Source organism: Pipra filicauda, unplaced genomic scaffold, assembly GCF_003945595.2.
Source record: "Pipra filicauda isolate LSUMZ 115617 unplaced genomic scaffold, ASM394559v2 scaffold212_size3012638_pilon, whole genome shotgun sequence".
NCBI classification, from domain to species: domain Eukaryota; kingdom Metazoa; phylum Chordata; class Aves; order Passeriformes; family Pipridae; genus Pipra; species Pipra filicauda.
This window is the reverse complement of record NW_024104324.1, coordinates 610828-754401: the sequence shown is the minus strand read 5'-3', so window position 1 is coordinate 754401 and position 143574 is coordinate 610828. Positions and strand designations below refer to the sequence as shown.

The 143574-nt window shown below is 43.5% G+C and overlaps 2 protein-coding genes across 13 annotated transcripts; both read left to right on the top strand.

The window, feature by feature from the left end:
- The first annotated feature begins 33918 nt into the window (after positions 1–33918).
- Positions 33919–113046, top strand: TRAF3 (TNF receptor associated factor 3). Of its 12 annotated transcripts, none has more exons than XM_039381090.1 (14): positions 42752–42916; positions 43152–43296; positions 43925–43980; positions 63821–63964; positions 78257–78513; positions 81332–81383; positions 83642–83746; positions 84644–84811; positions 89635–89715; positions 92423–92497; positions 94280–94372; positions 98816–98956; positions 103777–103951; positions 105225–113046. In XM_039381090.1, the coding sequence occupies exons 5-14, from the start codon at positions 78272–78274 to the stop codon at positions 105794–105796; spliced, it is 1704 nt and encodes a 567-aa protein (XP_039237024.1). In that variant the 5' UTR covers positions 42752–42916; positions 43152–43296; positions 43925–43980; positions 63821–63964; positions 78257–78271; the 3' UTR covers positions 105797–113046. The 12 variants fall into 12 exon arrangements, with proteins under 12 accessions (XP_039237029.1, XP_039237027.1, XP_039237024.1 ...); XM_039381091.1 differs by lacking the exon at positions 63821–63964 and adding an exon at positions 57546–57688; XM_039381094.1 differs by lacking the exon at positions 43152–43296.
- Positions 113047–119052: 6006 nt separating this feature from the next.
- AMN (amnion associated transmembrane protein) lies at positions 119053–140428 on the top strand. Its single transcript, XM_027735569.2, has 12 exons — positions 119053–119108; positions 121277–121395; positions 121505–121549; positions 130830–130917; positions 132368–132603; positions 134127–134264; positions 134345–134453; positions 135493–135575; positions 136484–136670; positions 137374–137548; positions 139824–139926; positions 140196–140428. The coding sequence occupies exons 1-12, from the start codon at positions 119066–119068 to the stop codon at positions 140289–140291; spliced, it is 1422 nt and encodes a 473-aa protein (XP_027591370.1). The 5' UTR covers positions 119053–119065; the 3' UTR covers positions 140292–140428.
- Positions 140429–143574: the final 3146 nt, after the last annotated feature.

Here is a 143574-nt window from a genome sequence, read left to right as displayed (position 1 = left end):
CCCGGCCAGCCTCCCTCAGCAACTTGGAGAACCAGAGCTGCCATCTCTCTTTTCCCTGGGTGAACCTGATGAAGGGTTTCCTGTTTCTCTTATAGGTCTTGTCCCCTCTAGTAATCCCTTTGGAGGCACCAGGAGGGTGAAATTACCTCCCAGCAAATAGAATAACACCTCATTATACATTTGTATGCCGGGCTGGGACAGTAGGCATTGCTTCCCATGAGGTAGATAAGCTGGAGAACCCAGACTGAGCCAAATCGCTTTGGGCTCAGTGGATTTTATTCACAATAATTTTTTCCCCCCTGGACCACTTTAACTTGTAATAGACAAACTGTGGTTTGTTATCTGTTGTTTCCATAGTTGTTATGCTGTGACTGGCAGATAGACTTTTAGAGACATTGTTACTGGTTTGTAATCTTTAATCATGCTATTTTGGGATTCTAAGAACAATGATCCAAAATCAATATATATATTTTCCCAGCATCAGCAGGCCTGTGCCAACCTTGGCCTGTGAATCTGGCTTCCTTCATTATGTTCAGAAACACTAGCTTGGAGTCTTTTTCATTTTATTTTAGAGATATCTCTCTCTGCATTGCCTTCACCTACTACTGGGAATTGGGCTTTTATTTTGTTTTTGTTCCCTTCTTTAATTCTGCTTCTCTTTTTTTTTTTCCTTGCAAGCTCCTGTACTACAAATTTTCCTTCAGTTAGGTAAGATGAATCCCACCCTGGTTTCAGATGATGGTGACCAACCAGCTCATGTGTAGATACCTGTGTTGTAAAGCCCCTCTTTTTATCTGATGGAGAAAAATACTCCTTTCTTGGATGCGGCTCATCTCCTTCTAAGCTAGTTCTCTAAACTAGCTGAGCTGAACTGCATCTCAGAGGTGTCTGTTCTCCCCTTAACGCATGAGGGGACCCTGGAAACTCAGGTTTCCATCCAAGCTGAGGAACATGAGTCCAAGTGCTGAAGCTTAAGATGTTTTCAGCTCTGGGATAGAAACTTGTTACTTGAAAGAAACAGTTCAATATTTTGTTTTCCTCAGACATGTAGCTTGCCTCTATCCACGACAGAAATTATTTTCCCACTGTGCTAGCTGAGGTCAGCAGTGAACTCGATTACAGTTTCTTTCCAAACCTTTTATTGAGCCTCTCTCTACCCACTCATAGAAATGTTCAGTTTATAAGAGACCCTCATGCTGATGCTCATGTTTCACCTGCTGAGTGCCTTGACTTCTTGAGAGATCCCCGTGAGAGGTTCCCCTCCTCATCTCTGTACCAAGGCCCCATGGGGATGGACCTTTGGGGTTTCTTTCGAGGTTTGTTTCTGTGGGTCCTCACTGTGTTCTTGTCGAAGCAGCAGAGCTGCAGAAGCCCATGCATACTTCCACAGTGGATGGGAAAGCCTTTCTGCAAAGACACTGGACTTTGCAAATCTTTTCTTGGGTCTTGCAGTCCTGGTTCTGCATCACCACTTCCTGGGGCTGCGATGTTCTCACTCAGCCCACCATGGTTTTCTGGCCAGGATTTGCAGCTGTGATCTGCAGTAGTAGTGAATCCTCACTGGGCTTTTTTAGCAGCATCTTTTTGAGCTTTGTAGCTCTGACAGCCCTTACAACCTAGCCTTAAACAAGGCATTTCACCAAACTGAGTCTGATGTAAATCTCCCATCTTATACCTCAGGAGTGTCTGTCTTTGTATAAAAGCGTTAGCCCTCCAATATTTTTTGTAAGATTGCAGTGTTGTTCTCTTTCTTGTCTCGTGTCACCTAATTACTACCTCTTCCCACTTAGCTGTAGACTATTGAGCAAGACTAATCTTTTTGACTGTGAAAAATTATATTTGTTTTAGAGCCATGCTTTGCTTGTCTTCCTTTTGAGCATGTCTTCATAAAAATAAAACCTTCCATGAACCTTTATTAATGGTATTTCTGGTGCTAGGCACATTCCCGTCTCTTATTTTCCAGATTTTCACAGGCAAGAGACAAGTGTTATAATCCATTATTTAATTTCATATCTCGTTTCTCCTTTACTCCTGCCACTTTTATCCAGTCGGTGCCCTGTGCTCTCAAATCTCCATGAGTCCGTGGGTAACGTCCCTGTGGTAAAGGCAAGAAATGACTTTTTTTTGAGGAAAAGCAGTGATTTTAGTAAGTCCTATTGCCTTGGTCTTGCCTAGAGCATTGGGCTTTGCAGCCATAATACACCAGAGATGCAAATCCTACCTGCACATCTGGTGCGGCTTTCCCATGTCTGGTCCCACCCTGCAGCACAGGACTAACAAATTCAGCACCACGTCTGGGAAAGGAGGGGAGACTGTGGCATCCTGAGATATTTGGGTTCTTGAGAAGACCAGAAGATTGCTCTTGACTCAAGAGCCTCAGACCCAATTCTTCATTTCCAGAAATACAGGGCACGCTGTTGTTTTGAAACACCCATTCTTACCTGGCCTGCTGAAAACAATAAACCTCTTGGTGCTGGTATATGGCTTTCCTCCTGCATGATTTCTGTGAGCTGCCTGGATGGGAATACAGTGATTCAAGCTTGCAGCTGGATCTTCTGGTATACAAAATCCTGAAATGAAAAATGAAGCTTTCAGAAACAGGTACAGTGTAATTCCAGAGCTGCTACGGAGCATTTTGTGTACACGCTGTTCTCCTGCCTGATTGCCCATTGCGGGTTATGATGCTTTTTCTTCCCCTCCCCTATTACGTGCAGTGAAAAAATGGATTATTCTGAGCATTTGAACAGATAGTTGCAGTCCTCCTAATCCATGGGAAAGAGAGGCTGTACTATTTATTAGTCTGTCAATAAGGATGCCTGGAGAGGAAAAAAAGGAGGTTTGAAATACAAACATGGAAAACAAACAAACATTTATATAGCTGATATATATTCCTCACAAACGAGCAAAGAGGAAGCAAACCGGTGTGCCCATGGTGTAGAAATGGGCTGGTTCAGTGAAAGCAAGAGGAACCTTATCACTTAAACGCTCACAAAACCAGCAAATCAACATTTTCTCAGCTGAGCCACTATAAAAGGGGCACCTCTGCATTCCATTTCTAAATTAATTTATATAAAAGCAAAAAACCCCAACCAATCCCAACCCACACATGCCAAAATCCTGACAAATATCCAGCCAGCTCCTGTTCCTGTTGCAGTGGAGATCATTGCTAATTTCTCTGTAGGATGACTTGGTGCCAGACTGCCTGATGCTTTTTACTTGGGCTAGAAGTGTCCTGCAGCTCCTTTCTTCCCTTCTCCAGGAGCAAAAAAGAGCATTTCCCCCCAACTTCCACCCCCCTCTCCCAGCCCCCATGACTGATTGTTTCGCATCCTGGAAAATGGAAGAGAAGTCAGGTAAGGGGAAAACAGCAATTCCTTGTGATGCCAGAGACAAGGTCATGGATGCATCAGCAGCCAAGCATTTCTTCATGTTTATTAGCAACAAATTTGAGTGTTGGTGGCTGCGTGTTGGAATAATGCCAAGTCCTGTGCAGCATTAGCAGCATGGATAAGGTGAGGGGTTTCTAGTGAGCATTTAATGAAAGAAATTCTCGCACTAAACTAAATCTGAGGAGTATTTGCTCCCTGTGGCATGGTGAAACTCTGGCAATAAAGGATATATGTACCCCTAGCCCAATCACTGTGAATGCCAGTCGAGTTTGAGTGAGCTTTGACTTTGAGCAAGTGCTGGAAGCAGAGAATGGAGTGACGATGTGAGCAGAGATGCCGGTTTGGGAGGGGAGAGCTGCAGGTCCAAACACAGCTGGACAGAGGGACACCCCATGCCTTCATGCACCCACAAAGGACTTGTGGGTTTGGCAACAAAGCTCAGGCATCCACAGTGCTGTGCTCTCCTGATCCAGCCAAATGCTGTCCTCTGCCACCATGGACATCTGCTTATAGTTTCCAAACTTAACCTCACCCAGAGAGCTTGGGGACTCTGGGGACTGGTGAGAAAAAAAGCTGTTTGGGGAGACAGAGGTGCAGAGATTAGGGAGCAGTCTTGATGGTGGAACTGATGATTCTTACCTGAGAGAAAGCACAGCTTAGTTTGGTGTTGGAGCTGCAAATGTCAGATGCTGAAACCCACTGAGCTCTGGTGGGAACCAAGGGTGGGTTTGTTATCAAGGAGAGAGGAGGAAGAAGACAGCAGGAAAAGGTAAAGAAGGAATGCAAGTGATAAAAGGAGAAAACACAGAGAGCAAAGCAGAAGGAAGATCCTCTCTGCTGCCCCTCACACAGTCTCTGTGGTGCAGCTCTTCCCCCTGGCTGTGTGGCCACACTCTCCAACTTGGCTTGCCAGAGTGGATGTGGCTGCTGAGCTGCCTTTGCTTGGTGGTGACAGCTGGGTGCAGTTGGCAACATGAGAAAACACAGTTTCTCAGTGGTAAAACAGAAAAAGAGAATATTGCACGGGGTGTTGGTTTTTTGGAATAGAGTTGCGGCCCCAGCCTGGAGACCTTGGGGCTGGCAGGTGGCTGGCTCCTCATGACAGTGTTGTGCTCAAAACAGCATCTCAGGCTCCTGTAAGCACAGACCTCTGGGTCTACCTCAGTAAATTAACCCATTACTTGGAATTTGAACATCCCAAGTTGAGATCCCCTTAGGCAGAAAACTCCCTACTGCTACCTGGAACACCATCCAGGAGCCAGGCAGCTGACCAGTGGCATTAGCCTCCACCCTGCCTGGTAGGCCTCTGCAAAGGCAGCCATGGAGATTGTAGAAAACAACCCCAGCCAAGAGGCTTTTGGCTGTAACTTGTGTTGGTCACTGTTGCCAAAGAGAGTGACTTCACGACCTTGGCTAAGACGTGCCTGCTTCATGAGGGAAAGTGGTGCACAGTGGCCCACAGGTCCTGAGCACATGAGGTTAGTCAGAAGCACTGAGGTCTCTCGTCTCGAGCTCCTGGACAGCTTGGCAGTCTGCAGGTAAGTCTCATGTCACACAGTGATCTACAGGTTGTTGCAATGCACACAGTACAGAGTGCTATTGCCTGGATCTGGCCTTCACAGGCAATGAAAACTGGGTATTTTAAAGGAGCTTCTCCACAAATTTCATCCAGCACACTTTTGGGTACAGATAGTGAGTGTAACCTATTCTGTCAATAGAATAGATAGAGTTCTATAGGTATAGCTATAGCAGGTGTACCTATTCTAGTGAAGGGGTGTGGAGCAGAGTCTCTGGCTTGTTTTACAAGGGCATGATGTCAGTTTTAGACAATAAAGGTGCAAATAGCAAGTGCCACCACTGCATCTGCACTGGCACATTGTCAGATACTCTTTGCTTATTTGGGTTCTTCAAACACTCCCTGTGATGGAAGAGGATGCAGAGAGCAGGTAGGAAAAGGAAATGAGATTCTTATTATCTGTAAGCCTGAAATGCATAATAAGGATAGTGGGTTCCCCTCCCTCCTCATATCTATACACAATTTTAGCTAAGCCACTGTTTATTTTTGTGCGTCTGTAGAGTATCTGTGACTTCTGGAGTGCTCTTTCCCTCTGCATGTGGAACAGAAGTTGTAAGTGATTTTAAGTGAGGCGGCCCATGAGCGAAATGCTAAAGCCTTGCTCGAGCTGACTACATTTCATTTGGGTGCCTTTCGCTTCTCAGTTCTGGACCAGCAGCCAACTGTGACTTGGGTTCCAGATAAGCAGCTACAGACAACAAGCCATGGCAGGCAGCTCCTCCTGCCTGCCCGCTGCAGCTCTCGGAGCAGATGGTCCCAACAAACACATTTAATAACTTTACATGTTTAGGGTGCAGCGATCCAAGGCACTCTCTCTTTGGGGCCAGGCAGGAATCCCTTGTCTTCCATTACTGTCTGCAAGCCTGGAGGTGATTGCACGCATTTTTAACCTGGATAGCTGCATTGCTGCACTGTGTGTGATGCCATGTAACTCACAAGCAGGAATCAACCTGAGCAACCTAATTCATTAGCTGAGGTCATTAAAGTTTCCTCAGTTTTTAGGCTACTATGCTGAGAGCTTTTAGAGGGAAGTTTCAATTCCGCTCTAGCTAATCAGGCAAGGCTTCATTTTGTTCATCCTGAGGTTGGGGGATGATTTTGTTTGCTCTCACATGAGATTTATCTCCTCATTTTTAGGCACAGTAACAGAAAATTAAAAAAAAAATGAGCATAGCAAAAGGTGGCAGACCTATTTTCTGCTGAGATTTAGGTAGTTCTGGGAAGTAATGAGGGATGGAGATGCCAAGAAATGCAGTGACAGGGGTTTGGGTGAGGAGGATGTGGAGTGGTGGGACGGAGCTGGGAAGTGGTTGGGCAGGAGGAGGTGGCAAAAGAGGGATGTGACATGTCCTAAGGGTCACCATGCAATATTTAGAAAGTAAAGGATGTATTGAAACGGCTCCCAGGACAAAAAGTAGGCAGGTAAAGCTGCATAAGGACAGAAAAACAGCTGGTAAAGCTGCCTGAGGACAAAAAACCCAGCCATCCCACTCCCCTGTTTTTGAGAAAGGGGAACAATACATGTACTGAAGCCCTGCAGGCTGAAAAGGCAACATGTTATGTTTAAGACCAGAGGTAACTTCATTAGAGCTGTTATATTTAGTCTGTCCTATAAAGACTCTTATTTCTATGGAATATTACATAGAAACTGTTACTATGTACAACACAGTAGAAAAATGTGGTTTCTGTCCCACAGAGCTCACAATCTGCCTCTGCAAATTAACTTTGCCAACAAAGGTTAAATGGCAAAAGGTAGAATATTTGACTCTGTGAATTATCAAATGGATGGTGAGCTTAGAGGGGGGAGCTGATCTAGCGGAGAGACTGTCTTCTGTCCTAATGTGATGGTACCTCTGAGGTGGTGCAGGCTCCCAAGAAGCAGAGCTGGACTGGGGCCAGGCAGAGAGTGACAGTTTTACACACATAGGGAGGAGACTTAGGATAAGGATGAAGATGACCAGCTCTGCTCAGCTGCGATGACATTTTCAGATGTTGACTGAGATTAAATCCCAGCCTGCCTGGATGTCATAGATGGTCAAACACGAGTATAGGGCACCCAGAGAGGATGTAGCATCTCCACCCACAGAGATACACAAAGCCTAGTCGAGCAATCTGCTCTGCCTGACTCTGCCCTGGCCCAGGGCATGCAGGGAGGTCAGAGGGTTAATTGTGAGAAGCATGTGCCTTTGAAACTGGCACTGAAACTTGTCTCTCAGCTCTCTGCTCCCTAGGGAAGGTGTGCAGCTGCTGCTTCCCCTCACACCCCTGCCCTGCACCCCAGGGATGCCCCAGAGCCCCCTCCCACCTGCCTGACCTCCACCCAAACATCAGGTCATCTCTCCCCAAAGGTGGTCTAAACGCATTGGAAGGATGAGCTCCAGGCTCAAGCTGGGGTAGAGCCAGCCCTCAGTGAGCTGCCCTGCAGGAGCTGGGCATCCTTGAGGATGTGGAGGCACTGAACCAACCAACCATCCATCCATCCATCCATCCATCCATCCATCCATCCATCCATCCATCCATCCATCCATCCATCCATCCATCCATCCTTCTAAACAAGTGAGAAACAGAGGGAAGAGCCTGATGGAGGTAACTGCCCTCTGCACTCTCCCCACCCAGAGAAAGGACTTTGGAGGTTGTCAGCAGGAGCAGTGCTCTGGAGTGGGCTCGTGCAGGGCTCAGGGAGCCACTTTCCACCTGCTGGTGCTTTGGGACCATGAGGTGCCTCTGGGTTTCATGCAGAAAGCCAGTGCTGGGGAAACCACCTGTGGTGGGACTTGGCTGTGGGTAGCTTGCTTTTAAAATGCAAGCAAGCATCACTTGGAGAAGTGCCAGGCAGCTGTGAGCTGAAGCAGCACTCTGGTCTGCTCAATGGAGGAAGGCTGGGTGTGTTAGCAGTCTTACTCACATCCCATGGTTGCTGCACCAGGGTCCCACCAGATCCAGTGCAGGGGGTGCTGTGGTGTTTCTTAAAGGGGGACTTTTGGGAAGTCCTCAGCATCAGGGAGAGAGATGTATGACTCTGAGACTGATTGCTGGGAACAAGGGGCCATGCCTTAGGTAGGCAAAAGTTGCTCCCATCACTGCTGCTTTGGCAGCACGTTGCTGCTCGGTCCAGGCAGTGGGTGAGCAAGAGCCATTCAAGGTGTCAGATGATGGCAAGGAGCTAAGAAAAACTGCAGGGAAATTATTAGCCTTGGCTATAAATACTCTGTTAAATTGCCATAAACTGCATGCAGTGGTAGCTTAAGATGATGCAAACAAATGGCCACTCATTCAACCACTGAGTAGGGCTTCTAAACCACAATTAACATAAAAATGCTATACTTCACGAAGCCAGAGTTTTATCCTATTGTTTTCTATTCAGAGCAATATTACAATGCTGGAATGTGTCTCAGCAGCTTTTTAGCCTTTACCTATAAAAAAGAACAATTGTTTTCAGACTGTGTTAGACAGAGTGACTGCCTGGTTATGTGTCCCCAGCAGAATCTGAATGCTGGGGAGGGAAACTCCTCCACTAGCAGCATACCTACCCATGAGGGGGTTTCAGACTGTGTTTGCTTGAAAGGAGGAGGTTTGGAGAATTGGTCGTACTTTGTTTTCCATCTGGGTCATCGCGGTACTGCAAACTTAATGAGAGGTGAGCCAGAGGAGGAAAGCCAGCTAGGAGAGGCTCAGGGCTTTATTCCTTGTGGGAGTGGAGCTGCACACCTAGCTTCAGAGCAGCAGCAGATTAAGCTGCCAGTAGTGATATGTGTATCCAGCAGCAGGTGATGCCAGGGACTCCTTAGCTGGTAGCCTCACATCTGGATGGCTGGTTTTGTTACCCCCTCTCAAAAATCCGTTGTTTTTTTTTTTTTTTTTTTTTTTTTTTTTTTTTTTTTTTTTTTTTTTTTTTTTTTTTTTTTTTTTTTTTTTTTTTTTTTTTTGTTTTGTTTTGTTTTGTTTTGTTTTGTTTTGTTTTCAAGTCTCCCATAAAATCATTGGTACCTGTAAAATGCTACAGACCAGCACAATTCTCTACTTGCTTTAGCTTAATACTTTGAGTTTTCTATTTCCCTGCTATAGACTATGGTCACCTACATAGTAATTAGAAGGTGGATCTTCAAAGCATGGGTGTCAAACAGAAGCCTCTGCAGATTCAGATTCCTACTGTATTTATCCAGTCTACAACTAGGTTTGCACAATGAGTGGGGCACCTGCTTGGCATATTTTGTACCAAGAAGCACTTTTACTGAGAGGAGCCTTCTTCCATTGATTTCCAGCAAGTATCTGAGGGCACCCAGATTTGAGGAGGCTTTGATTTATGTGTGTCAACGCTTGGTTAGCTGGCAGCTCCAGGCTCTGTGTGGAGAAGCACCTCATCCTGAAAATGATTGTTTTAATTTCATTCTAAAGGTAGAGGATATTAGAACCCGAAGTCTTAATGGCTCACGATAAAATATGGAATAGCAACTACCCATTACATTTGTTATTGTCTCTTTCTTCTGTAAATCAATATAATTGAATTTTTCCTAACTTCCCCAGTATTGCATGCAGCCGTGTGTGATCACAGGGGACATTGCACAGAGATGAATAAGCACAACGCTGTTCTAAACGAGCAAAGCACCCAGTAGCCTCTCCAAGAGATTTGTTTTGCAGCACACTCACATTCTCCTGAGCCGGTCTGGCACTATCCTGGGGGGAAGACTCCTTTCTCTGCAGCAGCTGGGACTTTCTGCAATATTTAGAGGCAATATATGGACTGCCAGGAATGTCCTAGTCTGAAGAGTGGATGAGGCCCTCTGCTGAAGAGGCTTTTCAGTGTCAATGGATTGATTCTCAGTTGAAGCTTGTCTCTGCCTCAGTTTTCCCATTTGTTTGGCTTTGCCAGCCACCCATTTTCTCACCTGAATTTCTTAATTTCATTTCCTTTAGCCAGGATTCCTGGTTTTTTAAACTGAATGTCGTGGAAAAAGCAGGTGCTAAGGTCCTTTCTGCTGTTCCTGCTACGCAGCTGACACATCTACCTGCCCCCAGCCCCCTGCCTCTCCCCAGGGCAGCAGCCAGGCCATGGCACTAGCAGTGCTTCCCCTCCCTACCTGTCAGAGACCTCACCAGAAGGGTGGCTGCTAGCCCATTTTACAGAGAGGGAAACCGAGGCATGGAGCCAGGCAGGCATCTTGTACAGGACCATCAGGAGGAAAAGGTGGCACTGGAAGTAGACTGTGTTTTCTGAACTGTAGGTCTGTGCTCTTGCCTCTGCTGCTTCTTGCTCGGGTGCCTTTTACCCACGTTAGTGCTGGGCTGGAGGCAGGGGAGGTGCAGAAACTCAGAATGAGCACGGCTGCTGGAAAATCTTGCTGCAGAGCCAGACTTCCTCCTCTATCCCAGGGAGAAGCCAGGTTTTGTGCTTCACCACATGCATTTGTAATTGCCCTAAAGCTCCTGAGGGACCCCAGGAGAAAGGAAATAGCGTCTTGAATGCTGGGAATTCCCCAAAGGGGTCCAAAGCTTTGAGCTAAAATGCTGGGGTTTCGCTTTCTGTACTGTCTTCACTGCAAGGCTGATGGTCCTCGCCTGTCCCTCCTGATCCTGCTCACAGTGGCTGCCAGCAGCCAGCTCAATTCTTCCTATCTGGACAACACACGTCTCCTTAAACAGCAGCAGTTGGAGACTGAACCAGCTTTCCATCCTGAGCTAGTCTGTGCTGAGGTGCAGGGCAAATCCACTCGGATTTGGAGCATCTGCCTGTACTCGAGCACCATAAACCCTTCAGACCAGCTCTGACATGTAGCCTATAACTGAGCCTCATTTTTAATCGCAGCAGTAACAGAGGAGGGACCTCTGCACTTGGTAAATGTGGCTGAGGCCTGCAGGAACCCACCCCAGGCACCTTCCCCAGGCAGGGGCAGAGCGCTCCTGTGAGGTCCGGCTGCCCTCCGGCAGCCGGGTCAGCCCCGCGGGGAGCGAGGGATGCTGCGCTGCAGCAGAGGCGGCATTTCCAGCCGGACAAGGCAGTTAAAGCTCAGCTTGACAGAGCATTGATGGAGAATCCAGCCCCACATTTCGCTGGGCTGCAGTCACGGCAGCTTTTTGAGGGTGTTAACTACGCTCCCACAGGGTGTGCCTGAGCCAACCTCCTGCGTGCATGGCCGGTGATCCAGCTGTGTATTGAAACGGGCACATCCTCCAGCTTGGATGGATTATAGCCAGTTCCTGTGAAGAGGGCTTCCCAGGGACCCGCTCCCCACCCAACACAGAAGGTCTTTACTCACTCAGCAGCCCAGGGTGAGGGCACAGACTATTCTGGCTCGCTGCAAAGCAGGCTAGTACACTTATCAGCCATTAAGCTCCTCCCCCACCACCAAGAAACCCCCTAAAAATCCCAAACCACCATAAAAATGTATTGCAGAATAGGAACGAGTCATGCAGTGCTATTTGGAAAACATGATCTTGTTTTCAAAATAGATTAATGATGGATTTGGTGCCGGGGAGTCTGCCCTCCCCAACCCCCCCTTAGAAAAGCATTGCAGACAGGTCTGCAGTCCAGCAGTAGAACTTCTTAAAAAATAAATACAAGACTAGCTAATAATAACAGTGCCACTACTAGTACTACTTATAGTGTGCTTCTGGCTGGCAAGGTCTGTGCCTTTACGGACTGCTCTGAATGAGAGGAGCCAGGGATGGGGAGGTGACAATTAACTGGGATCTACCCAGTGAATTGACAGGGGCAGTGGTGTCACCTGATGGAAACTTCACGATGATGTTAAATGGCTGCCCCACAGATCCTAACACTGTCCGTGCTGCTCTGAGCAGGACCTAATCTGTCAATTTTTGAAGCTTTTCCCTTTTGTCTTACTGGAGGCCAGGCTCTGGTGACCCTCCCAGAGCCGCACCAGCTGGAAGTGTGATGACATCCAGAGGGTGCTTGAGAGAATAGTGATGGAAAAAGCCCCCTGGATATGCCCTGAGCAGTCTTTTCCCTACTAGGGCTGTTTTGGGGTAAGGGAGGCAGAGGAGAGGTTGGGTACATTTATCTGGCAGAAATTCACTTTTGCAGACGGCCAATGACTGCACTCAGACCACTTTGCCTGGGGATAGTCTGGTCTAGTTGTTCTGATGAAGCCCCACCTGTGCAGCTCTAGCCCATACCCAAGCCATAGAATCATGGAATGGCTTGGGTTGGAAGTGATCTTAAAGATCATCTAGTTCAACAACCCTCCCATGGGCCAAGACACCTTCCAATAGAGCAGGTTGCTCAAAGCCCCATCCAACTTGGCCTTGAACACCTCCAGAGATGAGGCAGCCACAGCTTCTCTGGGCAACCTGTGTGCAATTCATTGTGCCAGTGTCTTACCAACCTCTGAGTAATGAATTTCCTCCTAACATCCAGTCTAAATCTCTGCTCTTTTAGTTTAAAACATTTTATTCTGGCACAATACGTTGTGGCACAACCTGCCTGGTCAAAGCACAAGCACTGCACAGAAGGATTGATGCTGTCTCTTGCCGTGGAGGATTTCAGTGGCGGCTCTTGGGGACGCAGGGCCGAGCGGGGCTGGCGGCAGCCCGGGGCCGGGGGATTGCAGTCACATGCTGCTACTGCAGGGCTGGAGGAGAATTAGTAAAATTTGCTGCAGGATTCCCACACCCTTGCAGCAGAGACTGGCGCTGCATCCCGAGGGCTTCTGATTCAGCTCTTTCTCCCCTTGGTCTGGATTGATAGCACCGTGATTTTTATCAGATGCTATGGACTATAAAGTGATTTTCCTAAAAGCCACTTTTCAGAGCAATTTCCCCCCACCCAGTGCTATTATTTAATGAAATCAATACATAGTCTTGTTACATGTTATGTTGTTTGTGGGCTATAAGCTTTCAAGCTAGGAATTGGAACAACATTATTCAAAACCTTTTCAATTTGCTGTGCCTGCCAACTTATATGTTGATTGTGGTATTTTGCCCAAATAGCATCAACTTGCTAAACCGTAGCAAGAAATTTAGGGACGTTAACAAGAAGGATTAGAGTCTGTCATCAGGATTTACATGCATGCCAGCAGAAATGCAGCTTCATATACTTTGTTTTTCCTACCTGTTCCTCAGCTTGCTTGCATGCATGTGTAGCTATGGCACAGGCTCCTTCCAGGCACCATCAGACTGCACTGATTGTTAAAATGAGAGCCAAGGTGCGAGCCTGCAGAGGCTCTGGAAGTTGCATCCAAGGCTGTGCCAAGTCTCCCTGAGCTCTTTGCTCTGCCAAAACACCGTGATCGAAGCTGTAACGCTGTCAGTGTGTCCTCGCCCAGGGGAACCCACCTGGGTCACTGCAGCAAGGCTGGACTACGGCTGCTGCTGAAACAGCCCCTCAGCTTCCCCTTTCTGAGCTTTTTTTAAACTGTAATTTTACAGTTGCACTAGAGCAGAGCTCGGAATTGAACTTCGCTCCTTTTTCACAGGAGAGAGGTAGGAGGGCAAACGTTATTGACGGAACAGCCCCAACTCCCCCGTGAAGTTCACTGCTCATTAAAGCCACGGGGCTGCAGCCACGTCGCTGGGTGTTTGCTTCTTTCAGCAGTGCCCCACAGACCAAGCGACAGCGCTGCAGCTCTCGTTGCCAACACGATGTATCTTTTCCTGCACAAAGATCATTCAAAGCTTTTCCCTTTGAAACCAAGGCTTTGTAGTGAGCTGATATCTGAGGAGACCCTGTCGGGTTAGGGACTCAACGAGGTGATGAGTGACTGAGGGAATGAATTGATTTGCAGCGTATGGCCCGCTTCTCCCAGGTCGTTTGGACCTGTTTACATGAGACATTTTGGCTTTATCCACATGAGAAGATAGCAGTACATCCCTCTCCTTCCTGGGCATACCCAGAACAGCGTGTGTAAGTTACAGTGGGAGAAAGTGGGGCCAGTGAAGGGGGACAGAGGAGACAGATGCTATCAGGGATGCAGTGGCCCTGTGCTTCTGTTTTGCCAGCATCGTTGTGTTGTTTGGAACAGTGGCTTTTCACCCTTCTCTTGCCAAAAAATAGCTGTGCTGGCAAATGTCCTAGTGCTGATGCAGTCGTATCAGTTGAAAAGGACTTTGCTGGCACTGTTTGCTATCTCTTAAGAGCCAGTGTGAGATACTCCAGCTGAAGGAGGTTGCAATAAGCTGCGTTTCCTTAAGGGTGTTTGCTGGGGGATGTGACCTGTATCTGGAGAAGGTGGAGATAGTCAGGAAGTAAAAGATATCCTTATGAAAACATGAATCAACCAACCACTTGCAAATTCATATGCATGTCTGTTACCAAATCAAAATGAAGAAACAAACCCCAGGTTTTTGGGGTGCTTCCTTGCATGCTTTTTGAACCTCTGCAGTTACTGCAAGAACCAGAAAGCAGTAAAGGGGGAGTAGTTTTATGTAATTAATGAGAACGACTAAGCCACAGAGACCAAGGGCTTTGTCAGAAGAGCTCCAGGAGATCCTGTGGTGGTAGTTTGAAGCCTGAATGTCTCTATCTGACCACCCCAGCCTTTCCTGGATGTTACTACTTTTGTAGCAGTGAATGGGAGTCCCTGTCATGGTTGTGAATGGTCCCCCTGGTGTTATTGGGTCAGCCAGAAAAAAATAGAGATGGATACATGCCCACGTAGAGATGTCCCATTTGAGGTCTCTGAGACACACATTTTGCTGTGCTGTGCTCTTGTACAGCACATGGGAAACGTTCCGTTCTTCCAGGAAGAAGGTCTGGGTGGCACATGTCCTGCTGTCCTGCCCTCAGTTCCCACAGAGGACCAAGGAGATGCAGGAAAGGGGTTTGTGAGCTGGGCTAAATTACAACTATGCAAGTGATACTATGTGCTCATATTATCACTCTGTCCTCTTTAGATTTTTAACTTATTTGACCAAATAAGACAAAACTTCAGGGACTTCAGAAGCATTAAACTCCTTCAGTTCCACGAATATATAGACCTGTTACCACTCCTAAGATAGGAAAGTAGCAACAAGTCATCTTTTCCTGGGTATCTGGGAATAATCCAGCCTCAGCTTTGTAGAAAGCAAAACTATATTTATTTTGCCATACACAGTGTTACTTGTTTCTTTGATTGCTTGCACTTCTCTGTTTTACTGTATGAAGATCCCAAGCAGGGCTCCATGACACTGAGACTTGGGGATTATTTAAAGCCCAAGGGCAGGACAGCCTTTCCATCTATGCTGGACCTTGTCATGGCACGGAGTTTGGGAGGCAAGAGATGAACAGGGGAGCAACTGCTCTTCAGATGTCCCCTATGGACAAGTCTTTCAGAGGAGCCTTTGGTGTAGCCTGGAGATGCTGAGCAGCACTCATGGCCTGCAACATGAACAATCAGGTGATACAGACTGAGACAGCTCTGGCATTCACCAGGGCCAATTTGGCTGCCTGTGCCAAAACCCAGTGCAGTGACTTTCAGAGAGACCCAGGCCTGAACCTGATGTGGACCTGCCAGTTTGTTTGGTGGGTAAATCTCCTCAGCAGAAAGGTAACAACAACTTGGATATACCTGGGGTAGGACCCTCACAAAGTCAAATTTGGATGATGATGGGTTGGTAGAAATGGGCGCAGTGACAGACTGTAATTTCCTTCTCGAATTTCAGAAGGATGGTGGGTGAGGGAGCTTGAGACACAACTCATGGCAGGGTACCAGAATACCTCAGGATTGTGCTCAAAGCCTGAGTTTGTGCTGCTGGTGTAAACCAGTGTGGGGACTGACACGGTTTTGCCGGTGCTGATGGTGCTTAGCAGGTATTTCAGGGCTGTGATGTGAGAGCGAGGCAGGGCAGTGTGGACTGAGTCTCTCACAGACACATGCACTTCTGGCACAGAGTGGACGTGCCTCTGGGGCTTACAGGGCTGGCACGGATGTTGCGAGATCAGCTGGTTACTGAATCACAGGGACCAGGGCTCCGAATGGATTTTTGAAATCTGTCTGCCTGAATACAGTGACACCAACAGCGTTACAATACAGCACTAGGATAGTCCTTTCTTCATGACCAGATGTTCACAGGATGTTCCAAGTCCCTCTGTCACTGGTATCATGACAAAAACCTCTCTGGATTCTGAGGTCTCTACAGACTTTAGGTCTTATTTCTGATCCGGCTCGGCCAGGATCAGGATATGTGTATCAGGATATCAGGATATGTGGCACCTGGGAAGTGCTTCCATTTGGAGCAAAGTCTGATCTCCATGAGCTGGAATGGTCCAGAGCATGTGTGCACCACATGGGTGGAGTGTAACTGCGTGTACCTCAGTGCACTGATGCAGACTGTGAAGATAGAACTCGCTGCAGTTCTATGATACAGAGAAAGGAGAGAGTGGCCAAGCCCATAATGTTGAGTCATATCATGGAATCATAGAATGGTTTGGGTTGGAAGGGACCTTGAAGTCCTCTGGATCCTGTAGGAATTGCTTGGTAGATGAGCAATGGACGAGGCACTCAAATGGGGGCAAATCTCTGAACTCCTGGCAACAGGAAGAGGGGGAGGGAGAAGTGGGGAGCTCTTCCCCCAGGGAACCAAAGAGAAGGGCTCACCCTGAGGATGAGCAGTCCCTTAGGCATAGGGGCATTACTCCACCACAGGACTTCACCAAAGCAAAAGGGATTAATTCCTTTTCAGGTACTGAAATTAAGAAAAAATAAACAAATTAAAAAATGAAGGTATCTTCTACATAGGGACTTTAAGGTAAGAAAAAAACCCCTCAATTCAAAAAACAAATCCAGACACAATCCCCAAAGTGGTTTGTTTTTTTTTCCTTTAGCAACATTCATGGCAGAAGTCCCTTTAATGCAGTGTAATGTCACAGCACACAGTACTTTGGGACAAATGACATATTTCAGACAGAAATAAAACTTGTAGTCGGAATAATTTTTAAAGTCATTCATTGCTTTTGTGACAGGAATTTTCTAATTTTTTGTTTCCTCTCCTGCTTTCCTTAAAAGAGGTAGAAAAAAACTATCAGCTTGATGACAGGGCTGTATATACCTGCAATAAATGAGAAAACCCCATTACACAGAGATAACACTGACCGCCAGCACAGACTGGCAGCCTTTGCTAATGCTGAAAGGATGCTACTGATTTCAGCATCACACGACTTTTACTCAAAATAATTAAAATGTCTCTATTTTTCATGTGTGTTCAGTGGATAAACTTGAAGATATCCTCTGTATAATTGGTTTTCCTGCTATTTTCACGTAAAATAAGCTGTTTTGTTTCCCTTGTAGCTATGGGTTCTTTTCTAGAATAATAAGGAAGCTCAAAAGGAAACTGCAATTATATGTCCAGAAAAGCATTCAGTGGAGAGAAAAGGGTCAGGTGTAGCACATGAAATTGTCTGCACTTTCCCAACACCAGGCAGAAAATATCCCATGAAATTCACAAGCATCTTAAAATATAAAAGAAAAAAAAAAAAACCCACAACATGAAGATGAAGATTTTCTTGCCTTTGTTCAGATTCCTGTCAGGTCAGAGAACTGCATATTCATGCTATTCATGCTAATTATTTTCCCTGAAACAAAACCCACAAAAAACAATGTTGAGAATTATTTTTTTCTTTGGTATGACTTTTGTGGTGAGAGTCGTGTTTGCCTTTACAGCACATTTTTCCATTTGTTTTCATGTACTTTCATAACTCCTACAAAAAAAAACAACTTTCAAGGATAACTTAGCACAAAACCCTACTTACTTCAACAGTATTTTTCACAGTACAAGTAATATGCACAGCTCATCCAATGGTGCAGTCCTGTGGCTCAAAAGGTGTTTGCTGCATTATCTCACTTAGATAATTATGTAGGCACCAGTGAACATCACTTTGGAACAGTCAATAAAGTAAGGTGAAAACCTGAATTATCTTTGTTTTCACACATTTTGGAATGCTGATAGAAAACTCAAGTAGCAGCACCAAGAGAAGTATTGTACGTGCATATTTAGCTTTAAAGAGTTGCCTCAGTTCAGCTCCACGGAGCCGCAGGAGTGGTTACAAGACCAGGTGTTTTTCTCATTCATTAAAAAGCACTGGCCAGGAGCAATTCTGTACAGAAAAATGCTGGGATTGATGTAGAAACAAGACCCCTTTGTGATGTGAGCTCTTATACCTGGTCCTGCTGCGTGCATGTGCTGCAGGGCTGCAGAGGCAGACTCGGGGTGGGGTGTGAGCTGGGAAGAAACCCCAAAGCCAAGAGGCACAACTGTCAGCCCCCAGGAGAAGGGATGAATTCCTGGCCCCACTGAAGTTGGTAGGAGTTTTCTCATCAACTCCGGTGTGTTTTACTCTGCCTATCTGGCTCCAAAACACACATTTTTATCTCTTGAGCAAAAAGAGAGTTCCTGCAGCTGTTGGTAGTAATAAGTCTCTTCAAGTCAGTCACCGGGGAACAACTTCACTCATTTGTACACACAAAGTAATGCAGGGATGTCAAAAAGCAACCATGGCCAGCACCTGCAGAGAGACCAAAAAAGTCAGTTCAGGTTGACTTTGGAGCAGCAGTTCTGTACTGACTTTCAAAGAGTTTTCCCTGCATGCAAATGGTGGGGTTTAGCCTGGAAAATGCTGGAGCCAGCTAAAGCGAAGTGAAATTATAGCTGCTGATTGTAGGTCAGGAGTGTCTTTCAGGATCCCCCTTCCTTCCCCCTCCACCCCAGAGGAGTTGCTTAGACTGGAAAGCAACCAGCATGTGGAGTAGGACATGGGTTTAAACTTTGAGTCTTTTAAAGGTGGCTAGTTGTAACACTTCAGAGACATACCACAAAATCTGTTCTTTTATTCTTTTTTCTTCAAAGGTGAACTTTGTTTTTCTTGGAACAATTGAGAATAGTGGCTTTTTAGGGAAATTAAGCCCAGATTTTTTTTTTCTGCATTTTTGAATGGTAATTAAACTAATATTGCTGGCAGTGAGAGGGCTGCTACTGAGTCGAAGGATAGTAAAGGTTCCTGTGCTTGCCAGAAAACCTCCCTCTGGGCTGAGTCTGGCCTGACAAAGAGAGTCCCTTATGGTCCTAAATATCTATATGTATGCATGTGTATATCAATAGATACATATATTCTCATGTGTGTGTGTGTATACCTATATGTAGACAGGAGTTTTTAAAAATAAAAAGCTAAACTCAAGGAAATGAACCACTTATCAGATCCCAATGGGCTCTGCTCTTTCAAAAATATTTTAATTTTGAAATATTATGTTGTTTTTAAAAAATATTTCCCATGAGGTCAAGATTCAGAAGGATTGTCTCAATAGACTGTATTTTTAGGAGTGTGAAGGGGATGGAAAGTGAGGTTAAGTTATAAAATACATCAACAACACTCCATGTGAGCATCGCAGCAAGTATTTCAAGAGTGGATTGAATTTTATGCTGAGTTCATGGCTTGGTGAAAGGTTTTCACTAATGCTGCAATGAAAACCTGCCCCTCTGCCCATATTTTGAATGTGAGACAGAAAGAGCTCTATGAGCTTTTCTTGTCAATAAGGATGAATTCTGGTCTGGGAAGAGGGAATTTTTCCTAACACGTGATGTACGAAGGAAGAGGTGATTAGTTCACTAGCTTTGTGCACTTTGGCCCTTTTACACACGCTAATTAGTGTCGTTTGATGGTAGTTTGAGGATAGTATTAGGATCATCTGTTAGTCAGACTTCAAGTTAATTAACCAGCCAACCCGCTCACACTGGAAGGGGCTTGTGTATGAGTCACCCACTTGGGTAACTGATATTTGTTTATTTTTAGGCAGACTATGAGGCACCCAGACACTATGGCAATGGGTTCCAGATCAGTAGTTTAAATATATGAAATATACTGGTGATTTGGACCTTGCAGATGAGAGGAGTGTCTGCTTGCTCACAACCTCTCCCTTTGTAGAAGATGAGGTCAGGCTCATCACATGAAGACAAATTCCGTATCCTAAGTATAGTTAAGGCTCATTCCTGAAATATACAGAAAGCATTATTTTGGGATGGATCTGTATGTACTCTTGCAGCCCTTGATAGACCCTATATTTCTAAGTGAAAGAGTTGGTTTTATCTGTGTAAGAAAATAAATATGTATGGCACTACATTAATAGCATCCAAATTTGTTTTGTGCCTTGGTCCTTTATTCTTGAAACCTGGTGCTGAAAGCATGGGTCCATGAAAAGTGTGAGAGGTTGGCAAAAGTGAGGTGCAGAAAGCACAGTGGGATTTGGGAACAGAGGTGGGGGTCTTTGAGACTGTTGGAACAAGTTGCCTGTCTTTGCAGATGATCACACTACATAATCCCTTTAATGAATGCATCAAGCTCCTTTTCATGCTTAATTAAGCTCCTGTCCTTTACCACTCCAGAGCCACCCGTCTTGCTGCCACCTTAAACACATTCATGGCCAGCTCAGACCCATTTGTACTCGCTGACTTTCCTCCTGCAGCTTTTGTTATAGAGTATGTCCCAACTTGTTTTGTCAAGACCAGGAGGAAATTTTTTCTTGTCCAAATTTCTGTACAATGAATTTGGAAACAGAGGGAAGACTTTGTCTAACTAGGAGTTTTCCAGGGGCCAGTGCCTTGTCCTCAAGAGGAGTAAGTACTTTTCTTCTTTTCCCTTTCCTTTCCTCAGTTTTTGCCTCCTCCATCCTTTTCTCTACCACATTTCTCCCACTGGCCTCCTGTGGCACCCGGTGTTTGCATTCCTTGTCTTTTCTCTCCCCATTTTGCTCCTTTTCCTCTCTCTTTTTGCTTTGCCACCCAGGTTTCCTAGAGACTGACCTCTTTGCTTGCAGTGGTTTGGGTTCTCTTTCCACTCAGGTCAGGCTCCCTCACCTTCCAGCCAGGCACTGCTACATCAAGGGCCAGGCACAACTTTACAGTGGTGGCTGAGGACTTCAAGTGCTGATGGCTCAGGCCAGTGTTCAGTCCTCAACAGGGGCGAGGTGTCACCCGCCATGGCTGTTCAACTCCATTTCAGTGATCCCATGGTGCACAGAATCCTCAGCTCACCTCTTGTTTCTCTCTTCAGGGTCTCTCCTGACGCTGTCGTGGTGCATCTCCCATGGGTGCCCTCAAGCCCTGCAGAGGTACCAGTGTCCACATGGTTCTCCAGCTCAGCTGTGGACCTTTGCTGTGGGTGGGAGAGTGGGCTCAGACACAAACCCTGCTGCCCCACAGGGTAAAGCAGCTGTCCATCTTCTGTGGGTGGAAGGGCAGCAGCAGAGAGAAAGGTGACACAGTTTTCATTGCATGTTATTTGCTTTTATTTTGGGGGAAAGCATGGGGTGGGGGGACATAAGCGTCACCAATTCCCCTGCAGAAGTGACTTTGGACCATGGAGAATGACAGGAAGAAAGATGGCCACAGTGAAAGGAGACCTGGCAGCTTGTTCATATTGCTGGATGTCTTGAGTCCCACACATTTATCTGTGGATGTGAGATATGGAGCATTATTTAAACTGTGTAAACAATAATTTATTCATTCTCACTCTATAGCCTGGTAGAGAGGAACAAAAAATGAGTGGAATAAGGTATCTTTCTGGAAAAGTGTCATTTTTATAAGAATTGCATTAAGCAAAGAGTTGATTTAATTTAGAATTTCCCTCTTGTGTATTTACGTCTTAATATTATATTTTTAACTTTGCTTTTGTTTAATGTATTTTGTGTAAGTACTCAATTTGCAATAACTTTATTTAACTGTAACAAAGACAATTTTCATATTTTCTAGTATTTGTTTTAGCATTGTAACTACATAAGCACAGTCTTCCTTTCAGTTTCCAGATGGAAACCCCTGCGTTTTCATTTTCCTGAAATGGGATCTTTTAAGATTTTTCCTTGAAATTGTGTTGTTATATACATTTCATGTTTGGTCACTTCTACAATGAAATTTAATGAGCTTTTCTTATAATAGTTTCCAATACAACAGCACTGCAGCATGAGTCCTGTGATTCTGGTAGATGCAGTGAGGAGAGAAGATTTTTACACGAACTCCTTCTATATTGTGGTTGCAACAGGATTTGGAAGACAATTTTTGACAATTTTGGTAAAATAAAGAGAGATCCTTTGTGCATTAGTTCAGACCCTGAGAAAACTTCTTACAGTGGTTTCATCCCAGTTGGTGGTGGTCATGGAATCACATTAAGGAGATTTAGTACAGGGTGATTGGAAAGGGATTTTCTGCAAGCCTGGCAATGTCAGCGTGATGGGGGAAGTTCTTCTGTATGCCTTCTGGCTCTTGGCTTAAACCAAAGGCACAGATCTCATGCTACTACAAACACTCAATTAAATCAGCACTGTATTTAATAAACAACTTAAAAATATCAGCTGCAGAAAAGCAAACATGGAGATGACAGACTCAGTTTTGTTTTTAGAGGTGGCGGAGAACAGAACGTCCTTTTCTTGGAAACACTACACGTCCAGGAGGAAAGCAGCTCCTTCACAGTGCGTGTCTCAGCTTCTCCAGACACTGCTTGCAAAGTCTCAGGCAATGCTGGCCCTTGGAAACGTGTGTGCCAATGCCTGTAGAAGCATGGGCTCCCCAGCTGTCTCAGAGATGTTCATTCTGTCTGTCACCTAAATAAAATCCCTCTTTCTTGCATATGAGGACTAAAACGATTTATTAAGAACACAGGAAATAAGTCATTTGGATAGAGAAAAGTAAGTGCCTTTAGTGACCTAAAAACAGGTGTCCATTTTGAAAGGCAGTGGCAAAAATCATGCCTGGGCCTTGTCTCTTAATCTGTTATTTTAAGCTGATGACCAAGAAGAAGGTGGATGCTGTGCTTTCCACCTAGACAACTGCAGCTATGGGCTAGGTTTGGCTGCTGATGTGTGAGGACCACTTCAGGTCTCAGATTGTGTTGATGCTTGAGTAGTTTGAACACATACAAATGACGTCTTATTTAATAAAGGAGTGGACTGACCCTCACTGCAAAATCCTGATCATTTCAAATATATCACAATCATTTCTCCAAAGTAACCTTCCAAAGTTAAGCTACAGATGAGTGCTCCCTTGTCTCAGTGTTCTGCTATAACTGAAGTTCTCAAAGAGTTGCCTGATTTTGGTTCTCTTTGGACTGACATTTCTGAGCAGGCTTGGAGGCTTTCGTGAAGGTTGCCCTGTTGTACACGTTTCATGCTCATCTACCAGATCTTGAGGAGCCACCGCGCCGCTGTCTGTCCCCCTTTGTTGCTGTGCTGGTAGAAATGCTGGTGCAAGGTGAGAAGCTTGCAACTGAGATCCCGAGGGTTCATTTAGCATGCAGCATGGATGCAGCCACTCTGAAAAGCTGCTTTAATTTGCATGGGTGCTGTATCCCCAGTGGGTGTTGCAAAGGCTATGCAAATTCGCTATGTTATGTTTTGCTCCTTATTCTTTCTATATCTTGCTTTAGCAATTTGGGGTACAGTTCTTCTCTGCTCCAGTCATCCTCCAGGGAAGCTTTACAATCCTCTCACCCCGGATTAGCAACTAAATGTCTTGCAGTCTGGGAGAGTCCTGAGGTGTGTACATCTGTAAGGTAGAACTGATCCTCCTGAATGGACTAGATAACCAGATAGATTAGGTGACCTCTTAAGGGACCTTCAATCCCTTTCTTCTGTTATCACACTCCTCAAAGAATTCCTCCAAGTGCTGGGAATGGGATGACTGCTTGCCTGAGGAGTAAGAAGCAAAGAGACTGAAAGTGGGTATTTTCATGTCTTTCTGTGAGTGTTTGCCATTGAACTCCCAGTATCACACGTGTCATCTCTGGGGGCTTGGGGAGAATCTAGAGAGACTAGTACATTTTAGCATCTTGATAGCTCTCATTCAGTTCTTGAACTCTATACTTTGAAAAAAGAAAAAAAGCATTACAAAATTATTAAGATTAGATTCTCTTCCAGTAGTGGTTTATTTCTTCAAGGACTACTGGTTTCATTCTTGGGCCTACCTGTGCTCCTCAGCTTTAGCAGTCCTTCAGCTCTGAGCTCTCTCTTGAAGCAATGACCAGGTTGTTCAGAAAAATGACAGTCCCAAAGCAAAAGCAAAGACACAACCAACTTGTCTTACGAAAGTTTACAGGGAGTGGGGGCAAATATCTGTTTCAGTTTGTTAGCATAAAGTTAAGATGTATCAAATGCCCTGGAGGATGTCAGTCCTTCAGGTGACTTCACACAGGTGGGTCGCTGAGTGATGCAGAAAGCCTGTCTGGCTTTCTTTGCTCCTGTCCCTTCTCTCCCACCAGACTCAGCAGCATACTCAGTTGTCAGATCCCTCACCTGGACACTGGGCCCAGGGCTGAACAGGACTACCCTACCCACTCGGGGAGTGTGTGTGTTTTAATCCTCCTTCCTTCACAGAGAAGAGGCAAGAACAGAATAAAAATCAGATCTCTTCACTGGGGCCTGGGCAAATAATTGACTCTCCGTTGTCTGCAAGTTATTTTTGTTTAATAAAATGCAGCATAGGAGGCTTTCTCAGGAGACTCTCTTTGCTTAACTCTGTACTGCAAGACCAACATCTTAACAACTTATTTTTCCTCACATTTGTACTCTTACAGTAAGTATTTGTGCTGGCATGGCCGAGGTGGGACTGACCCCATTAAAACGAAGGGAGAGAGGAGTCAGCAGCTGTAACCTTCAGCCTGCACTGCAACACTATGAACAAAATGCCCCAAACACAGCCTCCAGCCATGGGCTGTGGGGGCTTTCTCAGGTGCTGCTACACCCACTGTGCAGAGAGAGCACATGGGCAGTGAAGGGCAGATCTGTACCCAGGTAAGGAGAAGACCACAATCCTGGAAATTCCTCTGTAACTAAAACCTAATTTAAAGAAGCACCTTGGGTTTTGAAATGAAAGTTTCATGGGCACCTGAAGTGTGTGTGTGTGTGTGCATGTGTGTGTGTAGGCACTCCAGCCCTAAAGCCAAAGCGGTGATGCTGAGCCCATGCCCACACATCTCCCCTGAGAGACAGCAAACTGCAGGACCCAACCCACCTCCAGTGTATCCATAGCTGTGCTCCCTTGCAAATCATAGTGAGGGGAACTTCTCATTCTGCCACATTTCTCCTGCCTCGCTTGTGCTGGGCCAAGGCTCTGCTCTGGCACTGCCACAACAGCCTTGCAAGCAGCCCCATGGCAGCAGGAGGCTTCCAGGGGCTGGGAAAGACAGGGCTGGTTTCTCTCCTGTGTTAGTGCCTGGACCACTGTGCTACAGGACACGCTGTGGCTCCCTGCCTGGGCCCCTCCAAGAGCATGGAAACAGGACACATGTAGTGTTTGATCCCCTCCCAGCACCATCCATGTGTGCTCAGCTACAGCCCAGCCTGGCACAAGGAGAGCTTGTCCTACAAGAGGTGACCACCCTGGGAGCTTGCATGCTTTGCAGCAGATTAGAGTGTGACGGCTGAATCAGCCTCCCAGCAGCAATGTACCCACCCTCCCCAGTATCCCTACATCAGGGATGGGAGTTGAGGATGAGCAGGAGCTCCTGAACGGTGGCAGTTGTGACAATCCACTACGTTTAATTACACTAGGACTAACTGTGGTTTAATAGAGCGGGGTGAAAATATGAAAATCAACATATTTAAGGTATTTGGGTTACCCAGGGTTGAACTCAGTCCCTCACACAAGATTTTTTTAAAAATAAAAGTGATGAAAGTATTTAAAAACCACATAACTGATTGCAGCAAAAGTCCTATTGTCATGGACTCAGGGTTCTATTAGATTTGCATGGCAAACTTAAAGGTCACTAATAAAGGCTTAAATGATGAGTGAGTGGAGTTTCTGCCCATTTTGGGTCTGCAGTGGGCACTGGGTGAAGCAAACAGATTTCTGAGGAAATCAGGTCTACCCTTCCCAGTCATTTCTCAAATCCCAGAATCCACTAACTCATACTAAGATGGGTGTATTCTACCTGATTTCAGAAAAGTTATGCAGTCAGGGAAATTAAAGGAAAGGGTCTAGCCCATATCTTCATTTCCACATGGTTTGGCTTCAGTTTCTTATTTTCTTTCTTCACTTTCCCTCTTTTCTCTTCTCTCCACTGTCTGCTTGTGCCCCTATTTCAAAGTCTGTATTGGGCAGCAGAGACTGCATTTTTGTTAGAGTGCTCTGAAGTTGCTCAGGAAGGCTGAGCAGTGCCCTGACCAACCCAGTGCTGGTACAAATCATCTCAGAGGAAATGATAAGAGCTTATGCTGTGCTCTTTCTTTCACAATGAGATGGAGAGGAAGAGTCAGCACCACAACAGCCGCTGTCTTTTCTGTCTCTGCGGCTCTTCCCTCTTGCTCTCCATTTGTGTGCATTTGACTTTTTTATTTTCAAAAAAATAGGAACAAAAGAAAACAACATCTGCTCTGGCCCATTTAAAATAACCTTTTCCTTTTTTGCCAGAATGGACAGTTGTTGTCACCTTCAGCACGTTACAAGAGCCAGACAGAGAGTGGCTTTCCCTGAGAGTAGGTCATTCTGTAAGGAGGAAAAATAATGAAGCCTGTTTCTCTGCAGATCTATGTTCCTATCACGTAAAGGGCAATATTGACTTTTAAGTTAATTATACTCAAATCTACTGTTATCTCTGCATAAAGCATAAAGCGCATCGTGCCCTGTGACTTCCATGTTCTTCAGACACCCTGCCTCCCTCACCTCCTCATGGCTGCTCTGCTGCCTTCAGCCTTTCCTCCTCCTTTCCATCTTCTCTGCAGATTACAGCTTCCGTGTTTTTCTGCTGCTCCAGGTTTCTCTTGAGATTGTCGTGTCATTTCCTCCTCCTTTTTAACCCATCCCTTCCCCTGACATGATCCTTCTTCTCTTTGCAAGGCTGTGTGAGCTGCCACTTTCAGCATAAATAGCAGGAGGGCTGTGGTTGAGCAGTAACAACTCCCAGTAGAGGGGAAGCTCCAGGGGAAATGGGGGGATACCTCACACACCCTCCCCCAGCTGGTGATCTCTCAAGGTCTTTCTCATCCCCATTAACAACAACAGACTCCAGAACTAGCTGTGCTCCTGAGACAGAACTCATCAACCCTCTCCTCCACTGTTGACCACTGAACACAATCCAGCTAGGGAATCTCCTTTTCCTGCTGCCTGCCATTGCACAGCTCTTTCACACAGCTCTAGGTAGCACAGGGCTCACCCCAGCTCTTGGCATGGGGGTGGGACAGTAGCTTAACACTAATACCAGGGCCTAAACGACACAGCAATTTAAAGGTGAAAGAACTGAGCCACAGCTACTCTCTGGTATTCGATCAGCCCCTTGCACTGAGCAGTGCACTTCCTCAGTGGCTGCTATCTCTTATTATACATTTTTAATTGATTAATTTTTCATCCTTATCCTAAGGTCGCACGTTCATGGCAGTCATTGTCATCACCCCATGTTCATTTCATGTAAAGCTATATTTAGAAATTTCCTGGATGACATATCTCTAATGTACAATATCCTTTTACAGCTCATATTAAGTCAGATGTCAGACCTTTAGACTAGGACTTGGTTAGTCCTTGCCTGGACCATAAGCTATGCTGTTCGGGAGAAGCTTGTCAGTCCCACTGGTGCGACTGCAGTTACAAAGCTACAAGAGGTTTCCTGTTTTTTTCCCACTTTTTTGGCAATGCATTAGCTTGCCCTCTTCCCTTCATTGCCTGGGCCATTGCCCATTGCTCGAGGGTGGCTGTGAGGGCTCCTGTCTTTTGGCCTTTATCATGATGGCACCGCAGTGGCTGTTTCAGACAACCATTCAGCATTAGATAATGCACCACATGTACTCACCATGGCACTTCACTTCCCCTTTCTTTTCCCTTACAACATTCCACACATAATCCACCCCCGCCACCCATCAAGTATTTTAAAGTCAAGTGATATTCTAGAAATTGGGTGACAGGACCAAAACCATCAGAGGTCAATTTGTGAAAGTCCAAGCCACGCTCTTTGCTTCCTGGATACTGTTTTTTATAAATCCCATAAGAATTTAATTAAGTCTGAAGGACTTTACTTTCTATTAAGTGCTGTTGAGATTGGCTAATGGGGGAAAGAAGATTGAGGGGGGAGAGATGTGCATTGCCCAGCTGATGTCATAAGCTTTATTTCTATAGGAAATTGGTATAAAATGGGAAAGAGAATAAGTTGTTTTAAAATAACAGCCTCACTTGAGCCTTCACATATCTGATGCTTTTAATATTTCCTCCCTCTTTCAATACATTAGGGGGGATACACGGGGCTGAGATGCTCTGTCTGAAGCCTCGGACTTCATTTGCCAAGCTGAAGTTGAGTTAGCACTTCTGAGCCTCTGGGGCTGTGTCTTGCATCAGAAACAACACAGCTCGTTATCATCCCCGAACCCTGCTCCTATCAGTTGCTGCGCTACGTGATGGTAGGTGACACGTGGAGGAAAACAGGATCTCTTCCAGAATATGTGAAAAGGTAGGTTTGACATAAGATTAAATCAATAAGAGGAAGATGGATGAGCATTCATTACCTGTATTATCGAGGAGATTGTTTTAAGAGAAGGGAAAGTTTACCTTAGGACATTTGTTCCCCTCCCCTTTGTTGTACAGCTGCTTGTCAGTCAGCTCGTTGGCTGCCACAGTTGGGAGCATGTGTTTCAAGGTGAACTGTTGCTTATTTCAGTTTGCCTTAAAATGTTGCTTGGCAAACCGAGGTAGTTCAGGAGATGATTGATGAGCAATGAGACAAGCACGCAGCAGGGACAGGCTGGACAGCTGGGATGACTTCAGCCACAGTCCAGAGCTGATTCTATCATTTAAAGGGCAGGATTGGGTCAAAAGGAAAAGGGATGCTAAAGGAGGAAGAATAAATAAAAGAGAGAGACAGTTTCAAAGACTAGGAGACAGGCTGTGATACAGTAGTCACCATAGTGATGATGAGGGAGGGAGGGAGGGAGGCAGAGGACAGGGCAGAAACAAAGTCAGTCAATAGTAAAAACATTCAAGATTTAAAAGGCAGCCTGCTGGCTTTGTGCATGTCTGGGGATCCTAAAGACTGAGCAGGCGTCATCAGGCATCTCCAAGCGTTTCTCCTGCTATTGGGGTTTTGTATTGTTAAAGGTTCATTTCAAGTTATTATTTGTACCATCATGTAACAGTTACAATTAGTTTTAGCTAAAAATATTTTCTTTTGATATGTGACTCTTGGCTGAGTTTGACTAACTTTGTTGCAAGATCGATATGGGGAAAAATTGCTTGTGGCCTCCTTCCGGTCTTTTACTAATGCCTTTGAGTTGTTAGCACTTTTTTTTGTTGTGAAGGGTGGATTTCCGTGCTGGTGGGGTAATCAGAACACAGCTACACACCAGCCACAAGAGGATCTGAAAATCTGTGGTAGACCCCTTGGGCCCCCTGTGCACGGACATGGCAAGGTAACATCAGAAGAGGATCCCAAAAACCACTGTACTGAAATGCCAGTTATCGAAAATAGTCCAAAGGAGGCACTGAAAAGAGGACACATCCTTGGTTATACATTACCACTTTAGAAGAAGCTGCAGCAATTTAGGACAATTTTAAGCAATTTAAGCTGAAGTCTCTTCAGCTGCTTGAGCTGGCCATGCCTCTGCCCAAGGTTACCATTGTCACACCACAATGGTTCACCTGAGCGCTCCTCACCTGCTCCAGGAAACATCTGACCAGTTCAGAGGAGAGGAGTTATGTCAGAAGCAACTCTGCCAGCCCTGCTAAGAGAAAGCAACGGTTTTCAGCACAGGAGTTATAGGTGAGGGACAAGGACGCTCCTTACACTGCCACAGCTGTATTTGCAGGAGGCCAACTGACGGAAGCTTTAAATTCATCCCTTCCCATGGCACAGACATCTGACTGCATGCCACCAGGCAGTGCCTGTCTCCTTTCAGAATTCAAACTGGGGCTTGATGCCTGAAACTTTGCCTTATTGTGTTAGTTGTTGTTGTTTTTGTTGTTTCTGTGTCAGCTGCTGGAGATGACACAAGAGGCAGGGGTTAGAGCACTTGACAAAGAGATCCATTCACCTCCTGTCAATCAGCAGAGCATTGAGTCAGAGCTGGAACTATGCTAGAAGAGAAGACCCTGCAGACCTTTTGAAGCTTTTCTCTGTTTCATGAAATAATTTGAGACTCTTGAGGGAGGAGAAAAGGGAAGAATAACTGTTCCAGATATTACAGCACCTATCTCTGAGTCTCAGCATCCCAGGTCATCCCTACTAATTTAGCTAGTCATGCCTAGTCTTGTTCTGTCTTTGTTTCCTCAAAACTTCATTCCAGACAGCAGGGTTTCTCTGAACTGTGGGAAAAGAGACATACAAGCTTAGAGACAAAAATCAGTCTTATTCCAGTTATTACCGGAATATTTCAAGGTCATAAAAATTTGACATTTGTTGTTGAGTGTGTTATTGCTATCCCTTTGAAGGGATATACTGCATTTACTTTGACCCTTTTACTTGTACTTGTGTCTCTTCTAAATGCTTCATGGTAAAATCATCTGGTGTTTTTTTTTCTTTCTTTCTTCAGAAACTAGGTGAATTTTAGATTTTCAAACCTGTTTTCCTTGATCTGCTTCAATGAGAAAAGGCCTTTGACTATGCCATGAGAAGTTTAGGGATTCTGTGATTTTTGCCTAATTTTTAAGGGTGTAGAATGGGCTGAGTCTGGGTTTAATTCCCACTCAACAAACATCCAGAATTTTCCCCTTCCATTTGGGTTGTAAAACCTATTCTAGCCCTGCAGAAAAAAAGTGTGTCAAGCCCAGTTAGCCCCTTTCCTTTGGTCTCTTAAGCAGACCAGAGCAAGTTAAAGGTCTTGGTTCTTGAACCCTGCAGTTCTAGACACATTTCAGGTTTCCTGGGCCCTCCCATAACTATTTTAAAATTTGTAGGTTCTGTGAAGTGTACTGCATGATGGACAATGAAACTGTGAACGTGAATTACAGACAAACATACTGCCCCTTACTCCTGCATGTATTTTTATGGAAGTATTTCAATATTTCATAGTGTTCACACACCAACAAGAGTTCAGATTGCAGCATGGCTGCCTTCAATAACCTGCCTCTGGGTGTTTATTTTGGCAAAGGCATTACAATGGTAGCCTGGTGTGGGGCACAAGGCTAGAGGTGAGAAGGAGAGAAAGGGAAATTGTACAAGCAAAAGGGAGAAGAAACAGGAATGAACTCGATTGAAAGATGGCTGGTCTTTGGTGTGAAGGCATTGACAGTGTAGAAAGAGAACAGCACTTGGGTGGAAAATCCAGAGCTGCCTGGATTGGAGTTGGGGAGTTGGAGGTTATAGTGATACCATCAGAGAGACTGCAGTGAGAGTGGGATCCCTGAGAAATGGAGAGTGAAGTTAAAACAATGGGGAAAATGAACAGCATGAGAGGAAGCAGAGATGTGAAAAAGACTGAAAGGCAGAAAGGTCCTTTCTAGGGGAATGCCCACCAAGGTGTGCGGCATCCCCCATCAGGGCATGGAAAGGCATTCAGGCTGCTGAGCCTCACTGTTCTGCTGTGGTTAAACAGCAATGATGCTGTGATGGCAGGAGAGGAGCTCTTCCTTCAGAGCACATGGCGTTGCAGTACCGTGAGAAGCTACTCTGTTAGGTCAAGCAGTAGAAGTCTGTGGAGTGGATGAAAGAGTCTCCTCTGTCTGAGCATGAGAATATCAATGATTCCAGATGACACATTTAAAGAGAAATAAGTCGTCAGTCTCCTTACCCTCAACCCAAAATAGAAATCTACAAGTACAAGTGACAATGAGGTTGAAGTTCAGGTGATTCAGAAATTCAGATGACTCAGAAACATGACAGAATAAAGACTGGGATACTATTCTTTCCAAAGGACTTGAATTTCTTTGGTACACAGGAGGGACAGAGGATCCCTTAGTCATTTTGTTTTATCTGCAGTATTTAATGTGTGGTGCCCTATATATTTATTGTGTTATCCAGGCTTGTTTTAAAAGCCATCTGTTTCCTCCTAAGTAAGGATGCCATATATTTGTTTTTCTCTGGTACATACTTCTTTTCTGCCCTTTGAATCCCATCTGGATGATCCTCTTAGGTAGTAAACAGGATTTTAAAAGAGAGTTTGAGGAATAAGTGCTCTTAGTTTTGGAGGATTTGACAGTTACCATTTAAGACCTCTACTCCTCTTACTTTTTGTCAGTGATATGCTAGCTCAAGTCCTAAAATTTTCTTTCTACCACTCATTATTGCTCCTCTTGAGGGCTTCACAAACACTCAACTGATCTTCATATCAACTTGGCAGGGGTTTAATTTTCCTCTGTTATTTTTGGGAAAATTTTGGTGGGGTTTTAGAAATAAATTTCATTATCCATCTTTCAACTTTGATTATAGGGTGCATTTGTCCAAGTATACTGGACAACAGCCAACAGCATGCTGGTGGCATAATGGATAACACCTGATTATGAATGAGAGGACTGCAAGGATGACTCCCGGATCGTGTTTCTTCTGCAGGCCTTTTTCCTTCTCATTCAAGGTGTTTGAAGCACAGCATGTTAAACTCTTTGCAATCTTGGATTCCTTACCAGCTGATTGTACAAATACTCCCTTTTCAACTACTTTCTGTAGGGCTTGGTTTGCATAGCTCCAAGTTCCTCCTTAAGGTTAAAGTGAAATAGAGACCTGGAAGGAGGAATCCCTCTTGCTGCATGCTTCACATCTAAACCCAAACAGAATGATCTGGTACTCAGAGAGGTAGCAGGTCCTGTGGAAAAAATGTGATCACATCATTAAAGTCTTCAGAACACACTTTCAGAAGCAGGGCAGAAGGGATATCAGACAAACTGAGGTTGCACACACTGGCTCAATATTAGTACTTCCTCAATCCCCAAGTCACATTGCTCTTACTAGATTTTGATATAAGTGCTGGAAATAGAAATGGAATGACAAATACACTTAGCAGAACTGACATCAATTCACTGCAAAATGTATTAGTAGTGACCAATAAAGTCAGATTATTTCACTTGGATTTACCCTAGTGTAACCCAGAACAGAGTGTGGTCCAGTGGGTATGAGAAAAGTTACAATTTAAAGAAATAAATCTCACCTATTTCAAGTTTTATTAGCTTCTGTTTCTGTTGTGCCTCTCAATTTTTGTATTTGTCACATACTGCAGCTTGGCTGGATGAAAGCTTTAGCCTTCATTGTGTTACAGAGCTTTTGTAAAGAGTAGATGATGTTTTTAAAAAGCCAAGAATAGACAATACATGTAATTGTTTATAGTGAACTTACTCTTGGCTCAATTTAGCCTTTAGCGTGACAAAGAATTTTATCCAAGAGCCTAGTGAATCTATATGGTATTGCCAAACTGAATCATTTAAAAATAATGAGTCAGATCTTTAAAAAAAAAGTATTATGACAGGGACTTCTAATTATAATGTTTAGGAGTGAATATATGTTCAATTCATTTTGCTTTGCCTTTTGATTCCTGAGCCTTTGCAGTGTGCTCAGCCTATATTTTTAAGCTATCTACAACCATGAGAGCAGGAAAATTACTACTTTTGTTTAAATGAAAGAAAAATGAGAGTTTTTTACATAATCACATCATTCCAGGAGCTGGTACTTTGAGGAAAAATTCTCAAATATCACAAAACTTATGATAGAGATTGTAAGAATTGGCAATTTGTAGCTCCTCAAACGTGTCTGAGGTTTAGAAATGCCATTCTTACAAATAAAGAACTTCCTGAGGTCTATAAAAGATGTAAAGCTATACGTTAGCAGCAGTACCATTAGAAATAACTTCTCCTCTGCAGGGAAAGATGCAGACTGTCACCTTCTTGCCACAGCTGCTGAAATGGGAGGCCCAGCTAATGAAAAAAAAGTTGATCTCAGTTGAGTCGACAGTCTGTTACCGCAGTATGGATTGGGAGTAACTCCAAGAAAGTGAATGCAAATACCACAGCTTTCCACTTTGGATCTAAGATCAGAATGTTTCCTGGTACCTCAAGGAAACTGGAGGGGGAAGGGATACTGGTTTTTTGGTTTTATGACTGTGTATTATCTCAAACAGCCCAGGAGAGTTTTGGAGCCTCTTCCTGCTCTGGATTATGTTGGTCTCATTCTGCAGCAATTACATGAAGACAAATCAGCATTCCTCAGGTAAGACTGAAGCCAAAGAAGAATTTAGCTTTTTGTGACTTTCATTTCAGTGCAAAGATGACATAAGATTCTGTGCATTTTAACTCGCATCTGTCTGCAACAGAAGAGCATTTAATTCAGGATGTGAAAGCACTTTTCTTAGCAAACACTGAGGACTGAATTCAGGAAAGTGGTACAGGATCAGAAAAAGGCTCTTATCTCTCTGGGATATAAACTAGGAAGGATGAAAAAGTGAAGGACCTGGGAACTGCTGCAGCATGACCTAGTGAAGGGTGAAGTCCCATTGTCTCAGCTCCCTAGGAATTCTGAGAGTTCAGCTATTCCATTTGAGGCTGAACACAGCAGCCCCTTGTCCTCAATTTTGACGACATTTGTCTGCTACTATTAAAGTGAGAGGGTTGTCCTCAGAATACTCTGGTGCTCCTTTGGCTACATCTGCTAAAATTACAAGAGTGCCTGGGCCTGTCTGCAGTTTGACAACAGGTTCTGTTTTATTATCATCTGCTCTTATGAACAAATAATTGCAAATTTCTTTTTGCTTTGCAAAGAATCCTTGTTTTCTACACTGGCAGCAGATTACTAAGTGCGTCCTGTAAGCTGACCTCTCCTTACATCTTCTGCTGCTCCAAGGGTTCTTTACATATTTGCAGCCTGAGCATCTCTTCTGAGTTTCAAGGGAGCTCTTTCCCCCCCGCCCCGAGGGCAGCTACAGCGAAGTGTTACCACCCTCTGTCCATTTTTCTGCAGGGAGATGGCTGTGACTGACACACCATCCCATGGCTACAAGCAGATGACCACTGCTGACAGAAGTAGCTCATGCATTTACTGTGGAAAATCTTCAAGCCAGTTTTGTCAAGGAACACTCCTTTCCTATTACTCGAAGGCTCCAAAGGAATTTTTCTAATACTTCTAGCTCAGATCTTTGCAGTACCTTAGCTAATATTTCACCACTTCCACAACAGGTCTTTCAGCATCCAGAAGAGCAGGAGGGGCTTCTTCTCTGGTAGACAAGGCTCTTGTCTCAGAGTTCTCAGAGTTCTCTTGATGCCAAGAGAACTTGTCTGTTATCCCCCAAATATCAAAACAGCAGTCTCTAGAGTGGAATCATTGATATAATCCAATAATTGAAGACACAATGTCCAACCGGTCTGTCTGGCTTCCTTTTGCTGCCTGGGCTTTGGTGGGGGTCTGCAACAGAGACCTGAATAGTCCTTCCTGATTAAGAAACTTTAAGTAGTTACTGTAGCAGGGTAGCTCTCTTCCAAATGCCATACATGAAAGACCCACAGCTGTCTGGCAGCTGACTGGCACTGGCCTTCCTCAGACCAGGAAGCCTATTCCTTCCTCGTCCCTGCACTAGCAGCTCTGCCATCTTACATCTCCCAGGTTCACTGGAAGCTTTACACTGGATAGCCAGCTTATCTTTTTGCTTCTCAGCTTTCCTCCCCAGTTTGTGTGCTCTTGAGTCATTGCTGCCTTATGCTAATCATTGGAACTGCGTTCTTTCAAGCTCTCGTTAATTACTGTCTAGCTTATGTATAACCCCCTCCTACTGCAATCACAGAGATAGTAAAGATTATGCAAATGCTGATTAGGGTGTAATGTGGCTTGCAGAGCATTCATCATAACTGTGAGAAGGGAAGCTTGATTCTTAGGGGCTAGACTGAAATTGTCTGAGAGCATTTAGAGTTTACATTTTTCACTTGAAAACCGAACATATTTGATACAGAGAACACTGAAACTCAGCAAGGAAAATATCTGAATATAATCATGCTTCCCTGAAGATACGTTTAAAATAGATACCTGCTCTTGGGTTTTAACTATGCAATATGTGGGGGTTGCTAAGACAGCCAGTTGTTTGCATCCCAAGACAGCCACTCTCTTCCCGATACCACCTGGAGCCCTTTCAGTCGTTTTCTTCATATGTACAGGGCAGAAACCTCCACAACACCCATGATAAAAAATTATCGGTGAAAATGAAACTATTCTAAATATCAGCCTGTGAACATGCTGGTGGCTCCTAACTTGAAGTCCCAGGTGGATAAGTAGAATCCAGCTAAGAGGTGTCTTCAGACAAACATCTGGGTAACCATTTTTTCTCTAGTCACCTCATTTTATGCATACTATCATGAGACAGAATGAATGGTACGTGGGAAACTGTAAATCTGAATTACCATTTTGCTATACAAGGTGAGGAAATTGTTAAGAATAGCAGGAAAAACTGTTGAGTCACAAGAGACAGACCAACAAGGGACTACAAGCTTTGTGGTAAAAGATAAAGACTTTATGCTGTCATACAGGTGCAGGTATGTGCACCTTTGTGGATCCAACATTTGTGAATCCTCTAGACAGCTGGATACATGTTAAGACAAAGGCTGCCAGGGAGTTGCTAATGCCATGAAGGAAGTCCCAAAACTGCATCTATAAGAACTAGATCCAGAATAGAACATCCTTTAACAGCACGACAGTGTCTCTGACACATTTGCAGGGTAAGGTCCATGTGACTTAACAGAGGGAATCCAGGTCAGCTCTATCAATTATAGCTCCCAAACAAACAGTGTTGACAAGAGAAGTGTTTTTCTTTAGGCTTCTAGAACAACTATTCTTCAGATGAAGATGATGATTGCTCCTGACTGGATTCTCTCCAGGAATCTGCTGGAGCAGCAAACACAGAGGTTTCATCCCGTGGTAATCCCTTCAGTACTGAAGCCTGGTCAGTCTGCCTGGGTCAGGCTGCATGTGAAGTCAGGACAGATTATTTCAGGGTTTGGAAATGCATTTTTTATGGACAGTTTACTTATAACAAAAGAACATCCAGAGGCTCAAACAACCTTCAAGAATACTCTGAAATCTCCCTCTAGAACTAGCCAGAGCAGTGTCAATAAAAGGGCTAGGGGTGTGAAAAAGCCTCTCAGATCTGTTCTGATGCTCTGATGGCACTGGGGATAAGGCACAGGGCTAAACTGGAAGCCAGGGAAGTGATGAGACTTAGTGACCACTTCCCAGTCACCTCAAACGCTCAAATTGTTCCTAAGCCTGATTCTCACAGGTCGGTTTGTGTTCCCATGACTACATGCAGAAAAGGTGAAAGTAAAAGTAGTTACATCACTCTGAAGAAACAGCTATTATTGATTACTGAGAAGAGCCTGTAACAATTTCTACAATAATGAACAACTCTCAGCATTGAAAGTATACCCATCTGGCATTTCTGACAATAATAGGTAAGATTTTTTCTCTTATATGATTAGATTCTGAAATTCTTGATGGAGAAAAGATCCTAAGAATATCAGGATATCCTAAGGATGTGTCATCCAAAAAATGAGGGCATCTGGATAAATCAATACAGCTGTTATATTCACGTCAGCCTTTTACTTTGCCAGGTCTTCAACAGAATCCTAGCAGTTGCTAGTTACAAACTAGTATAATAACTGATGATTTATGTATGGGGAAATCTTTTAGACCAAATCCTTGTTCCTGATAAAGCTGCTTTGTGCTGCTCTAAAGGCACAAAACAGCCTTTAAGATGCTTTTACTGGTTATATTCAGATTCAGCTGTCACAGGGAAATCTCCATATGGTGGAGAGCTGATCTTGCTGAGTCTGCATTCTTCCCATCCCAGCTCTGATTTTGCAGCCGTACCGAGAGGCAGACATATAGCTGAAGCATTGCTGTGCTCTAGTAATTCCCTGCTGTGGAGCTGTATCTTGTCTCTTTTTCCAGGCACAGCTTAGAATTCACATGAACCACTTTACAGGCCTCTATGGGAATCCACTGACATGCACTCAAAAATTTCATTTGACTCCAAAGTCAATTTGGCATGGGCACAATGGCAGTCTTGATGATAGGGGAGCCTGGGGACCTCAATATATTTTTAATAGTCTCAACAAGAGAGTAAGAAGGCCCTAAGATTACTGAGACGCAGTTGTACTATGCCATACTAATATTTCTTGTTAATTGTGAAGTAGATATATAAGTTGACTTGGGAATTAAAATTGTCTTGAAAGAAAGGAAAAATGTTATATAGCACATGCACAAAGGCATATATAACTTACTTCTGGAAGAGTTGGGGAATGTTTCACCTCAAATGCTTGTCATTTGGAAAGCCATCACTTTTTAGAAAATTAAAGTAGAAAATCATAGCTTGGGCAGGGGAATTGTTTTTTCCTTAAACAAGTGGGCTATCACATTAGACATTATTGCCTAGTAGCAGTTGAAATAAACCCTGAGGAATCTTTATCTCACGTATAGGATGCAATAAATGAATGTGTATTCCCATGATACAGGTCCTCTTGGGCAGTGCTTCAGCAATAAAAAGGAATATAAATTTAATGATTTTATTATTCTGTTAATAAGCATCTTCAATCTGAAGCATAGGATGAGGAAGCTGCGAGTCAAGAAATTGCTTCAGTGCCAGAAATGTAGAAACTGGCTCCTGCTAAGCCTTGCTCAGATCCACAATAGGTATTGATTAGGAACAAAACATAACCACTTCCTGCAGAAGCTGTGGAGAGGCCATGTGAACCACACAAACCACAACACTTAGAGTTAGCATTCCATACAGAAGCAGTGCCAAACTGCACCTGAAACAGTAGGGCTAATAAGGATGTACTGTACCATTCCCAATTACAAATGTTCAGCTGAAAGACTGCTAATTGCAATAAGCAAATTCACACAGGAAAAAAATGGTTTGCTGCCCTCTCTCTCTCTCCCTCTCTCAGATTTACTTCCAGTATTAAAAATAACCTGTTGATGCCACTTTTGGGAAGACAGGACTGGAAATGATCCCCCTCTACAACCACACAACTGTCATTTTGTTCAGGAGGCCTCAGAGCAATAACTTTTCTGCAGCCCCCACTTACCAAGGGTCACCAAACACTTTTTGGTAACAGGTAATAAACTTAAGAGCTGCAGTAAAAGGCCAAACCTCTCAAGCACAGTATCAGAGAAGACTATAAGCAGTACCTATGCAACAAGGTATTTACCAAATAAATCTCCCAGAAGATTCTGAGAAGGTGGCAGAGGGAATGCAAAACAGTCCTTTGCCAGGCTCACCTGAGGGAAAAGGTTCTGTGGTGACACAAATCTGGCAATCAATTCAACTGTATGCCTGTGAGCAAGATGTACCACAAACCACCTGATGATTTAATGTCACCAGCCCTATCTACATCCTGTCTCTGACTAATTTCCAGTGCCTCAGAGGCAGTTGACAAAAACCTCATAAGCCAAATGTAGATGGGGCAGAGGACCAGAACCAGGCCTGGAGCTTGGGCATGATTAAAGCCAATGTCAAAGCTCAGCAGCTCAATGTCCTTTAAATACCCTTTGGACACACCAAAGTATCATGCCCCAATTTAAAATCAGGTAGGTGCTTGTGCCTGGAGTACTGTTTGTTTGCTCCTGGAATAGTTAGAAAGCTTTTCAATCTAAGTATACTCATGACCAATTTATGACCATACATCACTGTGCTAGCATAATTCTTTAACTTAAATAGTCTTCTTCCTTGATATTTACTGTTTGAATGTATTTACGGTGAATCACACTGTTTTGACTTCATTTGGCTAGTTAAGGAAGCCAAGCTTGCTTGCTTGCAGCTCCCGTTCAAGAATACGGATACTCTGCTCCCTTGCCACCCCAGTGTTCCTCTTCTGCACCTGTGGCAACCTGAGTCAATCTTTTCTGACTGTAAGTCACCAGAACTGGACACAATTTCCCAAACAAGGGTCCTTAGCTGTACTGTGTAAAGCCATATTAATACTTCCCTCTGTCTACTAAAAATACCCTGTTTTGTGCATCATGGACTCACGTAAGCCTTTTCCATAGCTATTCCACTGGCAGCTCACAGTCATTTTCTCATGGAGGAGCGCACCCACATAGTAAGGTCAGAGAGCACTAGGCCGAAGGCCACCAACATCACCACCTTCCTCCTTTCACTACAGAGTGTTTTCGGTGCAGGGTACTGCTTCCAACCTTGAACAAATATTTGCTTTGGCAATTGTTATTTGCTGTTTCTTCCAATATGTCTGAGTAAAAACCATCTTTGGGTTCATCCATCATGTCAGCCTCAGGAATTTTCTCCATTTCTCTAGGTTTGCTGTTCTGCAATCCCAAATCTTAGACAAATATCTGCATTTGTTCCTCTTGCAGTTTAACATAAACTGGATTAGTTTGTGATCACTCGGTTCAGGATTAGTTTCAATAGTATGGCCTTCTACGAGGTCCTTGCTGCTTATTAATACCAGGTCTAAAATAGCATTCTCTCTCATGGACTGTTTGCTTGAGAAATCGAGTTTCTACGACACTCGAGAACATTTAAGCCCTACCATTTCCCAGTGGTACCTCCCAGTCTGTAGCTGAGAAATGTTTCCCATAATCACATGCTCTTCTATATCTTCCCCATAGTTTTTGGAGATAACTGTCCCTGTCCAAATTTGCAAGAGATTACCACCCTTCTCTCAGGGGACTTTTTAATTTTTAATTCTTTGCTCTCATATTGTTTTCCAATGTAATGTCCTATTATTTTACATTTTCAAACCATTTTACTAAAATACAGAGTTACTACATGGTCTTTACTATTATTTCTGTTCTTCTAAGTAGGTACCCCTCCAATGACTATATTCTAAACACTACTGCCAAGCAAAGGTGTGCAGCATGTTGCAGCAGCCTTGAGACACAGCATTGCTTATAACAAGAAATTACAAGCCAATTAAACATTGGTGACATATCTTGCTGTAATAATTGTATTAGAAATATTTAAAATTTTGTAGTCATGATATGGAAGAAGAAAAAACACAACAAAGCAATTTAAATGGTAGATATTTCATTAGATCAACACTTAATCCCTTTGGCTACAGACATTTTTTAATGTGGAAAGGCTTCTGACATCTTTAAATTGTATAAGAATTTGTTTTCTCTTTTTGGGGTAGACTACATTAGTATAGCTGCTGGAGCTACAGGCACTAGAATCCTATTATGTTTCCTATTTTTTTTAGGGCAAAACAAGAGGACATACATACAACAGCAAAAAGAGTGGCAAAGGAGGAAATTGCAGGTTTGTCTCTGATAGAAACTTATTTGCAGCCCTGCCGCTGGAGAAATCCAGGCTTGGCGCACAGTCCTTTCTGCTAGTCCTTAGAGGTAAGCAATCTTTAACAAGTGATGGGAACATTCAAGGCATACGTCTGAGATTGTCTTCCTGATCGCAGGTTCGTGGCATCGTTTCAAAAGCCGCAGTTGTCTTGACAGCTAAGCCAGCCTTTGACTGGGGACAGCAGCAAAGGCGGGAGAGAGGGGGGAAGAGAGAAAGCAGAGAAGTGGGATGAAGAGAAAAACAGCACACAGGAGAGAATTAGCAGTGCGGCCGAGAGTCGTGATTAAGGGGCTGGTGAGGGAGGACACAGCCGAGCTAGAGATGTTTGGGTTTGCAGGGCAGGTTGGTGTGGGCGTTATAAAGAGCCGGGGGATGAAGACCGAGGAGGGTCAGGATGGATTTCGGCACGCGTGGAGATGCTGTAAGCGGCAACTATGACGCAAAGCTTGTTCGTTCAGGATCACGCATCCAACTGTTCCTCCCTAGTGATCCCTCGATAAACAACGTCCGAAAAGGACGGTGACCTCATCCCACTGAAATTAGCCAAACACCACACATTTCTCCGTGTTCAGCTCCGCACATTCCTTACAGCTCCGGCTCTCCCGGATGCCAACCACATCGCTGCACCCGGGACTCCGAAGGCCCCCGTGCGGAAATTCCTCCAGCCCACCCTGGACCCCGGCTCCGGCTGAGCCCCCATCCCCGGCTCCGGTTGGGCACCTCCGGCTTCAGCTGAGCCCCCATTCCCGGCTCCAGCTGAGCCCCCGCGCCGCTTTTGCGCCAGAGCCGCCTCTACCCCTCCCTCCTTCCCTCCCCACATCCCGGTGAGGCGGCGGGGACACGACAAGCCACCCAGCGATGCCCCCGCGTAAAAGCGAGACCGCCGATACCGTCCGGGCATCTGCCCCGGTCGGGACACGCCGCGATACGAGCGGAGCCCGACACGGGCGTTTCTTTCACCTGCCCGCCCGGAGCCACACGTTCCTTGGGCCGTCGGGGGGTCTCCTGCGGAAGGTCGCGGATGCCTCTGGCACCCTCGGGAAGCCGGGCAGGGCAGACACCCCCTGCCCGCCCGCCGGGACTCGGGGTTGGCACCTACGGCCGGCGGCTCCCGGGACCGGCCTCTCGGGGGGTCGAACAGCTCTGCCTCGCTGCTCTTTCCCGATCTCTTCCAGACTCTTCTCCCTGCTCCCCACCGCTGTTTTCCCTCCCTCCCGTGTTTCCCAGTGGCATTTTCTTTGTTTAATAAAGGCTGTTGTGTTCGAGGCGCCCCTTCGAGCGGGGGCTGCTGCACTTCCCCCGGGACGAGCAGGGGCAGCGGGCGGCTCTGCGCCGCGCCGATCCCGCTCTCCCGGCGCCCCGCGTCCCGGCGCCATCCCCCGCGCCCTTCGTTCCCCCAGTGCCCCAACACAGCGCCCGCCCTCCGGCCGAGCCCCCGCGGCTCCATCGGCACCTCCCCGCGCCGGGAGCGTGACACTCCGTGCCCCCCCGCCCACCCCGCTCCCCCTTCGCCGGGCGCGGGCGGCGGGGCCCCTTTCCCCGAGTCGTGCCCGCGGCAGGGGGGGGGGGTGACGGCAGCATCAGGTGCAGCCGGGGCCAGCGGCCAGGGCAAGCCCGGCCCCCGGCTGCCGCCTGCGCGCTGAGCGGCTGTGCCGGGCCCGCCCCTCGGTGTGTGGGGAGGAGCCGGGAGAGCAGCGGGCTTCGCCGGGGATTTCCAGCCCGAGCGGGCGGGAGAGGAAGTGCGGGGCGGGGGGAGACGGCGCACAGCGGTCGGGACTTTCCGCCGGGCTGGCGGTCGCCCTCGCCCGGCTCCGGCTGCCGCCCGCCGCCCCGCTCCCCGCACACGCTCGCAGGTAGGGCGGCCGCGGGGCTCGGTTCGGCTGGGCTCGGCTCTGCTGGGCGGCGGAGGAGGGGAGGGCGGGAGCTGCTCTGCCGCCGTGGCGGAGGCTCCCGCGCGGGGCTCCGGCACCGGCCGCGCTCGCCTGCCCGCGCTCGGGCGCTCCGGGCGGGGGGCCGGGGCCGGGCGGGCGGCGGGGACCGGGGGCGCTCCGGCGGGGGCGCGGCGCTGACCGAGGCATCTGCTGCCAGGCAGGAGCCGAGCGCGCTGCACCCGCAGCCCGTGCCGGGACCTCGGCGGCGCCTGGTGCCCGGGGATAGATCAGATCAGCCTGCGGCGGGGCGGCGCGGACTCCTCTCCTGCCCGGACGCACTCGCACTCCAGGGCTTTCTGCAGGTGCCCCTTTTCACTTACTTATTCCCGCCTCCCCCTTTCCCTTCCCCGCGCCTCTCGCTCTTTGCCGCGCACCCCGCGGTGCGTGTGCCTGTGCGGGGAGGGGAGGGCAGGGAGGCGAGGCCGGAGCGGGGAGCCGGGAGCCGCGGCGGCGCTTGCGGCGTTTGATGTGTCGTTTGAATGCAGAAGGCTCGCTCGCTCCTGGCTCCCTCCATATGCAGTGCTGGGGGCGGGCCGACGGCCTTTAAAGGGGCACTGCCGGCAGCGCCGCGCCTGGCGCGGAGCGCGGTGCCGGCTGCGCCCCCCCGGCTGCCGCTGCGGCGGAGCCCCCGCCGCTGCCCGGCCATGGGGCCGCGCCCGCCCCGCCGCCGGAGCTGCCCCTGGTCGCCGCGGGAGGAGTTGTATTTTTCACCGAGCCCGCCTGCCCGCACCGGCGCTGCGCTATGCCCTCCCGCCTGCCTGCCTTGTCTGCCGTGAGCGGAAAGGAAAAAAAAGTGTTTTGTTTTCACGCCATTCATTTCGTGCGCTGATTCGCGACGCCGCGTTTTAGCGCGTTGAATGAATCGCCGTGTTGTAGGTCAGGGAAAAATAACGAATGTTTAAAAGTTTATACTGAGTCATTCCTCTGCAGATGAACCTATGACTGACTCATAATCTGAGAACTGCAGTGGCTTGTAAAATAGGAAGGTAAGGCATTTACGTCTTGATTTATTTGTATCTTTGAGTGCCTGAGATCTGATTTATCTGCAGAAAACAAGAGAAACTCTGTTAATATTGAGAGGCATAATCTCATGTTCTACCGATCAGAGCTTGTGTGTGACGGACTGTATGTGCTCCTCTACATGGATCTTTGCCACGCATTAGGGCATCTTTCATCTTTTTCTGTTTCTGTGGTAGTAAAATGTGGGAAGTTCCAATGATACAATTTGAAATATGCCGTCTCCTTGGGTCCGAGACTTCTCTGGCTTGTTGAGATCTAACTGAGCCTTGTATATTGTAATTTGTGCGGTTTTTATTTCTTCAGTAGAAGTGTGTGGTTTTCCTTTCAGGTTTGTCCCATAGGGTGCACATACCATCACTGAGCACTAATCTGAACTTGCACTCATAGACCAAAAAGGAGCTTTATTGAACGATGTGAAGGTGTACTTCAGTGTTTAGCTGAGAGAAATGAAATAGTATAATTTGAAATTGTAAAAATCTGTATTTGAAATAGCTGTTAACTTGCCTAGAAGCCTAGATTTAAAGGCTACAGTGATGGTTGGTTAGAACTAAAGAATTTATAGCATATATCGCATCTGGTCCTTTAAAATGAACCATTGGCTCATACCGCGGATGGATTAATGTAGATCTAACTGTTATTTATGGTGATTAGGGAGAGGGCTCTTCATTTGAGATGAGAAATACTTGAACCTTTGGACAGAATCAGAATTTTTTATGTCTGAACTGGGAAACCCCTTGTAAAGCTTGGTAACGGAAACACTGATGTATCATGAGCTTGGGCATTGCAAGCAGGCGGCACTACGGGGTTATAAAAGTTGTGTTGTTCCAACACGAGAATGGTAGGTGTTTTACAGAAATATGACTTGATGAGAAGCTTCTAATAATAGCTGGACCTAGAAAATAGAATCGTAAAGTTCATTCAGTAGCAATGCAAATTAATTCTAATCAAAAGAGGGTGCTAAATGACTCAGTCTTTAGGCTTTCCCGAAGTCCTTCTGCGTTAAAGTTTGATGATACCAATTCTGAGAAGCCATTCTTGTAGGGATTCAGAGAATTTGATCATTGTGTAACAATATTTACTGTTGATACCTTTGAAAACTCTAAGATGGCAATAGTTAACATCAGTGACAAAAGATTCTTTAGAAAGTCTTGCCAGTCCATGCTAATACGGTTTGTCTTTTAAATGATTTTAAGATCTTGTTGTATTGTAGAACTTTACACTGTTCTTGTCCATAATGAAGACTTAGAAGAGGAATGTGGGTTCTTTTTTTAGTACCAAAGTCCAGCTGTTCTATTAGTAGATATGGCAATGCTGAAAATACAAAAAGCCAAAAATCTTAATTTTTAACTTGTGTTGTTAAACCACTGGAATATAAATACATTGATAAGTAGCTGATCATAGTTCTTTTGCAGATGAAAAGGCAATTTAAAAATAAAGTAGACTTAAATCTACTCCAATATCCTAAACTGGCTTTGTATGAATAGATATTGTAAAAATAAAACATTTTGATGTCTCGTATCTTAGATGATGTAGTAACTGGATTTCTTTAGGTTCTTTTATTGTGATAATGTTTCTTAGTTGAAGGTGCTGCATTTTATGATGTCTGAAGACTGCTCATTACACATTGGTTTCAGGTATCTGTGCACTTATGCACAGTTCCTTTAAAGAATTGCCAAGGCTTAAGTTTGGTTTGGTTTGGTTTTGTTTGTTTGTTTTTTTAAGCTTTGGGTACTTCATGAATCTGATGCTTGTATTTGAAACCTCCTGGCATTTTTAGTGTATGGTTCAGGAATATCAGAAGTGGTGGGAGAAATTGGAGATTTCAAGATGTGATACGGGGAAAAGAAACCAAGTGAGGAAGAGTTGTGTGTTTTTGTGCAGCAGAATAAAGGTGTGATTGTAGCACAAGAGAGAGTGTTGTAGTTAAACTAGGTTCTATCTTACACTTTTTACCCTATGGTGATGTAGAAACTTCAGGAGTGAGGGGCTGGCAGAGAGAATATAACTGGTCTCCCAGATGTGCCTGCTGGAAGCCCAAAGTCAGTATATTTAATTTTGACAAATCACAAACATTTCATTTTCTTCTATGCCTTTTTTCTTTCTATGGTAGAAGGAGAAAGGACTAGAGAATTGGGACGAACAGGGAGTCAACTTACAATGCAGGATCATTAGGTGCCTCCAATGTAGGAAGAGGTGCTCTCTTGTAATGGGAAAGAAGAGAAAAGGAAATAAAAAGAAAAAAAGCCCTTAGAAAATCTGTAAAGAAAGTATACAGTGGAAACATCTTGGAACCTAGAGAGAAAATAAGGCAAAAGGTTATTTGGTATTGGAGAAGTGTGTGTGAGAGAGAGAGGGAGAGAGATTTGTATAGTCTTTGAGGGAGTGTTTGTTTTCTTCCTGGAGATCTCTTCTTCTGGATCACTGACAGCAAAATATCATTGCCACTGTGACTTCAATTGCTACTGACTGTTGGCTTTGTAACTAGGTTAACAGGGCGAGTGTCTCTAAAATTACATACAACAACTGTAGGTCACTAATCCTCTCCACCCGCCAAAAAATGTTAAGCCTTTGATTTCCATGCTGTTTGTCTTCCCTGCTGCTTTACTGTGCATGTATAAAATGTGTTTTTAGTAGAATTTCAAGTTCTGCTGTTCATCTAGTCAAGGTATCATGGGAAGCGAAGTTTCAACACATTAGGGTGTGCAGAAGTTCAGTTTTGGACATGTGTGATGGCTTCTATCCCTGCCTCACTCCTTGTGCTGAAAACTGGGGTATTGTGTACTTTGACATCAAGATTGAATTTTTGCAAATTGCAGGCGTTAGAACTTCAGTAGGCATAGCTGTTGGAATGCTTTAAGTTGGAATGTTTTGTTGTTCCAGTATTATTATATATAGTTGATTTATAAATGTTGATTTATGAGATAATGTTTCCTCTATACATCAGAGAAATCTATGTAGGTTATTTACAATGATAAAAGTTGCTAATAGTTCTGTAGTATAATTTAAATGCTCTGAAATGAATATATCCTTTCACCTGTAATATATATAACAAATGCTTCAGTCAAAAATATTAGTGAAAGAAGTCATGAATCTTCCATTTTACGTGCTTTACTGATGACTGTATGGAAGCTCATAATTAGAAAAGTTTAACATTTGGAGTAATACTGAAATTTGTGGTTTTTGCATTAATATGAAAAACGTCTTTCTGTAAATAAAATATGTGCACTTAAGCTCAAAATGCCATGAGTCTTTACAGCTTTCTTGGGTGTCTAGCAAAAAGAGTTATTTGGATTTGGTCTGTCTTGAAAAGCATGTTGCTGATGCTACTGTAAGATAAGAAGTGCCTTCCTGGTTGCCACTTTGTTCCTGCAAGCTTGGACATTTATAAAGAGGAGATGGTCCACTGCAGATACCAGTGTAAAATCTAGGAGACCTGGAGTTTGGGTTTTGGTTTTTTCCCATTCCTGTAGATGTGTGTACTACAAGTCATTCAGTTAGGGCAAAACCAATAAGGGTCTTCGATGTTGCGGCGCTGAGAGATGTGACAGCGTGTCTGAGTCCCAGGAGCAGAAGGGGGATTCCAGTCCAAGTCTCCTACTTCCCTGAGCAGTATTCTCATCATCAAGCCACAGGCCAGTTGAGATTAGTGTCACTTCCTTCTCTTGAAACTTTTTGCCATGCCAGGAAAAATCAAAACTCGGTGTGCCCAAGAAATGGAGCAAGAGGAAACGTGATGTCTCAGTCAAGTGATTAGGACTTTTTTTAGGATTACCAGGATGAGTAAAGACTAGGAATCTGCTGATGCTTCATCCACTGTTTTGTTTATTGTTTTCTGGTGCTTTCGAACTCGATGTTGAGGTGCTTCCTGAGGTGATCAGCCTTGTGAAGGTGTTTTCTTAAGCATGGAAGATGTTCTGGGAAAAAAAAAAGGTACTTTGGTGTCACTCAGGTTAGTGACCGGGAGTTCTGAAAATAACTTTGCAGCTAGTGGCTTATTTGTGTCTGGCTTCTTGCTCCATATACAGACAATTTTCCTGGTCTGTAATAACGTGGGAATAGTGGTACTTTCCTATGATCTGAGGACATAAAAATGATGAGGTGCTGAGACCCAGCAGGGCAGTACAAGTCTAATCTGTTGATAAATGGAGTGAATTACAAGTGGCTGTGTAGAGGCATCCAATCCTGCCTCCTCTGCAATGCTGTGCCATCCCAGCATCGTGGGACAGGAAGCAGCGCTTGTTTCACTCTTCCACTGATACCCACAACAAACATGCAGTGCTATAGGAAGCTGAGTGTACATGACAGAATTTGTCAGTGGTTGCTGTTCTGGTGCTTGTAGTTCTTGGCTTTCTCCTTTGGATGTTTTAGAGAAGTAATACTTTTTTTCTTGTTCTGTGGAACCAGCTTACATGATAATTGTGCCTAAGATAACTTTGTAACAGCAAAGCCCAGCTCGTAAACCAGATTTTGGCATCTGAATGGATTTAGTTTTGTAAGCTCATCCATGTACATGAGAGAGGGAGATAATTAGAACAATTATTAGACGTTTTTATAATGAAGATCTTGCGTAATGTACCAGTTTGACTGTGCCCTCTCTGTCTTTCCACAGAGAGGAACCTTCTGAGATTAGGTTGGTTTGGGTGATGTGCCTTGTAAATTAATGACTCGCAGATGTAAGTCTTGATTTTTTTCCTAGGAAGTATAACTTTATAATTTTCATTTAACTTGTTCTTGATTTAATCTCCTTTAAACCATCCCAAGTGACTCCTCTTTCTGCATTTTATGCTCTTCAGTTACTAATGGAATGCTTTTGTCCATGCTGTGCTTCTCTTCCAAGTTGTTTGGCCGAACAGTATAAATGCTCTTAATTTCTCAAGCTGGTTCTTCTGATTCTTAGAAGTGGCTTATTTTGACCTGCTTTCAGTCAGATCTCTTGGAATTTTAGGGCTGTTAAGGGATGACTTTCATTCTAAGGTGGTTTCATCCTTGCACTTGGGCAAAGTAACTGCATTTGCCCTTTTACTTCCATTTATATCACTTTTTTCCCCTCTTGAAATACCCGTTTCCATGATTGTACTTACTTTCGCACTTCTGGGTAATAGTTTTTATCTGCAAATCTACTTTTCTTTGACCTCTCTGTAGCTACCTGCTTCTTTGATTCCTTCCCTACCCATCTCCCACTCCACATGAATTACCAGGGTCTTCTCTTCCAGGTCACCAAGGATGCATTACAGTGTACCCTGCTATTATCTGAACTACATATGTCTTTATATCTACGCTTGCTCTCATTCCATCCTTTGTACTGTGCTCCTTTCTCTTCAGTGCAACATCCTTAAGAGAGTAGCATTGTGCTTTTGCCTGGGAATGTTTCTGTTGTTATGACTGTTGTGGTTGAACTTGATTAGGATACCAGTTTTACATTCAATACGCACCAAAGATAAAGTGCCTATGGTTGTAAAATGACAATGTTCTCAAAATGCTACCATTTGGCTGTCAGTTTGAGTAGAAGGAAGTTGGATACCTAAATAAATGAAGACCTCTGAGTTGCATGTGTGCATCTCTAGCAGTTTTGGAACCCTTTGATGCAGTAGTATTTTCATTGCCTTCTAAAATGCAGCGTTTTGGGGGAGGGGGAATAAAGGGTTTGTGCTAACTGTGTTTGAAGCTAATAACATGCAGTATCACTTGAAGTCAGCAGTATCCTCTCTGTTTTCTGTCAGGAGTTGAATCATGTTTCTATCTACAGAACCTGAGCATGCTATATTTCATATTAGCAAATATGTCTCACTACTCACCAGTGGTGTCAATATGTGATGGGAATGCCAATGGATCCTGTACCGTAGTTCAGTTAGTAGATACTGCTGTTGTTTTGCTCATAGTGCTTGGTGGGTGGTTTTTGTAGCTGTGTTATAGCAAGATATTTTGATACTCTTTCTTGGGCATGGACAGAAGAATGCTCTTGCAATCTCTAGGAAGATAAAATAAGTTTATTGTTATTTATGTATTGAATCTCATCAGCTATTTTTTGCTAACTGGGACCATAAATTTCCCCTGTTCTTCTTTCCTTTTTGCAAATTCCTGAGAACTTCACTTTCGTTTTGAAAAGATTATTTAGGCATGCAACTTTCAGTATTTTGTCCAGTAAGATTTTTGAGGGAATTTTGGGGGATTTACTCTGTTGGTAGTTTGTGTGGTTTTGTTATTGTTTTTTTTTGAGGGGGGGTGTGTGTTGTTTGTTTTGGTTTAGCTTTGTGTGGGCTTTTATTTGTTTTTAAAGAAAGATTTAGGACAAGCAAATAAATATCTACCCTTTGCATTCTGTGTATTTTTTCTGAGGAGACAAAATTAATGAGGAAGAGGCTTGGAATTGCCCTGTTTGTGCAAAAACTCTCCATGTTTTAGTTGACCATTCTGAGATGAGCTGGGGCAGATAGACTTTGAAAGTCGTCTGAGATATCCATGAAACGGCAGTTATTCTAGAACAAGTGTCCATATGCTGAATTAATTGGAAAAGTTCAAAGTAGTTGAACCCTTGCTTACAATGTTGTGATTTATGTAACAAACAAGGAGAACAAAAGGCAGTGAGGGGAAAAAACCCAACTTCTTATGGATCCAGTTTATACATAAGTTCTATCATGTCTCCTTACAGGAGATAAATGGTGGAAGTGGACGAGTTATCACACTTTATTAATGCCTACAATAAATTTCTCCCTGTGCCTCATATTATATTTTGTAGCAGAATTGCAACCTGTAGATATCTGGGGATGCTTAACTTCATCTTAAGCAGATGTAGGTAATGACTTCTGTTGCTACAGTTAATGTGGAGGTTTGTCAATGTTCTGTTCACTTTAGAGGTACTGACATCTCTGTTTTGCTTTTTTAGGGCAAGTTGAGACATGTCTAAAGTAGCTGTATTTTTAAGCTGGCACTGCTGCTTAAGTGTTGGGGGTTTTTTTAAATAAAGTCTTCTTAAAATCTTATCTCCTGGTTAAACAAATGTCTTGTTGTACTTAATAAATTCGTATAGGAAGGTAATGTGTGTGTGGGGGGGAAAGGACTGTAACTGTTTGTGGAGAAATGGTTTGGCTTCTCTTGTAACTAATCAGATTTTATAGAGTATTAAATAGGCCATGTGCTAAAGTATCAGTTGTTAACACCTCCAAACTAAAATGTTTGTCATGTTAAAGAAGGGGAAATATTGGTGAGCTCTCCATTAGGTGGTGCTGCTGGGATTGAAATATTTATGTGCCTAATGGAAGCAGGCTTCTGCCTAGAACTATTTCCATGTCTGTGGTTGTTTTTTTTTAAGGACTTGTCTTTATTAAAATACTTTCCAAAGTAAAATACTTTGCAAAGTATTTGCAAAGCAAGATACTTGCTAAAATGTTGGTGTCTTTTCAGTTTGAAATGAATAGGTAAGATACTAAAAAGACAGGCTGTTTTCATGTGAAGGAGGTATGGAAGAAATCAATCTTGTGCTTTTTGTGTGGGTGATTAGATTTTAGGAGCTGCCTCTGTTGTAGCTCTCATCTGTTTAAGTGTTGACTCTGATAGGTTCATGCCCTGCTGCCATGTAGTTGGGGATACTGTAGCATTGAAGAAATTCAGTGACAAGAAATACTTGATTTAAAAATCCAGAAATCAATTAGACTGACCATTACAGCAGAAACACCCTTATGAATCTTTTATTTGAGTTCCTATATGCTTTTTGACCCCAGCCACTAGCGTTTCTTTTTAAAGAGCCATGTTTTCACTTAAACAAATAATGGTGGTATTTCTCTGCCTGAGCCCTGGCTAATTAATGATTTTAGAAAAACTTAAGGGAAGAAAGATGGTGCCTGCACACAGAGGCACTGAGTACCATCTTAAATAGTGACGGTCATCCCTGCTGGTCTGAAGTTGATGCTTGAAAAGTGTGTGATCTTCCATATGGCCAAACTCTTTGTCTGCCAGTTCTACACATGACTGGGATATTTTAGGGCATCTGAAGTTGTACTAAACCCCTGCAATTAGACACCTGACTCTCCCTGCAATAGTTAGAGTTGAGATACATATTAAATTAAAAAGAAGTGCATTAGCAAGTGAATTTAAGTACTCTTTGTTGTTAGGATTCCTTCAAAGATAGAAGGATGAGGTTGCTGAGGTCTTTGAATTCTCCCACACCACCGTGTATCAAAAAAAGTATCAAAAAAAATCCCAAACCCTAATTTTTTAGAAATAGTGTTGGCCAAGAACAATAGTCAGTCACACTGGGTTCTCTACACTGTGTAGAAATATTTTTATGTGATTTACAGAATCAAAGTACTTGTGACCAGCTAGCAAAAAAAGTTTAGTAGCATTAAATAGCACTGAGCAAGAAATGCAAGAGTTGCATTTTTTTTCTGAAGAGACTGAGACTAATTTTTTTTTCTTTTGAAGATGATGTAGCTTAGCAAGAATCCATTTCTTGGAGTTAGAAAGCTTAAATAATTTCAGATCCAGCAGTGGGAAGCCTAGCTTAACAGACTTGACCTGAGTTTAACAGCTTTTGAAGTGGTGTGGGACAGTCAGTGGATGTCACATGTAACTTTCTATTTTCAAAGAAAGAAATTGAGAGGTTTGCAAAAAAATCTTTGACTTTCTAACCTTGGCCAGGGTTAAAATGTATGATTGTCAGATGCTGTTAGTTCCTCAAAATATAGCAGATTGAAGTAATAGGATGATTCTCCTTGGTCTTTTGGAATAGCTCAAATGGAGAAACTTATCAGTTACGTGATAACTGGAGAAATGGACAAGCTGTTGTGTGAGAGAATTTGGCCATTAGTGTTTTATCAGTTTCTAATAATAACTTACAGCTTGCTAATAATAACCCTCAAAGGGGCAATTAAAAGATAGTGGCTGTGATGTCATCCAGCCATACGACTTCATATCAAATGTGAACTTGTCATTCCTCGGTTACGTGATCGGCTTCTTGAGTGAGGCCAAAGCCAAAGGTGGGAATGAATCAGGCAGAAAGAAACTTGTGCTTGGTCACCTTGAATAGAAAGCCTTGATTCTAACATTGCATTAGGATGGTGTATAGACAGAAGGGTGATAATATTCTACACTCCATTAATGGATCTTTAAATACTAACAAAACCTAGCTTCCCTTCTTCCCTCCTACCTTGACTTGCAACTCATTAGGAGATTACCTCTGTGTTTACAGGCTAAACTTGGCAATTAACAGAATTTGTTGTTGCATTTTGCTGTGCTTAGATTCCAGATGGAGGAATAACTGTTGTTTCTACAGCCAAAATGGCATCAATAGCATGTCCCAAAGGCATGTTGATCAGTGAGGGCGTAGTAAGGACAGTCAGGGAAGAAGTGACAACGTATTGTAGTGTATTAAGCTTGTGTCTGTTTATTTTCAGGTGAAGAAGGTAATGAGGGGAGGCCTAGGGAGTGATAAGAGCAGTACTGTGATACTCACATCCAAAAGTGATTGGGGTGGTGAAATATATTTCTGTTTTTAAAAAAAAGTAGTAAATAAACAAATGATCAAACATGAGATTTGGCGTAAGTGATGGATTTTATTTGCAGAGGTATCTTTGGTGAAAGATTTATGGGACATGCACTTCTGTGTAAGAACTGATTGACATACAGGAAAGCTCTTGATAATAAATATGGATGCCTGTCTTGAGTTATTAAATGAAATGCTTGAACCTGATATTAAGACTAGATGTGATGTGTCAGTCTCAATGCTGTTACCAGCAGTGAAGTGAAAGTGTGTCTCCCTCACTCTTAGAGTAGACTCAGAGCTGCAGAGTGCTGGAACTTGCTTTGTACCTTGGGTAGAGTTTAAGTCACCACTGAACACAAGTTTTATATGGTATGATGTTGTGAACTGTAAAAACCAAGGAGTCACGATTTTGGATTTTTTTTTTTTTTTTTTTTTTTTTGTTACTACCACAAGCATAGTAAATTCCAAGGGAGAGATGGGGAGGCCAAATAAAGATGTACCAATATCTTAATGCTGCAATTACTCACCAGGGTTCAAGCATCAGAGCCTATTGCCAAGTATTACAGACAATAAGTAAAATAGAAAGAAGAACTTTTATTGAGTGTTTTAATAACATTTCTATCTGGCCTTATTTCCCGTTAGGGCTCCCTGAATCTGTATGATACACTCCGTAAACTGAAGTTGTCTCTCTCTCTCTCTTCGTCTGGTCTCTACTTTTTTAGAAACGTTTTTAAGAAAGCTTTAATATTTGCATACAAGTGACTTCTGAGATACTGTTTCCCTACCACAACCCTACATGTCCAGATGTTCACTGCAGGAATAAAGAGGCCAACGTATAATGGCTGAAAATTAGTACAGAAGAGTTCAGCTCCCATTGTCCTAAGCTTGTGTAGAGTATTAACCTGTTTCCACTAACTGGAATGAGACTGGGGTCATTGTTTCTGCAGGTACTTAGAATGGACATCAGGTCCTCTTTGACAGTATTTCAGCTTTGCTCTGACTGTGGTAGAACTAGTTAGACACTCCAAACTAACTAACTTCGTAAAAGCAGGAGGATGAGAATTGATATTATGCTGATGACTTCTCAGCATTGTCTTTACTGATAAAACTGATCCACTACCAGTATGGAATGAGAGAGAAATGCATAGGGGAAATAGATGTTGGGATGTTACACATTTTAAATCAGTAACCAACTGCCTGCAATTAACCCGAATGTAATTGTTTCTGGTGGTTGTCTAAACACGGAAGGCTTCAGGGTTGTCTCCAGTCCGTGCTCTGACTCGTGGATAGTTAGACTGAAGGTATAAAGTTTGGGAAACCAATATGTGATACAGGGGGCTTTATCTTCTTATGCCTGCAGGCAGAGCACTGTAGAAGGACACAAGTCTCCTTTACAGAAATAGGAGTCTTTCAGTTGTGTAGTGGTGTTCTGCCTGCTTTCATCCTCTCCTTTTTCTCATTCACCAAGGGCTGGACTATAGACTGGAACACAGCTGTTTGTTGCTGCTGCTGCAAGGATTTATTTTTCTGATCCATCCTTTGCCTCTGGTCTAGGTTTTTCATTAGTATTTTATTTCTTGTTTTGATTGTTTTTTGTTTTTAATTTACATTGTAAGTTTTGTGTTTTGGATTACTGTACTGAGATTCCTCCCTGAAGCACATGGAGATAGTGTTAGGCAAGACCTGCTGAGGCCTCTTTGCCGTTATGTTCCTCTCTGAATCAAGTCAGTGGGTCTTATGGTGTGACCTTAGCTTACAACAGTAGCTTCAAGGGTTCTGAGCTCTGTAGGGCTATCTTGCAAAGTAGCAGATTAAGCTTGCTCCAGCATGATTTCTACATGCCTGACACTCTAGGAAGAGCTGTGCTTCCTCTGGAGATTTGAAGTCTAGCAATTGCCTTAGGTGGAAAACCTAAGGCAGACCGCAAAGCCAGTATTCTTCTGACTGTGTTTTTTTTGATAAGGCATACAGGGAGTGCAGCCTGCCAGTTCATGGAGGGTGAGAGCTGATACTCCATGTGTGGATAAAGATGGTGAAGTCCATGTAAGTACAGCACTGTCAGGATTGACCAGAAGAGTCTAGTTGCAGGTGAGGGGAAGTGTTTAGCTATCCCAGGGAACTTAGAACTGTGCTACTGTTTGCTTTCCCTGTGAACTGATGGACACCTTGGGAACTATCCTGAGGACTCAAGAGGTTGCTTTGTTGATGACAACTTTTTACTTGAGCAGTGCAGCCATATTGCTTGTGTTGGTCTGTGTGCTCCAGGGGGAGAATTTAGGCCTTCACAAGAATGAGTGCATCGGCAGATAACAAAAAGAAACATGCTTTTTATTTTCTGTGTGTACTTCTTCTTTCTCCATAATTACAGGTTGGTTCTGTTGTGCAGTGGAGGCAGCTCCCATAACTAGGTTTCAGTTTAAAAAGAAGCATTTGAGTTATTTGAGTCTGAAGACCATTCACATTCATTCTTCTGTTGCCATCAACATGACTTTTTCTGGCAAACACATAGAAAAAATAAATTGTCTATGAGAAGAGAAGTGAGGTGGGATGTCTTGATGTACTGTGGGGAGATGAGAATGTTTCAGTAGGACAGAATGCTTTATGAAGGATTTACATCCCCAAAAGTAGGATAAAAAAGTAAGGGCCACAGAAACGGTTGTTCATATATTACATTGTGAAGCCCCAGCACCAAGGGTTGGCAAAAGATGAACTTAACTTTCTGCATTTGAGCTTCTAATGATATGTGCCCCCCAGATACTTTGTGGCCTGCTAGGAAAGTTGTATTGCACTGTCATGGTAACAGAATTATACTTCTCCAGTACTAAAACAAATGTGGTCTCTGTGTTTTTGAGACTTTACTTAGTGGGCTTTAGTTTATGATCAGCTATGTAATTTAAAGTCTCTTAAAACTCTAATTCTAATAATTGTGCATTTATGATCCATGACATTAATTCAAAATATTTATTCAACTTCCAACTTTCAAAAAGTTGTATAATGAAAATACTTACTCTTAAGTAGCATTAAAAGTATTTTAAAAGCAGCAACTAAAACATAATCTGCATTTTTAAATTGATCATTTTTAGCAGAAAAAGAGGAATAATATGACCTGTGAGATGTTTTGAATATACTCTTTGATTTTTAAATATAACCCTTAAGCTGTTATCACCCCTCTGAAAACTGAGCAAAGATTCCTTCATTGAAGCTACTTGACTTTGTTTGAGTGAAGTGGATTTTATACTGTAGTTGTATTGCAGCTTATTTTCATTGCTAGAAGAAGCAAAGAACACCTTTCAGTTAATTACTGACTGACTGTAGGGATTCTTGGCTCTCTCATTAGCTTTTAAAAGTAAGGTGAAAATGGAAGACATAAGATGGCATCGTGCTTTCTTGTAAATCTGTTCCGACTGTTTCACTAGTCCTAATTTTCTACAAGAATAAAACTGGTTGTTTAGACTACTTCAGTTCTTAGTGTCACAGTTCAGAAATGGCAGCGATGTGCTGGCCAAAATTTTATGTTGGCTAATATATTTTAAAACCACTTGATGGTAGTCTAAAAACCCCCTCTGCTTTCGGTGTTCACATTTCCATTCTTTAATATTGGAATGTAAATCTTTCCTTTGCTGAATAGGTTGAAGTACAGTAGCCAGTAAATTTAGACCCACGTTGTGAAATGGAGCGTGCATCTCAGATAGTTTCTTTTCTTGGTTTTGGTTTAGGTTGACAGAAGTATCTTTACATCTGCAGTTTCTGGAAATTTAAGAACGCTGTGAACCTCTGGCCAATAAAAATTTTCCCATTATGTAAAACATTCTTGTAGATTAGCTTGACTCCCTAAGTGGTGGTAGTGGTGACTTCCTCCATGAGGTAAATAGACTTCTGCAATTTTCTAGTGAACTAGTAAGTCTCAGTGCAGCTTTTTGATTTGCTATAGTTTGTTATGGTTTGGTGCAACCTTAACCTACTATTTCCCTTTTCTGCCTTCAGGCTTTTGAGAATTGTTTTTGTATATTAATAGGAGATGCTTGAAACCGACTTGACTTGTTTGTTTCCCAGCAGGAAAGCCTGAGTGCTTAGGCTTTAACTGAATCAAGACCAGCTCTCAGCAGTGGGAAACAATATATTAATCTATTGGAAGCACAGACTGCAGTCTTGTGTGTCACTGGGGTTTGTGTTGTGACTTTTTTTCATGTAAACAGGTAGGTAGGAACAATTCTTCTGCTGTATATATTTGTAATATGTACATTCAGAAACCTCATGACAGTTGTGTGAGTTGGGGTTTTTTGTTGGTTTTTTCTTTTTTTTTTCTTTTGATAGTATTTGTATAATTGCATGAAACTGTAAAGTACCTTGTTCTCCTTTGTGTTTTGACATCTTTTAAGTTGATGGCATTAATTTTACAAATCATCTTCAGTGCCTGGACTTATTTTACTTATGAGTGGGGGCGATACCTCAAAAGTCAAAACAAGTTTCATTCTCATTTCAGTAAGTAAACCCTCTTTTAGCCTTGTTCTTTCTTATTCTGTGTCCTCCACACAATCAGAACGGACTATTTAGCAAGTTCTTCTTCATTCTCTACCTGATGGACTTAAGTTGCATGATAGTATATGGAGGCTTGATTTTTATGAATATTTTGTTTATTTCATAAGTTGTATTTGCAAGGAAGGTAAGCAAATTATTAGTTCCATTTCACAAAAAAAATAATCTTTCCTTCAGGTGTTTGATTTCAAATAGACTAAAAATATGATTTGAACTCATAGGTGGTAGCCAGCTTCCTCAGTCAGCCAAGCCTAATTTGGAAAACTACATTATACCTTAGTTGCAAGAGGAGAAAACATCTCGAATCTTCTAAACAGTACAGTAAATATGCTTGGGGTTGTGCTTTCCTTCCTTGTTCCACTCTGCTTTTACTGGAGTTTGAAAGGAAATGATACCTCTACAAAAAAAAGTTAGTCCTGTTTGCCTTCAGTTTAAGCTTTAAATTAGGAATGGATAAAAGAAGTGAAACGTGCTCCTTTCAACTTCTTGACATGAACATAGGAAATTCATCAATCCTTCAGGTGAGTGATGGAGGTTGTGTCTTTGGAGAGTAGCAGCAGGTGATTCTCTGGGTCTACTCTGTGGCCTGTTCCTCAGAACAGGTGCAGCTTTATAAAGCTGGAAGGTAGAGAGACTCTTTAAAAATTTTGTGTGGAAATGGACAAAAACAAGCTTTTTACTACGCTAATACTAGACAATGTGTTAAGCACTGTGACTAAGAACTTCTTGTCAGTAATAAATTGTGTGAATTAGTGATGCTGTTTATATACAGAAGTTCATGTTCTTGTCACAATAAGTTCTTTTTGTAGGTTCACATAACGGTATGACAAGTCCTTTCTAGGTTGTGATTTAGATGTAGCATCTGAAGAGTGCAGGAAGAGGAAATAGCCTGCTGGAATGACTGGATACTCTCTTGGCCTTTTCTCTTTCTTTCTCACCTTCCCGCTCTGGACCATGCACAAAGATATCAAATCTGCTTCACAAATGGTTCAAGATTTTTTTCCTTGGCTGTGTCTTCTAACTTACTGCTAGGTGTTTGGTGTTTTTTTCCTAAGAAAAGCGGTGTGCACACCAGTTCCTGGTGTGTGAATGCCAGCCAGAAAGCAACTAGGCTGTCTTCAAATCATTCTCACCGTCCTGAAGCAAGATACGTTAAAAAGTCGTAAGATGCTAGTCTTAGACTAACTGCAGAAACCACAAAATAATTAAAGATCTTATTTTTATCATTTAAGTTTGGTTTTTAGGGGAAAGGGATATTTTTGGTCCTCCTTCTTCCCAACTTTACCAAGAGTTTAATTTACATAATTATACTTGTGTGTTCCTTATTTCTAGTTATTTTTTCACTTTTGGCAGTTCCCAGCTTAAGACTGGAGTCCTATTGTACAAGGTGATACATGTACAAGTATGTGAAGAGATGAGAACTTGGTAGGTGTCCAGGTAAGATCAGAGAAAGCAGATCTGTTCCTTGCCGAGGGAGAACAGAAATATACAGAAGTGCTCTAAGTCATGCAGAAAGTCTGATAGCTTTTCTGATTTTTTTTTTTTTTTTCTGTTTCAAAGCCAACAGGTCTTTTCCCTTTTTCAAATTCGTGATCATATTTTTAAAATGTGGTACGTGATGTGGTCTGCAAAGCAGGGAGGATATTGGAAGCTGTATATGACCTTTAGTGATAAATTATTTTCAATAGAGACAGGTTTAAAATAAAACTAATTAAAACTTGGTTTGGGAGCCTAAACTGAGTATATATTGTCCATTACAGGAATTTCAGTGTTAGCTAAGCCATGTTAGAAGAAAAACTGTAAAACTGCTGTTTGAGTGCATGGGAACTCGGGAGCCCCTGTGAAGAATAAGCAAAGGACTTGTGCACAGCAGTGAGAAATTAATCTTCCTCCCATCTGTTGGTGGGGGAGTGGGTAGTAGTTATGTTCATTGTGTCTTTGAGTCTGCACCTATGTTGCCCATTATGTTGGCCTTTTAAAGGAAACGTAAACCTTGTGAGACCACGGCACTAAAACCAGCCAGCCTTTGCAATGCTTTGGGTCAAACCCCCAAAGGAGGCATCTACCTCTAAATTCTCTCATTTCCTTTCTGCTTATCCCCATATACCATGCTCTGATTGCTGCCTGCTGCCCCTCTCCTGGGGGCTGCAGCAGAAGGTGGGGAGGTGCTGAAGAGCTGCTGGAGGTTTCCGAGCTTTCCATGTCGTTGTCAGCGTGTTTTCAGTCCTGCCTATTGTTCCTGTGAGGCCAAACTAGAGAAGACTGGGCAGGATCCTCCCCAAAGGAGGACCTGGATCTCCAGGAATAATAGATTGCTAATGGTAGGCAGCTGGGCTGCGATGAGCTAAAAGATCTGGCCTTGAGCCTGGCTCTGCAGGATGCAGAGGGAAGGAGGGGTGGAAAGCAGTGATGAGCCTATTATTTCAAATGAGCCAACAACTGGCTGATTGACACTGAGGGCTCATTGTTGCTCCCTTTGCTCTTAAACGCAGCTGTGGAGAATGAAGAAGTTGGGGGGCAGGATGGGAGGGATAAAAAAAAAAGCTAACTCAAATTATAAATTAGACTCTTAGTGTCCAGAGAGGCAATGGGCATTAATAAAAAAAATAAAATCTGTCTGAATACAAGAGAAACTTTTGACTGGGGATGCTCAAACACTGCAACAGGCTGCCCAGAGTGATAGTAGAGTCACTCTCTGTACAAGTGCTCGAAACCCAGTGGGTCACTGTGCTGGGCAGCTGCCTCTGTCTGACCCTGCTTGAGCAGTGGGGGTTGGACTGGATGGCCTCCAGATGTCCCTTCCAACCGCTGCCCTTCTGTGAAAGCTTCTTTAATATTTGGATGTATTCTTTAGCTACTGTTGTGGAACACTTGGGAAATAATTACAAATGCCCCTGCTGGGCACTTGTCTCACAAATGCTGCTGCCATGTAATCACGGCAGTTTTAATTGTATAGGGAAAGCATCCAAGTGCTAAGTAGTTAATTGACTAAACTCCTTGATTTAGGCAGCAAAAGCAAAAAAGAATCCACCAACATCACCCCTGCTCCCTGAACCTAGAAAATCCCCAGACACCCTAAACCTTAAAAGACTTTTTAAAAAATTCCTTGAAAGGTTATGAGAATAAAAGGTAGCTTTAATGTAACTTACAAGAAACAAAATTATTTATTATCTTCCACCAATTCCTTTTAGTTTTACCTATTATCCCTAAATTATCCTATGAAAAATGAAGTAAAAAATAGCCAGGAAGAGAGGAGGAACATGAGAGGAGGAACAGCAGAGAGAATGCAAAGAGATCCCACCAAACTCTGCAGTTTCTTCCTTTCAGCCCACAACTAGAAAGACACGAGATGATTTGAATGAACTTTCCTGTAGCTGTGTTTCTTTCCTAGGCTCTTTCAGCCCTCCCCGTTTGCACTTTACACAGCCCTCAGAAAGACTGCAGTGCAGTGGTTGGCAAGAAGGGAATTACTAGGAGGGAAAATCAAGCTATAGTGGCTCCTCTTACAGTGTGGTGTTGCTGAGATCTGCATTTTTGGAGAAGGTAATGAAAGGCTGCCTTTGGGTTTCCAGTTTGGAAATCTGAATGCTTGCAAAAAAGGATGTGGATAAGATTTCATTAAATGTCCCTAGAGTGTGCATGGCATGCTGGACAACCACTAAGCTCATTGATGCAGTGGTTTGTTTTTTTATTCTGGATACAAAACACCTGCAGTTTCTACCTAATACTTTTGTTTTTAATCCTCTGTGCTCAGAGAGTGGAGAATAAGGTAAGGTGCTTTTTGTTGCCTAACATATAAAGTATAATGGAAGTAATTTTTGCATGTTGTAGCATGCAACAATAACCGTGTTTGTTGGAAAGTAAAAATTTTGATTACCTTTTTTATTGCTTGTAACTCATTGAAATTCTTTGTAATAAATTCCCTGAATTATCCAGTATATTAAAGTTAAGAAACAGTTATTTGTACTTCATATGTATTAAAAGATTTTTTTTTTTTTTTAAGTCGGTTTTCATTCTGGTTATACGATATAATAAGAAATTATTTTCAAGAACAATGTTCTGGGAATGTTCCTCTTTTTATGTTAATCTTAAGAGCTAAAAAGCTGATCCTTTCTTTGGCTTATCAATATCTTTGGATTTTTTAAATGCCAGAATTTTAAGGGTATAGCACTGTCATAATGCTGCTGTTCAGCTGTGGAGTGCACTTGTTCAGGAAGAATGAAACTTTGGAGGCACCTGAATTCTGTGTGATTTGGAAGGGGTTGTTGGTGTGTTGGGAAAGGAAAGTGTTGTACAGTTGCAGATCTCCTTTTTGTATGAGTAAGTGCTTATTCCTGTAGTTTTCGATAAATCTCACTGCTGGGCTATTTTTCCCAGCTACTGTGTTTCTAGAATGAGCCAGGTTGGGCTCTCCTTGGCCAGCGGTTTCTTTTGCCAGAATGTGTAACCAGTCGTTAGCATGTTACTTAATGTAATTATGGAAAATAGCATGGCTGCTACTTTCAGTAGCAGTAGCCTTTCCTTTCTACCTCCTGCGGACCAAAGGTGAACTGTAGCATGTGACTAAGATAAAAAAAAAAAAAATCAGAGCCACAAAAAATCACTCATTTACAGATGTGGAAGTTTGTGGCGTTTCTCCTGACTAGATAAATCTTATCTTGGTCTCATGTTACAAAGTTCCCATGCTTTAGCTGTGGCAACAGGAATGAAAGCCCAGCGGGTTGAGTGGCAGGTAAGCCTTTCTGTGGCTGTCTGACCTTCCGTAACCAGCTCTGTGTAACTGCTGAGGCTGACCCATCTTCACAGCATTCTGTGCAGGATGACAGCTGGGAGCATGCTGCCGAGCTGGGCCCTTGGTGCTGGTCTGCTTAGGGTCACCTGGGAGCATCACCTCTGCCCTGGCACCACGGAGTAGCTGCTCACATCTGTCAGAGTTCACAGACACTGTGGGACTCTGTGGTAGGTGGATGCAAACTTCTTTGGCAAGAGTTGAGAAACTGAAATTCTTGTAAAATGTGGTTGTAAATTGTAAATGGCCAGGTGAGGTTATTGCTGTGTGGTTACAAAATGTTGGCCTTGATATGTAAATATGAGAGAGACTGTGGGGATTTCGGTGGCGTGGGCATTGTTGTGGTATTTGTTGCATTTGTTGTATTTTACTGTCACATTTAGGAATGCACATCGATACAGACTGATGAAGATTTGTATTACACTTTCAGAATATTTTCTTCTTTTTCTCTGTGCTTGTGAAAGTTCCAGGATCAAACAAGCTTTCCCAAACCAAGTTGCTTCCTTCTAATGATCTCTTGGAATATTGTCATAGGGTGGATTTTTTTAAGAAACACTCTGCAGAACAATTAATTATTTTCCCAGAATTGTGTTGATGTTTTCAAATGGAATTTATCAGACTGTTTCCAAGAAAATGGCACTGCTTTGAAGATTTTATACAGTCTAATGATACGCATTGTATCTGGGTGGAAAAGTTTGTGTGTGGGTGAAAGCAGGAAAGAGCTGTGATTTTTTACTTTGTTCACGTCCTTCTTTAAAATGCAGGGTCTTTTAAGTCCTTTATGAACAATAGTGGAAGAGAAGAAAACAGTGGTTTAAAACTCATGTTGATAAGTTACATATAATATTCTGTGTTATTTATCTTAGGTTATTTTTTAAATTTATCATTAAGAATTAGTTTGATATTTCTTCAGTTTCATTAGAGCCAACTTAACAAATGCTGAGAAGCCTGTTGTAGGGTTTTTGAATGAAGGTAATGTAACTCAAACTTTTTCTTTCTTCAGGGCAAAGAAAGAAACCAGGCAGACTGTAGCAAAGCTCCCCTTATTGGCATGAGTAAAGAGAACCCTAACAGAGAACTGAGAAAGCCTATTCTTCTTTCTCCTCAAGCTGCGGATCAAATGAGATTCAAATAAAACAAAGGAAATGTAAGCAATCAAGAGAGTCTTCCAAATTTGGGGGAAGGGAGGAGTATTAGTGTGGGAAGAAAAGAAGTATTCAGATTTTGATCAAAAAAGCTGTTGCACAAACTTTGGAAGTCAAGAGCTTTTTTTAAACTAACAATTCCCCTTTTAATGTTATAGTCTCTTCAGTTGTCTGTGAAGGAGAATTATGTGAGAAGGAGCATATAATTTTCAGACTGATACAGAGGTTACCTGTTAGCAGATAGTTAGTGAGGAGGTTAGAAAAAGCAGTAAGAACAAAGGTTGGGCAAGAACTGTCAAGGTTTTCAACCTTTATGCCATTCTGGCAGCAACTGTGATAGCGATGACATATTTGAATGGAAAATGGTCTTGTAACCTGTTCTTAAGGTGAACCTTTTCTAAAGAGTACATTCTAAGAAAATACATATGTTTTATGGGATCTGCTAGTTTGGACACTCACCTTTAATCTTCTAATGCCAGTAACTTGTGGGTTGCTTGAAACCACGTTCACATACATGGCATGTTCTTTGGTGGCACTGCCACTGCTTTGTGTGGCTGTGATACAGTAAAATTCTTGCTTTTGTTTTTAATGTAAGGTTTTTTGGTGGCTGGGAAAAATCTCAGATTTGTCAAGCATGAAAATTCTGATAATATTGGATAATCTTTGAAGAAGATTTATTTGGAATTACAGTTTGATATACTTTCTCTCATAGGTTTCTTTTGTCTTCTGTTTGGGTACATGACTGAACTGGGCTGTACTCAGTCAAGATTTCATGAGCTTGCTAGTTAATTGTTAGGAGACAAATAGCTGCTACATTTATTAAGGAGTTTGTGATTATTTTTTGTTAATTTATTTTTTCCTCCTAAAGCATGAACATTTGGATAGAAAAGAACATTTTACCTGAGCGGTCTTTTTACTGCATTTTGAAGTAGGTTCTTAGGACTCAAGCAAAATATTTTTCTGCTTACCTGCCATCTCAAAGTTTACTGAAAATCTCCATTTTGCTTTGTTTTTAATTCATCGTCTGGTCATACACATAATATTTCCTCTTTACATCAAAAATGTAATACAACCCTTTATGAGGATGAGCATTTATTTTGATGACTTTGGTCTGAATTTTTGTGTGCAATCCACTCAGCATTTCACTGCTCCCATGATAAAAGATAGATACCAGGAGTATATATTCTGAAAATCTGTGTTGTTAATTTTTGTGTTGTGCATCAAGGTGAAACTTGAATGTGGTAGTGGAGGGCTTGATTGAAACTATTGATCAAAACTCAGCAGATGAGAGAAAAAAAGGGGCAATATAAAGGGTAGCATATGAGTACCAAAGTTGTATTAAGAGGTGAACACTTACGTGTTTATTATATCCGGCTTATATCTGGAAATTGTTTTAAAAAACTGGATGATGACATATCAATAAAGATTTAAAATTTTCTTGTCCTCTTTCAGCTGAACTTAATATACTGTGGATTTGCCTTAATTACATCTGTTGTTGGCCCTCTATCTTCTGTAAGCACGCTAATGAAATCCCTTACTTCAGTGAGGCACAGAAGCTGTTGGGATTGGTAACATATCCTTGTTCCAAAATGGAATAGCCTTCACTTTTACCAACCACAGCCATTGCCAGCACAGCTGTCAGCACATAAGTATAACTCTGGTGCAGTCAATACCCAGGAGAATAAATTACTGAAACTATATGAAGAAAAAATGCAGTGTGAGTTTACATATACCTTATTTAATCATTTTTTCCCCCTGAATAACTGTCCTGAATAGTGGAAAATTGTTAAAAAAGAACAAAACCAACCAAAACCCAAGTTTTGACACTGTATGATTAACCTGCAGAACTCACTGATCTGTGATAACAGTAAGAATTTTCTGCTGTTGGCCTCAAAATAATTGCTTGTAAGGCCAGCAGCTGTATAGAGGAAATGGGAATCAGCCTTAACAGATGCTTTGGAGCTACGTTTTTTTCCCTTTTTCTTCCTCTTGCCTATCCACTAATGTGTTGTAGCTGCTGTATAATGATGGAAAAGAAACCCAGGAACTGGTTTGTGCCTGGCTTCATGGATCCACGTTGCAGCATTTTAGATGTATTTTGGGACTTTATGTAGAAAGGGCATTTATATGTTCTGAATTGGATTAAATTTGACACTTTTTAGGGATTTTCTAAAGGCAGCAGTAGAAGAATTTCCAAAACAGCGTGAAACAGGCAGAAGAAAGGATTCTTCAGAGAAGCATTTACAATGTTAAGGTGGTAGTTCTCCTTATAGAGAGAGATATAGGTGTCTTGACCTCTCTGGCTGTTTGTCTATAATATTATGCCTAGTGTTTTAGGATCCTGAAATTGCTTCATAAGATCATAAAGCATTAGAGGGTTCAGTTTAGTTGGAAAACATCATGAAAAAAATATCTTACGAAACTAAGAAGGGTGGGCAGGTGATTTCTTCTTATCCAGACTTCGAGGAGGATTTAGAGTGGTGACAAATCTCACTAGAAGAGTCTAAAAATAATACTTCCTACTGATGTAGAACACTTCAGGCCAGAGATGCTATAAAAGGTAAGCAATGCTTTGCTTATTTTACAGTTTAAGGGGAAATGAAGTGGTGAAGTCTTAAAATCGTGTGGCTGTTCAGTAGAATTTGGGGGGAAAAGAAATCCAAACTGCTGCTGTAATATTGGAAGCTTCATTGCCTAGATATAAGTTATTTACAAAAAGTGGGGAATCAGCACTATCTCCTCTGAAATGTCATTAGCAGTGCAACATCCTATAAGCTCTAATCTTAGAACTTAAGCCCCTTGCTCTAACAGTGAGCGTCCTCTGCATACTTTTAAATCTGGCATTTGCTCCAGTTGGAAATTATTCTTTGCATTCTGTATATCTAGACTGTGCCTATGTGAATCTTTATAATGCAGGCAGATAGTCTTTATGAGTGTAAATTCTCCAAGGAATCTCTGAGTATTCTCATTTAGTGTCTAGTGTAACACCTGGAGGCTTTCAGGTTTGAATTTTCAAAAATAAAAATGCATGTTTAAATGTTAGATTGCCATTAATACATTGAACAAAATTGCTGTATTCAGTATTTATTTGGTAGAGGTGAACATGATTTCATTAATATTAACTAGAGAAGCCCTCAGGCATTAAGCATGCAAAAAGAATCTTCAGCTAGAAGTGTCAACTTCATATTCCAAATCTGAAGACACAAATCTCTCTAAGCCTTGTGGATGGTGTGGAAAGCACCAGTTTTACCATGTCTCTGAAGCAGCAGCAATACTGTACAGTTCTACCAGAAGTTTCTTGGAAAGGTTGCTACCGCTTCTGTTAAACTTCTTTTGGCTGTGTAACAGTGATAAGCACTGGTTTTTGGGTGGTGATGTGAAATTCAGTGAGAAAAATGCACAAGTTGCTCTTAAAATCTTCACATTAGGTATATTGTAAAGGATAACATTGTCATAGATTTTTGTTAATTCTCTTAAGCCAGTGCAACGGAAACCTTCAAAGGGACCTGTTTTGTTTTTTTAAACCTTAGTAGTATCCAGTCTGAACCAGTGCTGTAGAGATGGTTTGTTCTCAAGATGTCAACGGTATCAATTGATCTGAAACTTCCAGATCAGCAGTTGATATAAACCTGCAGGCATCAAATACAAGATTTAAGGTTGGCAAAAAAATAATAAAGTAGTTTGTTATCTGGGAAAGTAATCACAAAGAAGAGAGAAACTAAGAGAAACTGGGACAGAAACTAGGAAATTGCAAGGAGATTCCAGGTAAAATAAGCTTTTAATGAGACCTTACAGCTGGAAAAATGAATACTGTCATACACCAGAAGGCACTTGTGTCTAACATAGCCTTGGCTTTCAGTAGCACATTCCCAAAGTCTGTGTTTACTACAAGAGGAAGTAGTACATTGCTGGGAAACATGTTTTTGGAATCTAAATCTTCCATTTTGAAAAATTAACACCTCAATAAAGGTGAGAAATGCTTTAGATAGCAGTGAACATGAAGTTCTGGTTATGAATGCTATGACAAATCTGGATAAAGGGTCTATGACTTTCTCAACCTTGTTTTTTTTCTTCCTGAAAACTCAACTTCAGTAACACATTTTTACTAGAGATGTAGAAATTGAAATGCACTTTAGTATAACTAGAAATACTAGCACAAGTGGTCTAGAGGTTTGGGGATTCTTTTAAATTTTTTTTTCTGTGGTTTTGTTTTCCTTCTTCCAGATTCCATTTACAAATTTCACTTAAGATTAGTGAGAGGTTGTGCATGAATGAGTGTCTTCCAGGCAGTTCAGTGTTAAATAAAATATTCTGACAATGTCACTTGCTGTTGTTGATTTCTAGAGTTTGATTAATATTTAGGGCAGTGTGAAAAAGTATATCTTTCATACCTGTGTTCATAGTATGCTGTAGTCAATGGGATAAAATGGAAGAGCAGGAAATGTTTTATGTGGGTGAGTTAATTTCCATAGAAGACAGGATAGATAGATTTTTTTTTTTTTTTTTTTTGAGCTTTGGATGTAGGATTAGAAATCTTACTTTGGTTAGAGTTGAAAGAATTTCATGTGGAAGTGAGATGCTGTGCTCTCAGTTTTCTGGTATGGTCATTTTTAGTTCCACAGTTCTTGGTTTCAGTGTTGAATTCAAAAAGTTCGGAGCCATATTTGAAGTTGCATTCTGTTTCATTTACCAGCTTCCTCTGAACTCCTCTGTGTTCAGAATTTCCTGGGAGGATTATTTTTGTTAAAGATGAGCTGCATTTTAAAATTAATTAAGTAATATTTTGTGGGGATTCTTGAGAAGGTAGTTTAGCTGTAATTATTCTTAATAAGCCTCTTGAAGTGCTTTGTTTTTTTTTTTTTCTTTTTATTTGCTCCTCTCTGACACCTTTGCCTTCACATACTTTCATCTAATAATTTTAGAAGATGAGGTAAAAAATTTTAAGACAGGTAGTACTTCTGCTGAGATTTCAAGGCTGGATTCATTAAGAGACAGCACAGATGCACTCTGTTGGGAACTGGCAATGCAGAAAGTATTCTTCATGCATTTGGCAGACAGCAGAGTAGATAGACTTCTGATTTGAAGAATATATGTTGCTATTCTGATAGACTTCTGAAATTTTGTTAGATTTGAAGCTGAAGATCTCTGATTAACAAAGTGGAAAAAAGTAGCATTGATCAATAGGTCTTGGTTTAAAAAAAAAACCAAACAAAAAACCCAAACAAAACAAAAAACCAAACAAAACCCCCAAAACAAACAAACAAACACCCCAAGAACAACAACAAAAACAAACAAACAACCCCCCCCAAAAAACCAAAAAAAACAAACAAAAAAAAACCCACCAAAAAACCAAACAGGTTGAAAATAACTTTAAAAGATAGCAAGGATTTCTTGATTCCTACTTGGTGGTTTCAAAAATAAAGAGACTTTGGGGTCTGAAGTTGCTATAATTTATTGAGTGAATTGTTTCTGATAATCATGCAGCTGATTTTTCTTGAAGGCACACCTTGGGAGGAAAAGGGGACTAGACTGGATCACTAGAAGATGACACATCTTTTTCCAGGACTGTGTGCTTGGGCCAGAATGATTTGAACATGCCATCTGCCTTAACCCTTGTTGATTCTTGTTAGGATTTGTCATGACTGGTTCAAATTTACTGCTGCCCAGTCATAGCAGTCAGAAGTGGGAAACACAGTGAGTGACTTACCTTTTGGGTGTCTGTGGTTTAACACTGCCACTTGTAACATGTGAACCAGGGACCTCTATGCCATGCAATAAAAGCAAAGGAAGCATTAGGCTTGCTGTAAAACAAGAAGTGGAGGAAATGTGGACAGATGGAAATAGCTTTCCATAAAAACAGACTATTCAGAATGTGAATAGAAGCTGTTTCTTTCCTATTTTTACTTTCCTATTTTTCTCTTCAAAGCATATATAAACCCATTTTGTAAGAGGAAACTACCTTTAATTTCAAATAATATGATTTTCATGCTGTTTCCAATAATATTTTACCTAGATATTTTTCTTCTGTGGTAGATAGAACTTTTCCTTTGTAAACAGAGCCAGAAGTTAAAAAAAAAAACCCAACAACTCATGGTGTTTATCCACTTCCTCCACATAGGACTGTCATATGTATCTCAGTCATGGACATCCCCTGAACAGCAAAGGAAGAGATTAAAGTACACTTTTTTCTGTGATCATCTAATCATCTTTTGATCTTTTATATTCTTTATCTACTTCTACTAAAAGCCTTGTGTAGAGATACAGATCCCAGCTGGGGATTAACTTCATAGGTGAAATGCAATGGCCTTGTCTGTGGGTACAGGAGAGAAAAGAGAACCTGAATTGGAATTCAGAATGCAGAAGAATACTCGCAGTGAGCTTGGACAGCATTTCTCTTACTTGTGACCCAGGCTTTCAAAGCTTAAGAGGTCTTTTGATTTCTAAAAGATGTTTTTGATTGCTTGCACTTTAAATGATGTTATACTGTATTTTGGTAGCCCACTGAGATTACAAAGTAATTACTGAGATAGCAAGCATAAGTCAAAATACAAACACTTTGTTTTTCATACTGCCTCAGGCTGAATCTTAAACTTGTTTGTCCAACCAATTTGTCATAATTCAAAGGAATGCTGTTAACTTTCAAAAAAGTAATAGCTGAACACAGTGTCACATAAAAACCATCTTTCCTTAGTTGCACTGACTTTTTCTGCTGTCTTTTTTATAGATAAAAATTAATCCTTTTTAAAGTTGTGGAGTTTTCTTTCTCCCATCCTGTACAGTATGTGTTAGACTAAATGTTAATTCTATGCAACATAATATTGGATAATTACTAAAAGTGTCAGTCCCTGGGCTCTTGGGCACTCTGAACTATATAAATACTATGTTATTATTTATAAATATTTTTATTCTCATCTCCTAATGTTGATGTAATTACTTTCCCCATCTATCCTCTATTTAGAATTTAGAAATTTGTCACACTGAGCAAGAGGGAGCATATGTTAGAACTGTTTTCATGAAAACGTAGTCCAGCAGACTTGCTGGACTTGAGTCCCCTTGTACTGGCATGCTATTTTGTTTAATCCTATAAGACACTTCACATGAACGTGTAGACTTGTTATTGAAAGAAATAGAGTCAAGGAAAGTGATAAGATAATAAAACAACATGAGATGTAGCTTACCATTCCTTTTCATCTCTTGAGTCATCTTGCAAACTAGAGCATGGGAAATACACGTTTGTGATTCAAGTGACAGGCACGGTTGTTCCTTTGCCAGAATATCAAGATAGCATCTTCTGATTATACTTCCGATTTTCTAGGTCAGATAGTAAAAGAAGGAACAGCATGTACCTTCCAAGCCAAAAACAGTTTTGTATTTAGTTCAGTAACTTCTACAGTCTTAGAGCCCTTGGAGATTGTGCTGAAATCTGGTTTAGTTGCTTGAGAACATAGCAGTTCATGTATCAGAACAGGCCTTTTTCCTGCCTGAGAATATCACACCATAATTGCTACAATAAAACTTCTCACAGAGTTAAGTGCTTGGAGAGGTTGCAGTATCCTACCCTGTTAGTGTTTGAAAACTCAGCTGTGAACAACCTGATTTGACTTTGAAGCTGGCCTTGCTCTGAACAGGAGGTTAGGCTAGATGACCTCCCGAGCTACCTTCCAACCTCAGCAGCTGGGATACTGCCCTGATAAGTGGCTGTGAAGAGCTTGCAAATGGCAGAAGCTTCTTGTGTGGAGAACACTAAGTGTGTGTCTTCTGTGTGTTTTCAAATGTTTGTCCTATCTGCTTATATCCAAGCACTGGTTTTTTTCCTGTTGATCTTCATCTGTTCTATTATGTGAATGATCTCAAGGTCTTAGGAAATCATGGGGCAAAGTTTAAAGTAGTCAAAATACCCAATTTATTTTAACACAAGAAAAAATAAGTTTTAAATATCAATGGTGCTTTTGTTTCTGTACAGGAATTAGACTTAGTATTTGAATTTATATATATGAAAGAAGGTGAGGAGTGGTCTCATATTGTTTACTGTGTAAAGTTTTATTAGTGTTGATGACTAGCAACCCTTCCCTGTCCTTCCCTACCCCCTCTCACAATATTCTCTTAAAGCATATGCTGGAAATACCTAAACCTCTGGTTAGTTGGTCCTATCTATGCTCTACAGAAATAGTGAATAGAACTTCAAGCATGAAAAATGCACGGAGATAAAAATAAATAAATCAGTAGTTCCCCTGTACAAACAAGAGGAGTGAAAGTGCCAGGACTTCTGACCTCACACAAAACAAATTTGATGGATGATTGTCTGCTTTCAAACCTGCCACTCCAGTGCTACCTCTGTCATGGCCTAAGTATTTTTGTGGAGTGATTTGAGCCATTTGCATTATATTTATCAGTTGTTCAGTGCCCTTGTCAAAAGTCAAGGGTGGGGGTTTTGCCAGAGGGTCAGGCTGAGGTGTGGTGGGTGTTGTGAGAATGACCCTCTACAGTTTAGAGCTCTCAAGCATGAAGGTCTTGAGTCGAGATTCCCGTGGCAGCCTCCCTGCCATGACATGTGTGTACTGAGTAAATTGATAATATGTTGTTACCAATATACTGCTTTCAGCTTGCATTGTTGTTTTAACAAGTAATCAGGGTATGACAGTGTATGTTGCATATTATAATTGCACTCAGAAGCAGAACCAAGTCAGAAGACTTGTCTAAAAGACAGCGAAAGAAAGATGGACGTTCTTTTCAGTAAGTATGTGCTAGGAATTTATTAGAAGCTATAAAATGCTGAAATATAAGACAAAGGAAAAGTTCAGATTGTTTTAATAATTTAATTTTAAGATAAAGATTTCTGTGTGCTAACTTGAAGCAATAATTCTTGATGATGGAAAGCAAGTGAGCTGGGGAGACTGAAGAGCTTCAGTCAGGTACCAGTCCAGGTACCTGGTTATCTGGCTCTCTGAGCATATCCTGTAGAGTACAGAAGAAAATTCTGTGAAGAGCAGTGAAACTCTTGAAATCTGGTTTCCTACAACTTTTTTTTTTTTCTTTTTTTACTCCTACTCCCCCCCCTCCTCACAAAAAAAACCCCAAACCAACCATTATGATATAGGAGGAGACTAAGACCATGAAGTTTGCTGGGACAGGAGGGAGCAGGTGTTCTTGGCTGGTTTGGATCTAACTGTGTGCTGGCTGGCTGACTGACAGACCTCACAGAGGAGGTGCACTTTTATAGCCTCTTGCTCAATGGGACACTATGTTAAGTTTCTCTTTCTGTTCCACACATAGCTGTGCATTTTCACGAAACCTCTCTGTCCAGTTGGTTCCCAAGTGTTTTTGAGAGGTTGGGAGGAGACACAAGCACAGTCACAAGCCCTTATCTCATTAAAAGCTGGACTGAAAAAACACACCCCAGGCTACCAAAAAAAAGACCTAGTTAGGACGAGGTACTGAAGTTTGTGTTGTTTTACACTTTTTAGATACTAAATTTTTTGAAGAGGAAAGGTTAAATCATCTCATTGGTCACTTTTCTGCTGTGATCTTAAGCTCCCTGTCCCACTTCAGGTTTCTCTTTCAAAGCTTAATTTAGATATTGTGCATGCAGTGCTGTTCTGTTTGAAGAACTTCTGTTTTCAGTGCAGTTTGTAATTTGATCAAAAAAGCTTTGCTGTCCTACAGTAATAACCAAATTAAATTGTATCATCCATTATCCTCTTCTAAGGTACTGTAATGAAAACATTTATTTCTAATAGCCTTTTGCCCTTTTTGAATTTTAAAACTTTGGCAGAAGCTTATTGTTGTCGATATGCTGAAACTGTCTTCATGCAGAGCTTGCTAGGTGCCAAATCCCATGGTACCTGTTGCAATCAAATTTTTTTGGGTGTTTTAGATTATATGAGAGGTAATTTTTTTTCTGTTAAGATGCAAATTTATTTTGAATTTTTATGGAAACTGTATTGTATTTCTATGTCACAAATTGGTTTTATTCCCAAAGAGCAAATTGTAAATATAGGTGGTAATACAGAATACTTGTGCAGATTTCTAGGATGTTTGCCCTCTCCGTGAGAACAACATCCTTGCTTAAACAAGGAAAGAGCAAAATGCCTTTTGTTTGGGAACCCCCGTGCTTTCTAAATCCTGGAATATCTTTGCCAGTAAACTCACTTTTGCTTCCAGTTTCTAACCCTCTGTACTAATGTTAGTATGAGTTAAACACCAACAAATTGTTCAAACTTTTATTGCAGTATACACAGCCTGAAATATTAACTGAGGTCCAGCCTCAGTTGCTTGAATACCACTTGTATTGACCAAACTGGAGCTTGGTGAGACCTGACAGACTGGAGCAAGCAGTGTCACACATCTGATGGCCAGAACAATCCATTTCTGTTACTCTCATACTGGCATATGCTGGCTGCAGGAGAGGGGGCTGGAAGAATGTAATCAACAGGAGACAGAATCAGCCTTTGGTGACTGTGCCTCTTTTTATGTGCTTATCTGTCCTGAAGAGTGGATGTCCAAGACTTAACAGTTTAAAAAGACATCTAAAAGTCACATTCTTCCATTGTGATGATTTTTCCCAGGGATAAGAAACTGGAGCATAAGAAATAGCTAGTGATTAATTAGGCATTAAGATTTAGCTTGCTGAATAAGAACTGGAGTCCTTGGCTTGATGGCAGCTTGCCATGCCTTTAGGAATCAGAGGCCCTCACTAGAACTGGCCTATCTTGAGTGTTCTAGCCAGACTCCTCTCCCTGCTCCCTGGAAGTTTGTTATCTTCACTGCCTAAGTGCACAGTGTCTTACTGAGGTGTGACTTCAAAATTGCTTCTTGTTGGCAGTTTAAAACATGATTATCAGGGTATAATCTGAGTCCTGCTGTTAAAGGTTCCTGAAAAGGAAAAGAAGCCATTGCAGATGATACCCTGCAGTGGTATGGAAACCATAACAGAAAGCTGTTTGCCAAAGGGTGGCAGCTGAACTGTTTGTACCATCTACGCTTGTGTTTACCACTGATCCCACATACAGGTGTAAGAGCACATAACTCATATGCATAAGGGCATAGCTCTGTGCATACAAATACCTGTGTGCAGTTTGATAGGCATCACTTCTCCCCACCCCCTTGTAAATGCAGGTCTTTCATTGTAATAAGGTTCAGATGTTCTTTTAAGCCCAGTTCTCTGTTGTATTTTACGAAAGTACTTAATGAATGGCTTCCTAGTTTTGCTGCATAAGAAAATCCTGGCATTCAGGGTATTGTGGAAGAGCATTCTTCACCAGGCTGGCTACTCTGGCGCTGTGCTTGTTTAGCTTTTCTGATCTGACAGACTTATTCATAAAATAAATATAAAACCCAAGGCAGACAAATCTGACTGTTAGGCATATTGCATAGTACATTTTATTTGTCAGTGTGCTTTCTGGTGGTTTTCTGTGACAAGATATCCAATAAGTCAATTCCAAAAGTGCAGTCCTGTGGAGCCCTGTGCAGTTTATTTTGGTATGAAATCTCTCTTGACAGCTGACAGTCCAGCCCCGAGCAGTTTCGTATCTCTGTGAAACTCTCACCTGCTGCTCATTTGGCATTTGGCACTCTTTCTCTGTTGAATATTCTCCTGTCACCCGTGCCTGCCTCCTTGTGACTAATTATTCAGTTTCCTTGAAGAAATCATGCTTTTGGAAGACTTCACATCTTCTTTAGCTTCTTTTTGTTTGGAAGAAACTTAATGGAGAAGCAGACATTCAGTAGTGGTGTGACTTATGAGTTCAGCAACTTTGTGCTCTCTTGTCTTGCCAGTTCTCCTGTCAACATCTCTTTTAGCGCCTCTTTTTCCTCTATTTCTTTTGTGGGTCAGAAGCAGGCCATGTCTTGTTTTATTCTGTCATTTTAAGGAAAGTAAAATGTGCTGTTCTTACCTGTCAACATGCTTGAAGTTGGCTTTTGACTTCAAGAATTGACAGAACGGTGGAGGCCTTGAATATGATTTTAAAAAGGCGCAGTTGCAGGGGGGGAAGAGGCATTAGTATCTATCTACAAATTATGAATTGGGCAACTGAAACCTTTACAGATTCCTAAACTGCAAATGCCAAATGAAGCTTTTCCCACAGTCGTGCACAAGAAGCAAGTCTGTAGTAAGTCCACTCTGTTTCACCATCCCCAGTCTGGATGCTTATGGAGTTGCACTTTTTTCCCCCCTCCCTTTCTAATCTCCTTTTCTCTTAGAACTTCAGCAGAGGTCCTAAGCTCATGACCGTGTTCCCTCATGTCCAACCGTGGATGTTCAGCGGCATCGGTCATGCCTTGGGCAGTCTCTAAAACTAGACTACTGTCAGCTGCTGTCTTTTCTCAGTCGTGGTACTTCTCAACCTCCCTGTCTCTGTGTTGTGTTCTCGGCATCAATTTCATTTCTTGTGTGCTGGTTACAATCTTGAGTTGCCTCTTCAGTGTCATCATTATTTGTTGGCTTTTTTATGCTTGCTGCTGAAACTAGCTCAGGCTTTGCTTCCTTCCCTGGTCTGAAATAAGCTGAATTTCCTCGTTAATGAGAAGTGTGACTTACTTGCAGTTCAGCACTGACTTTTCAGTTCTTTCAGATACTGTTCTGTCAATACATAAGTCTCTGCGGTCTTTGAAGAGCAGACAAGTAACAGAATAACGTTCTGAATAAATTCAAATTATGGATCAGAATTTATAGTTGCCTTTCAGTTAACATAGAACCTGTTTTTGAGGGGGTTTGAGGAATTGTTTTGGTGGTTTTGAATAAGACCCAATCATTGGATCTATGTGCTGAGTTATGAGGATGGTTTCCTTGGGCTCTCTCTGATGGACATACAGAGAGGCTTTCCCCTGGGTTAGGGGGCAGTAAAGTGAGAAATCTTCACTCAACACCTCTACCCTTGCTCAGCTGGTGTTGTAAAAACATGCAGTGGTCTCAGCAATGAGTCACAGTGATTTTGTCTTTTGTTTCTGTAAATAACAATCAGCATGAGAAATCAAAGAAACTTCCTTGTCTGTTTGGTGTGCATGGAGAATTCTGTACCAAAAGTTGCATTCTGCACCGATGCAGAAATGATCTACAGGAAAATACATTTTGTTACAAGTGCATTGTTTTGGGCTTAGCAAGGGAAGATAAGAGATCAGAAAAACTGTGTACAAAAGAGTTTGTGTATTTGGAATGTGAGACATTTTACTCCCTTTGTGGTATTGGTGGATATACTTTTGTAATTGAGAAGTGAACTGGGACTTGTCTCCATTCTGCTTCTTAAAATTGAATTATAACTATAGTAGTTGAGGCAACTGTAGAGCAGTGGAATAGGTTTATATCACAAATATCAGTCAACGTGGAGGGAGAATTGAAGTTTGCCTTTCTCATATGTAAATCGGTGTTGTATCCTCCAACTGCTTTCTCCTCCATATTCTGAGGTTTACTTAAGAGCACTTGTGCTTGTTTGATTATAAGATCAGCTAGGAAATTATTGAAAACACATTTTAAAACTTAATCTGTGGTATTATTCCTCTGTTGCTCCACTAATGCTTTGCATGCTGACCTAGACAAAACATTGTCCAAGATAGTAGGTACTGTAATTTACTCTTCAACTGGATTAATTATTTTCTCAGCTACCTGTCAACTGTGCTTAGTCCTGGTGAATTAATCAAATTGCCATGTTATGTATGCCTTTCTCTGCTGTCAGTTAGACTTTGGTGACTTGTTCTCTTCATGTGAGGATGTACAATGAAAAGGTGGGAACGTGTCTAATAAGTAAAAGCCTGTTGTATTGTTCTAAAACAGACTTAAAAGCAGCGTGTGTTACACTTTGCTAGTGCGTGGGACGGACAGGAAGAGTTGTCAGTGGAGCCTGTATAGGACACTGGTGGCTGTGTGCTTTTACAGTAGCATTTGAACAGTATCATGTGTGGTCCTGTGCCAGTGCACCTTCTTCACCACACCCCTTGCTGCTTCCTCTCGTGATAAAACTTCAATCTTAAGCAATACTTTACAGAGAGAGAGAAGAAGATATGGAAGAATCCCTTATTTGTTCCTAGAGTGATGCCCATAATTAATGAACACTTTGCTTTCAGGAACAGATTTTAATTCTGTACCTTCTAGAGCCCTTGAAACACGTGGAGTATTTCACAGATTTGCTATGCTGAATATATTTAGGCAGTTATGTATGTATTATGCTCACATGATGTGTGGACATGTATCTGTTCCTGATGCTTTCTGTTTTTATGTAGTCTCTCAGATACTGTATTTGTTTTATTTAAATGGCAAATGCGGTCTTCATTTCTCAGTTTTTCTCACTTTTGATTCACAGAAACTATCTTAGAGCATGGACACCAGTAAGAAGTCAGAACCCCCTTTATCTGTAGAAATGGTACAACAAAGAGCCAATCCTGACCGCAGTCCTTCAGCGTCGATTTATGTTCCAGAGCAAGGTGGCTACAAAGAGAAATTCGTAAATGCCGTGGAAGATAAGTATAAATGTGAAAAATGTCGCCTCATCTTATGCAATCCTAAACAGACTGAATGCGGACACAGATTCTGTGAAACCTGCATGAATGCCTTGCTAAGGTATGTTTTTTGTTGTGATGGGACATGTTGATACCCTTAAATGTTGCGAACTACTGAAATTAGTGTGAACACCATTGTGGCTTTGGGAATATGTTAAGCTAACATAGGCTGCTCAAAGCAGCCTTCCACTGTTGCTTGCTTGATTATTTGTTATCCGTGTGCTGGTGCAAACATTTGTGCTCTACTCTGGGTTAGGATAAGACAGCTAAGCTCTCCATCAATATTGTTGAAAGAGTTGTTAAAGTGGTTTAATCCTGCGTAGGATGTGTTAGGTAAGAATTTCATTCTCTGAGGAGGCTAAACAGAGTGACTATTTCACAAGACTTCTAACATGTTTAGTTTGGTGTTGAATACATGTAGTAAATTGTGTCTTTGTGGAGAAGTGAGCTTGCAGAGATTCCTTAGTGATGAGAGCTAACATGGCTGTGGACCCAGCCTTAGAGTTGGGTGGTGGAACCCCTTGGATAAATGTAACTGCTTGTGGAGCAGTTCCCCTGTAACCCTTCCAGCTGTTTGTCCTGGGACTTGTGTGTTTTGTGGATTGCAGGAGGGTCAGAAAGACTGGCTTCTCTATTACTGAGATTCTTGGGCCAGAGTGCAAAGTGGGTGAGTGGATGATGTAGAAATGAATGCTGAGAGGTGCAGTCTTTCCCAGTCTAGGTAAAAGTGCAATCATTCAATGAGTATCTAGCTTTTAAGAAGTATTTGTGCATCAGTAGAAGTGTATTTCTTTGCCTCTGAACTTTTGATGCATTGGTACTGAATGTATTCATCATGATTTCAAAACTTGGTGTAATGTTTGGAGGCCATTCTGGAAACTTTAATCTCCTGGGTTAAATAAGCAGTGAATATTTTCATTTACTACTGGGAAAGCAGAAATATAGAAGAGATTTGGCTCAACGAATGTTGCATACTGGACTGCTAACAGAGAGAAGATTTGATTTTGGGAGTTTTGGTGGTCTCTTCTTTACTTTTTGTGACACTAGGTATTGGTTTATATGTCACTTGGAAATAGTGTAATCTGATATCTAATACTTAGATATCTAAGTCAAGACTCCATGCAGCATGGTGAAAGAGTATTAAAGATATTACGATACTCTGTCTCTTGAGAAAGAGTAGTCTCTCTACTGGGCAAATACAAGGGTCCATAGCTCACCAATCCACTCCTGCAGGTTTTGTGCTACAGCATGTCAAATTTAAAACAACAAAAACAAAAACAAAAAACCCACCAGCTTTTCTTTTGATACCCAGTGTTGAGTGAGGTGTAGTTTGTGTTTAAGAAATGCAGTTATTTTTTTCTCAATACATATTTTTGGAAGACTCTTACACGGTTAATAACAGTGACTGCAAAAAAACCCAAACACCTGCCATGCTTGGATGTGCACAGGTGGACAGAGCAGATCCTTGACAATCTAAGCAGTAACAATTCTGGCATTGCTATAATGTGGGCAGTTTTCCTTCCCTGCTGTGAGGCATGCACGTGTTTATTACAGTGCAGCGAGAATATATGTGCAATTTTACTTTCCTGACTTTCCAACCAGTCTGTTATTGAAAAGGACATGTGCATAAGGCCATTGAGTTATTTCACGATATTTAAGTGCTTGTTGCAAACAAATCCTTTATTGAAATTAAATTTACATTTCCTTTTTTTTTGGAAATAAAAAGTGTGCCATAAAACTGAAAGCAAAATAGCTTTATGTTTCTGTATTGGGCAAAATTTTTTTATTCACTGTTGATATGCTGCTGTACACACAAACACACTAATTATATGCTAGCAGCTTCTGCTCCAGGGTTGTTTGAGGACAAGGAATTGGGATTTAGTGTGGATAAAGCAGTAAAGATGTCTGCTCAGTATGCAAGAGTAGTTTGAAAAAGCAAGTGGGATGCTTGAGTGAATTCAGTAAGAGCAAGGAAAGCATGACATTGTATTAAACACTATATGCCCTCAAGTAGATTAGTTTCCCTTTTTTTTTTTTTTTTTAACTTGAGAAAAGTATTACAGATATTGAAGCTGCAAGGTAGTTAAGATGCTCAGAAATATGATGAGACATAGAACGGTCAGTTCAAGGAGCAGAATCCAGCGAGATGATTTGACATAACCGTAGTGATTATATAACGTAATTGAACTCTTTCAGCCTTTTACATTGATTTGCACTGCTGCTGGCAGCCATAACTTAGTTAACCTGTCAATGACTTGCTTTATGAAGGAATTCACCCAGCTTTTACCTAGTGCTTTTCGTCTCGGTGCTTTACATGGGAGATTGGTCTGACCATGCCCATTTTACATGGGGAAAAGGAGCTAAAATGGAACGTTGCAACCTGGTCTAATGAAAGATGTCCCTGCCCATGGCAGGGGAGTGAAACTTAGACGATCTTCAAGTTCTTCTCCAACCCAATCCATTCTGTGATTCTAGGGGCAACACCTGGCAGGTCAGAGCCAGAAACAACTGTAGGACTGGATAATTGAACAGACAGTATTTTGCCTGTTTGCACAGACTGAGAAGTGATGACAGTTGTGGATCAGATGCAGGCTGGAAAAGAGGGGATGAATTTTGCTACCTTGAAGAAAATCGCTGTGCAGTTGGCTGGAGACATTGTGCTGGCCTCATTTCTTTGGGAATGCCACATACTGTCCACTGAAAGCTCAAGCATTCAAATTTATTGAAATAACATCATGTTTTCTCATTATAATGAACTATGTCCACTTTTAATGATTTTAAAATTTATTGAATAATCATAACCAAGTGCCTCATAAATGGAATTTTTTGCACTAAAATAATTCAGATGAGCTAAAATAGTTTTTCTGTTTTCTTTTCAGTTCTTCTAGTCCAAAATGTACAGCGTGTCAAGAAAGCATAGCAAAAGATAAGGTATTGTTAAAACTGTTTCTTATTCAAGAGTGTTGAATTGCGTGATGTACATAAGATGCATTATTGGTTTGTGGTAATTATTTCATAGGCCTAATAAGCTGCCTGAGGAAGACAGCTTTGTTATAAAACCTAAACCACATATTTTATATTTTTTATGTGTTTTCATATATTCCTGTTAACCACATGGTAGAAAACAACATGTCAACCTCATTCCAAAAGGTCCAGACAGGTGTCACATCTGGTATTCGTAGTTGGGAACTGCAGCAACACATTGCAGTTGTCTTCCCATCAACCAGGAGGATGATAAGAAACATTCCATCTCCTGTAGATGCAGAGATGTGACAGGTCTAGATGAACACTGCTCCTGATTTGGCTCCAGATCAGTGTCTACTCTTTGAACTCATCTCTTTTACAATGTGGTGTTCAGTGAACCACACTGGAATTAGGACAGTGTAGAGTTACACTAAGGGTAACAGAATCAGATTCTTTTTGTATGAATAAGTTATTTTAGTGATATTCTCTTCTCTGTTTCTCACAGCAAAACTTTTTGTTGCCTTTGAAAGGTTAAGGGTAGAGAAAATTTTTCTTGGCTTAGTCATGGGTTATTGCGGTTTTACAATATTGCAGAAGTGCTTAGTAAATTCTTTGTGTTAGTAGCCTTTTTTGCCTAAATGAATACTTGTATTAGTAACCATTTTCAAGAAAAGGTTAGTGGGTACATTAATCTCTCCTTGTCTTAACTCAGAACAGTTCTCTAAATAGTACTCAGCGTAATTTGGTTTTGACACGGATGGACTCTCCAGGAGCTCAGACCAATAATCATGATGCCTACTTTATTTGTTCTTTTAAGTCTTGACTTTTTAGCTCTCAATATACATAAATATGTACATTTTTTATGAAACTTCAAATATCTCTAAAACAGCAGGAGGACAAGGCCAGTGTATACTAAATACCTGTTAGACTAACTGTGCAAGTCATTGTTTTTCAAACTGGAAACTTTTCCCATAGAATGCTGAAGTCCAAAATCACTGAAAAACTTTGAAAGTTGTCTTCTTATCTTAACTTCAGTCAGCAAAACTGTGCATACTAACCCTGTGAATTACTTTGGAAAAGATATTGCAGTATAGGCAATTGATTACTTAAATGAGATTTGTTGATTCATTAAGCTTCCTATACACATCCGAAAAGTAGATAGAAATCAGTGACCTGTGTCAGATGAGATCGGATGAGAATGATTGCAATGTTTCCTCCTTCTCTGATACTGGGGATAGATTCATAGTCACTGTGGACAGATCTGATCATAATTCTTGGTTAAATGTTAGCATGAAGAACCTTTCTATAATTACAGTAGCACTGCCGTGTACACAGTATCACAGAACTCCATTTGTCAGAGCAGTCATAGATTGGACTTGATTCTTAATGGTGTTTTTTAATAGACATAAGAGCAGTTGAAAAATAACTAGAAGTTTTTATTTCTTTGGTTTTGGACTTTAAAACAGTAGTAATGGTCTTCAGTCCTTCTCTCTCTAATTCCTGCCCTTAGGAATGGGGCTTCTTGAGAGTGCAGTTATTGTGTCTTTTATGAAGTGTCACCCATAAAAGGTGTAAAATCCAAACCCCAAGATCCCTATTTGTAACTTTGTTTAATTGTAGGCAAAAGATGCTGAAAGTGCTTAGAAACATGAAAATTGAGAGATAGTTAAAGCTTGCTTAGCTGTGAAATAATAAACGTCTTCCAGTCCAAGACCTTAGAAAATATCTGTAATTATGTGTTACTAATGAAGTGTAAGCAAGTGTTCCAGCTAAACACTCTAGTCATTTTGGGACCACCTTCCCTGAAATCCTTGCCCTCTGAACCACTGCGCTTTGAGTCTCTTTTGTCTTATGGAATTGTGCCTAATACAACAGTTTCCCAAACAACGTAGAGTTCTACCTTATGCAGGGCCTGTTATTGGCGAGCAAATAGCAACAAATTTAGTCCTTTCTTGTACCTTTCCCTTTATTGCATTTACAGTAAAACTGAAACAGTAGTAGAGTACCTATAAAAAATTCTGTTTCACTGGGCTGCTTCATAGTGGGGGAACCTCACTGCTGTGCACATTCAAGAGAAATTGAATGGCAGGATTTTATTTCTGGCACATAAAGTTGGAATTAAATGACACTGCTGTAGCCAAATTGCATGGCCTTCACTTTTTTTGAACTTGTGTATCCTTGAGTGGTTCTCAGATTCTACAATGAAGTGATTTTTGATTTTTCAGGTATTTAAGGATAATTGTTGCAGGAGAGAACTACTTGCCCTTCAGATATACTGCAGAAATGAAAACAAGGGCTGTAAGGAACAACTATCTTTGGGTCAATTACTGGTAAGTTAATCTGAAAATCGTAAGCTTCCTTTTGAGTTAAAGAATAAGGGGAAAAACCTTGGAAATTAAAACCCCAGTCAATTTGTTGACTTGCTCATGCTAGTGGTTAATTTAATTTATAAATGTCATGATGGAGTTAAACTGCTTTGAAACTTGATTTTTTGATGAGCTGTAAGGAATTGTAAAAAATTGTGATTGCATGACATTGAGGTTTGGAAATGTAAACAAGAACTAGAGGGAGAACTAAAATTGTGAAGGATCTTATTGTGTACTTTACAAATGTGAGAAATATGATTTCTATTTTGGTATGGTTTTATTTTTATTTACCAGTCTTAATCCTCTCATGGAAGTGGTGGTTTATGCGTGAAATTAAACCTTTGGCTTCTCCAGACTTGTGCAAAGTAACTGGTGGCTTTTTTCTGTGAAGGCATGACATAGCAGTAATCCAGTAATTTAACAAGTGTAAGGTATGGCTACAGACCAGTTTGCAGGGAGATGGGTAGGTTTTTCCTTTGAATGAGCAAGCTCAGGTACCTAAACCACTTAACGCAGCATTTGTGTTTATGTGGAATAATGTACTTTGAAAAGGAATGCTTACCTTTTGTTTAAATAGCCTGTATGGAGTTTTGGACTGTGTTAGAATGTTAGAATGCTTTTAGTGTAGAAGTAGCTCATGTAATACCTCTCTAATACAGTGAAATCTGCTGTCTAAGTAAAGGGACTGTACAATCAGAATTGTATTCCTGAGTAGATTTGTTAGTGTTTGCTCTTGTGTGATACAGTGCACGAAATAACTTTACTTCCTTTAGTTCTGAAATTATTTCATGTTGGATATCTTCAAAGGATAGACATGTACAAAACTTAGTTGGATTGACTTTTTTTTTTTTAATCTTTCAGATGCATTTGAGAACTGATTGTCAGTTTGAAGAACTCCCGTGTCCTCGTGCTGATTGCAAAGAAAAAATACTGAGAAAAGACTTGCCAGACCATGTAGAGAAGACCTGTAAATATCGGGAGACAACCTGTAAATACTGTAAAAGCCAAGTCCCAATGATTATGTTGCAGGTGCAGTATTTTCTTGTGTATATAGATCAAGATTCCCTACATTAATGTGGGATAATAACTCTTCTTGTCCCTCTCTGTAGCTGCCGAAACAACTTTGGCCTCTCAGCCGGGATTAATAAGTTTAAAGAGAAAATAGGTTGACTTTCAAAATACATTTCTTTTCCTGTGGGAAAAAACCTGCATTGACTAGGAAGCACTTCCTTTATTCTGATGTTCAGATACTGCATTTTAAAAAAATCAGATCCTCTACCTAATATTGATACTGAAGTGAATTTTGCTATGCATTTTAGTTTTTTTTAAAGTTAGATAAAAAAATTGCAACTACCATGAAAACAGGTAGTTAGATGCAGTAGTAGATGCAGGAAAAGCATAAGCATTGCAACTGACAGGAGAAATAGCATTTTTCTGCCTAATCCTTCTTGGGTACTGTGTGATCTGTTATGAGAGGAAGGGAAGAAACAATGTAAAAACAAATTGTGTCTTGGCATAACCAGTAGCGGTACATGACAGGCCTGGGACCAGTTGCTGCTGTTCTTGGCATCAGAGTAGGTTGTCTGATAAGCAGCATATTGTGAGTTAGAATTATAGAGCAGAGGCTGAGAAAGTCATGCTTGCTTTACACATAGAATTGTAACTTGACTGTTTGTGGCATTTCACATTGAAAGGTATTATGCTGAATCTATCTTGCTATAATTTTAACACTTCTTAAAAATTCTGTCTCCATAGTTTCTGTAGTTTGATGGTGTTGAATCTCAGACCTTCTTAGTATAGTAAGAGTGATAAAAATTTCATTTTTGTTCTTGTGTATTGTTTGTTAGATGAAGACTCACAATGATGAGAAGTGTTCTTTGCTCAGAGATGTTGTTACAAAAAGGCATAAATAGAATCTCTCCAAGTTCTGATTTAGATTTGGCTTTCAGTTATTTGAGTGCATCCTTGCAGGGGCTGGTACTGTAATGATTGCACATGACCTAGAATAAGGTGGCTGAGATGTGAAAATACACAGAAAAAATTAAATTTGCACTGTGTTTATTCTGGCACATTCTGATACAGAGGTGAAAGTGTATTTAGTTAGATCATGTTGTTCTTCCAGAATTATCATTAGGCTTGGGAATTGATGTGAGGCAAAGAGTGATATTAAAAAATGTGTAATGTCATAACAGACAAAATCAGTTGAGTATTGTTGTATGTCTACAAACTGGTTTTCCATCTCTAAGCAACATGCTCACAGGTTCCTTGTAGGCAGTTTCTTTTTATAGGAGTAATGTAATTAAATTTTTGAGAGTCTGAAATCCTTATACTTTGAGGAGCATAGAACTTTGTTTTAGTTTAAGAACTTTCCCTTTTATCAGTTGTTGATAGATGTAACACTTATGAAATCTTTGAACTAGTGGTAGCTTTCAAGATACTGAGAGGTTGAGGCAAGTTTTAGGCTGTAAGATTTTTAATTCACAGAGAAACAGACATTCATATTGGAAACAAGTGGCATATTACTCTGAAGTACAGAAAAGAGTGTTTGTAAATAAAGTAATTGTTCTCCAGAACCTTAAGTAGAATTTTGAGTTGCTTTAAGAGGTTGTAGGACTGGTTGATGCAGAAAGGCAAAGTAGTTTGCTAACAATGTAGTTTGATGTTGAGATGTCACTCTGTTTATTGTATTTAATTTGGTACCACCATGCATAAAAGGAGGACAGTTTTGCTTCTATGCTGCTTTAAGGGTGCAGAAAGCTCTGCAACTAGATGATTAGCAATTGGCTGCTATTTTTGATTTTTGTTTTGTCTAGATTTTTAAAAGTTCAGTGGTTATAGAAATGCAGATGGGTTTATTTGTTGGGGCCTGATAAAATGTTACCTCGTTGTACTTCAGTAATAAGAATCAGAAGCTTAATGAAACTTTCCATTTGAATCTTAAAATCACACAATAACTTGGGCTGGGAGGGACCTTAAAGATCGTGTAGTTCCAACCCCTGTGCCATGGGCAGGGACACCTTACATTAGACCAGGTTGCTCAAAGCCCCATCCAGTGTGACCTTAGACACTTTTAGGGAGCATTCACAACTTCTGTGGAAAACCTGCTCCATTGCTTCACCACCCTCCCAATCTAGACCTTCTTCCTAATATCTAATTTATACTTGCCCTCTTTCTGCTTAAAGCCCTTCCCCCATGTTCTATCAGTACCTGCCCTTGTAAAAAGTCCCTCTCTGGCTTTCTGTAGGCCCCTTGTGGTACTGGAAGGCTTCTTTTGACTTCTCATTTGAGTTTCATCACCTAGTTGACAAAACTGGATTTTTAGAGATGAACTTGAGTTCATCTCTAGCTTATGTAGCCTAAAATTTTCTCTACCGTAATAATGACTGAAGCTGGCCTCGGTGACTTGAACTGAAAACGGATATAGAGGGAGCAGACTGAGAAAAAAGGTATGCAAATGGAAACAAAATAATTTTACTGGAGAACATGTGGTTCGTGTCTTCATAGAATCCCATGACCCATGAGGTAGGAAATCCCCGTTGTTGGAGGCAGACTCCAGCAAGTTAACAATGTTACTAGAACTTTCTTAGATTGCATTTGTCTTGCCTGCATAGTCACTTGGCCGAGTTAGCTTCTTAATGTCTTTTGTTTAAACCATCTAAAAAGTTGTGGGTTTTTTTGTCACAAACCTGCCTTTTCCATCCTACAACTCCTGACAGATGAATTGGCACATTGTTAAAATGGAAATCAGTAGCCTGAAAGGTGCCTGGATTACTATATTTTTCTGTGTATGATCCACAAAACTACTTGGAAGTTCTCCTATAAAATTGATACTTAGGCAGTAGTAGTATGATAGGGATGTGGAAGGACAGCACTGCTTAGTGCCTCGGCTCCTCGCTGCCAGCCTGGCCACATAATAGCTGTGCCAGGCAGACCCTGCCAAGGCAATATGGACTCAGCTCAGTGGCCTGAAATACAACCTTGCTGACTGGGACAGCCACTGGGGAAGACACAAGACATTGTCATCTTGCTCCCTTGTCACTGCGCTGGAGCCAGACATGTTTCTAATGTCACACTGGCTTTTCTGGGGAGCCGTGTTAATATCCTGCCTTCCCCTCGTTTGTGCTGGGTGCCCTGCCTGTGGCTTCAGCTGTGCTTTGTACTTGATTTGGCATTTGGTTTTGTGTGCTTGACTGAGTAAATTGAGCTGGTCAGTAAGGAAGAGGATTCTGCCACTGGACTGGGATTACTCTGGTATATCCTGAAGTCATTGGAAAGGCTTCCCTTAGTTTCAGTGGGATGAAACTGGGATGTGGGGTGAGGAAAACTGGAGAGAATGCTGAGAAGTAACATGAACCAAGAGTCAGTGTCATAACTTTTGTCAGTTAGTTTGGGTAGGTTAAAGAAGAGAGTTAGGGAATTAACGTTAGAAGGGAGTATTACTTTTCTGGTTTTGTAGTTGATAAATCGTTAAAGAAACTTGCAGGGCACTAGGCTCTTAGAGCCACATGGTTCTGTCTGATGTCTCCCTTCAGCACAGTTATGGATGTGTTCAGAATGAGGGAGCCCAGGTCTAGCTCTTGACCCTGAGCAGGAGTGGTCCTTTGGGCCTCTGCTCATCAGAAGAGTACCACTGTCACCCTGACAGAGGGTGTTCTGAGGAGAGGCACTGGCATCGCTCCTGGCTGGGTATCCTAGTGGGGAAGGAATGAAGATAGCTCTTCACCCCCATGCTTTGGGGAGACTGTCCTGGCTTTCTGGCTATGGAGCAACTGAGGGTTCCTTGCTCTCTGTTGCTGTGACTGTCTGCATGTGCTACACAGAGTGAGTGCGTGCGGATGGGGAGGATGGCAGGACAGACTTGTGTCACAACAGCACGCCTGATGGTGTGTTTTAAAAGCAAGGAGGTAGTATTTTCAAATACTGGCAGACTTATGCCAGAGTTCTGAACCAAGGCCTTTTACATCTCAGAGCTTAGATCTCCTTTATATCTTGGTTTTGTTTCAAAAAAAGACATCGTTACTGGGCAAAAGGGCATGCAATTTGTTCTTCCTTTTCTAACAGGCTTATAAATCTAGACCTTTGTTTCCTTTGCTGTTTCTAGGTACCAGAAATGAAACATTGTGTTTCAAGTTGAATGGGATGTGTCACTTGACGAGAAATGAATTTTTCATTTTGTTGAGAAAACTGAGAGGAAATGTAAATTGTTATCTTGGGCCTGACTTTCTTCCCTCCCTATGGTGATAGGGTTTGACAGCCATGCTGAAGTATCTGTCATCATCTGGGTTCAGATTAAAATGCCTGCCCAGAATCATCATAAAATTTCAGCATCTCTTTGAACTTTGGGTATATAGTAGTGAGACTTAGTATCAGGTGTTTGGGAATCAAAATTAGAAGATAATTGGAAGATGAATATCCATACATAGACAAGAGTTTCTCTGAAAGTGGGCAATGTACATTTCTGAAGTTCCATGCACTGTATACTCTTACTAAAAGGGACATTTGTAGTGGTTCTGCTTGCTCTTAAAGATGCCCATTTTTGTGAGTAATTCTTGGGGAAGAAAACTTGACTCCTATTACTGTTTCATTGTGCAAAATAAAGCCAATAAAATTGTAAGCGAATAGATTTGCTTTGCATGAAGGAAACCCTTGTTTTCACTTCAGAATATCAACACCTCTGTCAAAAGTATAAACTGATGTTTTAGCAATTGCAGTTCTGTCTAGCCCAGTTGGGATAAACGTTGAAAAAAATATTGTGGGAGTTTTTAATTATTGTAGAATGCTTTTCTTTGTGAGTAAGTCCTCAATTAAACAGTAAAAGCTGATTTGTGGTTTGTTTCCTTTTTCCTTTGTAGAAACATGAAGATACAGATTGCCCGTGTGTCATGGTTTCATGTCCTCATAAATGCAGTGTTAAAACACTCATGAGGAGCGAGGTAAGAAGTCATACCCAATGTTGTGCTGAAAAATTGAATAATTTTTTTAGTAAGATCTCGCAAGAATTTTGCCAGAAGCCATTTCCTTACTAAGATGTGAGATCTAAAGAAAAGCTTTTTCTACCACACAGTTAAGTGTGATAACGCTCAAATATTTTTAATGATTTCTTGAAAAACTATTTAAAAATAAACAGTTTCTTAGTTTTGAGTCATTATTACACTTGGCTTGCCCAAGATTAGCGCATGTCTTTCCTGCTTTCATTTTTACTAGCTCTCCCCCTGCCCTTCCCTCATTTTAGCACCATAGAGCAGCATCTTGGGGTAGTTAGCTTATAATAAAATAAAAATAGAGAACTAAAATTCAGTGCACATTGACAAGAGTTAGTAAAGACTAGAAAAATCATAGAAGTGTGTAATTTCATTGAAAAACTTTAAATTATGTTTAAATCTGTCAAATCTAGGGGCAAAAATAGTAACTGATACTTAAAGAAACAGTATAAGATAAAAGGTTAATATGAGTTCAATACTCCAACAGCAGATGCAAGAATGCATAAAAATTTCTCTTAATGTATAGAAGCTTGCAATAATATGTAGACCAGATTAAAAAAAATTAAAACCTGGCTTGTTTGAAGAGATCCGTGTTCTTGTACATGAAAAGACAGAAGTAGCATTTGTCGAAATTGATGTACTTAATTTTTTTCCTAAAAATAGAACGAACTTACCAAAGATAGGGAAGAGCTTATTGAAGTCTTCATCACTTTGTAAGGCCCACTTAAGGAAAATAAAGTTTCTGATCTAAGGATGAGTTTTTCTCTTTTCTCTACTACTTACTTCCTGAGTTAGATTCATACCATTTTTCACTTACACTTGTAAATTATTAATTGTGGCATAGTGCAGAAGGCACATAAGGCTCCTGCCAAAGTGAAATGCAGTCTTCTCTTCCAAGATAATGAAATACAAAATATATGATAGATACTGTATTTATTAAGAGAAATGGAGCTTCTAAGAAAAGAGAAAATATGCATACTGACCAGTCCTCCCAGTGCTTACTTCCAGGTTTAGATCCTGGTTCTGGAGCACTTCAGCATATTCTTAAACCTTGACTTCTGCAGTTACTTTGAGAAGAGGTGTATCTGAGTGCTTGTAAGAACCGACCCATTAAAGCCTGGGTTGTTACACACACAGTTAGAATGGGGTTCTGAAACTGCAGGTAGAAACAGAACTTTAAACAGCTATTTGCCCTGCATCATCTGTTGCTGTATGTTGCTTAATTTTTTTCTGATACTGTGAAAATGTATATATTACTTAACTGCATGGTTAGGGATGATGCAGAAAATGGGAAAATGCCTGCCTAACAGTTTGAGAAAATTCTGTAGTGTACAAGCAAATATCTTACTGTAGAATAAAAGACAATTTTCATGTTTAATTCATAACTCTGTGGCAGACTTATACTTTTGAGAAGTTGGAAAATGTGGCATTCTTGCAAAACCTGTTAGACCACATGTTTTTTTCTTTTTGTTCTTTTTTTTTTTTTTTTTAAACTACATGTCTTTTGAAACTATAGTGTGAATTTCTATGGATAGTGTTTAGAAGATAACAGGTGCATATCAGAGATGAGTGACCGATGGCATCTCAGTATCAGATTTTAAAGACTGTCCTGTCTGTTCCAGAGCTACATGTTCAAAGCAGTGTTGATTCACCACTTCTTCCCAGGGAGGTGGATGAGCTGAGTCACGTGGGGCTTAAGGTGTGGGAATTTCAAATGAGATTTTGAAACCCAAAACAGTGATGCCAGCTGAGGAGCAAGGCTCTAGCTCCTGTCTGCTTTGTGGGAAATACGAACTGCAGACCCTGTTTTTGAAGAGAGAGTGTCTGTTGCACTGTCCTTTCCAAAAATGTCTCTCTGCTCCAACTTTTAGGCAGTTTGCATCCAGCTGCTGCCCTCTGTGCTGCAATGGCTGCTGTCTGTATAGATGTATATGCTTCTGTGAATTGGTTTATTTTTAAATGAAAAGTGGTCTGTGCTCATAATTACCCAAGATATTGGACTAAATCTCAATCTGTGAAAAATGCAGGCATTTTACTAATTAGTTTTAATCCCGTGTACTGCATTTTTTAAAAGTTACTTAACTGTACCTATTCTAAAACTCTTTGTCTGTTTCATGCAGTACTTGTTTAGTCTTTTTTTTGTGTAATTTAACTGTTAAATTTAGGCACCGAGAATTGCATGTTATGTTTTGAAAAGTTGGTTCCTCATGAAATTAGAATTAGAAAAAAAATGTACTTTACTACAGTGAAACTGATCTTAAGACTTGCTCAGAGCACCAGTAAAAAAAAAAAAATCACTTGTTGAGAAAAGATTAGTCATTCACTAAAGTCAAATGAAATCAAATAATTGTAGTGTGTTCTTTTTGTTTGTTTTTTTTTTTTTTTTCCAAATGGGTTGCCTATTGAAATAGTCTTTAGCAGAAGTTTCACTGTATTTTAAATGTATCACACTGTATACTGTATTGGCATGTGCGTGTGGTTTACATATGTGTATAGAGAGAATTTGCATTTGAGATCAGACTGGAGAAAATATACACATGTGTATTGTATGTTCTGCAAATGGCACACAATACAAACCTGATAACCTCTGCCCTTTATGTTTTGAGCATTATCATGCAAAAGTCTTTTTGCCAAAACTCACGTTTTTTTCCTATTGCAGTTGAATGCACATTTGTCAGAATGTATTAATGCCCCAAGTACCTGTAGTTTTAAGCGTTATGGCTGCACTTTTCAGGTCAGTATATAACAATTATACTTCCCAATTGATGAAAGTCTGCAAATAGAACCTAATTATTTGACATGCAAGTTCTGGACTTCTGTAGTTTTGGTTAAGAAAAAGTCATCCAGTTGCACCAAGTGATTATACAGCAGATGTTTGGTTTTGCATTTTAAAAATAAACAACATGAAAAGCCCACATATTCCTGCAGTGGTTTTTGGAGTTCAGTTATTAGGTATATCTTGTTGAAATAGGGAGATCATGCATTTGAAGAACTTGTTAACTTAGGGTAAGAGGAAACTCTCTAGTTCTTCAGAAGATAGACTAACAATTTCAGTTGTTTCTATGAAAGCATTTTCTTGAGATAAGTATGTTTATATTTTCTCTCATTTGTGTGTCTTAATATTTTTATTAAGGTTAAACATAGGTTAGCACACTTAAAACACGTATTTTTATGTGCATTAATATGTCTGTGTGCACATAGGTGTATAATCAAAGCATGAAATTTATTTTTTAAAAAAAGTCTTAGATTTTAATCCTGGCAATCCCTGCAATATTTAAAAAAAAAAATAAAAAAGCCAAACCTCAGAGTTTAGTTTTAGTATTATTATTCCAGTCTCTTCCAATATTCTCCTTCCCTTACCATATATCTTGGGGAATTTCAATGCTTATATAACAAAGAGATTAGTCAGGACATTTCAGAAACCGCTGACAGGAAAAAATGGAGTTTATCTGATAGTGTGATTAATTTCTTAGCCCACGACAATTTAAAGAGACAAGAACTGTAAGGAGCAACACTTCTCAATAGACTACTTCCTGCAGGTATTTCCAGGTTGTTAAACAATGAGCATTCATCTTTTTAAGTGTTAACAGTAATGCTCTTAGTGGTAGAGCCTAACCCTGCCCACTGTTATGTCGTATGTATTGCCATTCATTTTATGTATGTATATGTGTGCATATATGTACATATATCCACATATATATTTTTAGTATTTTATATAGAGTACATACCTTGAGGATCATTGAAACCCTTTCTGCAGCATATCTACCATCAAAGCTAATATACTCTGCATTGCAAAGCACTTACTGAAGTAGGTGTAATGCAGCACGATACAAATAAAGTAATATGGTCTGCATCTTATGTACTCTGTATATAATCTATGTGTGTTCTGTAAACTTTTTATATAGTGGTTATTTGTAACAGCATTTATAAGGTTGTGCAGAGGCAGCATATCTGAATATCTTAGAACAATCTTGGTAACGTCTTGAGATGACAAACTAGGCATTGTAATAACTCTCAACATAGTTTATAAAGCTGGCAGTTTCCAGTGATGATAAATTTATCTTAAATATTTGTCTTCAATACCCATCTGAGGGGAAAATGTAGTGCTTATGAAGCTGTTCATGAAATAGAACAGAAGTTTTAAATTACAGTTAATGGAATTGGACGGTTTAGATTTTGTATGACTCAGGGGTTTTATTGTGCTTTATTTAGTTCAAAGCTACACAGAAGACTCTAAAATACAATTCATTTTGTAACTCTCATTCATCTTTATTGTCTCTGAGTTATCAAGCACACTGGATGGAAATACATGGCAGTTGTATAAAACACTTGCTATATGAAATGTATTCCTGACTTTTGTAAGTTCCCAAATAGATTTCCCTTCTCTCTACAGTTCTGCAACATGCACTAGTGAACCAAAGTATGTAGTGTTGGTTCGATGTCTTGATATACTCTTTCTTTGTAGGTTTAAAAGAACTGGAATTGGCTAAAATGTATAAATTCTTTGTTGTCACAGGGAACAAACCAACAAATTAAAGCACATGAAGCCAGCTCAGCAGTGCAGCATGTTAACTTATTGAAAGAGTGGAGCAATGCTCTAGAAAATAAGGTATATCTTCTACTCACTTCTAATTTTCATTGACTTCTTTGAATCATATAAAAGCACTGGAAGAAGGGCTTTTTTTTCTGTTTCGCAGCTGTTCAGCAGTACAGCTAAAGCACTAGTAGGCTCCAAAAGCTATCAAGCCATTTGGCATCTGGTACCTTTGTTATATAATAAAATGCTGTGAGAAACTTGGCTTCGCAACTCCATGTACAATTTTCCTCATTGGTAACTTAATTAAAACTCTTTCTTCACATTGATAAACAGTCCAGTATTAAATTTCCTCTCTGTGCTGCTTTCTTACAAAATGGAGGGTCCAGAAAGCTATGGCAGCACTATGAGCTGTATTTTTGCTACCTCAGCATCCTTCCAGAAATAACATTATTAGACGTATGTAATAAACTGGTTATTTCATTTATTTTTGTTCCAACTCTCCAAACTTAATGACCTGCAAAGGTTAATTAAACATATTGTATCTCATGGGCATGATGATGTCTGCTTTAGTGCTAGACCAGAATGAAGTTCATGTTGCAGTGCTTCCTTGGGACTCCTGGTTTTTAATTGTTTGGGATTTGGGAGATGCTGGGAGTCATGTCAGTCAGTCTCAGCTACGATCTTGTGAATAATTTGGATGACTTAACCACCTGTTCTGCAAATAAAATTCAAGGCTTTGACTTAAAAATACAAAACTTCAGAACAGATCACAGGTTTCTTAAATCTTTTCGAAAAAATTTGACATAGACATTAAAACAATGTTTCTGTATTTTTAGGGGGGAAAAAAGATCCCAGAATTACCAAACCATTTTAGTAATGCAGGCAGAAGAGTCAGGAGCCCCTTCAGACTTTCCTGCAATGAGTTGAATACGTAGCAATTCCAGTGTAAGCTCAGTGGCAGAATATGTGTGGCTTGAGAATTTCTGTCATCTCACAGCAGACCACAAGCTGGAGTTTAGCAAACTCTTGTCTAGAAAGCTTATTGCCTTCTCAGGCTACAGTGATCTCTCTGTGTGGGGCTCCAGCAAGGTCCTGCCACCACAGGAAGTGTAGTTTTAAAGCAGGAGTTAACTAGAACAGCATAATATGGTTTATTGTCCCCCCAGCATGTTTGTCCCTGAACTGCTTGTTTTTCAACTTGAAGGAACTTGAACTCTTAAGGAAACCACTGAACTGTGAGAGGTCTAATGTAGGGTTTTTTCAGATAGAATTTTCCTACGCGTGTAGGTAGGTCTTAGTTTGACAATCCATAATATTATTTAACTTTACTTTTGCATGTGAAACTTTGTTAATGTAGGAACTGTACATTTTTCAGTTTTAACAGATACAGACTCATATCCTTAGTTCGTTTTTCATTAGTCTGATTAAAATTATACAATTTATTTTACATCATAGGAAAAAACCCGCGTTCCCTGTGACTTCCAGAATAGATCATGTTCTGTCTTTTGTTAGTGTCCTGAGAGGTGCTTTGTCATTTAAAAAATGCCCGGCAGTTCTATGTTTGTCTCTTACAGAGCAAAGAGAATATATACTTTTAATACTCTTTTATGTTTAATTTTTTCTTTTTTTTAACTTTCATTTAGGACATAACTGCTTATCATTGTATGTCCATTTTTTTTTTCTTCACTTCCTGCTTTGTAGACTTCTTCCTATTCATAATAAAGAGTTGAATCACTGGAAATCCCAAGACAGTGCCAAGTTACCAGAATAGCTAACCACATGTCATATGTCAGTGACTTTATTGTAGGGTAGGGTAACAAAATGGCTTGTAACTGCATTACTGTGCTCTTCTTTGAGGAAAAAATTAATCAGTGCACTGAAGAACAACAGGGCAAAGTTAACTTAACTGATGAGTACCTCAGAAATCTTAGCCCTGCTGAAGTCAGTGGAAGTCTTGTTGGGTTCTCTAGGATCAAGATTTCATTTGGGGTATTCTGTGATATGTGTGGAGGGGAAAGGAGAAGTTGCCTTCTCCCAGTCACCATGTGCATGTGGAGTATGCAAAGTCTTCAGAGCTGCAAAGGTTGTGCTAAGTCAGGAGTTTGGTATTGAATGGTGCTGTTGGCAAAGAGTAGTAAGAGAAGGTCAGATGTTAAATCTTGAATCAAAACCTTGTGGGGCAAATTAAAATTTGGTGCTTTGTTCACTCTGTGATGGGGTAGGCTTGCAGACTGAACTCCCACGGTCTTGTGGAAATAATCAGTTGAACGTAATTTTGTGGTTTCATCACATTCTTAATGAAAACTGGTATAAACTGTTTTTTTCTTTTTTAATATGAGGCTTAAATATGGGACCTGCTTTAATATAGTTCCTTGTGGCATAAGGTTTCTTCCATTCTTCTTTAGTAAGCAGTGATAAGCAGCAACTTAGTTTGAAAAACGACTGAATAATAGCACTTTATTCTAGGAATATTTCAAATATGACAAGGAAGTAAAGGATGTAGTTTGTAAATAGATGCTGTGTTTCCTTTACCCTTTTTTTAACTGAAGTTCCACAGACTTATGCCAAAGTTCTAGTTAGGAAACTATTTAGAGTTAAATATTTTCTTTTATTCACAAATTACCGCCAAACTACAATTGCTGACTTAGCAATGACAGTTCTGTATGATTAAGAACTGCAGGACATAATTCCTCTTTTCTGTGTTCTGTAAAACTGTGTGGAAAATCTCAGTACAAGACAGGTCCACATTTTATAACTTGTACAAAAATGGAAATGTAATGCTTAGTGACCCAGAGCGTAACTGCCTTGTGATTGGGAGGCCTGGGGAGGAAAGAGTGAGAAAAGGGGGATGTAAAGATCACAGTTAACTAAAGAACTCTGATTCATTAAGGAAATGGAGGATGCAAAAAAATGAAGTGTCTGCCCAGCAGATCTGAAATACCTGGGAGGCAGAGGTACTAGTTTAAAATTTAATTTGTCCTTGAAAATGTTCTCTAGTACCTAGGCATGCATTCCTTCAGCCTCAGTATTGCTTCTCTTTCTGCATGGCAAAATTAGCTTTGTCTCATTTCTGTTGGGTTTCTTCTGACAGTTTTTCCATATATAAAATGCAGAACCAATGTGTGTATGTGCACACATACTGAACTGTACTGGAAAGTAGATACCCACACATATGTTATGGTATCTCTGTATTTTTGGGCCCCTGTCTGATGAACCTGCTGAATGCCTGTGGACTTTGACAGTCTTTTGTCTAGTTTAGGCTAGTTTAGAGATTGAAATTATTTACCTTTTCTAACAGGTTAGATTCTGCTAGGAATGCAGTGACACATAAGAGATTTGATGGCCATGTCTGATTAGGGGGTAGAGTGATGGAATTCTGCAGTGGCACCCACATCAGAGGTAAAGATGGCTTGACCTCAAACTAGCACCTCTGTCAGGGGCCATGGTGTAGATCTTTTGAGAACATGAAGGTTCCAAGTAATTGGTCTTAATGTGAAACGTTGATCGAGAGTTTCCTGGGTCTAAAATGGTGCTGCTTCGTATCCAGATCTGTCTGTGGAACTAGTCAGGGCGTGTCTCAAATCACCTTGTGCCAAGTGTTTGTTTTCTATGCTTTTGCTGCTGAATAACCTTGCCTGGGGACAAATTAGATTTTTTCAAAAAAGCAACCCACCACCACAAAGCAGCCCCCTTCTCCAAACCACATTAATGAACAAGCACGGAAAATATGTGTGACGGAAAATATTTACTGTATTACTTTCATCCCCAAGGAGATATATTGTATGATATTCCTTTAACAAGACTCATGTTTTAAAAACAGAATGAGTCACTAATGAATAAATTAATAAAATGTCAATACAGAGAGAGAATATAATTTGCAGCCTGTAGTTCTTTGGTCTTTTCTACTAGTAGGCACCATTGGATTTTCCTTCAAATGCATGGATCCCTTCTGTATTCACTCATTTCGAGAGTTTTCATCACCATCACATTCTTTTAAACCAAGCCAATCCCCTGCAGATGAGGTTCTTCCTTAAATTTGCTGTAGATCAGGATAGATGGGAGTAGGTGGGAAGATTAATATTCCCTCCCCAACTATCTTTTCAGGTGCTCAGCTTCTCTCCGGTGTCCCTTCTGTGCAGGCCTCGAGTTCTTAACACTGATCTAGAGCAAATTAGGTTGTTTCTTCCAAACTCCAAGCAACTCCCAAGTCAGTTGGTGGAAACCAGGAAACCAAGCTATTAAATAACATAAAGAAAATTTTATGTTTAGACACGAGTTCTTTTGCTGTTTTTATGTCCTCTCTGCACTTTCATAAGCTGAAGTTATACCAGTACCATACTGTGGAAGTGCAAAAATAGCTATCAGAAGGTTGGGTTTTATTTATTTATTTGCAAGATATGGAGAGAGATTTTATTAGGATCTCATCCCTTTCATGTGTTTAAGATAGTTTTAAACTAATGAAGTTATAGGTATTTTAACAACCTTTGGCAGGAGTAATTCTAGAATTTTTTCCAGGTGGCCTTGCTCCAGAATGAAAGTTTGGAAAAGAACAAGAGTATACAAACTTTACATAATCAGATTTGTAGCTTTGAAATAGAAATTGAAAGACAGAAGGAAATGCTGCGGAATAATGAATCTAAAATACTTCATTTACAGGTAAGAAATTTAGAATCTCCCCATTAAACAGAAATGGTAGTAGCTTCTGTTCTGTGCCTTTACACTTTTGAAGTGAGGTGGTCTAATTAAAAAGGGGGGGAGAGAGTTTACTTCATTACAAAGCCATTCTGATTTTTTTTTCTTCTGGTTTGTTGTGTTTAATAAAGTAAGATACTTCACTAAAACACTGCAATTACCTAGCCTACGTTAAAACGAAGAACCTTGTTTAAAAAGGGAAAAGACTGAAAACAAAATAGAAATTTTCTCTGAAGAATAACCATAATTATTTTTTTAACTTCTAAAAAAAAGCCTGTTCGAGGAACTACTGTCAAACTGGAGGACAAGATTAGCACCTTAAAACTGTCATGGATAATGTATCTTTCTTTCCTACTTGCTGGTATTTTAAAAAAGTATGAATCATGAGTGAGATCAATCTGGTGTGATTGAATTCAAACGTAGCATAATGCATTTGAATACACTTTTTTAAAATCCGTGTTTCTGTTGTCCTTCTGAGGAAAATGTATCTAATTATTCCTTTGCCAGTAGGTCTGAGTTTCTTATTCTGTGATCTGAATGACCTGGCCACAAGCCAGCATCAAACTAGAAATCCTCCGGATGCTCTGGCATTGGTGCTTAGCCCAAGCTGAAATTCTTTGCTTTGTATTCAGACTTCGAATGTGGGTGCTGGGAATTTGTGTTAGCTTGCATGATACTAACCACAATTAGGGAAACCTCAGGAGATATTTAGCAAGCAACTGTGGAGGTATCATTTACATGTTACTGTAGTATGTCTGCTGGTAGAAAGTATGCCTAAAATTCAAAGGGGTAGCACATTCAGGAGCTCAGAGCCTGGAGACCCTCAATGATGATTTATAAGGAAACTTTCAGTTTTGGCAACTGCAGCATTTCTCCTTATAGCATGTACTTCTTTCCTGTGCACGTAGTAACCAATTTATGCTGCCTTAGTCATTGTTACTTATCCATTGATGGGATATGGGTTACAATATTGCATTCTGACACTGGGAAGCCAATCCTTGTATGTACTGATATTGCTGACTGAATCTACCAGGAGGTAAGTTAATTTGTAAGCCTGGAGTTCTTACACATGCTGTCTCAATGGCCAGTGATGAGAGTAGAAATGGAAAAAACATAGAGCAGAGTTTTTCATTATTGTCTGAAATAACAGATTGCAATACCTTTGATTTCCTCGAGCTGTAAGTGTTAGCAAAATCAATTTTCAAATTATTTGTTTACAAAAAAAAACCACTACAAAGCAGCACATTCCAACAGGTGGCTTTTTGGCGGTAATAAATACTGGAGAGGATGTTTTGCTCTTTTTTCCTCTTTTTCCTTTATTTTTTTTTTCCCCTCCTCATCTTTACTTCCTTTTGCCGGCTATTTCAATTCAGTTATTTTAAGCCAAACTGTATTTCAAGGCTGTTTCAACCTGATTCCTTTCACTTAGTGGAATTTCCCAGTTCAGTCAGGTTTTTTAAGGGTATCCTGGAAACACACCCCGATTTTGTTTCTCCCTGTACAACAACAATTAGCCTCCTTCCGTTGCCTACCAGGAGTGGAGGGAATTAATTACCTGTTGTGAGCCATTCTTTTCCTGGGTTGCATTGAGCAGCCATGGTTACACAGGAGCCACAGATACTGAACTAACCAGTTCAGGTCTGGGCAAGGCATATTTGCTTAGTCCCCCAAGACCTATGCATGCTAGGAATTTCTAGTACAGTTTCAGTATTAGGTGTCATGTAGCCTTTTTTAGCTGGGGAGCAGCGGTGTCACTGAGCACAGCTGGCACCATCTGCACTGGGAGGCATCTGACAAAACCAGTGTTAATGCATCAAGGGTGTCTGGTCACTGGCAGGAACCTCAGCCTTGATGTTTTGTTTTCAGATTAATTTTCTATATGCTGATCTCTAGGGGAAAGTGTTTTTACCAAGGGTATGTGATACTTTTATGACTTCTGTCGTGTGAAAGGGAAATTTCACATGCAATACTGAGTCTTTCTTATGAGTGTATGGAAGCATATTAGTAAGCCAAGTCTTAAGCTGAGTGTGGACATGAGATACTGAAAGACAACAGAAACAGTGACCTTATGAACATGAAATGAGTTGATCAGTAATATGTTCCATCAAAGGAGAAGGACATATGATTTGTTTTCTAAGTCAAGTAGCACCTTTTCTAGTCTGTTTTTTAGCTTTACAGTTTTGCTCTATCAATTGCAATGGAAAGGTCCATTAGGAGGGAGAGAACTGCAAATATAACTCTTTAGTTCCTCATGACATTTTCTAAATTTTTTTAGTAATAATAGTGCTAAAATTCTGGAAGTTGTTAATCAGAAATACCAAACAAAACCTAGATGAAAATCAACATCAAGAGGAGCCCTTGATGGTTTGCCAGGCATATAACTTGGGATTGATGATCTGGAGAGGTCAGTTGCTAGAATAAAAAATGCATGCAGAAAATTGATATCTACTTGAAAATTTATGAGTACAGTGTGAGACATCTGTGTGCTTTCTAATGGAATAATTAGAGTGAAAATCTCCACTGCTGCATTAAATTCAGATTTAGTACATCAGTATCTCCCAGTATGAGGGAGGTTGACTCCCTGTAGGGTAAAAAGGTAGAGATGCCACTGCTTTTTAAAAATAAAGTAGAAGTCTTATATCTGATTATATTGTATCTCTTGAATTCTCATTCAAGGTACAGGAGATAAAATATTACACATCTGCCAGAGTGAAGCAGAAGCAGCTAAACCAGAATTGCTTGTGCATGTACAAAGGTAGAACGTTGCACACAGGTGAATGGAGAGAAGTTGGTCCCTAATAACAACTTTTAGTAAACTTCTCCCAAAAGAAGGATAGCTTACAATTCTTCTGCATGTTTAGCACTTTGCCAGTTCCTGTAAAAGTGTGTTTATTCATTTTGTTTGATGCTGTGGTAGTGCACAGCTGGAAATCAGAACACCTCTGTGTGAGGCACTGTACAAACCCACAGCCGTGTTATTGTTCTTGCCTTGGGGAGATCATATTCGGTGTGAGTAAAGGGGAAAGATCAGCCTTGGGCATATTTTGAGTTTACTTTTGAATGATAACTGTGAACTAAGGGCCAAATCTTTTGGCTCTGCTCTTACAACATGTGTTTCCTTTTATATATATAGCTAATAGCCCTTCCCTGTTTTATTGTCTGATTATCATCAGCCTGAGTGAGAGGGTGTGCCTGTGTTGGTAGGTGGTGATTAGTATGTCCAGGCAAGCTGCTTCATCTATTTGCTGGGCCCATACCCCTGCATTTATGGTTCAGTACACAGCTTTCCTTCAAAAAGTTGTAAATCTGTAAGTGAGATATATAACTTGTTTTAAAACACCTACAATAGAAATAAATAGTTAATGTTGAAATTTGCTAGATGACTCAGTAGTTTTGAGACACTACAAAATAAGACTCCTAGAACCTGGTTTTGCTAGCTGCCTCATCAAATTGACAGCCTTCAATTAATCGTTCTGGACTTTCAGTGTGACTGAAACCACATGATTAAAAGCAAATGGCTAAAAGGGGAAATGAAGGTGGCATGAGGCAGAAGGGTTTTCCCCATCAGTGGGGAACATTGAATCCACTTGGCTAACCAGAAGGCAAATGCAAAATAACTTCATTTTCTTGTTTTGTACTCAACGGCCCCTTAATTTTTTTTAAGAAGTGAAAAATCATTTTAACACATAGTGACACTATATGATGAAAAACTATAAAGTTAGATTTGGAATTTAACTGTAGGTGGTAGCAAAAGTAGTTTCTTGTCTCAAATATTTGTCTTATCATTTGAACTTCACAAGTGATTATGAGGTTCTGGCTAAAATTCCTGCTAGTCCAAATTAGCTGTGATAACGTGAAGTGCTATGTATTTCTTGCATCAGATTTGAGGTAGACTGGGAAATATGTTCTTTATATTTGTAATATACTAAGGTGCTTGCAATAGCCCTCTTTCAGAGAATACCGACCTTTCTGTATATTTTTTTCTTGAGTATTATATTTCATGCCTTTCCAAAACCAACTGGTTTTTTTCCCTTTGTTTTCTTAAAAATACTCAACCAGCAAGCACCTTCAGGATGCATGGCTTATTCAATTTAGGAAGTAAGGGTGGGAATTTTGAAAGTGCTTTTAGGGGGCAGAAGTGGTATAAGTTGTGTTTAAACTCTCGAGGGCTTCTGCTATTGTTATGGGCACATAATAACTTAGGGTTTGATGACTGATTTATGTGAGCTTGGAGCTTGCACATGTATGTACTCATGCTCCATGTGTGCAAGAGTAATGATGCTTTCCTGGAGGGGTAAGTTATTTTGCTCACTCACAATGATAAATGTGTGCACATGAGCAGCCATTTGATTCACACCAGGGTATGTTGTGCCCATACTTTGTTGCTTAAATACTCTCACATGAAACCCCACAAGTATCGGCCCATAATACCAATATAGAGACATTCAGAATATTGTTCTTACATTGAAAGGTTTAAAAAAACCCAAAAACCCCTACCTTAGACAAGAGCACACTAACCTTTCCCTTTTTTAAAATAAATCTGTTGTTAATTCTAATAGTGCTCTAATATTTATACCTGTGCAGCACTAAGTATTTTTTAAGTGTTTTATAAATACATGGGCTATTCCTTTAAATTTTCAAGGTTTGTGTTACTAAAATATTTCACTTAAGCAAAACTTGCTTATATTTGGATTGAATCTTGTTATCAACGTATAATCTTTTTTTAATGTGAATAAATTAATGTCTTTGCATTATTTTAACTCATACACTATTACTTTATAAAGCGAGTGATCGACAGCCAAGCAGAGAAACTCAAAGAACTGGACAAAGAAATCCGTCCCTTCCGACAGAACTGGGAGGAGGCCGACAGCATGAAGAGCAGTGTGGAATCCCTCCAGAACAGAGTGACTGAGCTGGAAAGCGTTGATAAAACTGCAGGGCAAGGAGCTCGGAATACAAGTGAGTGCAAGCACAATGGACTGAAGTACTCAGCAGTGCTGTTGAGAGAAAAATGGTGTCCTTTGAATGGCACTCCCATTGTGGCTTTTATATGGAAACATCAATAATACTGATTCTTCTGATTTTTTGAGTAGGAGACTGTGTATTTCCTTTGTTGTTAGTGTGGCATTGCTTCCATGCTGTTTCTTAGGCTTGATTCTTGTCTTTTATTTTGTTTTATTGACCGTTCTCTTGATTACATTGTTAGTTCATTATAAACAGTTTCTCAATCGATCTTTGACAGCTGATAGCTCTCAGCAGCTTTTTTAAATATAGTCTTGGTATATTGACATCTCTTGCTACTCTTCTCCCCCGTGAATGGATCAACAGTATGGTTATCCATCTGAAACCACTCATCCTAACAGCTGCTACAGAGGGGTATTTGGTCCTAGGAAAACAGTGAGATCTGCTTAAGAATAAGGTTATTGATGTGCTTGCTGAATAAAGTAAAAACTAGAGTTTGGCAAGATAGTGTAGATCATATGTAAGTATTTAAATGATTGTGACAAAGACCTTAAAATTTAAGTTGATCTACATATTAAGTTGATCTACATAAACTTGCCTTACGAATTTATCTGCTTCTCAGTATTGTATGTTGGCCAATTTTGCCAATTTTGCAAAGACTAACATTTTCATGTAGGGGAAAGAGGACACAGAAAACAGCCCTCCCTCCAAACTAAATAAATTGCCATATAATACAGAGCTAAGTTTGAATTTTTTGTTCTTTTATGATGAACTTTAGGCATGGTAACGGCACTGCACTTCTGAGACAAGTAGTGCCTGAAAAGCATGTTTTGAGTGATCAGCAGTGCTTCTGAATTTCAGAGGGATTATGTAGGCTGTGTGACTGCTTTCAAGGTCTTGACTGCCAAATAGCAATATGCAGATAATGCTACCAAGTCTCCTCTCAAAAAATGGAAGCCTCAATAGTTATATTGTTTAGTGACCAGAAAAAATTTAAGTGATTTGAATATTTGACTTCTGCATTATTATTATTATTATTAACACCCACATTTGTAAAAATCCCAGTTAACCTAGATGCCAGCCAGCAAACTATTGCCTGTGGAGACGGCTTCATCAGTGGCCAAGTGCAGTTTGGTTCTTGAGGAGGAAAGTGTTTTCATATACAATAGCATATATGTTTTCATATACAATAGCAGCGCTGGCAGTTTGATTTTTACAGTCTTTAGAAAACAGCGGTTTTCTCACCCCCATCCCTTCTGCTTTCTAACAGGCCTGCTAGAGACACAGCTGAGCAGACACGATCAGATGCTGAGTGTTCATGATATCCGGCTGGCTGACATGGACCTCCGATTCCAAGTTCTAGAAACTGCGAGTTACAACGGAGTGCTGATTTGGAAAATCCGAGATTATAAACGTCGGAAGCAAGAGGCAGTCATGGGGAAGACTCTGTCCTTGTACAGCCAACCCTTTTATACTGGATACTTTGGCTACAAGATGTGTGCCAGAGTTTACCTTAACGGAGATGGCATGGGAAAGGGGACGCACTTGTCTCTGTTCTTTGTCATAATGCGTGGTGAATACGATGCTTTGCTTCCTTGGCCGTTCAAACAGAAAGTGACTCTCATGCTAATGGATCAGGGACCGTCTCGGCGCCACTTAGGAGATGCTTTCAAGCCAGATCCAAACAGCAGCAGTTTCAAGAAGCCAACTGGAGAAATGAACATTGCATCTGGCTGCCCAGTCTTTGTGGCTCAAACTGTTCTAGAGAATGGAACGTATATTAAAGATGATACTATTTTTATTAAAGTCATAGTGGATACATCGGATCTACCAGACCCCTGACATACAATGGGGGAGGCAGATTAAACAGAAGGCAACTCCGTTTGGGGGTTTTGTATCAGTTTGTCTTCAATCAGAGGTCCTAAAGCTCACAGAACCACCTTGTGGAACAGACGGAAGAGTTTGAAGGCATAACTGCATAGGGTCCAATTGCGAAAGTAGCAACACATTAAGAAATCATACCATGGTATATTTTTTAATAGAACTAGCAACACTTGAGCTCTGAAGAATCACTTATCCCTCATGAGGATAATGATTATGGTCAGAGAGGATTTTTTTTAACTTATTAATGATCTAGTCAATTGGAGGTGAAAAGACATATACAGTATGTGCTGAATCAGTTACTGACTTTTATTTCTTTTAAGCTAGAATACAAAAAAACCTTCACACGTGGGCTAGCTGGAAATTGTCAGCATGTTAAAAGAAGAAATGATGAAGTAATGTTGCAATTATGATATTCTTTGAAAAACTGAGGTGCAATCTTGTCTGAAATATAGTATATTGTCTTTTTAAGGCCTCATCTGGTCTCTGTTTTAATAATTACTTTGTCAGAAGATCTTGGAAAAGTATCCATGTCTTCTCAAAAGTATCTGAATCAAAATCATATTTTTATTTAAAGTTCTATTGTTACAGAAAACATTTTATTTTAAAACTGTTGATAGACTGATATTTCTTGGAAGAAAAATAGAAGATATCAAACACTGGTTATCACTTGTGATAGGAAAAAAAAACTATTCAATTCTGTTATTTCTCTTTAGAAATGTAAACCTACAATATATGTCGTAGTTAATGACACTATTTCAAAATTAAGGAAAAATCACTCATGGATGCTGTGCATCATTATCAGATTTATAATTGTTTTCACCCTAAAATAGGGCATTTGTTGAACTTTGGAGTTCTAAACGGAATCCTGTACATTTTTTAAAGTTCTGCCCCATGCTTTCCAATCAAGCTATATATGTTGCACATTATGCTGTCAGCAGTATATAGTATTTTCAGTATTGGGGAGGAGGATTAGTGCTGAAAAAAGCCTCTATGTTTGTTCTGTACTAGCAGCCATTGCTTCAAGACAAACCAGCAATGTCTTAATACAGTGATGGTGGCTTGCATGCATACATGTGCCTTAGATGTGCTGTGCTGCTTATAAACCATAGCTTTTTATTCAGATTAATTCTGATATCTGAAATGGTAGTTTAATTGGACTTCAGGCATAATGTTTAGCCTTGTCTTCAGAGCCCTTAGGTACCTTGCAATGTACAGAACAGAAGCCAAAGCCCGTTCCTTTGGCTTCTGGAGCTTCTGTGACTTGGCCATGGTGGAATCCATCTTATTCAGGTGCCAAAACGTTATGCTCAGTGCTCCTATGGAGCTTGGACTAGACAGTCTCCATGGCCACTGTGAAGGCAGGCGACATTTTTCCTCTAATGCCTGTGGTTGTAAGGTGGCATCACTGGAAATGAACCCATCTGAGAACTCTGGGGCTGTGAATATTGATGCTTGTGACAGCTTCTCATAGCAGACAAGCATCCTAATGGGGAATGCACGGGCTTCTTTCTTGTAACAGCCTGAACTGTAGTGGAAAGCATTTGCTTGCCCTGAAACATGCTGATTGCAACCTGCTGTGTTCATCTGCTTCTGTTTAATAGCCTGTGACAAGCGAGTCTAGAGACATAGCCTGACTGTGGTGCTCTTTAAAACCCACAAACTGCTTAAGCAGAGTGGACTTGCACCACCATGTTTTCAGCCTTCGTGGGCTTAGAAGAAAACATTGCATCTCAGCCTCTACTGTCAGGTTGTATCAGTTTTCTGCTTTTTTGAGGCATAGTCACAATTTTTGTCCAAGGTGCAGTTGAATTCATGCCTTTGTATTTCAGCTTGTCTTTGCCATTGTCTTTTTTGGCTGTGCCTTCACACACAGTGCCTGCAAGAAGTATTTATGGATATACAATGCATGCTAAGTGGTCTTCATGGGTTTTCCAGGCACCTGCTAGAATACTGCCTGCTGCTGACCGTCCAGGCTGTCAGCAGCAACTCGTCTTCCTTTTCTTGCCTTCCATTGTCCGGGTACTGTACTCCCTTTATGGTACGTAGCTGTCAACAGGTGCAAGCTCAAATATGGAGGCACGTGCTGGCATTTAATTCCTAGCACGGAAGGAAGGAGGATGTTCTGCACAAGAGATAAATATCTATAGATATACCCACACCTATATCTCTAGATATAATTGTATGGCACTTGCAGTTTTATGCAGGCTGCATAAGCAAACCCATCACTTACGCTTTAGGGCGAAGGTTCGCTCGACTTGTGTCATTTTAATAATTGTGAATGTAGGCAGCTGAGCTTTTGTGTTTGTGCATCACAGAATTTTACTGAAAACAGGATTCCCAAGTGGAAATGTCCAAAGGACTCTCCTCCCATTGCTAATGCATGTCTTGTAAACTTAAATGAAACCGTTTGGCCATCTCAAAACAGTTTATATCCTGTTTCGATCTGGGACTTGGAGGAGATTTCTAGTATAAGCAGGGCCCAGAATATTCTGCAGATTTGTGACTACAGTTTCCAACTCCTGTGACAGAATTGCGCTTCTAAATCCAGGCTCTTTAAAAGAGGAGGAAAAAAAGCATTTCCAGCCTTGGTGATTGAAAGAGGACTTTGAAACATGCGAATGTGTAAACCAATAGGGAAGTCTTCCTGAGTCTGCACACAGCCTAAACTAGTAGCTTTAAGAGATCTGAATATCTCGTCTTGGTGGGATATTGACTCAGAAACTTCATAGAGAAGTTTAAATATGAACACTGCTAACTATCTTAATGCCGATCACTGTAGCAGAAACATCAGTCACTGTTGTATTTCACAGATCTCTATGCTGCTTTCCACATCTCCCAAGTGCCAAAAGCACCAGCTGCCAGAATCTTCAGCTTCACTTGGGCAGCTTTTATAATGCAGTAATGTGCTATCAATATAAAAATATTTTTGCATATATGCTTTTTATCACAGTTAATAAAATGGAGGCCTACTGCACTTATTTTTTAAAACTACATGAAGCTGCCAGAGAATTTCCAGTTTGCCAACCCTGCGTACTGTGAAATCCGGGATCTTGCTACACAAATGTAGACACCGCCTGCTGTGGAATACCTGAAGCCTTGACTGTAACACCCCTTTCTCCGCAGAACTCGTGGGCCATCTCTGTAGAGTTCTTACTGTGTACATAGAAATCGGTTTCCTCTGCTTTCCAGCAAGGAGTATGTAGCATTTTGTGAAAACAAGGCCACTGTATATTCTCTAAGTTGAAAGGAAAAGATACCTGGTGCTTTAGTCAACACTTTAAATTATTTAACTGTTTCTCTCATTGCTGAAATGCCCTTTTATCCTTTTTCTCTTTGTTCTTTGACTAAGATATCCAAAGTTTTCTAGGGACTGTCTGTTTAAAGTGATTCATGGGGCAACAACCTGCCCTCATGTATGCTCTTGAATCCTGGCTAACTCCTGGAGTGTGCCATTACTGCAAGGGGGTCTCAGAGTATTTGCATTACTTTGAACAGAGTTTCTTCAATGGAACCCGTTTGTCCTCTGCTTAGTAATTCTTAGCAGCACACAGCTGAAGTCTCTTGCTGGTATTCTTTCTCCACCATGATGCTCGAAGTTACATTCTCTAGGGAGATTCCAGTGTGTGACAATCTGTTTGTTGCCCTTTTTGTACACTCTCAGCACAGGGTGAGTGCATCTGTTACCTAGAAAGTCTTGAATTCTAAACAGGATGAAACTATTTGGGTGTTTAAAGACCAACCTGTGATTTTGATGCAGCACCACGTCTGCATTACTTCTCCGAACTAATTAATTGGGGTCTTGTTTCAGTTACTGTCTACATGGTACACCTTCAACTGCTGACTTACAATATGCAATGTTGATTTCAGCCATGTACTGTAAATGTTGTTCTTCACAAAGAGAATGTGCAATAGGAAAAGGGAATGGTGGGTAGTATAATTTTGATGGAAAAAACATGCTAGCTTTCTTAAAAATACAAAAAAATATGAAATGCAGCTTATTTCCTTTTCCTGTGGTGTTTTCTACTTGGAAAAGGAAAGATGAAGATATGTGCCTGTTTCTGTGCCTGGTGAATTTCTCAAATGCAAAGGTAAAAGAGGTTTGTGTTATCTGGAATTTAAGTGCTGAACCCATCTTAGGTTGTGATTGTATCGCTCCTGTTTCCTCAGCTGGCCACAATTATGGCTTGTTGAGATGGAGTTGTTTAAAAGCTACCACCTATTTGTATCTATGTTCCATCACCTGGGATAGGCATTTCACCAATAGTGCAGGGTTTCTGTTGATATTTTGTTTAGTTTTTAAAACACTGGTGCTGTTTGGTCCAAGACAGAGAAGCGTGTAGGGAGTGACAGAAATGTTGCCTGCACTGTAGAAGAGTGAAAAACGTGACTGCAGTATTGATGCCTTGATATGATTTAACTATGCAAATATACAAATAGGTGAAGGGGGGGAAATTCTTGGGTTGCATAACGTAATCTCTTAGTTTTTGCTCTGTAAATTACTTGTATGTGTGTAGGTACATCCATATACACACGGACATGCATGCACATGTATATGCAAAGTCTTTTCTTTATGTAGAAGTGATGAAACAAAACCCTTTCCTCCAAGTTTTACTTGATCAATTGGTGCAAATGTAACTTGCTGCTGCTAAGGGAGGATCTTGGCTAAGGGCAAACTTTGGTTTCTTATCTTTCAGGTTTGAAGACCTGTATGTAGCAAAAACTGTTTAGCCTTTCTGAAGACCTTGAAATGTAATTAAGGACGTATGTTCTTCCTCATGCTCCGATAACTTGGAGATTCCTGTATTTTAAACAACGATAGTGATGGGCAACTTTTTAATTGCAAATTTTTTCCTCTAATTTAGAAACAAAAGATGATAAAAAGCAGCTGGACCTCTTCCTGGAATTCCTATTCCGTTCAGTCAATACCTTTATATTCTGGTTGACCGAGAAGTCATAGCTGCTGCAATAAAAATGATTGGTTTGGCAATTTAATCTGTCTGAGAATAGTTTTTAATACTGTGTACAGTGCATAGCAAGTGCTATTTGTCTTTTCTGGAAAAAAGGAAATCAAGGATGAGATGTGAAGTGGCTTGTCCAGAGTCACAAAAGGAATCTCCTGGAGCTGGGACTGAATGAGAGGTTTTCCAGGTCCCTAGTGTTATCTCCAAATCACTAGGGTTTACTTTTTTAATACATTTCTCCCTTAAAGGAACCGAAAAACAAGTTGACATACACTGAAGACCCACATCAGGACAGTAAGGGCTAGAATAAACATACAAGCTGTCATGATTTGGGGTTGTGCATGTGTGGTGGCCCAGACATGGGTTGCTCTTTGGCAGTGCTTTGACAGCCTGCAGAGTGGAAGGCCAGCACAGCATGTCAGTGTGAATAATAGCAGCAAATGTGTCCTGCTCTGTTTGTTCAGAATCACCTAACAAAAGAAGTCTCGTTTGATGCTCCTCTTAACTGAGGAGGGAGAATACCATTTTACAGTGAAGTGGGTTCATCTTTGTTCTACCAGTCAGTGTGACTGACCATTTCTTTCTTGTGGGGCTTTCTCCCTTTTTCTGTAAACCAAAATCTAGAGGGCTTAATTGTTCTTTCCTGCCTCTTAATCCAGGCCTTTGCTGAGAAGCACCAGATAGGAAGGTGGTGGAAAACTTGGGACTGTTGATTCAGGGATATCCTCTTAAGATTTAGAAGAGTAGAGATATACAACACATAAGGGATCTGACTATTCCTGTTTCTCTTCTAATTTATGGTCAAGACTGCAGCTTCTGTCTTCCATTTCATGATGTTAGTGTAGATGATGTAGGCTGTGTTTTTTCATTTTTTTCCCCTCCAAGTTAGGATTAGTTCCTTAGGGTTCAAATGAGTTCTGAATTTCACAGAGAAGCACCTGAACCAAAACCTTGGATCCAAACATCCCAGACTTTATGTGGAATTCAAATCTGGATCCCAACTCTGTGGCTTACTAACCTACCCATTTGGGGAAGGGTTTGTTGTCTCTATGTGGTGTTTGTGTTCTTGGTCCTTTGGAACTAAGCTTTTAATTTGGTTGCCAGTTCTGCAAGGACTTTTTAACTTCTTAGGAATGCCGGTGTTCACACGCTCCATTGCTGGCAGTGTGATGCGTAGTGATAAAATTTGACTCTGTCTAAGGGTTACTGAGATAAACCAGCATTATCATTCGTAAAGGTCATTTTCTTGCGTAGTGTTCCGAGCTTTGTATTTGAATATAGCTCGCACCTGAAAGGACACATATTCCAACTATGACCTGCATCACTGGCAGAGAGTTGTGTAATCTGTACTTGTGGAATGGGAAGGTACAAGCTTCCATCGTTGCTGATGCATCGTGTAATCCACCTGTTTTGTTTTTCTTAAAACTGTTGTCTGGTTTATACTTTTTTTTTTTTCAGTTTTATAGAAACAAATATGGGGACGTTCAGGATTTTTTTCTACAAGGTATAAAACTCCAATGAATTAGTGGTGACTAGAGAGCTGTGAAAAATACCCCATTAGGAGATGATGGGCTAAGTGTAGGTCCATTTCTCTTAGACAAGTAGGATAACCTTTAAGATGCATGGAACAACATAATAATCAGGAAAACTAAAGCTGAAATTTGTTTCCAAGAAATTCTGTAAGAACTATCTATGGAAAAGACATCAATGATTGAGAATAATGTACAAATTAATGTGTTTGAAACTTGTGTATCCATTTCTTTAATCTCATACTCTTCAGTGAACGGTACACTTGTGTTCAGTTTTATGATCAAAAACAAAGACCAAAGAAGGCCAGCCTCATTTGATTGTGTATATTCTGCCTGTCTTAATTATCAATAGCTGTAAGGATACAGTGCAAGTGATCTGGTAACCAGTGGTTCTCGTCCTTTTCTTTTAGGGGGAAAAACAACTTTAAAATGTATAATTTATTGCTCAGCAATAACCATGTTGTTAAAATAATAATAAAAAAAGGAATTAGCAACATGTCTTAATTTCCCAATAGCATTATTATATGTTGTATTTCAGTTTACTGTATATTGTGTTTTTGTATTTATTTGTGTTTGGAGGTCTTGCTATGTCTTTTTGTGTTTAAATGCTAATAAACAAGGACAGTGTGTAAGAGTGTAGAATGCCGAACTCTGAAATGCTAAACTGTGTTATTAAAGGAAAAATAAATAAGTAGGAAATCATATTTTTTAAAAAAAACTGGTGTGTTGAATTTGAATGACTGCTGTTGACTTGCAGGTGGCCCAGGCTCATCCTTTCTCCTCTGTGAACCCCCTGTGCATTGGCTGTTCAGTGCTTTGTGCTTACACACCCAGTAGACCTTTTCTGTGGCATTTCCTGTCCTCTGCACAGGTAACTTGCCATAACTTCTATCAGAGTCCTATTTTCCAGGCGCTGTCTCTGCCTGAATAAAATAGGTGATGGTGTTCATCCTAACATCAGTGTCGAGTGCAAATAGAGTAGAAATAATTGAAATGGCTTTTCATGCATTTGTGGTACATCGGTTTCCCAAAGAGGCGTGGGAGAGTCGAAGCGTGGCTTGAATGTCTGAAGATATAGATTTATTATTTTTTCTTCTCCAGTGTCATTAGTGACTCTTCTCAACTCAGAAACGCATTTCAGGTGTGTGTTTGAAATCACAGAACATGATGCAGTCTGTAAAAACAACACACTGTTCTGAAATGAGTGGAGCAACAATATTTCCATCATGTTTCAGATTCAGCCTAGTGATGAAAAAACTCTGATCCCCAGAGGTGGTGTATGAAGCATGTCTCTTCTACTAAGCACCACACTGTCCTTCTGTTTCTTCTTCCCTACGGTCCCTCCTACCCTTTTCTTAGTGAAATTTCAATTTCCCTTCTTTTATGTCACTGCAGGGGTAATACTGGGTTTAGCAATGCCGGAATGTCCTGTCTGTGCTCAGAGACAAGACTGCACTGTCTTGGCAAAAGCTGCTGCTGTGCTGCAGGCACCTGAATGTGAGTACGACCTGGCCAGCCCATACTGGCGTTTGCAGCAGGTAGTCTGAAGTGCTGGACAAGTGCCCTTCCTTGATAAAATGGGGATGCCAGAGAAAAGACAAATGCAGGAAGGTGGGCATGGTGAGAGAAGAAGGTGGCACACCATCCTCATTGCGTGCAGGATGTGCTGAGGTGGATGTTCCTTTCTGCTACTAAGAGCAGTCACTACATGACTCTCGGGATGCTCTGGCATCCGCTGCCCTGCTCATCATACTTTCCACTTGTACTCCCACGGTTGGCACTCCAGGCTGCACCACTTGAAGCTCTTCACATCTTGCTGTGGAGCATGAAAGGGCCGTGAACTTCCTTGTTGTCTTAATAAAGCAGGTTACTCTTTGGGGAAGAGACTGTGCTCTTTGGGGAAGAGTAACTTTGGGGAAGAGACTGTGCTATCCCCAGGGCTCCTCCTCCCAAACTGGGAAGTGTGATGCTGCTCAGAAGTGATGTTTTTGTCATTACATCATTGCAGCAGAATAGGCAGGGAGGAAACAAATTGCTTTAAACATGAAGGCAAACACCAATTGTCTCCTTGCCTCCCTGCTCCTCCTCCCCCAGCAAAGAATCATAATTGAAATGACACATGATGCCCTTCCTGGTCTCATCAAGTCCTTAGGAAAGGTTTCTTCTCGACAGGTCACAGTAGGTGACTGTCAGCTTTGGGTGTGCTTTCCCCTGGTGGGCAACACGGTACTTACAGTGACAGGAGCAGAGTGCCAGGACAGTGGGGTGAGCAGCACTCCTGGGATACAGAGGGTGCTGGCAGAAACAAACAGTGCCTGAGCATGGACCTGCTGCTGGGGCCATCTTTTGCAAGAACTGCAGGAGGGGGGTTAAAAATTTTTGGAGAACTTTTCCAGAGCTTCAAGCCTTTGGTTTGCTTGCTGTCCAGTAAGAAGTCAGAGGTGGTCAAAATGCTCAGTCCTGCATAGGGACGGGACCTATGTCCTGCTCTCTGCCTGCTTCAATGCAACCAAGTCCTGGATCCAGTGATCAAAACGAGTGGTGAAAGAGATGATTTCCCCCATCCTTCCCCAAAGCCAGTTTTCCATAAGTCAGTTGTGCGGCTCCTTCCTGCGTGCTTGGATTGAGCCCTGGAGGCTGTCACTGTCTAGTAATGCATCTGGCTTGCCCTTGTTTGGCCCAAAGAGGTGGTAACCTGAGTGTCTTCCTTTGACCCCCTTGGAAAATGTGGCACCTAGGGAGGCTGAGCCCACTCAGATCTCTGCTCCTTCAGGTTGGGTTGCAAACACTGGATCTCAGTGGATCTTGTGTGTCTTGCAGGCTCCCAAGAATGGGGAATGGCCCAAGCTGGGAGCTGAATTCCCACTATCAGGGCTGGTAAAAACAGAAGAGACCTCACGAACTTACTTCTACCCACAGGCTGCACCTTGGGTTAAGTGATGTTTGAGCACAGCTGGCGGTGCCAGTTGTTTTGGCAGCGTCGCTGTGCAAGTGGAGGCAGGAGCTCTTTGCAAACATATTTGGATTCTACCAGATATTTCTACCTGGTTGGTGGAAATGACCTCAGCATGCCCTTTGCCATCAGCCTGCAGGAACATGGGTGAGGCATGAGCCTGTCCCCAGCCATGACCCTTTTAGCAGATGTCCCTGGGGTAGATAGTGATGGCTGATAAGTGGCATTCGAGGATAAAAAGAAATCTCTGCAAGCACACGGTTGGATGGAATGGGCTGGTTCCAGTGTGCAGTGTGGTGTGGGCTCAGGACTGAGAAGCAAACCTGGTTGCTCACATCCCTCCATCCACACAGATCTCGCTCCATAGCTGCTCCTTGAGGCCACTCCTAGCAGAAAGCTCCTTTCCCTGCTTTGTGCAACAAGATAAGAAGTGAGTCAGTGATAGCTCTGAGATCAAATGTGATCCCCTCCAGTGACTTCTCCTGCCTTACTGCCCCAAGGGGAGGGTGACTGTGTGGCTGCTGGAGGCCTGTAAGCACTGGCGTGGAACTCCAAAGAGAGTTTAACTCCACAGATTGACTTGTTATTCACCTTTAGCTCCTGAACAGCCCTGAAACGAGGCTGTGCCTCTCCTGGCAGCACACACAGCTCCTCTGGCACCAGGAATTGGTTCTGGCAGTATAGATTGTGCTGTTGTATTATAATTTTTTTTTTTTTAAATTAAAGGAAATCCCACAGGGGGATTTTCTCTGATTGCTGCTAGGATCTGCCTGCTTTGAGGGCAGCCATGAGATGTAAGAGCTACAGGGGCTGTCACCTGCCAGGGCACTTCTACCCTTTTATTTAGGATTAGCTTCATGTTGAAACTTTAAGCACTGTTGCGCTGTGCCAAGGAAATTGGCAAACACTGTGTGCCTGGGTACAGCCTGGCCCCTGCACTGGAGGTACCTTCGGCACTGGGGGTTTGGAGTCAGATTTTGGCATGCCTGTCCTCTCCCCTCTGAGGCCACAGCATGTAATATGGTTATTTACCACAAAATAATTTTCCCATGCACTTAATTACATTCTGGGAATGGTGCCACTGCTGCTTGGCTGTTTGGAGGGCTGCAGGGAGTGTGTGTGGGGGGGGGTTATCACCCACCTTGGGGACTGGCGCTCACAATCATCACTGCTTAATGCTCAGCTCTGGGCTCCCTTTCCAGGTGCAAAGTGCCTGGGCTGAGGGCTCGTACCTTGTGTTGCAGGCTAGAACTGTTTTAAGTGGTAAGAAGAGATGCAGTTGTACAACAGGGAAGTTCCAAGAGGTGCTGGATATCCCTGATGGGCTTTAGGAGGTGGTTTTGCAGTCTGGCTAAGGGGAACAGTGTTTCTGGCTTCGATACTCAGTGCTAGGAAGGTCAATATCCACTGTGTGCTGTTTCCCCTCTGTGGTGGTGATGTGCTTGCCCCAGGCGTATTGCAGGCAGCCAGCACTGGGGAGCAGAAGGACCGATGGGCATCAAGGAGTAAGTAAAATGTGCTACTTTTGCATTAGGGCAGCTGCTTTAATCTCTGGGGACTGCTTTCTCCTTTTCTTTCATCTTTGTTTCACTCTCCCTGCAACTGCCTGATGCAAACGTTGCTCCTGTGCAGCCTTCTGTTGTGCCTGCCTGGTCCTGAGGCATAATAGCAGCATCTTGGGATGGCAGCAGTGACAAAAGCTGGGATGGAGAGGAGCATGCTCTGACCTTGGGGAGAGACCTGCAGCAAGGGCTGGGTTATTCTGTCCCCTTGCTCACAGCAGTAATGCTGCGGTGAGCAGCTGGCCCCTGTAACACAAGTTTTGCTGAAATTTCTGTCATTGCCCTGCCTTGTCCTATCCTAATGATGGAGCAGGGGGAGCAGGGACTGTCCATCCTCGAGCAGGATTTCACAAGCCTTTGGATGAATTCAGGGCAAATTGGGGATTTTAGACCTCTGCCTGCTTACCAGATGAGTCCTGGCTCACTGAAAATCAAGTATCAGCTTTGTTGGGACCTGAGCTGCTGAACAAGCAGCGTGGAGAAGCAGCAGCTGCAGGGTTCAAAAAGTAAAACTAAGGGTGTGAAGCACCTCTCAAAACACTGGTTTTCAGGGGCTATGGTATTGCTCTCTGCACAGGGTCCCATGAGAGATTCCTCCCCTCCTGCCCAACCTGGCCATGCTGAAGGATGCTGAGGCCACAGACAAGCGTGCACCTGCCCTCTGCACACTCCAGTCCTTTCTTCAAGCTGTTGCTGCTGAGTAGCCATGATTTATATTTTTTCCCTTCCCTATTAAAATACAGGGCATCTCACTGCAGCCAGCATTCACCTCGAGAGTCCTCTGGGAGAGATTTGTGAGTGGTAATTAGAGTGCAGGAGCCTTTCACCTCGAGGATATCTCTCAGTATTGAGCTCCCTGAACAGAAAGTGCTGACTGTGTTTTGGCTGATGCCCAGGCTTAGAGCTGCTGCTCAGGAACTTTTTCTCCTGGCAGTTCGTGGTCCACACTTGTGACTCCGGTGGGGACAGAGCTCCGGACAGGGGCACCTCCATGTTCCTTCACAGGGCATGGTGCATCACCTGGGACTGCACTGGGACCTCCTGGGGACAGGAGCCCTATGGCTCTTCTCACTCCTGTGCTTGCAGCAGAGCTGGGAATCAAGTGGGTTAAGGTTTTGGGAGATGGGAGATTATCCACGAGTGATGGCTTCCTGGTCTCCACTCTCCTCCAGTCTGCTGAGTTGGAAGCTAGGAAGCAGGGGGAGCACGAAGGGTGGGATGGGGGTGGTTTGCTTCCCCCTCCTGCACTCCTAAATCCTTTCTGGTGTCATGTCAGAGCTGCTTGTGGTCTGTGACACGTCCACTGATGTCCCTTCCAAGCACTTCTCCAGTCTCCTCCTCAGCCTCCAGTAAACCCCTGCAGTCACAGATCTTCTGCCCTCCCCCTGCTGGTACCAGTGTCAGCTGAAGGTCTGCTGAGGCCTCCAGCTCTCCTCTGGGCATGGGCCTCTGTCACCAACCTTATGTTGTCCCTTTCCCAGGATGTCATTGCTCTCCTCCCATCCTTTCCAGCTCCTAACACATCCTCGGTAAGGATGTGGGCCTGGCATGCAGCACTGCTCCGTGCTAGGGTGGAGGACAGGGATGGTGAAGTCTTTGCTCCTCCTCCTGCATCCACACGCCCTGGTGCCACAGCCAGCAGCTCCATTCATCCCCCAGCAACCTCCTCAGGAGCAATGTGGGGCTGTGCTGGCACTGCTGCTTCCTGCACTGGTAATGAGCAAATCAGCTGGTGGCCAAAGTACAATTACAAGTCGTGGCTGGGAGCTGCTCCCTTCCAAGACAGCTAATTGAAAATACATTGAGACCATTATTAATAATTACAAGGTAGCCGTTGTTCAGCAGGGGAGAGCGGTGTGGGATGGGCATGCAGCCTGTTCGCCCTTGACACTCTTTAGCTGGACCTGGATGGGTGGGGGGAGTGTGAATGCCGAGATCTGGTGAGCCAAGCTGGGAGGACCCCCAGTATTGCCTCCCCAACTCCTTCAGTCTTTCCTAGGCTCCCAATGGATGCCAAGGAAACGGGGAGACTGGGAGAGGAGCTGAGCGCAAACCGGATTCTGGGACAGAGCAAGGTGAAGGGGGAAGCCTTTCTCCCGTAATGGTTTACTCCCTTCACCCTACAGCCTCCTGCGGGCTGAGCCCATCACGTGCCCTCGGGGAAGGTGCAAGGTCCAGCCGGGCAGGGGCCGCGGAGGCGAGGGGTGGCCGCCTGCTGCAAAATGAGGCGCCTGTTCTTCCTCCTCGGTGTCCTGCAGCTCCTTGGTGAGTGCGCCCAGGGCTCGGCCACCGTGGCCAGCAGGGGTGACCGCTGGGTGACTTCTCCATTTCGGGTGGGCTCTTGGCAGTCGTGTTTTGGAGCAGAGTTGCGGGCTCTGTCACTTAAAAGCGTTTCTGTAAGGGAAACGAGAAAAGGCATTTCCAACCGGACAGAGCTGAATGAATGAGGCAGGGGAATGAGGCTGGGACAGCCGTATGGTGCCTGCTGTTCCTCTCATTTGAAGTCAACAGCGCTGCGCCGCAGGACACGCTCCCTGTTGAATATGTATGTCGCTTTGATGTTCAAGGACTGCGCTTCCCGGGAGACAGGGCTGATTAAATAGCAGACTGATATTTCCAGGGCTGAGGAGGGTGCAGGAATGCACCAGAGCTGCTGCATGGGGCAAAAGGCTTTGCACCAGGAGATTAACCTTCGGCCGAAGGAGATGCCGCGGCAGCCGGGTGGGATGCAGGGCCATCTCCGCGGTGTGAGCTCTCTTGACACAGCGACCTGCAGCTGTGGGACGTGAGGCGTGTGTGCGATGGGGCTGGCTGAGCCTTTTGGCTGGAGCTTTAACCTCTCCATTCCCTCGCTTCCCTGGCAGGGAGGGTTGTGACTCAATCCCAGCAGAGACAGAACAACTTGCCCTTACCATCCAGGTGCTTTGTCCTTTCTTAAGGTCTTTTTGACTCTGAGCCATCAAGGTGTTTGTGCCTACAACACTGCAAGCAGCTGCTTGGCCCCTGTTCTTACCACTGTTAACGTCTTTTCCCCTCTCAGTGGCTTTTAAAGAGGACACGGCAGTGGTATGTTTGATCTGCCTGAGGGATCCTTCAGGCAGCTGAAGTGGTGGCCACAGACCGGTGTGAGGCTGGGGGAGCCCCTCTGCACCTGGGCCCCAGACCCATTTCCTACATTAGGGCTTCCGTTCTGGTTAAAAATACATTGTTTCCTGTTCATCTGGAGATGGCTACCTACAGCAAATGGTCTCAGCAGAGCCCCTGGCAGAATTAGACAGAGCAAATTACACCCCAAGGCGATCGTTGTGTGCTGATAACACCTCTGCAGCCACATCCCTCCCCATCATTTATTAATCTTGAGTCACAGAATATTCTGAGTTGGAAGGGATACATTTGGAGTAGCCGGGCCCAGGCTTTCTGCAAGGCACCTCCCTCCATCAGCTAGAGTCATCCAGAACCCCCATCCCTCCCCAGGCTGGGGTCCCTGTAACCCCTCTCCACCCCATCTCTAGTGCCCCAGGCCTCTCCACCACTGGCTTTTTACATATTTTGTTATTTAGGGGGTCTCTCTCCTACAGAAAATATGATCTATAATAAAGGTAAAGGATTTTTTTTTTGTTTTGGTTTGTTATTTTTTTTCCTCAGTCTCATAACTCACTTGCCTGAAGCCATTTAATTCAGGCTGCGGGAGATTTATCTTCAGCTGAATGTGCATCCTCCAGCCAAGCCTGGGCAATGTCAGGTTATGAGGCTGCTCTGCCGTGCTTGTGCCAACAGGGCAGGTCAGACTGAAAACCCCCTCTGCTGTGTGCTGTCCCTGGCCAGCAGGTTCATCTCTGGTACCCATGGGCAGGGCTGCCACCATCCCAGCAAACGCCATGGGGAAAAACCCTGTTTTCCAAACCGTCGATGCCTCAGGCTGCAAGACACCACTGAATCCTCCCCCCCAGCCCCAAACATCTGTATTTTGTGCTACATGTCCCATAGCAAATGTCATTTCTCCTCTTGCCCTGTCCTCATGGTCCTGCCAGTCCTGTGTGCCCGCTTGCTACCTGCTGGAAACCAAAGGCTGAGGAATCTCTACTTACTTAATTAGTCTGAGTGACAACAAAATCCACTGCAAGGATTGCTTAACTACCGAGTGTATGTTATTCTTGCCCTTTACCTGCAGGACACTTTACTGCCTTCCCTCTGCCTGCCAAGTATTTGTCCCTCTTCCTATCTGGGTGGGTAAAAACCACCACCCAGCTGAAAAAAATCCCCTAGGAAGAGAAGGGCTGTGACTGCTCAGCTGGGAAAGTGCAGGAACTGATGTTGGGTGGAAAATCCCCAAATCTGGCCCAAATAGGCCAAGCCACCCTAAAGCACATCCCAGAGAGGGTTCCCAGTGACTCCCATGGACTGGATTACCCTGATTTCTCTGCTCCTCCCAGCTGCTGCTGCTGCCGTGTACAAGCAGTGGATCCCCAACACCAATTTCGAAACCGCCTCCAACTGGGATAAAGGCAGAGTCCCTTGTGCCAGAGACGTGGTTCACTTTGAGAAGGACAAGGTATTGGACATTTTTGATTTATTTTATTTTTTGCAGAACATCATTGAGCATTGGAAAAGCACTTCACCTGACAGGGCAAAGCACCCTTTTATTTTTGCTTTTCTTACAGGTCGTCTCAGTCTTCGTCAGGTCTCCCTATGCGCTGACGGACATGGTAAGGCAGTGGGCAGGGGTACCAGAGGGTGGGCGAGGGCAGGGCCAGTGCTCAAGCTCTGCCAGCTGGTGGCACATTCCCCTCTCCCCCTCTCCATAGAATCACAGAATTGTTTGGGTTGGAAGGGACATTCAAGATCATCCAGTTCCAACCCCACTGCCATGGGCAGGGACAACTTCCACTGGACCAGGTTGCTCAAAGCCCCATCTACTTCCTCGTGAGGGGAAGAGGAGGGGCAGACACTGATCTCTTCTCTGTGACAGGACCCAAGGGAATGGCCTGAAGTTGTGTCAGGGGAGGTTTAGGTTAGATATTAGAAAAAGGTTCTTCACCCAGAGGGTGGTTAGGCACTGGAACAGGCTCCCCAGGGAAGTGGTCACAGCACCAAACCTGACAAAGTTCAAGAAAAACTTCCATGGATGGAGCATCCACAGCTTCTCTGGGCAACCTGTTCCAGTGCCTCATCACCCTCACAGTAAAGAATTTCTTTCTAATATATAATCTAAACCTGCCCTCTTTCAGTTTAAAGTCATTCTGTGGACTTTGACATTTTGCTCCATGGTCCAGCCAGACCAAGATGCCTCAACTGGGGCAGGGGACGGGAGTCCCACAGCAGCCAGGGTTTCTCTATACCATGGAATCAAAGGCTGTTTCTGGGCTTTTTTTTTTTTGTGGTGATGTTTGGTTTTTTAATTGGGGGAGATGGGGGAGAGCACCCCAACTCCCCATTTCCCTTGAAAGAAATTAATTTTTCTTCCCCAAAGAAGGGGTAAAACCCCCTCCATGGGGTGGAGACCTTGGCATTAGTTGGCTGAGGAGCACCAGCCCACCGCATTACCAACACAGAACAGGCACTAGCCCCAGGCAGAGGCTAAGTGAAGCTGACACCAAAATACCTTGAAAGGAAGACAAACTGTTCTGGGAAATCCCAAAATGTTGCTTGAGAAATTTTATTTCAAGTGCCATTGGGTCTTATATTTTTCTGCAGCATTATTAGCCTGGCTGTGGCAGGAGGGGTGTGACACTCTGCTGAAATATATGTGTTGAGTGAGATAAGACTGGGGGGAGTCTCACCTCAGAGGGGTTTCTGAGCAAGCTGGTTTCCCCCCAGAAGAGGAGTCCTGCCCAGAGCAGGCTGACAGGCAGACATGAAAGCATGGAGTCTCCGTCTCCATGGTTCAGAGGGTAAAATTTAACAGGGAGGAATTAAAGGGAAAAGCAAACTCACTGTCCCAACACACCAGTGGGGGATGGGTCACCAGTGAGCCCTCTCCCAGTGCTGGGACAGCAAGAGATGGGCTGGATCCTGTTTGCAAAACCTCCTTCCCTGGACAGCATGAGCTTGTGGATGAGTTTTCTCTCTCGGTTTCAGGGCAGCTTTGCTCTTTTATCGGCCATTAAATCCGAAGAAGCCCTTGAAATTTATGTGGTGTAATTTGTTCAGGCTGTCTACGCCACTAATAGTTTTGATGCTTTAATAACGCCATGTGCCACGTTTAATGCCTCTACAAATATTTGGAGAAGATACTTTATTTATATGGCATTTTAAATATGAATTTTTGAAGGAAAGGATATACTGGGGAAATACGTACAAATATAATGTAATAAATGATGTGGAATTTACCCAGAGAAGAAAAGAGCAAAATACCACTCTAGTAGATTTTATTTTACTTACAGATGAATGTATAATATTTCTAAAGTACTTTCATCAGAGGCCTGCAAAGTGCATAATTGCAGAGCAGCGTTAGTCATTATGGCTGAGCCTTCCACAGCCAAGCTGGAGAGCGGAGCTGAGCAGCCCCACGGCTTCCCAAGGAGAGGGAGACCAACAAACCTTTGCACAACACAAAATGACACCCACGGCTGCGCTGGCTGTCCGCTGGCTGCTCAGGTGGATGGTTCCCATCATGACTGAGTGATGGGTCAGGCTGCCGGAGTGACCCCCAGCTTATCCCAATCAAAGGATCCAGAGTGCTTGTGGGAGTCCCTGGGGACCCTCTGCTGCCCTGGGGTTTCCCTGGGTCCCTGCTGCTGGCAGGCAGCTGCACAGGCTCCAGGGTTCCAATGAATTTTATAATCCCACTGCTGGGCACGTGGAGAGGACTTCTGGGGGATCCATGAGGGAATAAAGCATGGCACAGGCTGTGAGGGCATCATTCCCCTCCTCTACCAGACTGCACTGCAGGTGAGCAGCCAAGCTTGTCTCCAGCTATAACCTGTACTGCAGCTCACACCTTCCTTCTGAGCGTCACCACTCCAGCGATTCCCTGTGAACTGTCCCTGCTGTGAACTGTCCCTGCATGTTTCTTGGTGCGGTGGTTAATATTTCCTCTTAATTTCAGCTCAGGCACTTCCCTTCCGTGCACTGCTGTGCTCTGCTGTCACCAGGTGATACAGGGACCACCAAGGTTAGGGATGAAAAAGGGATGAAACCCAGCACCTGAGCAGGGCTGCCACTCATGCGGATGGCATGAAATTTAGCAAACAGCTGGTTAGAAAATGAATTGGTCATGAGGCCTTTTGCAGGGAGGCTGGGCTGCACCTGTTCGGCTGCCGGCCACGCGCGCTGGAGCATTAATCACTTAAATCAGCAAGAATACATTAAGCTTTAGAGTCGCCATGGAGATGCTATACAGCCTTTGGTCAAAAAAAAAGGAGAGTGTTGTTTGCTATAGTAGCGCAGGAGGAAATTCACGGCTGAAGAGGGATTGGGCTCTCATTGACTTTCATGAGGATAGTGCCTGCTGTGGCAAACATAGGGAAGGGTGCTCAGTGCTGGTGCCCTGAGGGGCAGCATGAGATCTCCCATCTCAAATCCTCACCGAGGAGTGGGATCTAGAGTGCTGGGGGGTCCTCATGTGCCACCATCACTTCCCTCCTAGACATTTATGTGAAAGCTTGCCTCTGTACAGTGAACCCTCCAGCTCTCCTCCCCATCCGTCCCGTGTGGGGAGCAGCTGAGTGCTGGGAGATGCTTTCTTGGGAGGAGGCCAGGCTGTTGGGGCAGGGAGCCCACTTCCCTGCTCAGACCCATTGATTGCCCAGTTCAATGGTTATTTGAAGTTTCAAGTGGGTCCCTAATTCAGCCACACACTAAATACAAATCCAGCTTAAGTGTAAGTGGCTTTGGAGCACAACCGTTGTGATTAGGCTGGATTTTCTATGGTAGTTAGCTGCCTAAAGATGCAGATCAGTATTTAGCCAGCTTTTGGAGGTGCCTGGGAGTAGATGTGCAAAAAAGATGGACATGGAGGTGGAGGTGGTGGTGCCTTATGTGGGTGCTCCAGGGCAAGGCAGGCTTTGGCTTTGCTTGTCTCCCTAACAGGGGAGAAGGGCTCCTGTGAGGGGTTTGGACCCTCTGGCTATGGCTGTGCTTTGCTTCCAAAGGGAGCCAGGCCAGGGCATGGCTGCAGCTGTGGGCCTGGTGTTTGCCCCAATAATGCCAGCTCTGGTGCAGTTTGTGCCGAAGCCAGCCAGCACTAAAGTGCAGGCCAGGGGTGGATGATGCTGCTTCTATTTTTGGGGTGGCAGGAGTCGGATTTAGTCACGTGGCAGAGCAGCCTTGCTCAGTCCATATGGTGCCAGGGTCAGGGGCTGGGGCTATTCAGCAGTGCTGACATCACCTTTCCAGCTCTGCCCCATCCCTGAGCTCTGTTGTGGGATGGCAGCTGCCCATACTCCCTTCCTGCCCACCTGACAAGGGGCTGCAAGCTTGGGTGAGGGTTGGGGGTGTGCGGGGTACTGGGGTCTGACCAGGGACTCCTCCCCCAGCCTTATATTTTTAGCTGCCTAATTGTGAGAGCAGAATGTACTCAGCTTTGCTGCAGGATGCTCCTGCTCGGTTCCTGGCAGAGATTGATCTTGAAATGCCAATTGCTCTCCAGGGGCACCGGCTCTAATGAATTGCCACAGTTTGCTCTCGTCCCAGGCACCGGCGCTCCCTCCCCCACCGCTTCCCAGACAGCGGGGTAATGAGACACTCAAGAAAGGGATTATTTTTCCTTCTCCTGAGATGAAGGTAAAATATTTCAGGGCAGTGCATGTGTGTGCGCATATGTGCCAGCACGTAATTCCAAGCCTGAATCTTGCAGTCTTTCCTCCATCAGCATTCACAGTGAAGGTGTGCCCTAGGAAAGGAGTGTGGTGAAATAGTCTTTTACAGTCATCTCCACGAGTTTATTTGCTCCTTCTAGGCTGGTTTCCAGCAGGTGAAGTTATTAAAGTCTGCGATGAGTGGAGCAGCTTGCCGGCATCCCGGACTGTAGCGGATGCTGGGTCTGGCTGGGCAGATGCTCCATGGACCGTCTGCCCTCCCTTCATTGCTGGGCATGGCTCCCCTGCCCACACCTTGAGCCTTGCTGGGGTCAGAGGAGGTCTGGTGGGCATTGCCCACCACCGCTGATGGGTCTCATGGAGAGGAGCACCAGCTCCTGTGCTCTGGTCTGGGCCGCACCAGCCTGCTTGAACAGTGGCTTCATGGGGATACAGACTGCATTTCTTGCCTGGCTTCCTTGGGATGCTAAAGCCTCATTTCTCTGGGGACCATGTGCCTGGGCAAGGAGATCTTTGTGCGGTGAGATGCTAGTCCAGCAGCAGGGTCTTGGGGTGGATGGAGGTCATCCTGCCTTGCTGACCCCTCTCACAGGAGATCTGGATTAGCTGGTGTGGGACTGGGGGCCATGGTGGGGCCAGGCTGGCTCTGGGGACATGAGGTGGCATGTGTGGCTGGGAGGAAGAACAGCATCCTGAGGATGCAGGTGGAAAAGCTTCATGTGGGCAAGAAAGCAAACAAATGAACCCTCAGTAATAAACCGAAGAAATGCTGCTGCCAGCAAGCCCCTGGCAATGCTTCAGAAATGTCAAAGGGATTCACCTGTGGGTTATTCTGGCCCTGTGCCTTTCCAGGGCCGTCAGCCAGCAGCTGGGATACCACCCAGGCACCACCACCAGCTGTGCTGAGGCCCCCAGCCCCAGTGGGAATTGGGAAAATCCCTGCTATTCCCACCTGTGGGAGCAGCTGCCTGCTGCCATCCATGGGCTGCACTGCCCCAGCAGAGCAGGACTGGGAAATAATTTCCCTGGTGCATTATTGCCTTTGGTGGGCTATGGTGCTCCACGTTGGAGCAATAACCCACTCGCATCCTACCCCAGTGATGTTTTTCAATGGAATGCCACCAGCACCAGCCCCCGACCTGCTCCTGGGCTGGGTGCCAGGTGAGGGGTTGTACCTGGGGGCCCAATGGCTACTGACCTGCTGGTGCAGCCATGGATGCAGCACTGCAGAGCCCAGTGTGCACAGGCAGTCTTGGTGTTGCATGGTGAGGATGGTGGCACCATCTCACCTGAGCAAGGAATTAAAATACATTGATGCTGCAAATCAGGGCAAGGCTGGGGGAAGAACTGGCTGCAATCATGAGCGTCGCTCACCCAGGTTAAAAACAAGTGCTGCATTTTTCCTATGCTGATGATGGTTACATCCCAGTTACAGTGCTGCTGCCAGTCATCTCAGTCCAATACTAGTGACTTGAGCGGAGCCAGGATGTGCTGCAGGCTAGTTCAAGGCCACCCACTTGAAAAGCTATCTCTCAGGCCTTTGCTATTTTTTTCTTTCACATTTCAGAGGTTAGTTTCATTTTCCCCTATGCATTGGATTCCTTCTCAGTGGTGCAGTCCTGGGGCTGGGCCAAGAGCCACATGGGGTCCTTCCTTTTTTTTTTTTTTTTCTGAATTTGATAAGAAAAATGATGACTGTGTTTCAGTTGTCATTACACTTGATAACGATGACCAAGGAGATAAGTGATTTACCAGCATCAGAGATGGGAAATGACTAATGGGACTCTAAGCACTCGCCGTATTAATGGCCCTGGAGTACAGGTTGGCAGGAGGAAGAGAAAGCAGATGAAACTGCTTTTTGGCCTCAGTCCATTGGTACCTGTCATTGCTCAGTTCAAAATGTACTTGGAAAGTGGCCCAACCTTATATGCAATTTCTATACTAAACTCCCAAAGGTAGAAAGCCGCTGCCCAACCAGAGTCTTCATTTGTCCTCTGCAGCAAGCCAAGATGCTTAACTTCTGTTAGGAAAAGAAAAAAGGCAAATTATTTACAAAAAAGTGTTGGACGATGGAGCCAGTTCTGAAACGCTGCCCAGTGGTGTGAATCTCAGGGAGGGCTGGTGGTGGATGAGCAGCACAGCTGCCTCGCTGGGCATGGAGCCATAGCTGTGGGGACCAGCCCTAGAAATTCCTGTGACGAACCAGTACGGGGCTCTTCCTGCACTTCACCTTTGTGGAAATGTGGTGACTCCATCCCATCTTGCATTGTGTTGTGCTGCATCTTAATTCCAGGGTTGGTGCTTGCAGTGTTTGGGCACTCCCTGAGTGCAGAGGGACACTGTGTGTGCTCACTCTCATTTCTCTGCCACACTCACACTCACGTGGACAGCTTCCTCTGGGCTTGGGAAGTCCATCGAGCCTGGGGTTTTGTCCTTGGTGGTGGAGGGGGATCTCCAGGAGTAACTGGAGAAGCTGCATCTTCTCCTGAGAGCCTGGAGGCCAATGTCTCCAGAGCACAGGTGCAGCAAGTGTGGGGCAGGTTTGGCACAAGGCATTTTCTCCCTGTGGGCAGGACTGGTGCCATGTGCTACTGGCCCTGTGTCTGCCATCACCCCATCCAGACCCACTCGCCCTCCCAAGCACATGCAGGAGGGGCAACACCGTGGTTGATCATGGGACCAGCACTGTGCATACATGTGTGCACACATGTGCATCCCTAACTGAGCAAGTCTACCTCATCTCCTTTCTTGCCACACTGAACTCAGCCCCACTATGTGAATCCTTGGTGCGTTTTCCTCCCCCCTGGTTAGTTTGTGAAGATCTGAATGAACAGTGCCCTAAAGCCAAAAGCTCATCGTGTCCTGCATGGCCATTACAGGGAGTTCGGGAAGTTCTGATGCACAGCCATAGTCAAAGTGTTTGGTAACTACAGGGAAGAGAGCTGTCAGGCAGGCAGGAGTGAGATTAGGGACTTCCCAACCCAGCGGTCTTGATCCAGCCACAACACTCACAGACGCCAACTTCTGCAGCCTGGGAAAGCAAGAGGAGGCCAGTCATGGTCCTGCTGTGTAACCATCTTCCTCACCAGCAGCTGCTTCCTGATTTTCCTTCTTCCACCCAAAGATCTCTGCAGCTCTGGGGCTGAGTGCCCTGAGCTGACTGCTGTGAAGAGCTGGTACCCCCACTGGTGAAAGGATCCACTGCATCCCATCCAAAACCCCACTCTGAGCAGCTCAGATGGACCCCAGCAGCCAGCTGGCCACCCTTCCTCCTTGGCCCCCCTGTCGTGCACAGTAGGGTGCCAGGCTGCAAAGTGGGCAAAAGGCAGTGGTGAGGGGCTCCAGTCTGAAATGGCCCAGGGAGCCTGGGAGGAGGGACTTGACTGGCAGCGCTGCTGGTACTGCCCTGGGTATAGATGTCAGCTGTGTCTCCCACCACCCACTCCTGTGTGGGCTCACAGGAAAACAAGCCAGGGCACTTGAAGTACAGCATCTTGTGACAGAAGCTGGTAGCATTGCCCTCACCCAGCTCAAAGCAGGCCAAGTTCTGAGCCTCAGAACTTCACTAGATGTTGCTTTTTATCTGCAGCTAGAGGGCATGTTGCCATTCATATTCTGGCAGACCTTTCAGCCTGTTTCAGTGCTTTAGTTTTGGAAAAATTTGCTTTACTCAGGAGTAACAGAAATTCAGAGAACAAGATGGCAGGACACGTGCTATGGTCTGATGGAGCAGTGTCCATAGGCAAAGGCTTCTTCCTGGCTGGTGGGGAGACCCCATACCCTTGGGGCACATGTTGCCCAGACCTCAGCTAGTCACAGTGCCACCCCCTCTTGTCCAGCCCAACATCCCATTGCTGGGTCTGAAGCAGACAGTGCAGAGAAGCACTTCAGGGCTCTTGGTGGCAGCCACTCTCTGCTCTCCATCCTGGCTTCTCATGGTTCCTGAACCAAGAGGGGGACCTGGGCTATGACCTTCAAAACACCACATCACCAAGGAAGTAAACTTCTAAAGACCTGACTACAGTTTGGGGGTAAGGAGCTTTTTGCCATGTCTATCTCCCCCTTTCCTTCCCCATGGTGGTCCCTGAGTGGGACAGAGCATCCTCAGGAAAGAATGCCCGAAGGACAGAGAGCTAGCTATCACAGCCACCTGCAGCAGTCAGTCATAAGTCTTGCTTTCTCTAACCTGCATACAAATTTAAAGACCAATTAAGTAGATGAAACCTTAAAATCCCATTTAACGTGTTTCTGCCTGAGCACAGGACCCAGTACTTTGGCATAATGCAGTCCTGGAGGGCTTCCAGCCGCTGTCTGGGGAGTGATGCTTAGACTGAGTTAGAGAAGAGAACCTTGAACATCACTCACTCAAAAATATTGGGGGAAAACATGACTTTCTCTCTGGTAATTTCTAGATGTAAAATAAAATGGGGTGGGCTGAATAACCTGTGTGCTGTGAATGAGTCACCTGACTTGATCATTTGCCAGGGCCTGTCCTGGAGTTGGCAGTGCTGGCTGGTGACCCAGCTGGCCACAGTTACTTGCCAAAAAGGTTCTCATGGCAGAGGTGTGCCTGTTGAGGTCTGTCTGTGGCCAGACTGAAGCCAGGCCAGTATCATGATCCTGACTACTTGCTGGTGATGTCCTACCCAACAAGAAGAGGGTATAGCTATGGCAAGCTGCTCCAAATGCTGCTGTGTACTTTCTTTAGCTTGTGCTGAGTGCCAGGTCACTAGCTGTCATGGCACCAAGAACAGCTTGGGCTCCTGAGTTATGTTTTGTGGGGCAAGCACAGCCCCTTGAGGTGGAAACGCGTTAAGCGAGGGGACCTCTGGCACTTGCAGAGTAAGGTTGAGTTTTTCATGGTGTACCAATGTATAAATCCAATTCCTGAGCTGCTGGGAGTGTGTGCAAGAGGAGGAAGAAGCTGTCAAAAGAGCTTACTTTGCTTTTTCCTTGTTCTTGCTTCACTGAATGCTTCATGCTTTTCTATGTTGTGGAAGATAATGTCAAACTGCCTCTCCCCATCACAGCGTCCCCATCTGTAAAACTGGGAACTGATACTTTTCCATTTACATGGGGCAGGGCGAGGGCGGCTCCTGATGACTGTAAAGTGCCTCAGAGACTGGGAGTGTAATAGGCAGCCTAGTAATTAGCACTGTTATTTGATTACAAGCCTGGGTGGCTGGCAGTGGAACCGCACAGTAACACTCTGAATCCCTCCATCTAGTACCTGCCCCTGAATGGAGAATTCGTGCTGGCAGCCGGTGCAGGATTCACAGCTTTCGATGGCAGCTGGGATCCAGGATGTGACTCAGGTATTTTGTGCCCAGATCAGTCACCCCATCAGCCCGTGATTAATCATGCAAATTCAGCTTCAACACTTCTACAAAGGTCTTTGCTGTCCCACCTCAGAGTAAAGTGAATCATTCCTCTTCAATACTTACCTTTTCTTTGATGACCTCCCTCGTATCAGATCTTTTTTCCTGCTACATCACCTGTCTTCTAGAAAAGTAATTATAGTAGGGAAGCCTTTGAAGTTGTAGCAGAGAGGCAAATATTGTTTGTATTTTACCTTGCCTATTAGGCATGTAGCCACATCAAAGCCCTTATTTTCTTTGCCACAGTGTTTCCAAAGAAAACTGGTTAGGAGTTACACACTGGTGAGCCAAGCCACAGCCATCGCAGCGAGCCGGCCTTTGGCCCCAAACACATCCTTCTCTCACCTCTCAGCCTCCAGCCCATGGCTGAGACAGCACATTTGTGTCACTGGTGCCCATTATTAGTCTGAAAGCTGTTTTATGGGGAGATGTATTTTAGGTACTTAAGAGCTACCTCATGCTTTCAGTGGCAAGTAACTTTTTAGTTCCCCTGCAGGAAAGGTAGAGTCCAAGCAGAGACACTGTGCCTGCACTCTGACTGGCAAAAAAATGAGAAAAAAGAGAGAAAAAGCCCAAACGGGTCTTCCCAGAGGAAGGACTGTAGCATAAGACCACAGCCACTCTGAAATCCTTCATCCCTCTCATTTTTCTCTTTGTCCCCCAGCAGGGATGCTCTGGCAGCTGTGCCTTGCACTGGGCTTTTCCTGCTGACCATGCGCTGCTCCCCTGAAATCAGCAGGCGTTTCTGGGGCAACTTTCAAAAATGGACTTTTTTAAAGCACGATTTCAAAATGAATGCAAAAAATTCAGTCACTAAGCCCCTGCATGCTGGCTGAATTGGCAAAGGTTCAGCTGCTGGGAAGGGTGAGAAGGAAGCAGGCACTGCATGATGAGACTAACCAGCAGGGAAATGGTTAATGATCAAATAATGGTTAAATGGGGCATTTGTTTTGGGGTTGCCTGCTGCAGGGAACAGGACTTGTCACGTTTCTCCAGGCCTGCCAGGCTGCTGGGAAATTGGGGCATGAATTATCATACCCATTTTTATCAGGTTTAACTGTTAATCAGCATTCAGGCAGCTGTTTTCCTCCTTAACCAGAAGGGTGAGCTTTAAAGAAGGGGGGGAAAGAATGTTCTGTGGTATCTGGGGCTGGAGGCCTGCAGCCAGACAGGGGTTTCGGGCTGAGACCCCAGCCCTGAGTGCTGAGTGCTGAGCTCCAGGAAGTGCCTGCAGAGGCTGACTGTGAGGGTCGTGCCAGGGCCAGCCCATAGGGCGAGATCCTCTGCTTCAGGCCAGACAGTGCCTGGTTTTACCAACCCAGATGCATCTGTGGGAGCTTTGGCTTTGGGTTTGGGTCATGCTCAGCCTTTCCCATTGCCTTGCCAGGTGGAACAGTGAGGTTCACTGATGCTGAGCAGCACTCATGGTTTGACCCCACGCTGTGGCAGGATGTGTTTTCCAGCGGGGAGCTCAAGCCGAGTGGGCACATGTTTTCCGTGGATGAGGAACGCGTCCCGTGCCACTACGATGATGTTATCTTCCCAGCCGAAACCTCCTTCCGCGTAAACACCGACTCATCACAGCAAGTGATTCACCTCCGCAGCATCTCTGTCATGGGCCAGGTAAGGTGGGGATGGTGAGAAACTGGCTCGACGCCTTCTCACCAAGCCCTGAAGTAGGTCAGGAGAGGAGGGACCAGCAGGGATGGAGGAGCAGCACTGCGTGGGGAGATGGGGCGCTCCTATGGGGATGCAGCTTCACGGGCTGCTGCTGCTGTGGATGGCCTCAGTGGCTTTCTTTGACTGGTTTGTTATCACCTCCCTCCCTGCATTGTGGGAGCACAGGCTGTCTTACTATTCATATTAAAAACAAGGGCCGATGTGCGCAGGTCAAACCACCAGCAAATGGCATCTTCTCTGGCGCCCAGAGGCTGCTCCCTTCCCAGGCACGTGTCTGCAGCCGTGCTGCTCAGGGACCCTCTGGGGACACCTCCCTCCTGCCCCCGACCTTAACGTGGCCTGTGGCTCAGCGATCATCTACCAGCTTTACTTCAGCGCTGCTCTTTAATTGATTGGAGGGATAATTATAGAAGCGCTGGCAGCTTGCTGCGCTTCAGCCCGGGAATCAGGCTCACGATGAACCCCATCCATCGCTGGTCGGAGGAGCAGAAGATCAGAGGCACTGCAGTTGTAAACACAGGCTCCTTCCAGGAGTGGGAGATGCGTCAGGCATTTCATAAGTTATTTATTATTTCTACTGCTGTGCTGGCTGGGATCTGCCATTTCGGGGCCAGGCCTTAGGTAGCTGCTTTTTGGCTAATAGACTCGGTGCCAGGCAGGTGCAGGCAAGTCTGAACAAGGCAGCACCCCAGCAGAGCTCACCGCAGGCACATGTAGCCCCAGGGATGCAGAGGTGGATGCTCTTGGGTGCTCAGAGTGATGCTGGTCCTGCTGATGCCTGGGGAATACTCCACGGCACATCATACCCCCAAGGGACCACTGCTGGCTGTCCCTCTGGGCAGAGGCTGCTGCTGAGCAGTGAGATGGAAGAAGGTGCTTTTTATGATTATAGCATTTTTCCTAAAAACTGACCTTATAAGCTTATATCCTTTGGTATCCCGCCCACTCCGTGCTCTGTGTTGGCTATTTTCACCCCAGGGCCTGAGAAGTCTGCCTGTATTGCTAGGGCATGGATATGCTTCCTGTGGAAGGGAGTGGGTGAGGGAATTACCAGTGGCTTGGCAGGATGAGGCTGGTCAGTCCAGCTCAGCCTTCACTAATGCCAAGCCCATGGAAATGTTTCCCAGATGAAAGGAAAACAGTTCAGATCCAACCCCTTCCTCCCAGTAGTGAAAAGCTGATAACTTGAATTCTCTGGGCCAGGAGAAAGATGAAAACCAAAAGGAAAAAAAGGCCCAGCCATCTCATTGTCATTTCTTTTTGGTTTTAGAGAGAGTTTTTCTGTTGGTCCAGTGGAAAAGCTGGAATAGGTGTATTGGCAGGGTTTTCCTGCTGCATCACTGCCCGCAGTGGGGCTGCCCAATGATGGCCGTCAGATATGACACCAGGTGTCCCAGCAGCACCTGGGGACAGCACTGGGACCTGCCCTGGGACACTCACCTGCTTTGCTGCTCTTCCCTGCCCAGGAGCTGAGCACCCCAGAGGCCTGGGCTGGGTACCTGCAGGGCCCCTCTGCCCCGCTGCAGTTTCACGGCAATGGCACTTTCCAGGTGACAGGGACTGGCTGTCCCGACAAGTCCGGCTGTGCCTGCGGGAATGCCCCGGTGAGTCTTCCCTTTTCCGTTTTGGGGGATACCGGTGCCATTTGTGGGGTGGGGACTGACGCTGCCCTGCTCTCCTCTAGGATGGCCCCCGCATCTGCGCAGCCCTGCTCAGGGCATCGGGGAAGCAGTGCCCAGTGCCAGTGTGCCAGAGCCCTTTGCAGCCCCTTGGCCACTGCTGTGGGGTCTGTGGTGAGTGGGGGACATGGCCCTATTCCTCCTCCCTGCCAGCTGCCCCAGCCCCCTTCCCCTGGTTCCGTGGGGGAAAGTTGGGTGCAGGGGGTGCTGCTGGTCACAGGCTGAAGTTTTGCTGTATCGCTGCTCCCAAGGGTCTCATCTGCAGGTCCCATTGTGCCACCCTCCCAGCAGATCTCCCTGAAGCATCATCCTGGCTTTTTGGGAGCCTTTTCTGAGGTGCAGGCCTTTGTCCCTGCCTCTAGTTTATCCTGCCAGGATGTCACAGCTCGTCAAAGTAATAGGGCTCTGCAGCAGAAAACACTCAGAGGAAATGCAGCCTTTTCCACTCTTATGTCAGCTTCCCAACAGCCAGCTTGTTTCATTTCATTTAAAATAAAAACATGCAGATTGACAGTGTTTTCTCTGCAATGGGTGCTCCTCCATTAATCCACGTGAAAGGTTGCTAAGGGAAATTTTTCATGCACAATTGTACCTGGATACTTGGTATCTCATATTTGGTACATCATACCAAATTCATTAAAATGGCACCATATGTTTCTCCAACATGCTCCTAAAAGCAGAGCCCCTTACAGCCTTTGGGACAATTTCATATTTCAACAAATGTTTACTTGCATTTTTTTCCAAGGAAAGTATTTTTCTCCGTGACCTGCAGTGCAGTGGTACAGGGAGCACAGTTGTTTCATCCTCTGAGCCTTCCCTCCAAAGGGTAGCGCTGCTGAATCACAATCTTGTGTCCCCAAAACCAGGTACATGCAGAGCTTCCCAGAGGGATACAGAGGAGAAAGCTTTCCAGGGAAATCTTCTCTTCAGAATATAAAGGAAGACAAAAGACTGTCATCAAAGCCAGTTGACAAAAACACCGGGAAGGGAAGGAGAGGTTTCTTTCTGAGCCCAGCCAGACCGTTTGCATAGAGATGCTGAGGGGTCTCAGGGTCTCAGTGCCACTCATGGCAGCCAGAGCTGTGCTGCCATCACAGCTCTCTGCCCAGACTTGGGGCAGACAATTTGATTTCTGTTTGTTTTTGGGCTGCAGGGGCCACCATCAACCTGGATTTCACTCCTGATTTTGACCTGCAGAAGTACCAGGACAGATTGGTCCAAGAGTTGCTGAGCCAGGTACATAAGCCTGCTGGATCAGGAGGGGCTAATGAAACCACAAGTCACTAGCCACATCTTCCAGTGCTGGTAGGACTGTCTGGGGGGGGGAGAGCATGTGGTCCCAGTGATGCCAGGGGTTCAGGCTCACTCCCCACCACCCTGTAGGGCCCACAGCCCACATTTGACCTCTGGGGTGTGTCAGCTGTGGGGGCTGGGTCCTTTTCTCCCCACACAGCCACACTGCCCTGCTCATTGCAGGGCAGGAACAGCTGCCAGCATGCAGATGTGGAAGGATGCTTGCTGGGTTGGGCTTGCTGGAAACCCTGCCCTAGAAAACACAGGTCCAGTCTAGATAACATGGGAGGTCAGTGCATGCAGCTGGGATCATGCAAACCTGCAGCAGGGCATCCTGTGACAAGCAGGCAAGCACTGGGTGGGTAACTGGCACTGGTCAGCACTCAGATGCTCTACAAGGCATCACTCTTTGCTGCTGCTCGTCAGACACAACATGACATCCCTCCTCCTTGCCAAGGGCTGCCAGGGGAGGGGTTGTGCTCCGAGTTGCACTGGGAGGATCGATACCAAAGTATTGCTCTATTGATCCACAGCTGAAAGCCAGCTGCCTGCCACACATCTTAATACAGCTTTTAATGGGTGTGATACACGAAATTGCTTTCTCAGCGTGCTCGCCTCTGTGGAGGCACACTGCATGCTGGGTGCTGGTCACAGCTTGGGAGAGAGGGGACATAGGAGCCTCTCATTTGGGAAATGCAATGGCACCGCAGTAACAGGATGGCAGTTCTGGGATGGGGCTCACATGAGGATCCAGGTGGGCCTTGCAGCTGTACCCATAGTGGCTGCCTGGAGAGGTGACTAATTTCTGCCTCCAGTCTCATGGGCTGTACATCTCCTTGTGTTTCAAAAAGCCCAAGTACACTGGAGTGCAGATGGCCATATCCAAGGTGCACAAAGCACAGACCTTCCTGGGCATCGTATCCCGGAGCTTCACTCCTCTCATCCAAATCGTGCTGATTGATGACAGGGCAGGAGCACAGACTGGCACTGCTGCGGAGCAGCTGGCAGGAGACATCATGGAGGACGTGGCACAGCACGGTAACACCCCTGTCCTCCTTGGCAGGTCCCCTGCAGGTACATCCTTAGAGACATTCAAATCCCACTGGACATGTGGGCTGCTGGCAGGGAATGAGAAGCTCTGGAAAGCAGTGGGTCAGGATGCATTCCACATCTCCAGGCAACCTGTCTTCGCAACTGACCAGTTTTGCAGTAAAACAGTTTTTTCTTATATTTAAGTGAAATTTACTGTATTTCAATATCTGCCCATTGCCTCTTGCCCTGGTGTCACTGGGCTCCTCTGAGAAAAGCCTGGCTCAGTGCTCCAGCTGTGTCTTGCCAGGGCAGAGCAGAGTGGAAGGGTCACCTCCCTTGGCCTGCTGTCAGCTCTCCTCATGCAGCCTGGGATACCACTGTGCTTCCCTGCCATGTCTGACCATGACCAGCTTGGTGCCTGCCAGGATCCCCAGGTCCCTCTCAGCCAGAATGCTGTATGTGGAGGCAGCCATAGAAGCTGGCAGATGCTGATGGGCATGTAGGTCACAGCCAGGGGACCTGGTGGTCGTTGTATGGGCTTGTTCCTGTTGAGTCCATCCACCTGTATATCCCATCCCAGGGAAAGGTGATCAACCAGGAGAGCAGTGCCAGACCCAACTGACAGCTCCTTCTGCCCTGGCTGGGAGTGGGTGTGGGGATGTGTTGCCCTGTACAGTCCTCACTCCTGTTTCTTCCTGCCCTTTCCCAGGTGAAGCACTTGGCATTTCAAGTGGCAAAATGGAAGTGGCCACTGGCAGCACTTTCAGCCGGCAAAGGGGGAGCCACACATTGAGCAGGATCACAGCGGGGACGGTCATGGGGCTACTCTTCGGTCTCATGTTCCTTGGAGGGATCCTCTTTCTCTACAGAAAGGGAAAGCTAAGGTAGGGATGGGGCTTCTGCCAGCAGCATATAGTCAGGCTGCTTCTGCTTCGAGGCAGCTGTCACCCCAGGCTGTCCTTCCAGCTGGTCTGGCACACAGGGCCACACAGTGTTGCCCAGAGCTCCTGCAGTGATGGGCATGGCCAGGCAATCTGCTACACCCAACATTACTGGTTCATAGAATTACAGCATGGTTTGGGCTGGAAGGGACCTTAAAGATCATCTAGGTCCCACAGCCTTGCCATGGGCAGGGACACTGTCCACTAGACCAGGTTGTTCAAAGCACCTTGAGGTATTGAACTCCTCTAGGGATGAAGCATTCACAATATCTCTGGGCAAGCTGTTCCAGTGCCTCACCATCCTCAGAGTAAAGAATTTCTTCCTAATATCTAATCTAAACCTGCTCTCCATCCGTTTAAAACCGTTGTCCCTGTTCCTTGTGGTTTACTGGAGGAGAGGTGACTGAAAGGCACTTCTGCACTCTTGGACTGGTAATTCAGCCTCCTCCATGTCTGGGAAGAATTGCTTCTTGTCATGGTAGGGTGTGCCCTGGTGACAGCAGGGCTGCTGCAGCTCAGATGGAGCTGGTCATGGTGCCTAGTGACATCTCCTGTTTCTTGGCACCATCAGTTTGCAGCCCTGCTAGGGTGTGGAGGACTGAAACTGCCAGCTGCTAAATAGAAATGCATCAAAGTAATGCAAAACACTTGTCCCACAGCTTCATAACCGTGAAAGGGGGTGACAGCATCATCCAAAAGCAAATGCAGCTTCCGGTGCATTAGTTGTTCACACAGCTTGGAGTATGGAGTGCAGGTCCCAGCAGAGGGGTGGTGGGTGCACAGCACCTGACTGCACCACAACTGGAAGCCAGTCAGAAATACCCCTTCTCCACCACCTTTTTCCCTCATAGCTTGAAAATGAGCTCTGGCAGTGATCAGGGCATCCCAGAAGTGCCCATGGCAGTTGCTGGGGCACCCACCTCTGCTCCTCCTTTGTGCACTCACCTTCACGTGGAGGGTTTTGCAGGGTTTATTGTCTGCCTGCTGAGCCACTGTGGCTTGTCTCACCCACCTGTGGGCAAGGGGGGTTGACCTTATACCTTTAATAACCAGGGGACAGGAACTGCTGAAATTTGCATGTGCAAAGTGCACCTGTCTGCCAGGGGATGCTGAGCTCCCCGGTGCTGGGGTTGGCCATGTTACAGAGTCACAAGTCAGGTTGTTTCTTCCCTCTTGGTTCCTCCACTGGGATTTTCTCACCATGCAGCAGAGGCCCTGGCCAGGGAGCTTGCCCTGCCACTTGGCACGTGTTGACGTGATATTTCCTAGCAGTAAACCCGCGCCTTCATTTAATTTCTAAATAAAACTCCCAGACCCATAATTGCTACTTGATGATTTATCTTTCACTGACACTTCTTTGGATGCTGGACAGGCCTTTGAAACCAGCACCGTCAGCAGAAGGAGGGAAGTTCTTGTAGCTACAGGAGACAGAGCTGAACCTGAGCCCAGGGAATGTCCCCGGTCGACCCACTCCTGGTGTGTGTCACTGGGTGGCCCCAGGGCAGGGCCCTTTTGGGTAATGTTGTCAAAAGCATCGTGGAGGCATCTGACACCACCAGGGATGCTGCAAATTAGTCATGAGTCTCTGGAAGCCTGCAAGCAGAGCCTGCTTCTATGCAGCAGAGCCATCCTGACCACTAGGGGAACCAGGGAATTCAGCTTATTTCCACCAAAAAGGGCCTGGCACAGCTTCCCTGCAGGTAGCACAGCTCCTGAGGTGATGTGTGTGGACCTGCTGCTGAGCCCACCTGCAGCAGGTGCCCAGTGCAGGGGAGGATGTGCCGTGTTTGGGACCCCTAGGCTGGGAATAGTGAAGAAAATAACACAAGTAGTGATGGTGATTAAGATGATGAAAACGTGATAAAAACAGTGATAATTAGCACTTGATGAGATTGCAGTGGGAACAGGTGTCAGCTCTGTGGCAATTCATTTTAGGCCATAGGGAGGGAGTGACGGCTCCAAAGGGAAGCCTGTGCTGGAGTTGTCTGCCTCTGCAAACTCTTCCCTCCAGAATGCAGGTCCCAGACCTCCAAGCTTAATGGTTTCTGCTGGATATGGCAGCTTTTCCCTGGAAAGGGCACAAACTTCCCATTTTAAAGTCAGCCTGACACTTTGCCCCTGTATTTTCCCATCCACCTCTTGAAGATGCAGGGTTTCAGCTGGGGGAGCTGCTGGGCTGGGAGGGATGTGGGTGGGTAATGCCCAGGTCTCTCCCCAGGTTGCCTGCCCTGCGCACCCCCTTGCCCTGGGACAGACTGGAGGACCCAGTGTCCCCTGCACCAGCCAGTGACAAAGGCTTTGACAACCCCATGTTCAACGTGGTGAGTCACCGCTACCAGGGACACTGGGATGCTTGGGGCCATGGGCAGGATTGGTGTGGGGCCCCAGCCAGGACACTCTTGAGTGCCAGTTGGGGTTCATCTGGCAGGAGTCCTCCTTTCTCCAGACCAGGAGGGGTTTGTGGGGTGTTCCCATCTTCCCCCAGGTCACCAGCCTCTCAGCTGCTGCAGGGACTCAGCACTGGGTGAGTTTTGCCAAGGGTTTTGCTTCCCTTCCCCATGGGTTGTTTTTTCCTCCCTTGCTGTTGCAGGAGCCCCCAAGTGCTGACCCTGGAGAGGAGACACCCAAAGATCTCCAGGTCTTCTACCTCAACCCTCTGTATGATGCAAGTGAGACGGAGACCTGATGGTGTGGACTCATGCTGGGGGCAGACACCACTTCCCTGGGGACACCACCACCTCTCCAGGCCTCACAGCCCCTCACACAGCTCCTGGTGGGATCTAAGCCAGAAGCAGATCCCACCTGAATAAAAGTGTCCATGAAGTGAAGGAAAACATAGCAAACCTTTGCTGTTGGGGCTCAGGCATATGGACACGGCCTCCCTGGTGTTACTTCTGGGTTTTAAAGTATACTTTTTAGGTATCAGTTCTTTTTAGACGGTTCAACATTGAGATTTGAGTCTCAGGTGGTATCCAGGGCAGTTGGAGTCTAGCTCAGCATCCTGTGCTTTAGCCAGCACTGTGCTGGATTTGCTCAGGGCACACAGCAGGTTGAAGGAAGCATCCCTGGATGCATGACGGAAATTCAGTGCTCAAACACATTTCAAAATGTGTCCTGGAGCCTTCATGGCTTGGATCCATTAGCTGGATGGTTCTTTGGCTTTCCAGCAGCGTACTCAACTCCTGTTCCTTCCCTCACTCTTGTCCCATGGGCGCTGGTGAGATTCAGTCCTGAGCAAACAATTCCCTCCCCATCCCCTGCCCTGAGCTGCTGGAGTTTGCTCCTTCCCTCTGTGCCTGGGCTAACGGGTATGAAACCCTCTTGGACCTGTGTGCAGATTCATCACGTTATTACCTGAAGTGAGAAAGTGTGTCTCCTCATGGTACAAAGGGAAAGAGGCTTGGTGCCAGGGGTCCCCCAGGAGGGAGGCAGGCACCTGAAGGCTGGAGACAGTCACATCAGCCCAGCTCTGACAAGGGTCGGGGCAGTGGCACTGAGGGGCCTCGTTAGTGCTGGCATGTGTCAAACACCCTCAGCTGCCCACAATGTCAGGCGGTTCTTCATTATGGAGCAGGTCTGATGGGTGAGGCTGAAATTATGGATATGTATGCAAATGTATGCAAATTCACAGTCTACTGGGTTTTCAGTAGGGCTTGTTGGCATATTCCATAAGGAAGCAGCTATTTTAAGTTTATTATATTTTGTTCTAGTCTCTGGAAGACATAATCCCTTCTCAAAGGCCTGGGAATTCATCGTTAGACGCATTAGAGCCCTGACGAAGGGCAACAGGCAGCATGTGGTGGTGAGACCAGCCCTGCTGCCCCCCGTGCCCATAGAGAGGCCTCTGGAAACAGGCAATGTGAGCAGATGGGACAAAAACACGAGCCAGGCAGGGAACGAGGCTGTCTCCGTGCTCCTGGTTGCTGCCGTGACTTTGCAAGCGGGGCAGAGCCGGGGCTGGGAGGAGGTCTGTGCTCAGGGCACACCCTTGGGATTTCGCCATGCACGCCTCTCCCGAGGGTGCCCCACTGGCAGTACTGGGATGAAAAGCAACTTGCCTGTGCAGGAGTTTCTGCTGCGTCTGTCAGGCATTTGGTGCTGGATGAAATGGTCACCGGGCACGTCAAAAAGCAGAGGAAGCCATCGGCTGCTGCAGGCGGCGGCTGATATTGGCAGGTTAGGAATATCCAAGTCCCACCATCCCGTGGTCCTACAACAAATGCATCACTGTGGGGAGCAGTGACCCGGGGATAGGACCCAAAAAGCTCACCCATTCAGTCACTCGTATGATGTGAACCCAAGGGAGACACCGCCAGCCCGAGCCCTCACACAGACCTCAGGAGGCCGGACAACACCCGGTACCGGGGGGCTCGGTGCGGCCGCGGTGCAGCTCGGTCATCCCGAGCGCTGCTCGCTGGCACCGAGATGTTTCCATGGTGCCTGTGCGAGCAGCCGCAGCGTCCGCAGGCCCCGCACCGCGGCTGGGTCTCGCTACGCGGGAGGGAGGCAGTCACATCCATACTTTCTGCCTGCGAGAGCCTTTTCGTCTTTTTTCCCCTTTCACATCAGTTCATTGCAGGTGACTGTGTCTCCTCCAGCTCACAAGCCTTTAAATGCACATATACACGAGTTTTCTTTCCAGGGCTGGGCCGATGCAGCGCTGCACGCTGGAGGCCGCTGCACCAGGCAGCCCATCACACCGGCGCTGCCCCGTGCAGAGAAGGGGCTCAGGGCCATCCCCCAGGGAATCCCTCGCTGCTCACCCCGGAGTGAATTGCTTCCTTCCCTGGCTACGTTTGGGCTCCTCACTCCAGGGTTATGAGGGCTCGCGGTGGCTGCATCCCTGCGATGTGTGCTGAAGGGAGGAGGTAAGAGTATCCTGTGGCCACATGCTGGGGAAGGGAAAAGACATTGGCAACAGGGACCATTGCACAGGATGGTGGCAGGATGCTGTCCTTCCCCTGCAAGCAGCCAAGGACATCAGCTCTGCGTCCCACCTGGGCACCCTGGGATTTCAGGGTGAGCCACGGTCAGGCGTGTGGCCGCGCAGTGGGACAGGCTCCTGGGACACATCACCGACCGCACAGCCGGCACGGAGGGAGGCAGCCCACCCTGTGGCACGGATCACCGCCTGGTCACCCCTCCGTGTTGGGGTGTATGGATTTGCTGTTGGCGAAGCTTCATTTTTAAAATGCATTAGCAGCTCGAGGTCACTTACAATAGAGGCTTTAATTAAAGTAGAGATCAATTTTTGTCAGTGCGCGGGCAGAGCACAGTCTGTACTTTTCCGTCAGGAGCCACGTCCGCTCGCTCGTACAGAACGCACCGCAGGGAGGGGGGAGCTCTGCAGAAAAAAAAAAAAAAACCGAAGCACCAGAGTCAGTTTGCGACGCCGGGGACCAACAGCTGCCGAGAAAAACAGCTGTATCCATGATCGCTACTCCGCGCACCGGCGCACGCAGATAGCCCGCGGTGCAGGCAGGGCAAGGCAAAGGGGCTTGGTACGTAATAGTGTCTCCCGGGATCCTACCTAAACAAGGAATTTAATTCGCAGACATCTTTGGTAAGCAGCACATTAAATGGGTGGTTGCCGAGGCTGTGCGCGGCGCGGCACCTAATGGCTTTGTTTTGCTCTTGGTCCTGAGAGTCAGGGGTCCCCCGCTGGGACAGACTAATTCAAAATGCGTTAGTGTCAATGGCAAGACCTCAGGAATCATTCCTTCCCTAGATCTTAAGAGAAAAAGCAACTTGCACACTATTAATGGACACCAACTCATATCACGGTTCCTTCCCTTTGCACGATACAGCAGCTCACAGAAGTTGTGCAAACCCTGATTCAGACTGGCACAGTGCTCAGAATACTCCCAAACCTAAAGACAGACTTGGTCCACTGAATTTCTTTTTAAAAATCTTTTTAGCAGGAGGTGGCAGCAGCGGAAGGGAGGGCGTTTGGCAAGGACTGGTCTCAC

What these genes read in the sequence shown, in the direction of transcription:
- TRAF3 (XM_039381095.1), top strand. Translation starts at nt 78,272, where the DNA reads ATGGACACCAGTAAGAAGTCAGAACCCCCTTTATCTGTAGAAATGGTA. An exon ending in TCCCAATGATTATGTTGCAG is followed by an intron (nt 84,812 to 89,634) that starts GTGCAGTATTTT and finishes TTTCCTTTGTAG; the next exon opens with AAACATGAAGATACAGATTG. An exon ending in AAACACTCATGAGGAGCGAG is followed by an intron (nt 89,716 to 92,422) that starts GTAAGAAGTCAT and finishes TTCCTATTGCAG; the next exon opens with TTGAATGCACATTTGTCAGA.
- AMN (XM_027735569.2), top strand. Translation starts at nt 119,066, where the DNA reads ATGAGGCGCCTGTTCTTCCTCCTCGGTGTCCTGCAGCTCCTTG. An exon ending in TACAGAAAGGGAAAGCTAAG is followed by an intron (nt 137,549 to 139,823) that starts GTAGGGATGGGG and finishes GTCTCTCCCCAG; the next exon opens with GTTGCCTGCCCTGCGCACCC. An exon ending in ACAACCCCATGTTCAACGTG is followed by an intron (nt 139,927 to 140,195) that starts GTGAGTCACCGC and finishes TTGCTGTTGCAG; the next exon opens with GAGCCCCCAAGTGCTGACCC.